This window comes from Scomber scombrus, chromosome 21 (genome assembly GCF_963691925.1).
Source record: "Scomber scombrus chromosome 21, fScoSco1.1, whole genome shotgun sequence".
Classification (NCBI taxonomy): domain Eukaryota; kingdom Metazoa; phylum Chordata; class Actinopteri; order Scombriformes; family Scombridae; genus Scomber; species Scomber scombrus.
In genome coordinates this window covers 5,004,539-5,148,717 of record NC_084990.1, presented here as the reverse complement: position 1 = coordinate 5,148,717, position 144,179 = coordinate 5,004,539, and the positions used below count along the sequence as shown (strand labels likewise).

General features: G+C 40.0%; 3 protein-coding genes across 3 annotated transcripts; 1 reads left to right on the top strand and 2 right to left on the bottom strand.

The window, feature by feature from the left end:
- Positions 1 to 31,149: 31,149 nt before the first annotated feature.
- On the bottom strand, positions 31,150 to 33,253 carry wfikkn2b (WAP, follistatin/kazal, immunoglobulin, kunitz and netrin domain containing 2b). The gene is made up of 2 exons (XM_062442841.1): positions 33,008 to 33,253; positions 31,150 to 32,756 (listed from the first exon to the last, which is right to left on the bottom strand). Exons 1-2 carry the CDS (start codon positions 33,191 to 33,193, stop codon positions 31,206 to 31,208), a joined length of 1,737 nt encoding a protein of 578 aa, XP_062298825.1. The 5' UTR covers positions 33,194 to 33,253; the 3' UTR covers positions 31,150 to 31,205.
- A 16,026-nt stretch (positions 33,254 to 49,279) lies between these two features.
- On the bottom strand, positions 49,280 to 110,721 carry abcc3 (ATP-binding cassette, sub-family C (CFTR/MRP), member 3). Its single transcript, XM_062442023.1, has 31 exons — positions 110,419 to 110,721; positions 90,379 to 90,555; positions 88,963 to 89,088; positions 85,987 to 86,124; positions 81,891 to 82,016; positions 81,484 to 81,545; positions 80,701 to 80,832; positions 77,771 to 78,016; positions 75,035 to 75,212; positions 74,688 to 74,849; positions 74,471 to 74,563; positions 73,013 to 73,216; positions 70,564 to 70,710; positions 70,388 to 70,475; positions 69,739 to 69,805; positions 69,525 to 69,651; positions 66,598 to 66,774; positions 65,349 to 65,516; positions 64,633 to 64,816; positions 64,431 to 64,539; positions 64,000 to 64,156; positions 62,754 to 62,961; positions 61,923 to 62,233; positions 57,692 to 57,891; positions 54,863 to 54,989; positions 53,609 to 53,710; positions 52,835 to 52,981; positions 52,564 to 52,722; positions 51,230 to 51,396; positions 50,959 to 51,153; positions 49,280 to 50,216 (listed from the first exon to the last, which is right to left on the bottom strand). Exons 1-31 carry the CDS (start codon positions 110,452 to 110,454, stop codon positions 50,105 to 50,107), a joined length of 4,632 nt encoding a protein of 1,543 aa, XP_062298007.1. The 5' UTR covers positions 110,455 to 110,721; the 3' UTR covers positions 49,280 to 50,104.
- A 5,690-nt stretch (positions 110,722 to 116,411) lies between these two features.
- Positions 116,412 to 139,563, top strand: radil2b (Ras association and DIL domains 2b). Its single transcript, XM_062442753.1, has 19 exons — positions 116,412 to 116,597; positions 117,515 to 117,720; positions 118,573 to 118,747; positions 120,648 to 120,880; positions 121,890 to 122,350; positions 125,194 to 125,490; positions 125,687 to 126,100; positions 127,115 to 127,152; positions 127,235 to 127,458; positions 127,680 to 127,792; positions 132,482 to 132,547; positions 132,593 to 132,746; positions 132,970 to 133,142; positions 135,922 to 136,066; positions 136,222 to 136,406; positions 138,336 to 138,666; positions 138,749 to 138,978; positions 139,181 to 139,320; positions 139,408 to 139,563. Exons 1-19 carry the CDS (start codon positions 116,476 to 116,478, stop codon positions 139,499 to 139,501), a joined length of 3,801 nt encoding a protein of 1,266 aa, XP_062298737.1. The 5' UTR covers positions 116,412 to 116,475; the 3' UTR covers positions 139,502 to 139,563.
- Positions 139,564 to 144,179: the final 4,616 nt, after the last annotated feature.

The following is a 144,179-nucleotide window of genomic DNA, read 5'->3' as shown; positions in this document are numbered from 1 at the left end:
GGATCCTCAATCATGAGGCACCAGGGTATATGTTATAGGGGGTAAGAAACATTCTGCAAGTACTGATCCTAATTATCATATATATACTATATTATTGTCAAATTAAAGTGATACTTAAACCAAAATCAACCATTAGTTTTCAGAAACAATTGAGGCATCAATTCAACTTCTTACACCACTCGTGACTCATGATTCACATATTGTCTGTCCATCTGCATGTTCTGAACAGTCATATATGAGTATTTAGCTATATGGCTCAGTCCTCACACAAGTCCTCCTGTTGCTCTTGCACTTGTCTGGAAAACCTTTCTGTTCCATCTTACTCATCTTTTATTTGGAGAGCAACAAGTAGTTGAATAATCAATCAGCTGATTGACAGAAAAATGATGACATAACAGTAGCTTTACTAGTTGGAAACCGTTTTTGGCATTTTCACAGTGTTCTAATGTTTTATAAGCTGATGTTGAAACAGGGTGGCACAACTTCACCTATTTCCAAAGTACATGGAGCAGAAGTTCCATTAACACTTGTAGTGTAGCACAACTTTATTAAAAGACCAATTTGTTTCGGCTTGCAGCCTTCATCAGGGTCATGATGATGATGACCCTGAAGTTGTGCTTATGTTTTATAGATCAAATGAGTAGTTGATGTGTCAAAAAAAGGGGAAAAAATGGCAGATTTGATAACAATTGTTACCTGCCAACCAAATTTACGGGTCTACTTCTTTGGTAAAAAGTACTTTGAACGAAAACTGTTTTGTGGATTATTCAAATGAACCAGAGTATTGTTGACTGAAATGTCATTTTTAAATGCTTTGCTCACAGCAAAGATGACATAACATTCTCCTCCACTATATTCGGATGGAGACAGAAATATGCGTGGCTAATAACTCTCGATATAAATGAGAAAATGTGTTTTTTGTCCCTTGGGTGACCCTTTAAGTACTCTACAGCAAATCTCTATTGAGTTGCTTTCTCTTGAAACCTATATTGTGTTTGTGAGAAGCTGTCAGTCACAGCAATAGTAGCTTTATTTGTTTACAGAAATGAATGTCTCAAAATATACACTGTAATATACACTGATGTTAACTTGATACGCCTAGCACCTTCACACAACCATAAACGTGCATATAAAGAAACACACCTGCTGTACTACTGGCCACATATATGAATGCTCACACTGCATGTGTGTGACATGCAGGTGTGTGACGCCACACATGCATGTCACAGACCAGCGAGCTAAATTTGTCCTTCTTGAGTGGGCGTTGATGACAGGAACACGACCCCAACTACATCAACAAGACAGAGACATGTGAATGTGTGAAAATGTATCTAAATGTGTGCGTCCTCACAAGCTCATATTCACCCATACACAGTACTTATATTCCTGCACCTGCACCTAGACAGTCCTTCTATAGCTGTGGATGATTGTATAAGCAAATGTATGATACACTAAGAATTAAACAGGGATGTTACAAAAGCACAAATGTCCCATGAAAACACAAATTTAGTCCCAATTTAATTACCAAGGAAAATCCTCTATCTCTGATGTCACATTGCAATAAAAGTGAATTTCCCAGCACAGCAATTTAGCTTTCACACTAAGAAGGAGAACTGGTATATTTCGCCAGTTAAGGGTTGTGTGTGGAACTGAGGAGAACTGTCCACCTCAAACAACAACCACCGTCCTCTAATTTGTGCCTTTCCATTCTACCCTTTTGTTGGCTTTATCTCAACATGCAGCACCTGCGAAGGTCGTAAATCCTGAGTTCTCTCTCACTCTGGCAGAGGACACTCTGACGTATAAATGACACACAACCGTACAAATAAACACACACATGTCTGTGACTCCCCTGTAATTGGGATTACACATAGGATATGACAAATCCACTTATGTGCCCGAGAAATGATATTCCCAGAGGCTTGGTCGTACATGAGCAAATATCACCTGCTCTTTGGGTTTGAAGTTGAACTGGATTTTAATTTTAGATCCATGTGTTGCAGTGGAACCCTCACAAGTCCAAGAAACAGAAGAGTAGAAGTAGGGAAGGAATCAAAAATTTGAAAAAGGATCTCAAATTGAGTTTTCATAAAAGGATTACAAGCTTACATGATACCTAGAATGGACAAATGTTGCTGCACTGAGCCTCAAGCACAATAAAAACAGTGACGCACTGTGTCTGAAGTACACATAAGCCTGTACTCATCATCCCCTGTTCATCTCCAGTAACATTGTAAACCTTTTCTGTCACTTCTGTGCTGACGTACATAAACACAAGTTATTGGGTTTTCTCTTTTAATTCTCATTTTCACAAAAGCATTGAACTGAAACCCAGACATACTCTTATAGCACTTAAGATAATGTATTTGCTGGTCAGTTTGTCAGGTGGAAAGACATCAAACCTTTTTGAATTTGGTTTATCAAGAGTTTGGCAGGTTGTATCTTTTATAAACTTTTCTTGACCTAAAAGAGAAGAGCTAAAGTACAAAGACTGTGTGTTTACCTGCTCTAACCTTCGCTCAAATGTCTTGCTAACCAGAATACTGCTATTCAGTAGTATCTATGGATGTATTATAAGTGCTAGATACCGAAAATGCCATTTAGGCCACAGGGGGATTTTTCTTTGCAAGTGACCACTGGGAAACATTAGCTGCAAAGCTAAGTGGAGAAGCCCTATCCATCTCTAATAATACATGGTAGTAACCAAGTATTACTTCTAAGGCAGCGGAGCACATACATTAGTTTAAGATTATAGGTTAAGTTTTAAAAAATGTGTTCTATATTAGCACAGTGTTTCCCCACTGTGTGAAAGACAATCCTTGATGCTATCAATGTACAGTCTAATGTTAGCTGCCTGGCCTTGCTCTTACATGACGTAATGTCATATATGCCAAACACATTCATTGGTGTTCATTCTAAAAGCCTCTAAGGTTAAAGGTGAGAACATACACATGTCTGTAAGCTAAGCAGCTATATATAGTTATGTTAATATGTAATAACAGTCTTACAGTCTTACTTTTGTACTAGCTCAACTTTGCAATACAAGAACAATACAGCTCCTTTATGACCTTGTTCTATGTGGGTGGATCGTCAAGTGGTGGGGATATATTGTGCATATTTAAGACTAAGCATTAAAATGTGAGCCAGAGACAGCTAGCTTTTTCAGCCAAATCATGGAGTTAAACTTGAGTTGGAAAAATGTGACATTGACAGTTGTCATTTCAGCCATCAAGACTGACTGCTGATGGATAGGAATGAGAAGCTGTGGATGCCTCGGTAGCCTAATGGTTAAGGCACATACCATACGAACAGAACGTCTACAATTCCATTCCAGGTTGGGGGAGCTTTGTTGCATGTGACACCCTTGTCCTTTCCTTTGTTTCCTGCCTTGCTACGCCGACTTTCAAATAAATGCAAATATGTCAAAAGAAAATCTTAGAAAAGAGAGACCTTATTGGGTCTACTTCTAGCCTGCTTCTATAGGAAACCAAGGATCCACCATTTCAAAACAAAGAGTTTTTCAAATGACTGCCGCCATTACTTAAATGGTAATGCACGTATAAATGCACTTTATACAAGAACACAAATCTTTACAGGTGTAGCAGCAGTAGCTAAGGGCAGGGCTTATTTTACAGTTTGATTATAAGGCTGGGCAGGTGGTTCTTTTTAGTGTCATCTAGTCTGAAGGTATTGAACTGAACAATGCTAACTGTTGCTGTCAAAGTCAGACCTGGCCAAGCAATGGATCTTATTCAAAGTAATGACCCATGTGAGTTGTCCATTGGTATAATATACCTTTATGACCCCTGAATAAGCTGTATTCCAAGAATGTTGATCAATCTTACACCATGAGACACTCATTTAACATATTCACCTTCTAAAGGCGGCTGTTGCTCAGGAGGTAGAGCAGTTGTCCTCCAATTGGAAGATTGGCGGTTCAATTCCCGGCTCCTCCAGTCCACATGTCGATGTGTCCTTGGGCAAGACACTTAACCCCAAAATTGCTCCCGTTGCTGTGCCAACGGTGTATAAATTCTCCCTTGTAAGTCACTTTGGATAAAAGCGTCTGGTAAAAGTAAAGTTTCGTATTCAATTTTCTTCCTGCCTATGACATTAAAAAGTGTGACAGTTGATATTTCTCATATGTTATTAGTACAATTTTACAGGGATTATTTCAACTGTAATAGGTATCCTGCTGCCTTTAATTGCAGGTTTATTCAGTCCCTTCAGTCTATGTGTTCTGTCCAAAGTTTAAATAATCGGGAAGGGATTTGTTTGCCATTTGGGTGTCACAGCTGGTGATGCACTAGTTGAAGCTTTACAGTGGAAAAATTATAACACACGCCCATGTCAGGAGCACCAAACCCAATGTGGCAGTCATACAGTATATGGCACCAATGTTAGTGGCTGATTGCGCCAGTTTATCATTGTCAAACAAATTAGAGTCCATTGACTTTGTACATGATACAGCCTCATGTTAAAGGTCAGAAAAGGGAACTTATGGCAACTTGCATGATTCAGTTTTTTTTCATGAGCTATTTATGAACTGCTCAGTGGTTTAGTAGATCAGACTGTGGTTTTGCTTGACAGCTTTCAGGTCTGAATGTGTGCAACCGTGTGAATAAAGTGTTCCTGACAAAAGGTGGGCATTGCTCTCAATTAAACGTTCAAGGATGAATAAAGGTTTAAGATAAAAAAGTGCTCATTTTACACAAGGAGCAAATAACACTGGGCAGCTTAGCTTTTTTGCAGGGGTCACAAAGACTATATTAGGGCTATATTATGAGAGGTTATGGATGTACGCTAACAAAGGGTGTGGATTGGTAAGAGAAATGATGTGTATGTGAAGATGACCAATGGGTTGATATGTTGGTGAAGTCCCTTAACAGTTAAAATCCTTCACGTGTGTTGGAAGAGTGTTTTCTGACATTCGAAGGCCTGCACAGGCATTAGTAAATTGTTCATCCCTAATCTTCAACCACACAGCTGTTATAGTGGCTGTTTTTATTTATTCCCCCCCAAAAAAGCACAGGAAAAATGTTAAAAACTATCTTTGCTGAACAGTGAAGACATTCTGTGTGCTTGCCAGCCAATAAATGAATTTAAATTTGATCGCTGGCTCATTTAGCAGAATGGGATTCTTGCTTAGCTGGGAGACAATTATAGCCAATCAGCTATGAACACAGCCTTTCCATAAATCTTATTTTCAGACGGTGCTGCGCAGAGTCCCACGGCTCATTCCAGTCTTACCTCAAACAAGACAATCCTCCGCCCCCCCACCCCTCCCTCTAAAAGCAACTGAGAGTATTGATTTTGCTGTGTGATAATTATAGCTTTCATTAACAGAGGGCTGCAAAACAAAGCAGTCTCCTCTACATGTCACTTCACCCCCAAGGACGAGTGTGTGTTTGTGTGTGTTGTCTCCCCCAGATATATGACAGTGGATCTATTTGATATCCAATACATTGATTTAGAGCAGCTGGGCAGAGATGATTGAAAACAACTTTTGCTGAATCAACCTGATCAACAATCTCTGATCAGAGGACCTTTAGAGAGTAGCCCTCCAATAAAGGCAGGTTGAAGACCCTGCAGAGCGATTTTACACTACATGTCACATTCACCCATATATTCATACACTGATGGAAGGGGCTACCACACAGCCAGAGGGAGCAGTTTGGGGTTAAGTATCTGGCCCTAGCACATAACGACATGTGGACTGGGGGGAGCCGGGAATCGAACCACTGATCTTCTGATTAGTGGACAACCTGCTTTACCTCCTGAGCCACAGCCGCCCCCAGCAACTACAGAGAACCTTCTGATTAAAAAGCTTTGCTGCAGCATTCTGGACTAGGTGAAGAGACTAACGGTCCCGGCCTGCCCAGGGGTCGGGACCTGCCCGAGGGATCGCAAGATGAATCTGAGGTTTCATGAGATGATTGACAGAATGAGAAAGCAGAAGAAATATATTTCTACAACACAAACTTATGAAATTCTGATAATATTTGATTTTTCATCTCAACTTGACACCCAAAAGTCCTGAGATTAGCAGTATTCCTTATGCTGCTCAGGTAGGTATTTGGTCAAAGCAGTTCATCCAGTAGATGTAGAATATGTCAGTTTGGACCAAAATAGTGGAGTAACTGACAACTGATTGACAGTGAGACTGACATTGATGTCCCAACCTGCTAGTGTGACTGAAAAGGCATACAAATCTAGATATGGGAAGGTAAACACTGAAAAACTAACAGGTTAGACCGAAACTAGAGATAAACAGAGAGATTGAGGAGAAGGAAACTAGAATTTTTTAAAATTTTATTTAATTTTTGCTTTTTTTTGCTTGTATTTTGTTTGGTCGGTGGCACTGAGGGCCGGTACCTCCAGCACAGGAAGGAGCCGGCTCAGGAGGAATATTGGGATTCAGCTCCAGTCGCCTTCCTCCTGTTTTCTATTCTGTCTGTGTGAAGCTCAGAGAGAAGGAGAGATAGACTGTTCTCTGTACCAGCACTCCAGGGGCTGCATGGCAGACAGACACACGTTGCCAACGCTTTTCTCCACGGCATGGAAAGCCTCTCTTCTACATGTGCGCAGTCAGACCTGAGACTTCACATCAGCTTTGCGTTGCTTTAAGTGTATATGAGTGCTGCAAAGTGACACAGCATCCGAGACCATGTAGCCTTATAGCAGAAGGAAGGAAGAACTCCCTTATGAGAAACATATGTTTCAATGCGCAACAACTAACCTTGGCTTGTCAGAGGAGCTTGTTTGTTTTGGGCTGTCTTCAGTGTGTGTGTGTGCATGTGTGTGTGTGTGTGCGTGTGTGTGCGTGTGTATGCGTGTTAAGAGAAGGTACATCATCTCTCCACTTGAGCAGCAAGCTGCCCTTGGGTTACTGCAGTATTTTCTCTCACTCTCCATGGCCCTTTATTACCCTCTCTCTCTCGCACGATTTTCCGGGTAATTGTATCAGACATAAACACGCAGACGTGCTTACTTGCATATGCACGTGCCACTGCAGTCACACACACGCACATACACACACACACTCTCTCTCTCTCTCTCTCTCTCTCTCTCTCTCTCTCTCTCTCTCTCTTAGGGCAGATGTGCAGGCTTGAATGACCCGTCGTTTCTGAGCGGTTGCTAAAAAAAGCATCTCTCCCCACTCCGAGTTGACGGAATTGCATAATGAGCGTGATGTCAGCATTGTTCTTCCCACGGTAACAAGTGACGCTGACGGGCAACGGAGGCGAGGAGCGACCGCTGGGGGAGGAGGAAGAAGGGGGGTGGATGTGGATGTGGATGTGGAGACAGGGAAAAAAAAAAAAAAAAGCAGCAGAGAGCGGCATGAACATAAAGGAAAGTCAAAGCTGCACTGAGTGAGATGTTCCAGTCACAACACTGACACTGAAACAGATAGGAGCACCACATTAACACATATACTAAGAGGCTGTATAACCAAATAACACTCTGCCGTTAGGTATGAACACTTCTCCTCCTACACCGAACGATGACTCAGAGTTTTGGACTGAAATATATCTAACAACAGCGGCGAAATTGAAATTAACTCTGATATAAAGTGTCACTAACATGAGCGGTGCAGTTCACCGAAGAGCTGGAAAGTAGTACTCAGATTCTGTGAAGAGACGTAAAAAGTATAAATAATCAACTGCAAGTAAACATCTCGCAGTTAAAAAGCACAGAAGTGTTTTCAGCAAAATGGAAGCACATTAAAATATTCATTACACAGCAGAATGATTTCTTACTGATGGATTAATGTGTCAGCAGCATTTTTATGTTGTGTCTTGGTCAAGGACAAGCTGATTACTTTTATGTATTGTGAACAAGGATTACCCAAAGAGGCAAAGGGGTAATCAACTGCCCCTCAACCCCTCAGGGGCCACAAAGGCCTCAGGTTAACTGTTTAGCAATCGGTAGCGGTTCTAGCACCTTCCATAAAAGCTGGAGGACTTACAAGAAACTGATTACAAGAAGGACGGTTGGGAACTGAAGCGGCAGAGGTCGAAATATCCTGATTTTGAGCCTCTGGGTCAAGCTAGATAAGCAAGAAGCTGATTGAATAGCAGTCCTCCTCTCCTCTGCTCTCTACATATTGTTCACACTGTTGGGTCACTGACACACACCTCTGATCCTCCTAAGGATCTGTCTCAGTCAAGGGTGGCATGAATAAGAGGCTTGTGCCATTAATGAAGGTCACAAGACAGTTATGGATTTCTCGGCCAAGGCCACCTTGTTATTAGCTGTCATATGAGACAAGCTCAACCATTCATTCAAGACGATAGAATTATTTCCATACGGCTTATATATACACATGCATCCATGTTTTTGGCTGTGAGGGGTGCAAATAATCTAAACTCTGCTCTATTCTTCCTATATATAATTATATACATGTATACAGGGCAGTCCATATATGCATTCATTAAGTATAAAATGATTATTTCCAGCAGTGTTTGCCTCATCCGTCCACCTACGTGTGATGTCAAGCATAGCCAGTGTTCTACATCCGACCATCACCATTACAACAGCATTATTTTTGTTCTACAGAAACACGGTGCGGAGTATAGCCTGTATTATCTTGACAGAAAAGAACAATAACATCTGGTCTGCTGCTAATCAATCCCTTAAGGAGTCTTTCTGTTCCTCTAATGGATGTGCTTTCAGGAAGCTTATTATTCCCTCCACCTCAGCTGACGGAAATGTGTCTAATTTGATATGTCGTTTTTTTTCTTTTCTTTTGCAGCTTTTCAACTACATCCACTTGACAGTTGGACAGCAGCATAACCGGTATGAGTTTTTGATGTCTTTTTTTTTTTTTTTTTTTTTGGACTGTTCTTTAATTGGGATTGCTATTATTTGACGTGTTAGTTGTATCTAGAGAATGGCGGTTAAAAGAAATGTGTGTCTCATCTCTGACTATTGATTAGAGTTGACAGTTCCACTGATCTTCCCTATTAGTAGAGGAATTTTCCCATACAGACACTCAGCTTCTTTCATCCACAACGTATTCACTTAAAAAGTCTTTCACAGGCACATGTATGACAAAGTAAGGCAATACTATTAAAAAAACTCATTTTCTTGACCTCCGGAATGAGAAGACCCTGTTCCATTAAAGTGCTGTGAATCCACATACCCACCTTCAGTAAGTGCTGCAGTGTAACTTTATCTCTGTGTTGGCATTTTACTTGATAGAGTCAAAGTGCAGCAGTAATGTAATCACAGTGCAGTAAAAAGTCACAAGGCAGCGCAGATCACAATGTGTTGATACAGTAAACTGCCTCTCAAGGCATTCTCAGTTTCTCTGTCAACAGGTTTATTGCTAGAAAACACACTGATAAAGAGGTCTTTAAGCAAAAAAAACCCACACACAATGTATCCCCCTCCCGCCGTTCCTCTGAGCCCTCGTACAATCGTCTCGCTGCGAGAGGGGATCAGGGGTGGCAACTTCAATGTATTTTGGTCACATTAAAAAGAGCAGGCCATGCTGATTTGGAGAAATAGCCATATAATTACTGCGTAGGAAAGAAGAAATAATGAGTGTAAGCACTGGAACGCAGCAGGAGGGGAAGTAGATGCTGAGGCCTCTATTGTTCAGGCGCTGGAGAGTCTGACTTAACCGACAGTCTAATAAGCCGCAGAGAAGGTGTTTAAAATGAAATGCTGGGATGTATTTTCCACTTCTGCACCTCCATCTGTGACTTCACGTCCCTTTTTCTGTTTCCACAATGTGACAGGCAGTTTTTTTTTTTAAAGTAGGCACTGATTTATTTTGGTTGTTGCAGACTATCGTGCTGTTGTTAACTTAAAATCCCCTTCGTGGTGCAATCAGTGTAATCCCTTTTATTGCTTCCAATCAAGCCAGACAGCAGAGGCCCATATTGGGACCTGGCACTGGCAGCAGTGTTGTCGGAGTCCAAACTTACAGCGTCATGACGGATTGTGTATTGTGCTTATGTTACTTGAAGGATTGGAAACAGCAGGCGAGAACACAGCAGCATCCCCGGCTCTGACGCGGACACACTGACGTCATGCGCTTGTGTTTTTTTACACGGTGAGCACAGCAGGAGTTGTTCCCAGTTGTGAATGTAATCATGTTCCACCTACCCTCACACACACACACACTCACTCACTCACACCCATACATGCACACACGCAAGATGTGCTCCTCCTTTTTCTTCTGCTAGTCTCTTTTCACTTTTTAATGTTTAGCTAAAGCCCAGAGATACAGTTGTTCCAAATATAGCAGGGGAGGGACAGGGGATGAGTGAGTCATCAGGATCAAACTGAATGAATGTGTGTGTGTGTGTGTGTGTGTGTGTGTTGCCATGTTTATAGAAACAGGTGTAATGAGAAACACAGGCACGTTCAGAGTCTGAATCAACAAGCACCACCATTCTTATTTTTAACATGCAATAAAACTGCAGTAAAGATCAGAAACTGTGTATAAGTGTGTCATTCATTTACATGCTGCGTGACGCTACATGTGTTTTTGATATAATTGGCTGCAGGAGAATTGGTCTTTGTGTAAGTCTGATTATTAAAATAAATTGAATTAGATGAATTTTAGCTGTGTCAACAAGGGATTAATGGGCTAGTTCGCCCCAAAATACAAAAAATGTGATGGTAAAACCATTCAGTCCAGATTTGGAGAAATTCATCTTGGAAATTTCTGGGGAGCAGAATTGAGTTTGTAGTGGTCAAAGTATCAAAAACAAACAAACAAACATTAACATTGACAAGGATTGACAAGGATGTTGGACTAGTTGTGATTTATGTGATTATGCCCGAAATTGGAAGTATTACCATTGCCATTTTTATGTGTCTCTTTTCTTGCACATTAAACCACTTCACTATTTTTCATGAAACCAGGCACATCCCTCCCTCTATATGTGATGGCACTTGTTATCCATCGCACTTCACTCAATAGTACTTGCACTTCATTGTCTTTTTATTGTTGTGTGTTTTGTGTGTGGGTACATGATCATTCCACTGGAGGAACATGCGTTTGAAATAATGAAAGTATGAATTTAAAAATGCATAGTCATGAGTCCTGCATGCAAATTTTATGACCAAGACCTGTTTTTGTGTGGTTTGGTTCAGCTGGATTCTTAACTAATATCATTTAATCATTTTCAGGAACTGTAACTGTATTTTTTGTAAATGTTTTTAAAACAGTGGAAGTAAGGAAAACCAGAACTGCTAAAGCAAAGTTGATGGTAAAACATTACTTTCACAGTGATATTACTGATATATTACCTTTTTGACCATTTTTCAACCACAAAAAAATCGTTCTATTGTCCACAACAGAATCCACACGATTGGAACTGGAGCCCAAAAATGAAAATTAGCAAGCATGGCCGGATCTACCATACGGCCAATTTGAGCAAGTGCCCAAGGGCCCCTGAGCAGAAAAGGGCCCTCAATGAAAATACTCTTTTTTTTGTCAGGCTCTACAGAAATATGACACAAGGCTTGACCCATTCTCTAGATGTTGATAATTATGGTCGCTGTTGGAAACCTAGTATGTCCAAAACAAAATATGGAGTTACAAGGTTTCAACCCCAACAGCAATTGCAATTGCAGCACTGTGGTTAGATTGTATCAATGAATATCAAATCATGAATTACTGGAATTTGGATGCTTTGGCAGTAAAAAGTCGAGAAGGGCACATGAGCTTCAGTGCCTAGGGACCCTCAGGGTACTAATCCAGCCTTGCTAACACATACAATACATAGAACCCACTGTGCAGGGAAGAAGGACTTCTACTGAATGCTACTCTGCAAGATTGGTGGGAATCATCCTTTATGAAGCTGGAGGCCTTTCAAAAAAACCTCTGTCTCTGTAGGTATCCCATGTGGAGGTGGAGAGACAGTGATATAGCTGGTCAGGACATGCTCAACAATGATCAAGTAGAAGATAGTGACGATGGGGCAGAGAGGGAATCCATCCTCTGCTAAGCCCTCTCGGACAGGTTGGTGATTATCAGTGATGTGCACTCCGGGAAAATTGGTGTTATTGAAGTATTCTGCTCCTGAAGTCTGCAATTATACAATTTGGTGCAGAGAAAACTGGTCAGTGTGAGATCTGCGGAATGTTCAGAGTAACCTGAAAAGTCGCTGCCAACATTTTTAAACTGGGTGAACTGAACCTTTCAGGACTGAGCACATTTTTTTCAGCAACACACATGCACACTCTACAGTCCCTTCTTTACAGAAATTACACAATATTGCTATAATATTGGGCCTTTGCTTTTTTACACAGAACCAAATAAAGCTACCATAACACTGCCCCGTGTGTGATTTTTAACAGCATGCTGGCGTCGGCTTCTATTGTGTGTATTCCCATCATGCCGGCTATGATTACCTCTGCTACTTCTGTTTAAAGTTTCTTACCTTTCTTACCTTTTTTGGCGCTGCATTCCTGCCTTGAACAGGCTGTGTTACAGGTGCTAATAATTACTGGGCCATTAGCATCAACTCAGCTTTAGCTTGGCCGGAATCAGTGGAAGATAAAGAACGTGGCTGACGGACAAATCTGGATGGGCTTGAGTTTTTTTAACCTTAGATATTTATAAAAAAAGTTATAAAATGGGGTGAGGGATGGCGGACCGATAATGAATTTTAGTATGCCTGGTACTCATGTCAGAATCCGACAGGCATATCAATGAGCCAGTCAGATGAATGGCTATCTAATGCATATAAGAGGAAAATAACATGAATAATAAATCCAACACTGCTTACGAGAGTACCTACAAACACAAATTGAACTACAAAAATGTTACAATAAAGAACCTCAATCATGGCGTGCCACAGCTGGCCCAAAAAAACCACTGGCAGCTACTATGCCTACACAAGGTGAAGTCTTCTGGACCTTGAATTGAAAAGGTTGATTATGTCATCATAATCCGAGGAGTCACATAGTTCTCTTTCACAAAGAGAATTATCTTCTCAAAAGCATCATGTTGTTCAGGCATCAACATGGATGATCTCAGGTGCATCAGGACCTGGTTTGTTGTCCCTGACAGTTTGACAGATTGCCCATTCTCTTACATGACTGAGTGACTCATGAATCTGATAGGGTGGGAAAGTTGTCAATCTGAACGGGCATTTACTTCTTCAGGCCCGTTCGTAGATCCGCCTCTGGCTGAATGAATGCCACGGAGAATTGCATACAGAGTCAGAAAACATGAGAACAACAGTTTTGCCTGAGGTTAGCTTGATAGGAGAAAAAGAACAGATTCATATTGGCAGTTTCCCTGGAGGGGAACCTTAAACCTTGAGAAGACAAGATGAGAAACATGAAAAGGCAGTGACTCATCACATCATTGTGTCTTTATCTGAATTCATGCAGAGCAGCTGTCATGGAGTGAGTCTGTCTGCAAGGATCCAAACATTTTCAATATTTTTGTGTAATGTTTGTGCCAAGAAAAAGCTCTGGTATATTTAGCTGGCCCGTGTCAAATGACTATGGAAACCTATGTGACAATTTGTTGTTACGTATAGTAAATCCGAATAAAATTATAACTATATCATGACAATTACAATTCTGCCTGTCTTTTCTAAAGGGAAACCTTGATCCTTTTCAGATGATCCCCAAACAGACATCAAAGAGGAGCCAAGCCAAGATGATTTTAACTGACTTGCAACCTTTAAATGGTTGAAGATACAGGTTCCGTCATTTTATGAAGGTGGTTACCAAATCTCTAGTAGAAAGTCCTTGACATTTAGTAAAATTCCAAAGCTTTATGAGGAAGTCAAAACAACACTGAAAGACTCTATAAATCTGCAAGCAGTGTGGTTTTAACAAGTGATGTGTGGACACCAAGAACAACTGGAGCTTATTTGACTGTGTCAGGACATTTTATTGGCCAGAATTGGCAGATGTGGGCTTGCACTCTTGAGACAGTCCATGTAGCTGTACGACACACAGCAGACAATTTATCTGAACTCCTCACAAAAATATCTGATGACTCGGGCATTTCTAGCAAGGTCCATGATGTTTTTACAGACGATGGAGCTAATATGGTCTCAGCTGTTCGGGAAAACCCATTGGAAACACATTCTGTGGTTTTCACACCTTGAACTTAGCTGTGAAGGACTCAAGGCTGACGTTTGGAGTCTATCCTGGAGAATATGTGGTGCATTCTTCCACCAAAGCATCTGGCAAGCTAAACAAATACAAATTCAGTTCAATTTCCACAGCATGGTCTAATCCAAGCAGTAGATACACGGTTCGGTATTGTACATGCTGGAGAGACTGTATGAACAACAACAAGCAGTTATAACTTGGTCCTCTTGGGAGAAACACTTGGCGCTTGAATCAAAAGAGGATTGTCCCATATCAACCAAACCATTCAACCCCTGGGACCCCTTTGAAGAGACCACTAAGGAAGTTTCCGTTGAGTAGTATGTAAACATTTCTAAAGTCATACTTCTGGTCTAGCTTCACCAAAGAGCAACCACATCTGCTGGGCAGAAGAGTAACACTCTGGCTTCATTGAGCACAGCTATACTCTTGCAGCCAGCACCTTTTTGGACATTATGTTCGAAAGAACACTGTCTTTTGGGATACTGGAAATGTGGAAATCATTAAATCACAGTTCATCAGTGAGATAGAAGCCCAGGGAAGTTGTGATGGACAGGCAACAGGCAGTGAACCCTCTGTTACTGCATTAACCGCCTCTATGGGAACAGCCTTGTCAGAGCCGCAAGGATCACCAGCTGCAAACACCGAAAGGAATGTTGCAGACCCTTCAACGTCCAATGGAGGATTATGGGAGGGGTGTGACACATGTGTAATGGCTTGTCAGGGGAACTGCACAGGAAAAACAGATGCATACATTGAGATGTGCAGATACATGGAAGAAAAGCGAAAAGTGGTTTGGTGAGTGCATTTCCAGTGCTCAGCAAAGTGGCAAAACGATACTTTGGAACTGTTGCAACCTCTTTTTCCAGCAGAGAGGCTGTTTTTTAGTCAAAGGGTGAAATTGGCTGAAATGCTGAAAATATTAACATTTTCCTTTTCCTGAACAACAATATTAAACTTGAGTAAAAATGCCACGGTACATCTCTCAAGAGGACTAATGAAATGTAGGAATGTAGGAAAATAGAATCCCCCCCCCCCCAAACGCTGCTATTAGAAAGTGTCCAATGTTCTTTCCAGTGTGTAACTCATCATGTAAAAAGATAACTTGCTTTTTTTATGTAGAGTTAAGAAGATTAGGAAGTCTTTGTGAACAATCAAAATGAAGTAAATGAAATGCCAAGAGCTGTCTGTTTGGATTTCTGAAGAAATGTCAGAACGTAAGAACATTTCTAAAGGTTTTTTTTTTTTCTTTCCTTCTGAACATTGCTGTCAGGAAGTCTAAATAGTTGAATTTGATGAAAGTGGAAGTAGCTCTTGAAAAATCAAATCTGTTTAAAAAAACCTAAATGTGCACGTTTTATGTTAATGTTAATTTTATTCATATTTATTTATTTATTATTTAATCATTTTATTTTTATATTATTTCTTTAAAAATAATGGACTACTTTCTGCACTTACAGTATGAGCACATTTGTTTTTGTAATACATTTGTTATAAATTGTCAGTATGTGTCATATGGCCTTTAGGTGTACACTCACTTGTTCTTCTTTTTCTTTTTTTCTAAAAATCACACACCCATTTCAAAAATCATCTGTATCAGTCTCATTAAAACTGTTTAAATTAAAGTGCTGATATCATATTGAATTAAAAAAATTAAAGTTAGGTGTCGCCCCTCCCTGGTTCACACATAACTGTCTGTGCCGAGGCTTTCCCAGTCAAATGGACGTGCTGCATCACTGCACATTTATAATGCAGCGGCGTGTTTTGTCTTTTTTTTTTAAAAGACAGAGTCATTTAAGTTTCATCAGGCTGCTCCTGAGGGGTTGGGAGGGGAGGAGGGCACTGCTGTGGCATCAGCTCAGGCTGTGGCTGGAGACCAAATCTAACAAGAGCTGAGCCGCTCTTCATCTCCTCTCTCCCAGAGCACTTCTCTTCATCACATTAGTAGCAGTGCAGAGAGTGTTTGCAGTGCCGTGTTTTCCTTTCTCCTCCAGATAAATGGCCAACAATCACACAGCAGGGTCGGATTAACCTGCTATAGGAGGCCGGGGGCAAAAGTGAGCTGTGGGCACTGACTTTCCTCCCTCCACCTCCTAAGAATATTCACCACATGAGAATCACTAAAGATGAAATATTAAGGGTAGGATAAAAGGTAAGATTTATGTTGTGCTTTAATGCTGCATATTGCCTATTAATATATCCCAATTACTGCCACACAGCAAACACTGGGCCTTGTGTTTTCAATGAATGTCCTGACTTGATCGCTTGCTGTGTGACTATTGCCCTCTCATCCTTCAGGTGGAACCCACAGCTGAATCCAAGACATCCACATTCTGAGAGGCATTCTGGGAAATATGCCTACTTTAGAGGAAGGACAAAAAAAAACCTCAAAAAGTAACTCCTGTAATGTGTTAAGCATTAAATTGCTGATATTTTTTTTTAGCATGCAAGCGATTAATCTTGCCAGGGGTAGAAGCCTGTGAAAAACGACATCATGGGTTGCCAGTGGGATCAGAATTTAGCTGAATTTAACTTTAAAAAAAAAAAAGAAATGACAGGAGATCACACACACTCAGGAATTACATAAAGCCGGGTCTGTGATTTTCACTGAGGCAATATTCATCTGCAAGTAACTAAAAATGCAACCATGCAGTAACAAAAATAAGCAGAGTCTCCAGATGGGGGGAAAAACATGTTCACATATCAATCAATCACGGATTCTTCATTTAACAATCAAAATTATGTAAATGAATATTTCCCACAGTGCGAAAACTGTGTCTGTTGCATTAACTTCAAATCCTATCTTGTGACGTTTGTGACCAATTAACAGATTAGCTCCAGAAATACTTGCTCAATATGGAATTATTCTTTGGATTTTTGTCCCTGATTACGGTTACTGTGTGTGTGTGTGTGTGTGTGTGTGTGTGTGTGTGTGTGTGTGTGTGTGTGTGTCTGTCAGTGTGTGTGTATCTGTCAGTATGTGTGGCTTAACAGATTGTTTTCTGTGTTTAGGCTGTTATTTGTGTCAATATGTCTCACCAATTCCTAACAAATTTGAGCGTGGGAGTATTTGTGTGCTGGCCTGTGTATGCTTCGTGTGTGTGTGCGTGTGTGTGTGTAAGAGAGAGAGAGAGAGAGAGAGAGAGAGGGAGCAAGCGAGCGAGAGAAATGGGAGAGTGAACACGATGTACCCAGGCACAGTTTTCCTGGGCCGAGTCCAACTGTAGGAGTCTGCTTGCAGCTATGTACTTTGGGGACACCTCCTATCACGTCCCCCATATTCTCTGTCCTCGCCCTAACCCGATCGCCCCCTGTGACTCACTACACCCTCACCCCCAACACATGCTGCCACTGATACCCCTCCCATGCCCTTGACTTCATGTCTTATTCCCACTTTCTGCTCCCTTACTTAAACCTGACCTGAGTCCTTTCATGGTTTTCAGCAGCCCTTAATGGTTTCTAAACGACACTTCCCTTCCTCTCCACCATCATACAGCCTCTTCTCTCTCTCTCCTTGTATTTCCTCTCCTCCGAACCTTTCACTTGTCCTTTGGAGGCTTAGTGGAGTAGAGGGTTAGGTCATGTGAGGTGAACGTTGTCGGCTGTGCCAAGCTTGCAGTTCTGGAGCCAGTGGCATAAAGACAAAACAGAACCCCCAAAATACACACACATATACACACACATACACTCACACACTTTTAAGCGCTTCACTGACACGTGCACTGAGAATTTAAAGTGGTAATCCTTGAGATCCTCTTGTTTTTATGTTGGCAACACACGTCTGGTGCCGAGCGGTCATTACAGTGGTGTTTTGGCTCGGTGGCCCAGACTTTTTATGTTGATGAAGTTTCTAACTACAGTCCTTCTTCTATTCTTTAAAAAAAAATCAATCATCTGTGCCATCCTCTGTATTTTTCCCAAGAAAGACCACTTAAGTGTTAAAGGAACAGTGTGGCAGTCCTGCTGGCCAAACATAGTACTGCAACAAAAGAATGTACTGTGGTCCAGACTGAGGGATTTTTCCCCCACAGACAAGAATTATAAAAGACATCCGTAAAACTGCTGACAAGACTTCTTTAATTACACATAAGGTCAATTACTGGTGTTTGCATTAGTAACTTTGGAGTGATGAAAATATAATATTTGTAAAACATACTAAGTGCCTAGAAAAAATCATTGTTTGATGAGGATGAAAAATGTTTTTCTAGCGTTTTTTGGTTTTAAGTGCTAGGTAAGCAAATTACATTCAAATGTGTCATTACTTATTTAATTCTCCAAGTTCAAGATATCTTTATTGTCCCCGAGGGGCAATTTGTGGTGCAGCCAGCAGCAAAATGATATAAATGACAATAGCAATTACATCATAGGAAAGACCTACCAGTCAGCAGATGTTTTGGGGTTGTGGTTGAGCTAAACCTAGCATGTTTCCAGGCATATAAATGGTGCCCACGTCTCAGGGGTACAGCTACTTTACGTTAGCTATACTCATGAAAAATGGCGACAGAAACACTGTGACATGTATGGATGACTTCTCAAGTTGCTGCAAGTAGACTTTAAGAAAAAAAACATTTTTAAATCAAGATATTTCTTTAAAAAGTGTCTAAAACATTAAGCTAGCAGCCCCTAGCAACAGCTATTTCAGCAAGCTAGTGGAGGGGTCGGGGTGAGTTCAGACATGTTTTTAGCAGGGCAGAGAGAACTGACTGCTGTACAAGACAATGAACAATGATTGAGAAGAAAGTGTTGGGGAGTTTTTTTTTGGATATGGACAAGACCAAGTTATGATGACGGTAAGTTCTTTCAGTGGAAGATGTAGTTTTTTTCTGTGTGCACAATGAAGTTGTTGTATAACTAACTAAATCACAAAGGTTTCATTTTCTGATAGCAACTACTGTAGTGGATTCCAAGCCTCCTGAAATGGAACATAAACTTCAGGAACACACTTCATTTTTTCAGACAGATGGATAAAAGAAAGGCTGAATGAGATTTTATTGAGTTACAGAAGCTAGTGGTACGTAGGCTAAGGCTCTATAATGTCACAACAATAAAGACACTATTTAAACAGCACAAAATGATCAGCATAGTAGAAAAGAATATGTGGGTAGATCTGGTTTTACACTACTCCTGCAAAGATGAAAACACTGAAAATACCCCAATAGTATGGTTGAGTGCAAAGACTTTACCGAACTCTTAACACTGGGTGGGTATGACACTTTGTTTTTTATATCAGTCAGAAGGCAAATCCTTCATTAACAGAAAATGAAAATTGTGTCATATTCAGCACAGGTTCCTGAATAATGAGGTAAGTACCTTCAAACATCCAAGGCAGATTAAGGCAGATCTAAATCTAACTTGACTGAAAAAAATGTGCATCAAGAAAGAGGGTTTGTGTTACACATGAGATTTGAACCATCAATACAAGATTAAATGACTTTTTGGGCTTTAAATGGGTTTTTTTTCCTTCTTTTTTTGCAGTCAAAGCTCCTCAGGATAACACTCAGAGATCAGGGGGGAGGGAGGCGGGTCTCACAAGATAGAGAAACACTGATACAGAAATAGGGTGAGGGAATGAGATGAACGAGGGAATGAGGGAAAGGATGGGATGAGCGAGGGAAATAGGTTTAAAAGCTTTGCTCTGCTTTAACACGAGCAAATTATTCAGAGCCTGCAAACAATGGAGCCAAGAGAGGAAGAGGACTCAGCTGAGATCAACACCATGTAGGAATTAATGAAGTTCTCCGCCAACACAGAGCAGGGAGATTTTACAGTCTGGAGGCTGGAGACACTCTCCTAATTGTGTTTTGATAAAAACAGAAATGTTTCATACTTCATAACTGCTGCACTGATTAAGACAGGCAGACTTTTGTCTGTTTTGGCGATTTGTCATGAAATTGGCCAAAGTTCCGCAAAAACCTTTGTTTGCAGAGTCCGCCATTTAAATTCATTTGTACAGAATATTTTGAATTTGCCGAGCTGAAATATGTTGACATTACAAAGCTACGACAAAATAGAAATACAAAAGGAAAATTTCTCCATTACAAATTAAAGTCCTACATTAAAATGTTTACTTAAAGCTGCCCTAACCAGTATAAAATGCTAACGTTACTTTATGTCAGTTGGACACGTAAATAGGCAACTGTTTACTAACATGATAGCCAACTTTATATGGTGGTAATATGTCATTGTTTTGATTTCAACTTGATTTCAACTTGTACCGCTGCCCCCAAGTTTTTAGAATATACTTTGTAGCTTCATCAAACTTTCAAAAGTTTTACACTGCTTCACATTATTCAGGTTAATTTAAATGATCATGAATATTATGTACTTGCTTTATTATTACTGGTTTGTTAAAAGGATAGTTCAGATTTTTTAAGTGGGGTTGGATGAGGTACTTATCTCTAGTGTATTACCCTGCAGTAGATCTTGGTTGACACAGCAGCAAAACATATTTTAGCCACCCAAAAAAAGGCACACCCAAAAAAGTCTATATCAGTTTCAGTGAATGTTATGTTTAGAATATTTTTAATTGCTTTACCAAGCCATTAGACTGCCCTTTCCTTTTTGGCACTACATTTTCTCAACCATAGAACTTACGCCATGCACTGTATTACACTGGAGATCAGCTGTTTGGGTCAGAAAGTGCTGCTGTGGTGTAATGAAGTGCGTGGCATTCATTTTGCTGCTGGCCCTGTTATCTTGTGAGACAGCTGGATTTGCGAGATCACGACATCACACGAAATCCATCTTGTCGGCTTCGAGTTATGAGCTTGTGTCCAAACCAAGCGGTAGTTGGGACCAATCGTGAATCCAGCAGCCTCGCAAGGTAAGGCGGTGATAGACAGTGACAGACAGATGTTTCATCCAATCACTTGCCAAGAATTTTTTTGAAAGTGCCTGACCTTTTCTGAATGGTTTTCATTGGCTACTTCTCAGATGGTTCCATGTAACAAACCATCTGGTGCGTCAGGTTACTGGCAACTGTCAAAATCAGTACATTGCTTAGCTTCTGTGCCAGTACTGTCTGCTTCTCCGAAGTGGGAGTGTGCTGACCCAAATATACTGCAAGTACACTCTTGACTATGGATGAGCACCTCATAAAACCATCTTCAAAAAATCTGAACTATCTATTTAAACTTGCAATAACTGAGTTTTGTTTAGTTTTTTTTTTTTTTTTTTTTGGGGGGGGGGGGCAAGAACAACACTGACATATTATTGCCTCATAAGGTCAGCTATTTAAACATCTTGCAAAAATGAAGGAACATAAGCATTCATTTGGATTTGTGTGTCTGGCCCAGACAAATATAACACCAACATTCACTGTCTTTCTACTTTTGCTATGGTCTGCCAACTCCTGAGGGAAATATCTGGCTCTTTAGATGCTAAATGTTTCACTATGTAATGGTTCACCTGCTAAAACACCAGGGACAAATATGGAAATAAGTCCAGAACTTTATCCTCCTTAATAAACTCACCTTTATCGTTATATCCTGGACAAAGCCTGTTTCATTTTATTGTTGTCAATAAAGCTTAATCTGTACTGCCAGCTCTCTGTCAGATGAGCATGGTATAATGTTTCCCTTTGAAATGGATAATGAGTATGAATCATCATAAAAGTAAAATACAATTACAATATTTGAATAATTGTCCCTAGTTTATGAAAATAAGCAAAAGTCAAATCTAGCCTAAGATGAAAATGAGTTGAAACTTTTCTCCGTGCAATTAGCAACACTAAATAACAACAGAAATTATGTCACACATATTAAGATGGGGATCAACTGTGCCGAGCTAAAAATAGATGGTTTGTTTGAGTTTAAATTAGTTTACCTCCACTACAGCTCCACTCAGAGGCTGATCCGACTTCCTTATTACTGATGTTTACACTGTCTGCTTGAGTGTGTAACATCCCTGATAGATCATGTATTGATCTCTCTCTCTCTCGCTCTCTCTCTCTCTCTCTCTCACTCACACACACACACACACACACACACACACACACACACGCACACACACTTACTCACACTGTGTCTTTCTGGTCTGCCAGCACCCTGATTAAACTTCTAAAGCAGATTGCATAATACATGCAACAGAAGCGGGGCAGTGGAGATTTAGAACAGCAGCCTCTCTCTCTCTCTCTCTCTCTCTCTCTCTCTCTCTCTCTCTCTCTCTCTCTTCTGATGAAGGGATTGCATAAGAAAGGGGAAGGGATGGATTCAGGTCATGGTGGCTGTGGGAGCCAGGGTGAGTGATTAGACTAGACACTCTCAGGCAACTCGAGCTCGCTCCCTGTCTGGAGAGGAGAGATGGAGGAAAGTAAATGGGAGACAGGGAGAGACTGGCCTTCCAGGCTGTCAACCCATTCCACTTGACTGCTGTTCTATTCCTGACCAGCCTGTGTTCTGTTCCAAAAATAAAACACTATGAAGGAGTGGGCAAGCACTCGCATATGCAGCAACACTCCCCCCTCCAATGACCAAATAATACTCTTTGTAAGTAGTTTGTGATGAAAAGTTGTATTTATTATCACACTGTGACTGTAGGTATTATGTACAGTATTTGGTGCACCTGAGTCATAAACACCATAAAGGGAAATTATTTTTCATTAAGTTAATATCCAGAAATATATATTTTAAATCAATACCTTTTTTGTTAAATCTGACTGAGAGTACAGGACAAGTGTCAGATTAAGATTGGGGGTTAATTGAGTGCAACTGGTGTTTTTATCTAGTAAAACTGACACCTAGTCATTCTGACAGTTGCATTATTAAAAACTTTAAAAATATATTTAAAAAAACAAAAAAAAAACACTCCCCCTCCTCCCTTAAACGCAGACATACACAATCACTGCTCACATTTACTGCAAACAAAATATATCTTTTTAAAATGTAACCATTTATGAGGCTCCTCTCAGGTGTGTCAACTGAAAACAAAGTGTGCATTGAACAGGCAACTTTGACAAGAAAAAGTGCGCACGTTTAGTTTTACCACATTACTGTAAGTTTTACAAGAGTATGCCTCCATAATCAAACCCACATGCAGAAGTAGATTTTAATATTTCACTTATATCTATCTTAAAAGAAGAGCTCGAACAAGCAGATGTAGAAATGTTTGTTATAACACTTTCACTAGATTATGATTCCATTCCTTGTTCAACATGTTAAAGAATACAATCACTTTTTCACGTTGTCACTTTCTGTCCAGAAGTGTTTTGAGAGGTTCGATATCGAGCTCATGTCTGGACAGAGATGCTAGCTTAGCTTAGCATAAAGACTGGAAGCAAGGGTATGCTAGCTCAGCTCTGTTTAAAGTTCAATGATATACCTACCAACAACTCTTAAGGTCACTTAACCCACATCTTTTTGCTTAATATGAACACAAACAGAAACGTGAAAACAACAGAATTTGTCAAAAAACTGTTCTGAAACATAACCACAATTTGTCAATTTTACATTTATATTTATACAGATCAAACACACAATATTCATGTTATTTAATGACCTTTGGTGGTGTACATGAGGAGATAAATGTCATGTATGCGCATTATATAAAGGGCGAGGGTCGGGACATGTTTAGCCTAGCTAAGCATGAAGACTGGAGGCGATTGCTAAGGCTGTATTACAGGAACAGAAATGACAGCAGTTTATTGCAAGTTGGAGCAATTATTTGACAAGATACAACATGTAACTGATTTACTTTGGAGATATCGTCGACGTTATTTTTCACTTTAGACAGAATCGGACTAGCTGCTTCCACCCTACTTTCAGTCGCTATGCTAAAGCTAACCACATCCTAGCGCTACCTAGCTTCACGTAAAGATAGGAGTTTGATTTTGATACTTCATTTCATTCAAGAAAGTCAAGTGTATTTTCAGTCGTATTACTTTAACATCAGTAAAGTAAAGCTAATGTCAAACTCCAACAAGGAAACTGTATTATCTGCCCTGTACAGACAGCTTGGCATGGCAGTTTCCAGTGATTAAGCACTAATTCACCGTACAAGTATCCCTGATCACAAATATCTGTATACACATTCACAAGCCTTTTCTTTGTTTATGTTGCCTCACACACAAATCTCCCCACACCATTAGTAATCAGGCGCATGACATTTCATTCGGATTATAAATGTTTAATGTGAAATACACTCCGCTGTTCTGTAATCTTTGCTGATGTTTACAGTTCTAAGGATTTCCATACCATGCGATCTGTTTTAAAGATGTCATTATTCATTTAGAAAATAGTAATGACACTACTGAAACATTCAGTAGCAGTCAATCAAGGACAATAAAAGGCTTCTCAAAGTGTCACTCAGTTATCTCATCACCACTTGACATGAAAATACATGAAGGAAGGACACACTTTCTCCTCTCATTTTCCAACCGTCACTCACTGTTTTGCTCCGAGCAGTGAAAGTTGCTGAGTTTGCATTGTGTGTGTGTGTATGTGTGTGTGTGTGTGTGTGTGTGCGTGCATGTGCATGTGTGTGGTTACATGTTGTCCCGGCCGTTTCATTACATAAGGACAGCAGCAGCAGTGGAACGGAAGTGACCGCAGGCTCAGTAAGCGCTTTACACTGTAAATAAATAATGTGTAAATAAATAAGGTTGTAAAAAGCGTGCTCTACCAGCTGGATGAGAGAAAGAGAGAGAAGCAAGCAGCCAATCAGAATAGCTCGGTTTAGTGTCTTCATTACATGGTCAATTATCAGGCTCTTAGATAACAGCACCTTTTCACCAGAGGATAATAAAACCTGTGCAGCCATAGAACTACTTTCCCTGAACATGTTCCTGCATTGCGGGTAATAAAGCTCTGACAACGGATCATTGGGCTCTGAAGTTGCCTTAATGCTTCACGAGTCTATGGGAGAATGCAGTACCAGATAGGGAGTGAAATGATGTTGCAAGCACAAAGTCCTGTGCCACTCTGCTTCAGTTTGGATGTTGTAGTTGAGCAGTTTATATGAGCCTGTGCTGTCCTCTAGTGGAGATGAAAGTTAACTGCATCTTCTGATGATCTCGAGAAACCAAGACAGACACCAGAGATCTTATTTGTCCCTTTTCTTTTTTTATGATGGTTACTTATTCACATGGAGAAGGTACACACATCCCAATATGCACTTAAAATCGCCCTGAAAGTCCCACCCAGTGAGGCATGCCGACTTCTGTAGAAGGTTATGAATATAATAATAGCCTACGGGTTATGAAGACAACATCTTCTATTACAAATATTTTATCTATTGAGACCAATGATCTCCCAGAAAGATCCACACAGACACGTGTTGCCTCAAAGTGCCTCTTGCATTTTTATTTAAACCTGCATTCATTTATTTTGGCCACTTGGGGGCAGTGGAAACAATTTGTCAACCCAACACTGACATATCACCTTTTTAATTTATATCCTGAACTTGTTAGCAGACAGTTGCTCATTTATACAGTTGTTAGTTATTTTCATTCATTTGGTGTGGTGAATATTAGTCTAATACAGTATGCACTTTTCTTTATCTCTGTCTTTGTCCTCTATTAACTCCTGAGGGAAATATCTGGCTCTTTAGCTGCTAAATGCTCCACTGTGTTCACCAGATATTTGCTAACTATTCTTGGTATTCGTGTGTCTTCGGTGTTGAGCAGGAAGTGTACAGTTGGGTTTTTTGGAGGTTTTTCTCTGAAAACAGCTTCCTCCTGCTGCTGAAACATTTTTTAAGAGAGCACTGAGAGGGAACCAAAACATTAAAATTGCAGTCAGCTAAATAATGAGCTGAAACTCATGTCAAAGCTCTGGAAAGTTGAAGGGAGCTGCAGAGTCACTGATAATTCACAGGTTCACAATTTTTCAACAGTCAAGAGGCCCAAACGAGCACTGAAACAGGTTTTGCTTGCTGTTATCATTCCTTCTGTTCATACTGACCATTAGAAGATCCCTTCAAAATACACTTATAATGTTAAAAAAAAGTCCCTCTTTTTGTAACTATACTTCCACCACAGCTCAACAGGGAAACATTGTCAGAGAAAACACATTTGATTCTAAAAAGACTGTAAATGTGTCAGATATCCACTTGATATGACTAACTCAGGCTGCTGAAGCTGTATAGAAGCTTCACATCTACTTTTAAATGAATCTGTGGACACACTGTGGATTTTGTCTTCCATCACTTCCACTGAAAGCACATTTGAAGAAGATCTTTTGATAGTCAGTATGAACATGAGGAATTATTACTTTGAGGAAAAACCCAAGACAGGCTTGAAAAATTGCTCATCTGTTCTTTAAGTTTTCTTGGTCAGATATAGTTCCAACATTTTTCATGGCTGATTACTTACTATATGAGCTGCCCAATACTACATTGTTGAGAACGAAGTGTAAAAAACTGCATACCATGTATCAATTTAATGACCAAAAATGCACTAAAACTAAAAGTTAAAGAATTAAGAGTCTCAAAAAATGCAATATTTGCAATATGCATGATTTTACTTGAGTATCATCAAAAATAAATACAGTAGGGGTATTTCCAACTGCATAAGCAGGCAACGTCCTCCTTGAACAGTCCTCAGAGTATGTATGTATACACAACACAACACAACACAACACAACACAGAGCTGTGCCTACACAATTTAGTTCACACTTGTGACTAAAAATCTTCAACTTCAGTGTTTCCTGTCAATAAATCTTTGTAGTTTGGATTGTGCTGAATACCTGCAGCAGAGTGAGCAGCTGTATGTGGGCACCTTCAGTCAACACCAGAGGATGCTGTGGTTCACAAAAATCACATTACCTATGCTTCATGAGCAGAGACTAACACTGCTCTGGCTCATTATGTTAAATCCAGGCTCTGAAATTACACAGCTATATCACACATCAGAAATACGTCAAAAATATTTAAGCATAGGTATACATTTATTTCAAGTCAAGTCAATTTTATTTATACTGCCCATTATTAGAAATGTACCTCAGGTGTCCTTACACTCTGTACAACATCCACTAGATCCTTGATTTAGAAGGAAAAACCATCCCCAAGAAACATTTGCTCCCTGAATAATGGACGAAACCTCAGGAAGAGCAACAGAGGAGGGATCCATCTTCCACTTGATGTTGTGTGGACAGAAAATACCAAGAAAACAAAGTTAACATACAAACAAATATTTTTACAAAAACCTATTCAAAGAAAAACAAGACTCCAAGACTAAATAATGACTTGATGAAGTCTTTTATGTGAATTAATCTTTCCCTGGCTTTCACTCCATCATGCACTGATTACCTTTTCAGAGAGCGACCATCAGAGAGCTGTCAACGGTGACAAATGAGAGTTTAGGGGTGAAGTGTGTTGCTCAAGGCTACCTCTGATTGTGATTTGGGGTAGTGACAACATTTTCTCAATCATTTCCCCCTCCACATCCAGAGCAGGGGATTTGAGCTGTCAACCTCCCAGTCGTCAACCAGCTACCACCTACCAGCTTCAAACCCTTCAGCAGCTCCTGCCCCAGGATGATATATTGCCATGGGATGTTGCTAATCTCCAGTCAATGCGTGTGAGTGGCTACTGTATCTTTTCAATAGACGTTCCAAATGATATGACCATAACAGATGCAGGTCATGAATCAAAGGTCTTAAACCACCCGGCTAGCTGATGCGTTCCACAGGTGCTACTGTCCGACCCGCTCTGGATACACAACATGGAGGCAGGACATAGAAATACGCAGAGAGAATCTACCTAGCTCTACTGCTCCGCTCTCTGTTGTCTGCCGTGTCCAGTCTACCTGATGCACGTCTATGTCTGAGCCTCGCGTGGACCACACTGACTATTCCTGCCTTGTGTGAACTGAGCTCGTGAACGCAATGACCCCATCAAATCAACAAAGCCTGAGAGGAAGGAGAGAAGAAAAAATACATGAGCGAAAATTCTGCAGCAGCATATCAAAGCATAACTCCTGCACCCTTCTTGTTGGCCCGACGCAAATTAGAAAAGCATAAAAGAACTTGAGAAATAAGGATCCACACATGTTTCGAATATGCTGAATTTTAATTGATAGTAAATTGTGCTTTTGTAGACTCAACACTACGCATTGAAGTGGTTAAAGGTGTTTTTTTAATGGGAAATAAGCGGAGAAAAATAATAATGATGGCGTCTGAGGTTGTTTTGAGGAATTTAAGTTTGATAGTTGAAATAGTTTCCTCAGCTGAACTGAAGTTTTCATCTGTGAATGATACAAAAGAGGGACAATTTGGGTATAGATACTGTATTTACAACTGATAACTATTAGAGTAAGAAACCAAAGGGTTTCATACCACTCTGTGGTTTAAAGAGCTCATAATCCAGTGGTTCCCAATCTGTTTGAATTGGGACCCTTTAAAATAAAGAACACTTGATATAATTTTGAATAACTTTGTATAAATATTGTAATTTTCTTCTTTCTGTTTTTTGCCATTATTTCTTTTTTTGGAGTATATTCACAGATAATTTGAATACAGAAAATGTTTTAAAACTGCATTATATCATACTGAAATCATACAGTAAATACAAATCATCCCATTCCATACCCTCATCTACAAATACCAATCACTACCCAAACCAATGTATAGAAATACCAATACTAAACATAATATAAACAGATATTTGTATTTATAGAAGACCATTTCTGCCAAGAAAAAAATCTAAAAAATACTAATGGTAAGTAAAATTATTAGATGTTTTCGATATAGGAGGAGGACATTTTACAAATAGTCAAATGTATGAGGTACTAAATTATGAGGTTTAAATTCAAGATTGAAATTAAAATCATTTTTTTGACTCACTATCTCATAATTTGGTTTCTTATCATTTCGATTTTCTTTCCCATAACATTGACTTAGTATCTCATTCTTTTTTTAAATTTCAACTCGTTATGAGTATTTTATTTTAACCATGCATAGCTTTTCATTTGTTTTTTCCTTCCCTGGTGGAAATGGGCTTCCATAATATCCACATAAAACCTAAATCCACCCATAAAAAATACAGTACACACATGCAGATAATCATGCACCAGTACACTCATGTACCATGTGCATTCGTGTAAATAATAGTGTCCAAAACCCAAAAGTAATATTTTTACATATATGGGAGTGCATACAGGTGTGCATGAACAACAGAAAACCCCCTGTTTACAGTAAGTACTACAAACTATTACGTCATATATTATTCCCTGTTTTTCCCGTAAGTATGCTTTATGGATGTGTGCATGTGCACATGGAGGCCTTGGAGTAAGGTAAGAATGACTCACTACCCTGATCTCCAATTAATCTTAAAGCATAGGCCTATTATTCTTAGGCCTATTCTTTTAAACTCTTTAAAAAAAATTGTATATATTGATTCATTCATATATTTAACCAGATCCATAATAATTTCATAAACCCCAATTTGGGAAAACTATTCAGACATGATCATAATGATTTATTTGTAGTTTTCAAAATTCTATAGTAATTTATTGATTCAAAGCAGTAGAAGCAGGTAATGACAAATATACCTCTTACTTTTTTAGACTTACAAATTAAGCTTATAAATGAATTGTATCATGTAAAACTTTTATGGTTACATTTGAGACATTTGAAATTAAGGATGATTAAGAAATGTGAGATAATGTAATGAATAAAATGTCTTCTTTCAGTGAAAAGCTACAAAATAAACAACTGTTTGTATGGCCACTTGATGTGATCCAATGTGCTGCAGATCTAATATTTTTCTCCTCCAGAGCCTCAACAGCTGCTGAACTGTAGGTCTGAGCTCCCTGGTGGTTTTGCCAGTAAAGGAACGCCGTACATGGGCTGATCTCCTGCCTCCCTCGCTGCTCTGGATGGGAGAAACAGAATCTCATCTGGGAAGTAGAACACCCTCGTCGAGGCCCACCAAGGCCTGTTCCTAGTAACCCAGAGACGCCTGCTGGCACGGCATGAAACACATAACTCTTTTAAGGGAGTTGATCTGAGGTTTACAGTTTGAGCTCTTTACCCAATTAGACTGGCTCATGGAGGCAAAGCAAAATAGTATGAAGTTTTACAATGCCACAGGGGTCTTTAGAATGAATGGGTTCTGTTTTGGGGGCTTTTAGTGGTGGGGTGGAGGGAGAGAGCGGGGTGGGGATACACTATTCCCCAGTCTGTTTTTATCACAGCCTTTCAGAAGAGCCACGTTCTGTCCTCCAAGTACAGAGGCACCAAAACCAGGCTTAATGGTTAATTTGGTCAAATAAGGTCATTGTGACTTTGTCCTATTAGCGACAAAAGATAAAACCATTCAGTTTATGTTACTGATATGATCAGACATCAATAAAAGGAGCCAGAAGTTAAATCCCAAATCTTTATTTTCTTTGTAATTTACAAACAAATATCCAAAATTCATTTCAAAGAGGGAATGAAGTACAAAAACAATACAAAAAGACAAGCTTACATGATAATAAATAGCCAAAAAGTCGGAGCAAGTACATTAAAAATAAATGACTGACTGTGAGAGAGTGTGGTGGTTAATAAAATATATTACAACTCATTTACCTTGTTGTTCTGTGTGTGCAGAATCATGCACGGGGGCTGTTTATGGGAGTACTTATGTGACGCGAAAACTGAGAAACATGAAGTAAATGTATGAAGTGAGAGTATGTTCAGATGTTCAAAGTGCCAGGCTGGCAAATAAAAGCATCAAAAGAATTGTGACAGTTAAATTATGTACATAAAAAATACATCGTGTCTGTTTTGTGCTTCAAAGCAAGTCTGCAACCTCCATTTCTGCAGGAGGCAGGAGAGGGCATGAGGGAAGACGGAGTCTGGGGGGATTAAGGTAACAAGAGGATTGTGATGGATGTCTTCTGTGTTCACATACATGGTATTTCAATCAACAAAACCAATGACCGCACCACAACAGAAATGCTCTGCTGCTAACAGACCACATGAAAAGACATACACAGTTAAATGACAGGGAACCCGATCAGGAGCTCCTGAAAACTCAAAAACAGAAGAAAACCCATTAAATGTAGTGAAAATGGTCTAAAAATTAAAACATTACTGCAATGAACATTCAGAAGATAACAGACTGTTGCAATTCCTGCTGAGTAAGGTTTCCCAACCCCAGACTCTATGTACAGATTATACCACTACCCCTACTGAGGGCTGTTGGTGATCGCTTTGAGAATGTCACATGTGCTCTTGGAGATGACCTCTTTGAGTTTTCGTACACGACGAGGACTGGAAGCACCCACATAGCTCTCTGGCTGAAGGACGGCCATGCCATCGTTGACATTGCCCATGATGATGACCTGACCCTCGGCGGCAGCATTTGTGATGTTTGGGCAGGGGCAGTTCCAGTCCATGTTGAGGAAGGTGACTTCTAGAGGCTCCTTGCCAAAGAAGCGGAGGCCCATCTTCTCGTCTTTGAGGATCTCTTCCACGGTCACAAGGGCGTGACCCGAGTCCTTCTCCTCCGTAAGCTCGGTCATGCGACCTAAGATGACGAAGTCACTCCGGCAGAAGCTCGTCACAATCTTGCCTCTTGGCTTACAGGCTTTGCAGTGGTGGTTTTTCGGGTAGGGACACATCTCTTCACATGATTCTTTGGATTCAAAGTTGTTGTCATTACCTTCGCATCCTCCGTAGATGAAGGACTGGCACTGCCGCAAGGTGCTGCTGTATGCCCAACGGGGTTCGTATGCCTTACAAGGGCCCTGAAGACTGGGGAGGCCGCAGGGGCCCGACAGCTCTGGACCACAGCACTGCATGCAATCCTCGTATGCCTCGAACACCTTCCTTGGCTGCTGGCTGTTGTCGTTGCTATGGCAGTGGGTGAAGGAGAAGCAGTTGTTGGCCTTGGGTTCGTAGTACCAGCTGACTTTCTCCAGCTCACTCCCACAGTCCTCTGGATTATCAGGGGGTTTCAGGCACTCCTCAGGGAGGCAGCGTGTCACGTTCTTGGGCTCTGGGCTCTTGGATGGCTTTGTGGGCAGCACAGTGAGCGGGTGGTTGGCCTGCACTGAGCCGGACGGGTTCTGGGCTGTGCAGGTGTAGATACCTGAGTCATGCAGCTGAGCATTGTAGATGACCAGCTGACCGATGTTAGTGACCACCATATTCCCCCGCACGTGATTGGGCCTCATGACCACCCTCTCTACCCCGTCTGGCTGCTGCTTCTCCCAGGTGATTTCAGGACGCGGGCGCCCCGTCACGTCACACATGAAGCTGGCTGTTTCACCAACATTTACTGCCTGGTGGGTCGGGCTGCTGATGACCACAGGTGGCTGGGGTTGTGTGGGAGGTGGGATAGTCGCCTGGAGGGGAGCAGTGGTTGGGCGAAGAGTGGTTGCTTGGGGCAACGAGGGGCTTGTGTTCGGCCAGGTGAGGTGGAAGCGGCAGGTGACAACAGAGAGGGTGATGCCCTTGGAGCACGCTTCGGCATCCATGTAGCACTTGTTGTAGTAGGTCATGCCATCAGAGGCGCAGGTGAAGTGGGGCTCCCTCTCGCAACGGTCCCTGCATTTACACACTGGCTGCCCATCCCAGATGTCACACTCAGACCCCTGCTGGGTGCACATAAAACTGGCGCAGGTGGCTTCCTTTGGCATTCCTATGGGACCTTTCTTTCCGTCCACATAACGGGCTGCTACACAACTCCGGTTCCCACACACATTCTGGCAACATTTCTCAAAGGACTCACACTCCTGTAGGAGCAGAAGAGAAAGAGGAGAGGAGAAATTACAGATGTAGGATGCTGCATGAATGTGGAGTGAATATTACAAAAACTCAACAATGATGAATTAGAAAACAGAGTACAGATAAATTGACATAAACATATTGGAAAACACACAATACAATATATTAACTTTGTAAAATGCATTAAATGGATGCAAAAAATAACAGCAGCCAAGTGGATGATGAGATTTAATCCTCAAAGGAATTTAAATGACATTACCTGATCAGATTCACACTCTCTTGTACAGGTACTCATGGCATCCACCCACAGGTTGGGGTTCATGTCGTTGGGGCAGATCCCTGCGTGTGAATAGGTGACATGGGACAAAACTCCGGCTTGGAGCTCCATCCACACTGACACATACGCCAGGAGGCAGATCCACCGAGGAGTCAGCATCCACCACATCGCCAGAGCGGAGCGCAACTCAACAATAGGAGACGGGTTTTTTTGGTTGTTGTTGGTTTTTTGTTTTTTTTTGTAAGTTGCAGATTTCTGTGGTCCAGCAGTAGACGAACTTCTTTAAAGTTGGAAGTAGGTGAAACGAAATAAATTACAAGCTCATCACACGTGTATGAGTCTGCGAGTCAGGACGATGTGTCAGCTGATCCAGTTTGTTCACAACATGACAGTTATGAGTTGCTCCTCAGTTGTTGGAAGAACCTTTTTAAAAGTCAGTGGTACGCTTTGAGGTGGGACTGGCGGGGCACCTGCCTGTTAAAAGGATTGGTGGTAACCCCGTTTAACCCTTTGTGGGTTCCAGCGGCGCCAGAGCGCGCTGTGCGCAAAAAGACGCACGGAGCCAAAGACTCAAATACAATTTGTTTCTAGTTCTTCTTTATGTTTCCTCTTAATAATAATTATTTAAAGATGTCATGAAAGGAAAAATCATGTGTTGATTAATTGAACATGTTTGAATGATTTAAAGCATGTATGTGCTCTACAGCATGTTTTTCTTTTACACTTATAAATAGGGTAAGTAATAATTACAAATAATAATTAATCTAACTGTACTTCGATTTAAATTTATCATGGCTATAAATATACCCTCGTTCTATATGGGAATCCTCTCAGTATTTCGAAATGTAAAAATGTAAATTCAGATGTTTTTACTTACCTGGTGAACGAACAGAAATTCCTCAGAACACGACTCAAAGTCGCGGTTTTGATATTTGATATGATATCCATAAAATAATATTATTGTCTGTCGTCTATTATTATTAATACTCATCATTTCAAACTTTTCCTTTTGCTGCAAGAAAATACAAGAAAATATAAAACCATTATTTAAAATAATAAACTGCGGAGGTCCAGGGATCTTTCTCTACTAGAGTGTAGAGAAACTTTAGACCACATTCAGCTGAGGATTTGATCTTTTATCAAACGCAACAGGCTCTTGGAAAATACATGAATATTTTTTTACAACATGTGTAATATGTTGTTTCCATCAGACAACGCATAATATGTGCTTAATGTGCAAAATGTTGGAGCTAATAATAAAGTGCTTCTAATATTACACTTGGACATTTCTCCTGCGCAGTAAATTGCTCTAACGTTTATAATACATGTGAAAGTGGGAAAATGATCCTCTTTGTATTTTGAATTTTGATCAACAATAATAACTTCATAGGAAATGAATTCCATGTTTTGACGTGATATTATAAAGTTAAATTTGTTAGGATAGTTAAATACTGTTACATTTATTCTCCAAACATTTAGACAGTTAAGCTGTTAAACAAAAAAATCCAATTGAGTTCAGTTCAGATCTTTATTGTACCCACAAGAGGAAATTCTTTTTGCAGCAAGGCAGCATAAAACACAAAACCAAGAAAACATAAGCACAATTTAACCTGACTCTGCACAGCTGCATTTGAAAGAATAATCTGAACTGCAGAGAACCTTTTTTGCATATTCAGACATTACATCTTTTTCCAAGTAATGTCACACAGTCTCACAGTCATGGACTGTAGAGTTGAAAAATGTTGCCGTAAAAACACACATATAATTATAGTTTCTGAGTATAAAAAAGACAAATTTTATCACTGCTTATTCCACTGTTGGATTGTATAAAATGGTTTGGGATTGCCTGAAATAAAAAGCCTTAAACTATTCAATGAAAGTCAAATGATGCCATGTATGTAACTGTTATACTGATTGAGAATATTCCCCATTTCAACAATATCCAGTACCTACATGTGACAAAAGATACGTGACTGCTGTTGCTCAACCATTTCCATTCATTCACCGACATTCAACTTAACAGTATACATGGTCTACATTCTAAAATCTACAAAGCTCGTCTTTGTACACAGGATTAGTTGTGTTATAACAACCTCATTGGATTTATGGAAATCTACAAAAGCCAGAGAAATGGACTGAGGCAGCTGCATACACAAGCAGCAGGACATTATCTTAATGAGAAAACGTAATAAAAAAACCTAATCGCAACTTTCTAACAGGTTATCACCCAACTCTCAAGTTTTAATTTATGAGTTTGGCTTCATATCCAGGACTTAAAATAGCAAACACCACATTGGCTTTGAATATACCCCTTTTTTCAAATCTGACTCATGGGCCAGGAGAGTTGAGATGAGGACAATATAATAAATAAAAAAAACCTTTAAAGATCGGGTGATATTCTCTACAGAGGGTGTGCATTGGCAGCGGGTTTAATGAATGAAGGTGTTATTATAATTCGTACTGCTCATTCCTCTCCTGTGTAAACTACCTCGATTGGTTTCCCTCCACGGTTCAGCTGAGGACAGGGGAGCTATTAGTCCGCCTTCCAGTGCAATAACAGTGGACTCACGCTGTGTCCAGTGTGTGTGCAAGGAGAGTGTGCAAGTGATGCAGACATGGCGATTTTTTTGGTGTGTTTGTGTGTGTACAGGACAAGCAAACAAATAAGGTCTGTTTATCTCAGTGAAACCTTGCAGAGCTTCCAGGACATGAAGTCTCAATCTTGTAAGAAGGATTATATTTGATCCATTTCACTGCTAATGACAAACAACTGCACACAGTCTGCATGTATGAGTAACAATATCAGCTTATTTAACAGCTTTTTACTGACTTCAAACACAATATCTTCCTAGTTCTCTTACCTGGTCACTTGACAAATCGTTTTTAAAAAAATGTGTCATAAAAATCAAAATTCAAAGATCTATTGCCGATATAAATAACGTCTCCTGTCACATCCCCAGGACAGGAAGACGGCAGCTCACCTTACACGGCCCTCACGCAGTCTGAACCTGTCATTTACAAATGAAATGTTTCAGATGAAGGGGGAATTAATAAACTCCTGTCAAACATAGTGAGGATGGATGACATCTCGGGGCTACAAACACATAGGAAATGATAGGCTTATTGTTTCTGAGTCAGGAAAACATAACACACGAGGCTTTTAATGGAACGAAATAAAAGGAAGCCTGACAAAGCACAAAATTATCCAGCGGCAGGTCCTCAGGCGAGAGGTTATTTGAGGATTCAACCTTCAGTACAAGCGAAACTTAGAAGAAGCTTTATACTGCGGTTTCCAAGATTAAACCTCCGCAACAGGGAATTTAGATGAGATAAAAGATCGATGTATGCAGTACCTCTGGACCTTTTTCACCAGCTTTGTCAATCCAATATCAAACACCCCAGAAACCGGAACCAGAACCAGAAGCTGACTGACGTTAGACTATTTATTGTCTGATAATGAGGCAACGGTTCCATTTTTAGTACAATCATTCGTAAAGTTTGTCTTTATTCAGTTTAAACTCATGGATGAATTATAAGTTGAGACATAGACACATAAAGACCCCCTTTTTCACTTTGTTTGGTAGGTTTCTGTGGTATTTTGCAGGTTAAGTACCCTCTTTTTTTCTTTTGGGGTGAAATATGCTCACATGTTTTTTTTACCCAGAGTTAGATGAGATTATTGTTGTCAAACTTCCCATCAAACAAGTGAATGGGTGTATTTCCTAAAATGTCCAACCATTTCTGCACCCTCAACTCTAAAGGTGTGTTGTTGGTTGAAAACAGATCCTGAAATTTTGTTCATGCTGGAGATGAAAACATTCAGTCTAAATCTTTCCTAAAGTCTCCTGTGGCTGATCCACACTGACATTCTTCTTCACAAATATCATACAAATTATTATACATAATAACAATATATGAGCCATAGTCAAGTAAATATTAAGTTAACTGGACCACCAAGAGGTAAAAGATGTAATTGGACATCTTTACTTTTAACTGAGCTATGGACAAGAAATATTGATGAGAGACACATCAAACAGGGGCCATGGCTTTGGGGCACCCTGAGCTCTTAGGCCTCTGAGCAACACCCTATACATAACACAACAACCAATAAAAAAGAAGATAACCAAAAGACACATGTTCAATCCACCATGGGAGTGTAACTACATAGTTCCACTTTGGGACTATAACAACTATAAACTGCACATAACAAAAAGAAGGTGTTCTTAGTATGACACTGGATTAAAACACTATAAATTAAGCTAATCAGCCATATCACTGTCCCCAAATTCAATATCAATATTTTCACGAACAAAACAAATGTAGCCTGAAATAGCGAGTTGAATAGCGAATACGATGAGAGATATTAGCTTCAAAGTATCAGTGAGTTCAGAGGGGCAGTGTACTTCTTGCAGCTGGTGTGTTACAGAGTATGAGGCACTGAAAGACTACACTCAGTGTTGTAAACAAGATATTCACTTTTTCAAAAATGTTCTTTATTTCTAATGTGGAGGTATCAGCATGCCTTGTTAAACAAGTCTCCCAGTGTTAACTCCCTGTGTGGGTTCTCACTTATCTTCCGTCCCTGTTTCTATGGTTACTCATTTTAACCAGCACATTGATTTAGAGCAGTGAACAGACAGTTTCATTGGATTTACTTTGTACGAGTCCATTATCAGGAAATAATGGACACCCTGCAGCCAATCAGACTCCAGCATTCATCCAGACCATGGTATAATATACCTTATTTTCATAGTGGTCCTGTCCTGGCCTTTGAACAAAAGATCAATACCATTCTTGTATCTGTTGTTAAAATTTAAAGCTAACGCAAGAAACTGGTTAAATTACGTTAGCACAAACACTGGAAACAATGGGAAACAGCTAGCGTGGCTGTTGCTATGGTTGTTTGTTAAATTCGCACGAAAACCAAATGTGGTTTTACGCAGGACGCGGGCTAAGCTGTGAGCCATAACTTCATTAAGTCTTCAATGGTTGAGTGGAATGGAAACTTCACTGTGATGACTAGACACCAGGAAGTCCCGGATAAGAATAGTCTTTCATAATAATCCCCCGTGAAACCACAATTTAAGGTTTTTCAGTTGTAAGGTGTTGAGTTTTAGAGGCGCAGGTTAGAGGATTGAGTTACTTTTTGATGGAGCCAGGCTAGCTGTTAGCCCCTGTGTCCAGACTAACCAGCTGCTGGCTTTAGTCTCATATCTAATGGACAGATATGATAGAGGTATGAATCTAATCCGCATCGAGAAAGTGAATAATTGTATTTCCCAAAATGTTTGGTTATTTCTTTAATTTAACTGTGGGTGGCCCAAAAGAACCCCCAGAGGAGCTATCAGGTTGGAATTCACAGTCGTTACATTGAGCAACACTCACTGACAAATGCTGAATAATGAGTCGAAAGAAAAACAAGGAGCTTCTTGCTTTGTCACCACTTTGCTCAAAGTTGTTTTCCATCTTCCTCTTACTTCTGGTTCCTGCGCCTGCAGCATAAACTGATGGGGCAAGTCAGCAGAGGGATAGAGCCAAACCTCCCTGCCATTTCATGCAACTTTTGCCCATAGGCAGGAACAATACCAGGCAAGCTGGCAGCCGAGCCCTCATTCATCAACATCTGTCACTTTTGGCATGTCAGAGACAAAGAGAGAGTGTATGGCATCAGTAATTCGAGAAAAACATTGCAAAAAAATGTTAACCGCAGCTTCTCCCAAAAACATCAAGCCATGGTGTGTGTGTGTGTGTGTGTGTGTGTGTGCGTGTGTGTGTGGGGCAAGAGATATCTTGCTTTGAGGGATCTGAGGTGAATTTGTCTCATCACTAGTCTATAATTAGATTCCCTTAATCCTAAATCAGTCGTGAGCAGACAACATGCAGTTTCTGACTTCCAAGAGATGAAACACGTTCTCTCCATTCATCATGACTAGAGATTAATTATAGACCCAATTATAAATTATTAAAAAAATTAATTAACAAAAGAAATCATGAGTCCGTGTCCAGATGTTCTGAACAACATGTGCTACTCAATTAATCGTTTGACATTGAAGTCAAGTTTGTGTAAAAGGCTTTTTCTTGTTGATTCCACTTGCCACGATAATAACCATAACCAGTCATATTTAGGTTTGTATATTTATTGTGGATTTGTATTGTTTGGTGGACCTCTACTCAGCATATAAATGCTAGCTGTTGTGCCTGTTGAGAGGATTGTGCCCGCAGAAGGTTGTATGAAAGATAGGAAGGTACGAAGATGTACCATGGTCCAATAAATGAGCTTGACAGGGAGTTTTAATGGTATGGCCCCCTGAAAAAATGTAGATTTTTCAAGTTTTACAAGCAAATGATGGATATATAAGCATTTCAGTGGATACATTATCTGTGCATGCATATTATACAGGAGCATCAAGTTAAAGCTGCAATATGTAATACTGAAGGAAATGCCAAGAACCAACAAGAATTTGGAGGAAAAAAAACAATTTCAGAAGCCTTCTCCTCAACTGAATATCAAAGCCAAGGATATTTCTTCTCCCACTTTAGCATAATTGCCTTTCATCAAACTTTGTTCGAGGGTAATAATTATAGATGTTTGATCCGCTGATTTTTGAGAAGGCAGTACTTGTTCTTATCTGTTAGCGGTTCATTTTTCACCTTAGCTGGATCCAGTTCATGTAGAAACGTGTCCGTTTGATTGACATCAGCTCTCTAACGTCTCATCTCTCTCTTCTCTCCTCTTGTCACCTTTTCTTCCAACATCGTCTCCTCCGGTATTGCTCTGCTTGTGTGGTGTCTCTGGTTTTCCTGACTGTCTCCTTATCTGTGTCTTTTTTCTTTCCATTACCATTTGCTCTCTGTCCCTCATATCCTCTTGTCTCTTTGGTTTCAACATTATATCCTCTGTCCATCTCATTGTCCATCCTCAATTCTTTGTTTTCTCTCCTATCGTATTCTTTCCCCCTCTGTCTCTCCCTTTCTTTGCGACTCTTCACTTGTGTCTCCTGCCAGTGGGATGAAATGATTTAGTAAACTTGGATAAGTCAGCTTGCTAAATATGTACATATGATTGCAAGTATAGCTAAGCAAATTGTCAACTGAGGTAATTACCTCTTGCATTGAATCAAAGCTTAGTAGTGGAGCAGGTTAAGATATTGCTGGTAACATGTGCAGCTCAGGGTGGGGTAGATCCTGTTATTTCGGTCAACATTTTGTCCTCTCATCGGATCCCCACCAATACAGCCTTATCACTATCCACTCATTCTACAGTCAAAATATGGGCAACAAACAAAGACACCACAGTGGTTTGAGGACAAATGATTTCTTAGACAACAGAATAACGTATCAAAGAGAATAATCCAAGACACTGGCAATTGATTATCGATAGATTGCATTTGATAGAGGATACCTTTCAAAATGTCATGTGCCTACAATGTTCCAATCCAATCCAATCAAATCCAACTTTATTTGTTAAGCACTTTAAAACAACCAAAGTTGACCAAAGTGCTGTACAAAAGAATAAATAAGACATCATAAATAAAAGACATAACAGCTCACATGAGGCCCAAAATTACATATAAAATACAAAAATAAATTAAAAGACATAAAACATGAGTAAAAATAAGAATAGCCACGCAATAAAAAGCAATGAAAATAAGAAATTAAATCAAGTAGATGAAGTCGACATCTTACTAGGTGTCAAAGGGATGGGTTTTAAGAAGTGATTTAAAAACAGACAAAGAAGAAGCCAGTTTAACGTGCTGAGGCAGATCATTCCATCATTTAGGAGCCGATACAATGTTCTGGACTGTTGTCATGGGTTTTGAGTATTCCATCGCAATTTTTCCAGTCATTAAGTCCATTATTGGTTAGTTAGTTTTTTATGAGAACAGCCTGCATAGAAGCAGTAAAGATTATTTTTCTTGAAATATTCTTCTCTATTCTTCTTCTTGATAATGAAGTCTGAGGAACCAGCATGCTTGCTCAGATGCCTACACAAACACGAATGGGAGACAGTGGTCATGTCATATCTTAGAAAACAGGAAATACCAGTGGCAGAGGAGGCCAAAGAGGTCATGAACAGGCCCCTGGGAAAGTCAAGAGGGCTGTTAGAATAAGTATACGCAACAACCTACTTGTTCTGTCTAAATGCCCAGGTCCCATTTATGATACATTAAAGCAGCATTTCAGTGGCACAGTTGCCTCCATCATGTCATAGACTGATTACTATGCCATCCTACCATTCTGTGGTGAGTACTGGCTCAGACTGAACATAGTTATGGAAGTGACTGAGGTTTACAAAGCTGGTAGTCATTCCCCCAAGTACAACAGATAATGATTTGGAATCTGTTTCTAACATTATATGTGATGACCTGACACTGAGAATAAAGTCATATTGCAGAATACAAAGAAGGTTTCCCCTAATAATGGGCTGCTTAATAGCAAACTGCTGATTGGTAACAAAGTGGAGGTGGATGGTAGTTTTAAAGTTTTACATCAGCTGTTTCAGGAAGGAGTGAAGAAGAACCCTTCTCTAAAATCTACAGATGTGGTTTTGATTGGGTGTGGCAGGTCAAGGACCGCACCTTTGGGAGTACGTGATTTAGAGATGGAGTTGTTCCGCTGCCAAGTGATTGTCCTGACATTGCTTGTTGCCAGAGAAAGTGATGTAGGGAGTAACCTTCTGAAATACCTGTTTCAATGTTTGAAAAAGCTCGAGGTATGTTTTGAGCTGCAAGCCTGCATCTGAGCGCAGTGAAGCTGAACAGCACAAGCTAATGAGCTTGTTGGTTGATGTGGAGGTTTGGACGGGCAGTGATACCCCTGACAAGGTCGGAACAGTGAGAATAAAGAAAACAGAAACATCCCAGCTGGCAGTGCTGTTGTCACAGTCAGTTTTGGTCGGGTGGACCATGGCATTGCTCCATAGTGATAGTATGCTGCCACTTAAAGTGATACATCATTCTAATAAGCCTATGACCCTGAAACGAACTGTCAACCTTCCTGACGCCTCCCAGTTGGTCATGATAGGGATTGAGGACTCAGGGGGCTTCACAGCAAGCCAACCTTGATTTTGTAACACCTGGGATTGGTTGAAATTGGCTTACATTGATTCCTGAGATGTATCTCCTACTTGCAAAGAGAAACTTGTCCAGCTGAATACTAATCCATCTTTTCCAGGAATGGTCTACAAGTGTCTTTAGGCCCACAACTTTAAGCTGGCTCCAAAGAAATACCTTTTCTTGCAGATGTCTGTGAGGTTCCCTGGTCATATAGTGATTGCAGAGGGCTTTGCAGTGGATGCTGAAAAGGTGTGGGCCTTTACTGCCCTATCTGGGGCAGACCTGGAGGAAAGGTACAGAGATTCCACCTCAGTGAATGATAAGGTCATTTCTGGGAATTGTGGGGTTCTACAAGCAGTTCATCAAGGGTTGTTCGTCAATTGTCAAACCGCTGTTTGGTCTTTTGACTGGACACAAAGCTCCTCTCCAAAATAGCATTGCCCACTTCAACAGACACTGACAGCCACAGAGCAGTGGCGATAGACCTTCCTTCTGCTGAAGCAGGCTTTGCTGGAGGAGGTTGTTTTGGCTCAACCAATTTTCGGTGAACATTTTGTCCTCTCACTGAAAGCAAGATTAGGATTTGGTGCCACTCAAAGCACATTAGCCAACTAGTACTGCCTTGTCATCACCCATTCATTCTACAGTAAAATATGGACAACAAACATCAGACACCACAATTGTTTCTGACAAAAATACATATTTTTTATTTTTTATAAATTAAAATTACTTCTTAAACAACTGAATCATTTGCCAAAGAATGAACAAATTGTTGTTGTTAAATATTACCAACTACCTTTACCTGTTAGTAACATACGACACCGGCACTTGGTTATGATTGATTACATTTGAGAGATTATACCGTCCACAATGTTATGTGCCTAAATGTTCTGGACTGTTGTCATGTGTTTTTTTGTGTGAGAACAGCCTGCAGGACAAGCAGTAAAGAATAATTATTTCTTGGAATATACCACCCAGCTTCTCTTGATTTTCTATCCATTCACTACATTTCTGTGAAAGTGGTAGTGGCTTCTCCCATCCTCTCTGTCTTATTTTACCTGATATGACCCTCTGCTGACTATCTCTTTCCTCACCACGTCAGACAGGGTTGGGCAGTCAGCAGGATCTATAGGTGTTGCCTTGGTGGACTCACATACTTCAGGAAATGTTGCAGTTGATGGGGTGTCTGCAGGCTGTAGAGCAGTGTATGTTCACCTGCAGGAAAATCTAAACATATAAGCAAATATAATTTATGATTCTTAAATTACAACACATCTGAAGCATTAATTACAGAATGATTGATCTGTATTGTTCAATTGGGGCAAAAAGTCTAGGTTTAATTTTGTTTAGTTTGTTTTTTTGATGGGAATAAGTTAGTCTAGCTTTAATGTGTCCTGTACACAACTTGAATAAATATAGATGGTTGCAGTCTAATTCGTAAATAAGCTAGCTTTGTTCCTTTTATGATTCAATATATTTTATTGGGCTAATGTTACCATGATAGTGCAATGATGTAATAAACTATGTAATAATACATAATATTGGTATTTGACTTGAAACTTTCTTAAATGTACCCATAGTTCAGTGTAGTTCTAGTGAAATTGAAATAAAAATAAAAAAAACCCAAGTAGGTACCTTAAAAATAAATGGGGAAAAAAGAAAAGAATGAATGAATGTCATCTAATTGTGGACAAATGGGCAAAATATTCCAGATGTATAGAATGAGTTATGTTTGTTCATAACTGATTGTGAATATTTGATAGAATTATAGCAAAAACGTGTCTGGATTATGCCATATTAACATTAGTTACTGCAGCTGTAACATAAAATTAACAGAACTCACCTACTGTTTCACTGAAGGTAGCTGGAGAGCTTGACCTGGAGCTGAATTCAAACATACAGCACATCGAGTCATTTATGTCATCCTGTTGCAGTGGTCTCCAACCCTGCTCCTGGAGAGCTACTGCCCTGCATGTTTTAGGTATCTCCTCACTCTAACTCGTTATCAAGCAGCTGAGGCTCGTCAAAGGGCTTGATAACGAGTTGATTATTAGAATCAGGTGTGTTAGAGTGAGGAGATACCTAAAACATGCAGGGCAGTAGCTCTCCAGGAGCAGGGTTGGAGACCACTGTCCTATTGTATATAAAGTAGCACTGTACAAATAAACATAATAATTACACTATAATAATTTGACTAAGACCTAGATTTAATTAGTAGCAATGTGTAATTGTAACATTCAACAACAACACCAATAATAATGACAACATATCTGGGTATTATCAATTACACAGAGACCACAAATAATCAGCTGAACTTTCCTATTTCAGAGTAGTGTAGATGGGAGATCAGATGTCCCTTCTCCAGCAGCTGGGGACTTCTGCAAATATTTGCTGAGTGCATCTGGACAGTTATAGAGTAGATATTAGCCTATTACAAGCAGAAAAACCAAAAATATGTAGCTGCAAAGTAGGACACACAACTGCTGCAGCCTGTTGCACCAGCTGTGTGCAAGTTCAAACTTAGCCTTTTTATAAAGTAAATCATTACCTAGATGTGATTTATGCATTACTAAAATAAAAGCGGTTGCACCACAGAGATAAGTTACAACATAACAACTAAATAGTTACACATGTGCCCCTAGGGTAGTTGTAATATATAAAAAGTCACCGAATTCACTGATGATAAAACAGCAGTTTCTATGCCACTCAGTATCATTTTTTCACTAATTTCTGCCTTTATGCAACACAGTAATGTAGTAGTGACCTAATTTATTGATATATTTCTATATCAATCTAACATTAGCTTACTACTGTATGTTGTGCTAGAATATCCAAGTGGTGCTCACATAGTTAGTGCAACTCACTGAAAAAATCCATGTTTTATGGATATATTGTTAGCCATTATCTCTGATATTGGTCAGCAACATTTCAGCACAAAGCATTACATTGTAGGAAGACGCAGTTATCCAAAAAGCTAGCTACTGGCTTGACATTCAACAACATTGGCTAAGGGGACACCCATTCTCAGTATAGATGGATAATAATCCACTGATATATATCATGCCCAAAGCTAAACTGGATGCATGCAAACAGGGATGGGTCACCAAGCTAGAACCATGGCTGTTTGCTATCAAATACATCCCAGGTCCTAAAAACATTGTCACAGATGTTCTGAGCAGGGAGCCCTTTGTTCATCAAAGTATGCTCCAGTGCTTGACAAGAGTAGCATATGAGACATTGTTGGCTGAAGTTGATACTGTTAGCATAAATCAGGTGCAGGATGTGTTTCGTTGGTCTACTCACCAGATTGACAGGGACACTGATGTTAGGCCTTTGTTGACTGCCAGTGCGCTGCTGTTGTCTGGTCTGAGGCTTTGTCACGTCAGGAATTGGCAGCCGTTCTTCAGTTGGTGGATGGTGCAGTGGTGCTCCATGAATTGTTTTTGCCACAGCTTCCCTAGGCAGTGTTACCGGTGAAACTGGTTGGTACAGAAGTCCTGTGACCACCTGATGGATATGCAGAGAGCTGACATAGTACTGAACAGGGTGATCTTCTTTGTGGAAAGGGGAAGATGGTCATCTGGGAGAGAGTGTACTCTAGAACCACCTGATATTCTCCATTTTCGGAAGAGTTGGGATAAGCTGATTGTGAAGAAAGTCGTGATGTATCGTGTGTCAAGGAGCTGAGGGAAAAAGTCTTACCCTGTATGTTGTACCTTCTCTGAAAGCAATCATGCTGAATGGGGTCCATGAAGAAGCTGGGCACCAGAGCCAGAAATAGGCCTTATACATTACTAGGTAGCTATTTTATTGGGAAGAACTAGAGAAGAATTTGAAAGAGCATGTGAACTGCTGCATGCATTATGTACTGAGCAGAACCTAGAGCACTGTTGGAGAACATTGTAACAATGGAAAGTCTTGAACTTATATGTATAGACTTCCGATAGAACAGAGTGCTACACATGCTTGTTGTTATTTACCCCTTCACAAAGTGGGGAATGCATTTCTATGTCTGAACCAATCTGTCAAAGCTGTGGCCCACTACTGTATTCATGGTATTCCTAGGAACATTTACACGGATAGAGGAGCCAATTTTGAGAGTGACCTTAATGCCAACCCTTTGAGCATCGCTGGCATTCAGACCTCCCATACAATGCCATATCGATGGCCAGTAGCTCATGTGAGAGGATGAACAGGACTCTGGGCAACATGATTCCACTACCCCACACAATGCGGCAAAGCATATATAGCTTCAGGTGCTGAAATCCCTCACAATTGCCTATAACTCTGAAATCCATAAGACAACAGGGTATGCAGCCTTTGCGATGTTGTTTGGTAAGATACCAAGGCTGCCCATTGACCTGGTTTTCAGCACTTTCCTTGATAATCTGGAGGTTGTGAATCACGATGAGTATGTTCAGTTTTGCAAAATCTGAAGGAAGCTATGGGGACTGCACAAGATTCAGCTCCCAAACAGCTGAAGAGGCACGCTGAACTATATGCAAGGTCCAGAGAGTTCCAGTTGAAGTTGGGTCCCTAATATGTTGTTTTTTTCCACTTCTATGTGGCAAGGTGTAGGTTTTAGGGTACACATGGGTTGCCAATGTGGGATGGGTTTCTAATATTAAAGCCCCCAGGAGTTGATTATTAAGGATTAGGTTTGGCTAGTCTCTTTCTCCTCTAACTCTAACAGGGAAGAGTCTCCTGACTGGGTTGCATGTGACTTAACAGGGTCTGCTTCCTCTATTGGTTTTCCTGATTATGAAAAATGCAAAAAAGGAGAAGAAGCATGATGTAAAAAATAAATATGACAACACTCGAGGAGGTTACTACTTTGTTAACTTAAGCATATTTGTTACTGTGCAGCTGCAGTGACACATCGGACAGATGCAGGTAATTGCGGAGTTGGTCTAATAACTTGTCTTCAAAACGTTCTGTCATTGTTGTTGCTGCTTTCATGTCTACTGAACCCTGTGGCTGTCACATACCCATACTGCCCCTACACTGTCCCTACCGTTCAAGCATATTTCATCTTTGGGACACGTCACTTCAGTTTCTAAGGACGTGCACAACCAACAGTCTATATGGAAACAGGATATGTGAAGCAACCATCATGCACACATGAACGTGTAGTTAATAGAAAGTACATCTCAAGCCTCTGGCCAGCCTCTACTCGGAATATAAATTCTGGCTCATCGTCAAAGCAATGTGCCAGCATGAGAGGACTGTGCCCACAGTGGATTATATGGAGCACAGCATTATATTAAATCTGTCAAAAATGTAATCCAATGACACAGCTATCACGGTATTATGTTGGATTTGATAACAGAATGTGGTGATTGCATTGCACTCACTCGAATGTACTAAATCGGTTATATTTTGTCAAAGTTGTCCAAGCTAACATTTGCTAATTTTTCTGTAGAGCTGTGGCTACGTGACTGACCGATGGGTTTCCAATGTTTGTTGACCAGGCAATAAAGTGTTGTCCTTGTCTCACACAATTCAGACTGAAGAAGAGTTACAATAATTGTCTTTATTTAATGTCAAATGTCAGTCCGGGTGAAAAATCGGGGGGAAATATCCTTCTGCTTACCTCCTCACCACTACGCTATGTAAGTTTAAACAAAGTGATAGAGACACTAAGACAAAGTAGTGAAGAGTCCGCAGATAGTGACTCAAGTGAATCCCTGGTTATGAGCGTCCTCTAGTGGATGACTGTAATAATTACATTCTCATTTAAAATTCTCTTTTTCTCAGTAAATGTCACTGTCTACTTAATTCACAAGGAATGATCATTTCTGTACAGCTTTTTGTCAAAATTGAACTCAATTGCCATTTCATGAGGGGCACTTAGAATTTAAAATAATCCAGTCTAATCCCTGCATTAAAGATGATGTTTTAGAGAGTCGTTTACTCAACTTTATGGTCATTTTGGAGGCTCTAGTTTGTATTGCTGATGATTGTGTCGTGTTACAGAAGAGGTTACACATTTATGTATATCAGTGAGGATTTTAGCTGCTAATGAGGTGAAATAAAGCAGCCCTTAATAAACTGAGCAACTGAGTGTATTTCATCCCTCTTAAATTAATAGATATTTGATTTAAGACTAAATGGTTTATCAAGTATAAAAACAATTTTGAAAAAGTAAAACTTGCTGCTCTGTTAATTGCATTCAGAAAGTTATCAAGCCCCTCAGGTACAGTATCATTCAGAGATGTGTAGTTCTACCGGAAAGACTTTTAGTTCTGTTCTTTCTACACTTAAAATTCATAATTTTAGGCAATCCTGTGATACATTCACAAAGCAAATGTATTTTAAGTGTTGCTGAAATCGAGTATCCGAAATCAAATGTTTGAATGATTATGTATCATAATGAATCATGCTGAAAACCAAATATTACTGTATGTCACAGCAAGTCTATTGCAATATAAATGTCTTGTTAAATCAAGCTCATTTAGAAAACAGCACAAATCATGTATAGAGTCATAAACAAGGTATCCAAACGGTTGTTTAAAATAAGAGAAAGTCTATATGATTTGAGAGGAATGTCAAGGTATTAAGGGTCGGGACCAAGAAAAATCATTGTACAGTTAAACAGGTGAAATTATGGAACAGTTGTAGTGAGGAACTGTAAATGTGTATTTTCAAAATAAAACATTTAATGGACAAATATAGAATGCATGATCAGGATAACATGTTGACATTAGTATAGTGGGATTATATGACTGATAGCTTCAGCTTCACCTTTTCAGTTTGCATCATTTTTTTCTTCTGTTGATGTATTGTTCTCTACTTTTTGTTTTGTTTTTAAAATGATATAAAATATACAGTGCCAGTCAAACTTTTGGACACACTTTCCCATTCACATCAATGAGAAAATGTGTCCAAGCTTTTGACTGGTACTGTATATTAATCAAATTTCACTTTTAGTTTCATATAAATGTTGCGAATAAAGCATGTGATTTGATTTTTTCAAGTGTTTACACATTATACTAACTGTATTTTGATTTTTCCTTTTTAAAGGGATACTTTAGCAATTTATTGCTGGACCTCAATAAAGTTGAGGGAAAGACCAAAGAATGGTCAAAATGTTAGCAGCAGAGGCCAACACATCCTGACTGTTAGTCCTTATTATGGGTCAAACTCCACAAATACTGGATAGTACAGTTCCGTCATTGCTAGACCTTTCCTGCCTACATGCACACTGACCTCTTCACTGACCACCTACTTCTCACAATGTGTAATTACAAGACAGCACACAACCCTCTTTTTTTCCTTTTTTTTAATAAAGGCATCATATTTCATATTTTGGTGGTACAGAATTCAAGTTTTTATAGATTTGGTTCACAAAAGAATCACATATTTAAACTGAGCAAACTTCCCTAGATGAGACAAATCTTTAAAAAGTAGCTTAAATAATGGTACAGTACAAAAATAAGTGGGTTTATCACAAAAGTGTATGTTTCTTTTTTTTTTTTTTAGAGGACAGTACAGTGGCACAGTATTTTTCTTTGTAGAAAAAATAAAATAAAAAAGTTCCTCCTTTTTTTGTTGTTTGTTTTGCAGCAGACAGCCGATTAGAAAATGATACATTCACTGGCTTTCTTCATCCCACTGGCAGAAGGCACTAAAGGTCAGACTTGGATCAACTAGTTTTTGCAAATATGGCTTGTTATCTCTTATTTACTCCGCTTTCCTACTTATAGATGCCAAATTGATGGTGTTTGCCACACAGGACGATACAGTCAGTGCCAGAAACTTAAGACAATCACAAAAAGAGTATGTACGTGTCCCGCTGTGGATTCACACAAACACTAGAAATGTTTGCAAGTGCTAATTGATTCAAGTCTGTGAAGGAGTTCAGGCTTGGCCTCAAGCTGAATTCAAAACGCACAGTAAGTGCCCTGAAAAAATACCGAGTGCGCATAAAAAGGTACTCTTCAGTTCCACTGCCAGGTTTGAAGCTCAGAGTCAGATTGGACTAAGCTGATCCTCAACCCGGGTTTATGACAAGATGGTGGTTCTACTGTGCTATTCCTGCGTCTTTAGCCATGCCGTAGAAGATTCCTCTCTGTGATAAGAGGTTTGTAGGAGTGTCAAACTCTGCAATCTGTCCCTTGTCCAACACCAGCACTCTGCACAGAGAGAGAGAGAGAGAAGAGGGACTCATTCACACATCTGAACAGTTTTTATAATGTCTGTCAATATGTGCTTTAAAGGAAAGGTTCACCTTGTTATTATGTCGCACATCATTAAATTTAACTTGCACTACTGTCATAATCATAGTAATCTGTAAGTACAGTTTCACCACACAGGCTGTTTACAAGGTACAATAATTATTCTGAATTTTGTAATTTGAAGTTTCCTTTACTAAATTATTTATCATGGCTTAGACTGATATGAAGATAGATGTAGTGCTCACATCCAGTTAGCCCACAATAGACAAACCAACACTTACTCTATAGAGGGTATTTTGTGTTTTTTACAAGTCTCTCAGCCACCGTAGATTCTACTACACACTTGAAAGGGTAGGGTCGATTGCAACCTGCACCCTCACTGCTAGATGCCACTAAATCCTACATACTGCACCTTTAATCTAACTGCCTTTATTACAGACGTATGCAGTGATGGAATGCGTCACAGAAATGTTAGCAGGTAGATTGCAGCTTATTTAGACATGAGACCAACATGTTCAATTGTCTCACATGTAAAAAAAAAAAAAAAAAAAAAAAAAAAAAGCCTATGAGCCTGTATTTAAATTTTATGCTGAGCCCATTTTATTTTAACTTGCCTCATGCACTTTTACTTCATTATAAAGTGTATCCTTTTTTGGTGGATTTTTCCTTTAAAGCAGTATCATTAGCTACTGTATCAAACCTTGTGTAATCCATGATTGTGTTGAGTCTGTGTGCGATGGTAAACACGGTGCAGTCTTCAAACTGAGTCCTTATGGTGGACTGGATGAGATCGTCCGTCTCCAGGTCGATAGCGGCCGTGGCTTCATCCAGGATGAGGATCCTCGTCTTCCTCAGGAGAGCTCGAGCCAAACACACCAGCTGCCTCTGACCCACGCTGAGGACACAGGAGGACGTGAGACACAGAGCTACAGAGAAGCTTCACAGAGCAGAAACAAACACTGGGAGCTTACCTCAGGTTCTCTCCTCCCTCTGAACACTCCAGCTCCAGCTTTGCCGGCTGGTTGCTGACAAACTTGTGGAGGTGAGAATGTTCCAGAGCTTTCCAAACCTCTTCATCGCTGTACTTCTCAAAGGGGTCGAGGTTCATCCTGAGAGTCCCCGAGAACAGGACGGGCTCCTGTAGCAGAGAAAAGGCTTTGAAGGCATTGCAGACAGACACACAGATGCAGGTTTGGTGGACAGTTATTGTAATTACAAGCTTCATGTGATTTGTGATAGGAGAGAGGAGTCTTCTATGGCTGCAGCAATGAATACTTTACATACATTATTATTCTTCTATTTATTATGCTGTCTTTAAGCTAAAATTGTCAGTAAGGAGTGAAAAAAAAAATCATGATGATTTTCTAAATGACCTAAACAACCTAAAACCCCAAAATGTTCAATTCACAATTATATAAAACAGAAAAGTCTCAAAAGTTAAACTACTGATAAAAACAGTTAGAACTGATTTTAATCTGAAAATCGACTTCAGGAAGTAAAAATTCATTCATTTGACATAACTCTCGATTAAATTAGATATAAGTCAAAAAGATGAAAACTGCATTAGAAAAATATCTTCTTCTTTGATGAAGAGTCAAAGGTACAAGACTGTGAACATAAAAAAATGGGGTGTCAGTTAACTACGACTCCCAAGATGCATTTTTAGTAAGACACATCCGATTATAGAGCTTCAAATTTAAATCAGTTCACTTTTCATTTCTGGGTTGATTTAGGATGAATTCAGTAAGTGGTGCTGCATTCTTTTTACAACTGAAACAATGAAGCATTTAGAACTCATTAGTTGCTCTGATCTCCATAGCAATTATGGCTGAGGCTCATGGGTATCGTAGTATTTAAAGTTATTCGCCATGCCAACCTAACAGACAAAACATTAAAACACTTTTTCAGAAACAAAGTTGGAATAATTCAAACTAGTGTTCCTAACATGAACCTGTATCATCATCACATTATTCAAGTAAGTCCTGTGTTTTTCTTTAAAAGATTGATATTTTTTAAAGAACATTTTGAAATAGGAATGCAAAACTCCTGAGCAGCGGCTCCACTTCACGTCTCTGTTCCTTTCAGCAGTAACATTTCCACTTAGTGTTTATTAGCTTGAGTCTCAGAGATGTGATTGACAACCTCTGACATAAACAACTCCAGAAACATCTGCCAAGAGCAACATATGAGGAAAAACTGTGAAGTCAAAAATATTACTACCAAGACAGACATCTGTGAAGCTGGATTTGTGTGTGTGTGTGTGTGTGTGTGTGTGTGTGTGTGTGTGTGTGTGTGAGTTGTGTACCTGTGGAATGATGGTGAGTTTAGACCTCAGGTCATGCAGGCCTATCTCTGATATCTTAACCTCATCGATGGCGATCTCTCCGGCTGCAGCTTCCAGCAGTCGGAAGAGGCAGAGCGTCATGGAGGACTTGCCGGCGCCTGTGCGACCCACGATACCAATCTGCACAAAAACACACACACACACCACACACAACTCTCTGATTAGTGACACCACTTTACTGACCCCCCACCCCCCACACACCTTACTGATCCCCTTCTCACACCATCCCCACCTTCTCTCCTCCTTTGACGCTCAGGGTGAGGTTTTTCAGGACCAGGTCCAGTCCCTCTCGGTACCGCACGCTGTAGTTGTGGAACTCCACGTTCCCCTGCATGGGCCAATTAGGAGGGGGCTTCTTGTCCTCCACTTCCCAGGGGGCCTGTGAACACAAACGCAGCATTTCTGACTAGGAAAACTTTCTGAACAACTCATTAGCCTGCTTGGCTTTTAGCACAACTGATTTGTTTATCGCTCTAAAAAGAGTTGGAGCTCTCTGCGTGCGCTCAGGCTGCCAAACATTTATTTCACCTCTGGGATGCTCCCAACAAAGCTTTTCACTAAGAACTCTACCAGCTACAGAAGGGGCACATACGGTGATGGCTGCAGCTGAGAAAGTACACTGTGTACAGTACAAATGCCCTGTTTTAACTCATCCAACAGAGGGGCCCCTGTTGGCACCGGGGGGGATCAAACTTTTTCTGGATCTAGTTAAGAGTTTATAGGTGCTGTGTTGTTTGAGAACATGATTTGGCAGCGGGACACTTTTTTTGGAATGTGGGTAAATTCCTACTTTTTAATTGCATAAGTTCCTGCGGCACCGAGCCAACACCGCTTCATTTTGAGAGCAAACGCACGCAGCTTTAATTTGTGTTGAATGTAATGAAGAGACAGAAGTAGCCACACACACACACACACACACACACACACACACACACACACACACACACACACACACACACACACGCACACACACACACACGCACACACACACACACGTGTCACACACCTCTGTCTTGGTCTCAGAGTACTCCTTCACTCTCTCCACTGCCACGATGTTGCTCTCCAGATCTGAAGTCATCCGCACCATCCAGTTCAGAGACATGGTCACCTATAAACACAGGACAGGTTAGGAGGTGTTAATACCTTACATACTGCTGTATATCAGTTAGGATGCAGTACACTTCATTATTTTAATCATTGATTAAAATATTGATTCATCAGTTAATCACATGGTCTTTAAAACATCACAAGTTCCCAGATCCAAAGTGACACAGTCATTTTACTAAAGAGCACGATAGGGACAGTTCTCACATGTAGGAAGCCAGAACCATCATATTATTTATATTTTTGTTTGAAAAATTAACATTACTTAATTATTTAAACAGACAAAGTAATTCAGTAGGAAACTGTTTCAGCTTCTGATAAAAGTTAATTAATGCTGATTAAAGCTACATTCCTTTATTATTTTGGCCAACCAGAGTTAGCAGGACAAGATAAAGATATAACACTTACATGTATTTATTATCACCTCATATATTAAGTTGGCATTGCAAATGTGTCTGTTTATACATCCAGCAGACACTGAGCAACATCAGCATTCATTTAGATGAATGTTTCTGTCTCAATCTAAGGTCAATGTTCCCTTTTCTTTTTAGAGGTAAGTAAATGCTCCACCATGTTTGTCTCTTGCTTGGTTGTGAGCAAAACAAACATACATCACTAACATCTTTCTCTACCTATGCTGAGAAAAAAAGAACAAGCTATAGCTAGTGATTTAAATCATTCACGATGCAAACAGTGAACGTCTCCCTCCACTTAAATACATGTTTTACATCTTGCTCTTGCTTGTTCAGTTTGTTTCCACATTCATCTGCTGAGAGTGGAACGTTTTTCTGAGCTCGTTAAAAATCTAATTTTGCCTACGACTATGATTTGTGACATCACAACTAGTTTGGAGCCAATCCTGGCCCAGTATTCAACTAACAACCTGAAGCCTGGTACACAAACACTGAGAATGGACTTAACAGTGAAGTAGACGACGTCTGGTGTCAAACAGTTAAACTTAGAAACATTTGCATATTCAGAGATTCTTTATTTTTCAATGAGGAGAGGAACAGATGCAATTTAGAGGTTTTTAAGGAAACATGTTATTATTACAAACATTGTATTATTATAGCTCTAACATAATCTGATAACATGTCTGGAGGGGATCTTTGAAAGCTACAGTAGCTCATATGACAGTGAGTATATTGCTGCGTACCTGTAGAGCGTAGGACACTGACAGACCCACGAGGCCGGGGTTCAGACTCTCCTTCCCGGTCACAGCGAACATAGCGGCAAACAACACAATGCAGTTCCCAATGAACTCTATACGTACCCCCAGCCACCTGTACGACAGAGCATTACACAGACAAGACCCCTGTAGTGAGGGCTGATCATAGATGTCAGACGAGCACATACATTAAACTACACACTGAAAGCACCGTGTCATATACAGTAGTTAGACATAATCAGGCATTTTGCACTTGTGGTCACTCTCCTATTAGAAATGTCACAGCTGGTGCCTTGACTGAAAACATCTGTGGTGACATCACTTATCACATATATGTAGCATGCCTTTAAGTTAGGATTCATTTAAATGATTGGTTTGCTTTCACATGCTAATCAATCATCATTGGCCCTTTTCAAAGCACATATTTTAACATATCTTGAGAGGAAAAGCAGTGGTGTAATTAATATTATTAATGATGTCTTTGTTTCTACTTCCTGGATGCTGCTATTACATCCTGACTCACAGACATCATTATTATTTTTAGGTACATGTGCTTTTTTTCTAAACTCACAATCCCTATAGTGAAAAGGTCTATTCAGTGAAATATAAAGAGATAAAGATACTGTGAGCTCTGTACACTAAGTGAACACTGATCATATACACATCTGTTGTATAGCTGAGTGGAGTCATCCCTCTGCAGTGATGAGTCTTTGAGCTTCTGGTGCGCAAGTGTTGACTGAAACTGTAAGCAGCTGCGTTGGAGCGTTGAGATGTTTACCATCTGTACTCATCCTCTATAGTCTGACAAAGACTGGCTCTTCAATTTAGCTAGAAGCTACAAACAAGTGTGGACCCACATCCTGTGTGAGGTTACTGATACGAGCACGTCTCTTTTGTACTGTGTGCAATTAAACAACATTCCTTATAGACTTCTGAATACTGAAGTTTTGACTGGCTGCCAAATTAAAATCATGCCAGAATTCCAAGAAAGCCAAGATATAGCATTAAGTGAGTCAGACATTCCTTTTTTTTTTTTTTTTTTTTTTACAGTAAGCTCCCACAGCAACTGGATTACTTTAGCCATTTATCTAGCTTTTGTGGATGACATAAATATATTAGGTTTGACATTTGGGGGGAAATGCACTTAAACCCTTTCTAGAAGCCAGTAACATGAGAATATTCATACCACATGAAGACTGGAAGCAGAGAGAAAGAGATAGCCTGGCTCTGTGTACTGCAAATACACCAAAGTCTACCTGCTAATCATCAAGTTATATGTCTTTTGTTTAATAAAAGAAAAAAAAAAAAAGTTGTGGTTGAAAGCTTTCCACCTACTCTCAGTCTTTATAGCTTCCTGTATGCTTTACCTATTTCCCAAAATATATTATATTATAATTATTATAAATATATTTTAAGTCCTGAATCATGCATTTCTAGTAATTCAAAGCCTTTTTTCATACTCATTTAAAGTTGTGTCAATTACAATGAAACAAGACCTTGTAATACCTAAACATATGCTGTGTCTCAAATCTAATAGTTCTGTACTTACACTGCTTTATACAAATGGGTTGCTATACTGTTGTTTCATATCAGTCATCAGCAGGTTTATTGGGTTAATTTAGCAATCTGTAAGGATTTAATACCACCAACGATAATGTGAATGCTAACGCTAGCTTGCCAACGCTAGCTTGCTAACTAGCTAGTTGTCATTTCTGGTAAGTGCGCAACGGCCGTGTTTGATTTGAAAACAACACTAACTTGTCGAAATGTGCACACCACCAGATCCCTTCTATGGAAAATTGGCGTCAATTCACCTAGAGGGCACTCATGAGGCAGTCCTCAATGAATGTGAGTGAATGGTGCTAATGGCTAAAATAATTATTTACACCCAAATTTTGTTTTAGTTTTTTGCAAATACAGTAGGCCTATCGATTATATATCAGAATTAAAATGAAAAAATACTAATTCCCTTTCGTTTTTCTTACTGGGGAGACAGCATAGCCCATAAAGCGCTAGCATCCTGCTAATGTATGCTGATTGGTCTGTTAAGGACTAATTGTGACAGGACACCCGTCCCTGATGGCACCCGGAGTCTGTAGAAGTTTTGAATGAAGTCGAATGAACATGTTGAGGATGACCAGGAGGATCTTTGTGTTTGACAACCAAATGTAGATCTGGCTAACATAATAGCTGTTAACAAGCCTTGGTGGCCTTAATAACTATGCTCCACACTCACTCAAGTTTGAATGCCGTAAGGTGGCATAAAGTACAAATACTTACAGAAAGGTATTTCACTACAAAAAAGCAGCGCAAATCTAATCTAATGGAACTATATCTATTGTCTCTGCTGCTTATACTGAAAACATAATGAATTTTTTTTTTTTTTTACCCCATTAAAGTTAAATTTTGGGGCTACAGCTCCATAGGCCCCCATTCATTCTGGATTACCTCATAAGCGTCCCCCACATAACCACAGAGGTTCTAAGAATGGGAGTTCTCCTCATATTAGAAATTCTCTGACAACACTAACCTGTCAAATTTACACATTACACAAGTAAGTACAGAGTGTACACAGTTTACTACACAGAAGTGTACTAACACAAGTACGCGATTTGAGACACAGCACTGGAAGGCAACTTTTTTTTGTTGTAGGCTGAAGCATGACAAGATGCTTGTGAACATGACATGAAATCACAATGCTCCAGATGATTTGTATTCTCATTTCAAATGTGCCAGCTTTCTGTTTTGATAAATGCCATCACGAGACAAACACTGGAGCACAGCTGCTGTTCTGCGATGCTGAAACACGGCACGTACCTGTTGGACACTATACCAGGGTAGTAACTCTTTTGGTTCTCATCCACTTTCATATCACTCATCAGAACAAAGGCAGAGTGTCTGCCATAGGCTCGGATTACACTACAGCCCGTGATGGTCTCAGAGAAATGGGAGTATATGGGAGAGCGGCTGACCGACTCCAGACGCTTTAGCTGCCGAGACGTGGCAACGTAAAATCTCTACAGAGGCGTTGAGGAGGAGGAGGAAGAGGAGGAGGGGGAGAGAAACAAACAGAACATTACAAACCGACAACACATTTTAAAAAAGGCTGAAATATTCAATAACAATGATGATGCAGGCATACACACATACACACACATACACACACGCAGAGTAATAAAGAAAGCCTGTGTTAACGAAACACCTGCAGTTCTCGTGGGTATTCCAGTTTTTCACATTGTTGATGAGGCGCCAGCTGACTTTACATAAGCTCCTCAAGAGGCTTCAGTATTACCCTCAGTAATGTTTGACACGCTATGCTGCATGTAAACACATTAACAACATCATAAAAAAGGATGCTTCATAACTTACAGTAAATAAGAGTTTGTGTTCCCCGCAGCAGCCTTACAGCTCCGCTCATGTTCAACTGCAGGTGTTTCGTTGCTCATTATACAGATTTATGCATCAAATTCAAATTTACAGTCTAATAGCCTAATAAATAAAAAAAAAGACTAAATGTTGCAAAAGCATTAAGCAGCAGCTCTGTTTCCCTTAGTGTCAAATAATGTTTTAATCATATTGTTTTAATGAGTAGTCATGTATGATTCAAAGAGGAGAAACATGATGCAGCAAAGACAGAAGGCCATGCAGCGTGGATGCTATGATGAAGCCAAAGGGAATAATAAGAAGGTTTTAACATGAGCTTGTGTTAGTATAGCTGAATTTAATCACTGGGAGATCTGGTTAGTATTAAATGTTAAACGTGAGCATACAGACAGTACATGCCCCGTGAATCTCTGCTTTAAAATCACTTAAAAAAAAAAAAATTATTTAGATTTATGGATTTAAAATTATGATTACACAGATGATTTTAATAATGTTCCTGATAGTCATGTATGACATTTTACTCTCATGTTTGATGATTTATTGGTAGTTGCTATTATTTTTCTTTTCTTTTGTTCATAAGTTGTTGTTTTTTGTTTTTTTGCATAGAGTTATAAAAAGTGTTTAACTCAGGACTGAATGTTAAGTTGAATTGCCAAACTGCTAAAACTGATCTGTGTGCAGTGTTGTTAACCACACATGTAATTGCAGAAATGTGCCAAACTGTGCCATCTAGAGGCCAGGTATGGGAGTGTGTTTTGTGGATTAAATGCAATAGTGTAAAACACTATAAATGAATTATAAATTAAATCTGAATGATCCTCAAATGCTTATAAATGATCACTCTGACATGTTTTTGACCACCTACATTAAGGATGAATACAAATATGAATATGATTGATTTGAAGCTGAAGATCGTACAGTAATCACATCAATACTCAACTATAGACTACTGGAGTTATTTTTGATAAATTGGTGAATGATTCAATGGGTGATTTTTCCTTTTTATTAGTACTTATTAAAAAAACAAAAACAAAACAAAAACAAAACACTACACACACCACCGTTATCAACTGCTGTTTCATCAGCTACCAGTTCACTCGGCTCTCACACCAAAACCTGCTGTCAGGTAGATGTTACACTGAGCTGCTCCAGCGGCAGGAATAACCTGACTGAACCTCACTGAATGAAGATGTTACTGTAGCTACAGTATCTGAGGAAGTCTGACTGGCAAAGAGGTCCGTACTGGCATTCAAAGTCCTTGTGGGTCAGTAAGCATAGCCGGTCTGAAACTGGAAGGACGGCTGAAAGAGTTCATCTACAACAGTCAAATATGAACCTTAAAACTTAAAAAGTACATCTTGTTGTCAGTTAGCAGATCAGTCCTAATAAAGCTTTCTGGATGAGTAGTGATGAGTAGTGGTCCAGCTTCATTTGACTAGACTCCTGTTTGACTGGCACACACATACATATATAACAGCATTGAGATTATTTCTGCCTCCGGAGCTTTGACAATCACTTGTAATAAAAGTCTAATTTGAATTTACGAATTACAGCAGAATCCAGATTGAAATTTGATGTTTTATTGTATAGTAAATCCTCCAAAGATTACTGGTGTAACCAAATGAACCACATGGTGCTGCTGACTAGAGCTGTGACTGTGTCTAACTTCAGACAGGCCGGGGGTCTCGCTGAAGACCACGGCCCGCTACGACTACTGGACTAGCAGAGACCGAACCGTGCTGCGTCTACAGCGCTACAACAGCAGTGATCACCACTTCAACCACATGCACAAGTCTAACGGCACACACACTCAACAACAGCACTCTCAGACATGCACGTTGTATTAATGAGTTAGCAGACTCGTTTCCTATTTACCTGAACCCACCAATAGAACACCATTAACGGGGCTATGACTATGAGGAACATTGGGGTGAGGGCAGAGCATATGAGCAGCACATTCAGTGTGTACCAGAAAGTGCGCATCCATATGTCAATATTTTCTGGGATGTGGGAGTCTATAGCATCCACGTCTTTGCTGAAGCGGTTTAGTAACCGCCCAGTGGGGGTGCTCTCGAAGAAGGACTGCGGTGCTCGCAGTACCCCCTGAAGCATGTTGTGGTGTGTAAGCTTGGCTGCCCGCAGCATACTGTAGGCCCGGCACAACAGGCAGTTAATCAACAACAGCACACCTGCGAGAAGGGAGGAGGGGGAAGAGGGAGGGGGAGGGGATCAAGTGTGACAACACAATGACACCTGTGTTAAATGGATTAGGACCCGTCCCTGTGTTTCTATGTTTCATTATTAAAACAGCAGCTTCCATTGTCACTTCAGGGCACATGTTTCACACAAGTCATGTTTAGCACCATATTCTGTCTTTTTAGCACCTCACCACACTGAAAACAAGACACAATCAAAAAGGTTTTTGTATCATCAGGTGTTTTTTGTCCCTTTTCTGTTTTGTATATGCTGCCATAGAGGCTCAAGCTACCTGCCAGCTGTTAAATTAAAATCATTTTAAATCATATTTACTCTGAATATATGGCTTAAATGTTGTGGCTTCAAATGGCCACCAACAGGGAGTTCAGTATTTCCACAACAGCAAACTCAGCCCATACAAATACATGATTTGCCCTTTATGCATAACATACATATATATGCACCTTGTGTTTTCTAGACTTCTAATTTCTATAATTGAAAAAGTTGTAAATGTGCAGTGGCTCTGCTGCTTTTTAAGTTGATGAAAGCAGTGTTGATGTGTTAATACTGATGCAGGACATTGGTGTAACCACTTCACTGTATCCAAATCTAACCTCTATAACTGCATTATCAACAAATTCACAAATATCTGCTTCATGTTCAAGACTAGAATTTCATGAAAACTACTGCAAAAAAAATAAACGCAAAGTGTGTGTGTGTGTGTGTGAGAGAGAGAGAGAGACATAGTATAGTTTGACGCATCTCATAAATTGTTACTATTGCAATGTTTAAGTAGACAAGCTAATTTCCAATGAATCCTATTAATATTTACTAACAAGTAACCTCTAAAGACATTAAGTCATTTATGACTTTCTATCTCTGCCTAGAGAATCTTATTTTACACAGTGGTTGATCAGATGTTTACATGGAGACAAAAAGTTGTATTAACACTGTCCCGCCACTAGAGGGAGGATCTGGATCATGTAAGACTGAGCCACATTACTTTTACTTTCCTAAAGTCAGATCAGGTTGTATATTGGGGGTTGGCTTCAGTCTTTTGTGTGCATATTGGGGCCAGGCTGTATCGCTCAACTTGATAGATGGCATATCTTTGGGAGTGTTTGTTTCTGTGTGTACAAGAGTGTGTAGATGCAGGCTGCAGGGCAGGACAGGAAATGTTTTGGCTGCGGAGAGAGAGCAAAGTGAATCAATGGCTGAAAAGGAGACAGGGCCAGCAGGAAATACTCGTCACGGACAACATCGCAGACTACGGAGGAACAAAAGCTGAAAAATGCTGAAAGGTTAAAAAAAAGGTAGCTGCGCCAACATGCATATGGCATGCCATTCCAGGAAGAGGAAGAGTCACGAAATTTGCATGTTTGCAAAGAAAAAGAGGAACACAAAAAGGATCATCCGGCACATGAGCAACATTTTTCCTCCGAAGACTTTTTTTTTTTTTGGAGAGTACCTGGACAAAGACGTATATGAAAGCCAGGGGTGCTATGACAACGGCAAAGATGGGAGTGGTGGAAATGATAACTATCATGGTGGAGAGAGAAACGAAGAAGGTGCTCAGGAACATGAGCACGGTGGAGGGCAGAGCCTCGTCTATGACGTAGATGTCCTTGGAGAAGCGGTTGAGGATGCGTCCTATAGGCGTGGTGTCAAAGAAAGACTGGGGGGTGTGAAGTTTGTTGGCGAGCAGGTTAGAGTGCAACTTCTTGGCTGCGCCGATGTTTCCCGTGGCTAGTGTGTATGAAGAGATCAGCACCAGGATACCTGGGATGAGGTTTGAACCAGAGGAGGAGGGGTTAGAGAGGATAAAGGTATGGGGGGGGGGACACAGGCAGCATCTGTCCTGAATGCAAGGATGTTAAGGTGACAGTTAACTGAAACAGAAACATTATGTATACAGCCTCCATGTATTCAACAACAACCCTGAAACAATGAAAAAAAAGGAATCAAACACAATGCATTCTAACTGCTGCTCTGTATGAATGCACACAGTCATGATCTGTGCACTAAAGCTGGTTTTGGTGATTGTCCTCTGTGGATGACAGCATATCAAAAGCAGACCTTTCAACTGTCTGGAAAGGAAATATGTATCAGTTTATTTCAGTGAACTCTGCAGCAACAAGCTGTGGGTGGAAGTGAAATGTGGCACTGTGGAGTGTTCAGGTTCAACATCAATTCAACACCATAATGTGTCACCACAAAAATGAACCTTTTCAATATTGTTCACAAAAAATAACAATAAAAGCATAAAACTGAACAGGGCTCAGTGGTGAATGTATCTTACCTTGTGCAATGCCCAGTGCTGCGTACACCCCAACCCTCATATGAACATTCTCCTTAGTCCGATTCGTCGAGGCGTCATTGGTCCACTGACTGAGCCAGATGTTGCCTCCGATGGCTGCTGCGCTCTGACAGCCGTACAGGCAGCAGATGATCACAGACAGCAGCAGTCCCACCGCCTTAGCGTACTCCAGATACACCGTCGACTTCACCTGGTGAATGACAGGACAGCCACAGTGTTAGTAGATTAATATGTGACCAGGTTTGTTTTAGGGGACCAAAACAAAGGATAGAGAGGCGTTGCCTGTTGTTTGAGGTTAGTTCTAACTGTGGTTTGTACAGTTTGTAATGTCTCTATCTTTAAGAGAACAGAGGCCGTACTTTCCTGGGATTTAACTGTGTGGATCTCAACAAGGTGATAGTAAATTAAAAACAATGATCTGAAATGTTTAGATGTGAGAAAGGTTCTATTAGTATCTTATAGCCAAAATCGGATTAGTACCCCCAGGGACCCCTGAAGCTCATGCCCCCCATAATTGATTTATATTACAATCTCCTTTTCTTTATTTTTAGCCTTTTTGAAAGAGCTACATTTGCAGGACGTTTTTTTATTGTGGCCACTTCTTTCTCTTCCTTTTCCTTTAGGTTTTTTTTCTTTTGGCACCCCCGCTGGCGATTATTTTCCCACACGCTCACTGAACTAACCACAGTGCATTGTGGCCTGTCAACCAATCATCACCTGCCTAGCAGTCAAATCGACAAATAAAACCCAGTCAGTCATGAGACTTCACTTTCTTGGAAATCCTTATTTTCTAACGCTGCTGTCAGGTGGAAACATTGTAATTCCATATTTCGTTTTAGACATACTATGTTTGGGACAGCAACTATAATCTTTAACATCCTTATGTGGTATTTCTGTGGAGCCTGACCAAAAAACAAAAAAAAAGTGCACACAATTTCTTCCCCCCATCACTGCTCAAGGGGGCACTTGCCCAGACTGCCCATATGGTAGATCCGGCCATGCTTATAGCTGACAACAAACAGCATCTTTTAATCTGTTGGCATCAGCTGTGTTATTTGTGCAGCTGTGAGTCCAACAAAGTTAAAACAGCCCTGAGTGAAAACAAGCTCCTCTGTCTGTCCCCACATTGAGATCTACTGGACTGGAAAAATAAGTAAACAAACATTCATTAAAGACCACACGCATGAGAAAGAGGAGGAGGGAGGGTGGTGGTGGCGGCTGGACTGACCCTGCCCGTCTCCGTGGTCTCCGCCTGGATGAGTTTCTCCACTTCGTGCGGCTTCTTCTTCTCTTGCGGCTCGCCGTGTTTCTTCTGGCTGCAGCCGTGCCTCCTCACTGAGCGCGACCTGGGGTTGTCTCCGTCTGATGAAATGATGCTGATCTGCCTGTAAAGGGGAGGAAAATGAATAAATGTAGTCATGTTGATGTGCAGCATTTATTTGGAAGATGTCAGATACAAAGCACCATTCATTCATTCAGTCTGTTCCATTAGTGTCCAAATAATAAGATCCAGTCAGTCGCTGCTTCGTTATGTTCATCAGATGTTTTTTTGAGTTTAATGACATTTTGGTGATGATGATGACTGAAGATGAAGGATTCAAAGACAAAAAAAGCATTACAGCGAATTTGTCATAAGAGAGAGAGCGAAGAAATCAATACCTTATGAAATTCCTCTTTGCCTCATTGATCACCGGCTCACTGTCCACCATGTCCGTGTGGTTGCTAAGGGCGTCGTCAGGGAACAACTCCTCATCTTGGATTAGTTCCTCTTTAGAAAACGTACAAACAAACCGTGTATCATACCGCCAACCATCTATCCTGATCTACACTGATGACAGAGAACATAAACGCATCACTCTACCTGTTGCCTCCTCCTCCTCCACGATGTCCTCCAGGGCGTAGTTCCTGAGAAACTCTGCGAAAGCTCCGTTCTGTTGGAGCAGCTCCTGGTAGGAGCCCATCTCAGACACCCTGCCGTCCACCATCACCATGATGTTATCCACCTGAGGCAGGAAGCTGATGCCGTGTGTCACCAGGATACGTGTCTGGAATCAAACAGCAGAACAAACTGAATAATATCAAATCAAACCCTCACACAGACTTGTACACACAGTTTATTAACTTCCACTTCAATTATTTACTCAGTGCAATAATACGCGCACCCTACCTAACAGAATGAAGTCACACAGGAAGTAAACCAGCTCTTATCAGAAGTTGGTCTCATAAATATGAAAAACCGACGTGTAATAAGCTGATATGATACACCATTTTCTCAAGTAACAAAGATAAGGCACCACTTCCTCTTTCTGAAAAAAAGAGGCTTTACTCCGAGCTACACAAGCAGAGTCTGTTTACACTCTGAGACCAGATTCACAGGAGCTTTGAGAAGGGAAGAGTCACAAGGTCTTTTGCGTAGAAAAGAAAAACAACAACCCCAAACCTCAGCAGCAGATGATGAAGTCTGTTTGGCTCTGCAGTGTTGTTTACAGAGGGCTTTTTTATACCACTAATGCATGTGTGAGTGCTTCTTTAGTAACAAAAACACACATTAAAAAAATGGATTTAAACTGTCCTAACCTTGCCCTTTAGCACCCCCTCTGGACCGATGAGGTTGTCAAAGATGTGTTTTGCCACGTGAGCGTCCACGGCAGACAGCGGGTCGTCCAGCAGGTAGACGTCAGTGTCGCTGTACAGAGCTCGGGCCAGACTCACCCTCTGTCTCTGTCCACCAGAGAGGTTGATGCCCTGCAGGAAGGAGACGGAGACTCGTTGGTTAACTGGTCATCGTTGTAAAATCCATCCTAGGATTGTTGCCTACGTACTTAACCACTCATGTCATGTAAACAGTGCAGCCATAGCCTCCGTTCTCAGGATTTCATTACCTTCAAAGTCCTCACTTTCCTACTCTGCCCCCTCAACCTGGAACTCACTACAGCACAATCTGCAGCTGTCCACTTGATTCCCTTTGGGGATTTATTTAAAAATGTTTTTATATTTTTGGACTGCAGATTGCAATACAAGCATATGACAAATAGAAGTAGTATCATCTCTTCTGCTATTCCACGAACTTCCAAGATTTATGAGCTTTGTACAATTTGGGAGGAATTAAGTGTGCACATAAGAGCAATAAAAAGTATGACTGGGAGAGTAAAACTAAAAAAAATAAAAATAAAAATCTGGCCGCAAGGGCTTCCCATATTTGACCAACTTAGTCCATGACTTAGTGAGGAGAGAGAAAGTAATCCTTTCTATAACATAAATATAATTTACTATATTTATCCATTCTTGTATTGAGGGATGTTTGAGAAGCAACCAGCGTCTCGTGAGTGCAGATATAAAAAAAAAAAACATATAGTCATCAGGGCCCTGCCTAAAAACACACTTCTTTTAGAGACACTAGAGGGAGCATCTTAGAAAACAGGCTCTTGTTCTTAGTATTAGAATGTGTTCATGGCCTGACACTTTACACATTCACTAATGTTTTGTGTTCTGTACTGATTCACTGATTTGTCTGTAACTGTAACTAATGTTATACTGTATTGTTATGTTGTCTAGGACAGGGCTGTCTTGAAAATGGAACCTTGTGTCTCAGTGAGATTACCTGTATAAATAAAGATTATACAAAAGTCATGTCAAATTTGGAATTTCTTTACTTATTTGGAAATCATTTTACTAATAAATCAGTAAGTACAAAAGTGTTCTCAAGGTAAACTCTTATTCAAATGGAGCACAGAGCTCAGACAAATGAAACCAGAGTCAAAACTGCTACCTGGAAACAGAAACAAAAAGAGGATCCTCACTTAAAAAGAAGGGAAAACCAAAGTACCTTCTCCCCTATTTCAGTCATGTCTCCTCCAGGCAGCACCTCCAGGTCAGGGGTTAAGGCGCAGGCCTCCAGCACGCAGCGGTACTTCTGCTCATTGTAGGATTTCCCAAACAGGATGTTATCACGCAGGGTGGCGTTCTGTATCCAGGCCTGCTGAGGCACATACGCCACTGATCCCTGAGGAGAGACAGAAAGGACCGACAAACTTTACTTCACTCCACTTCAGGCCTGTTTGTTTTTCACTGGATATGATCATGTGTTATTGTTTCCAGAGAACAGGTACACCAAAAACCACCAACCCTACGATGTTCCAAATGCACTGTCAATTCATTCTTATTCCCTGGTAGAGTTTCTTATTCCCTGGAATCATTGCAAACTATTAAATTGATTGCCAACTTTAAAAAAAACCCCAACAACAATCAATTAATGAGTTGAGTCATTGACTCATTACAAAAGAGGCCAAATTCTCTGATTCCAGCTTCTCAATGTCAATATTTTCTTCTGTGACAGTTAACTGAATATCTTTGGGTTGTGGATTGTTGGTCAGGACAAAACAAGACATGTAAACATGTTTGAGGATGTCACCTCGGGCTATGGGAAACAGCGGTTGCCTTTTTTTTTTCCTGCCATTTTCTGGATCTGACAACAAATTGAATAATCGAGAAAATAACTAACAGATTAAGTGATAATTAAAAAAACATTCTTCAGTTGCAGCCCTGTTGCCTGGTGTATTTATTGAACACAAAGTCAACTATAGTTGAGACAACTGCTTGCCTATCTCTGTTATCATTGATATTGCTACAGTAGTGCTTGTGTGTCTTAGCCTGAAGTCAATGCTGTACACACACTACTTTAACGAGCTGATTGTTGTTTTTAGAAAAAAGGAGGCACACACCCCTGCCCAGAGGTAGAGCAGGTAAACAGTTCTATGTTCCTGGGAATCAAAGAATCTGTCATGGACATGCTCAGAAATGACTGTATTTCTTGAGGGAACTTAAGTATGCAAACTTCCCAAGTTCTTGCTAACTTTTACAGAGGAACAAAAATGTGCATGTGATGTGCATGGCACCAGACAGTAAGGCTCTGCAGAAAGTGTTTAAAACCACTGAGAACATCATGACTATCCATCTACTGAGCATCAGTGATACAGTATCAGTGTGGTGAGAAGCCTGCACAGAACCCACAGGATGCTAAAAGACAACACCCAGCCAAAGTCTGTTAAGACAAAGATAAAGAAGTATCTGCTGTCATACCATCAGAGGACACAGTAGCTTCTTTCCAATATAATAATAATAATATGCACTCCAATATAAAAAATAGCTTTATTTTTATGATTTATTTATCAATACATTCCTATAACTTCTGTTTTTGTGAGTAGAATAAATGTTCTTCAAACTACATTTTGTTATACAACTGTAAAATGATAATAAATGAATCTTGAATGAACTGCTTCATTTAACCTGTGTTTCATTTAAAAATACCTTTCTGTCTCAGCTTGTTGAGATATTAAACATTCTTGTTGAGTTCACAGCTGCTAACCATAACACCAGATCACAGATAAGTTTCACTTTAAAAGTTCCTCTTACAAGCTGTGAACTGGGGAACACTGGTTTCCAGTAATATGCAGCTCACTGCTAGAAACGAAGTGCTTTGTGTGAGTGAATTGTCTTGTTGTGATGTTGCACACACATCATTTGTTATCAGTTGATCTCAATGAGGCTTTCTGTAGAAGCACAAGTAAACTAACTTTAATGAGACATGGATCAGCAACATTACATTACAGCTACATACACAGATGTTAATAAATAGCTATTAGTAATGTTTATTATTCAAATAATCATTTAAATCTATTGTAACATTTGACCTTAAACTCTGTGTGCATTTGTACTTTTTTCACTCCTTATGAATCCTCAACTGCAATGACCATCCATCCATATTCTACACCACTTGTGTGTTAACCTGTGCATAAAACGCTAAATAAATAAAGTCCCACTGACTGACTGAATGGTTCCTTCCTCTTTTCCATGCTTGGTGAATGTATGTCCACAGAGCATGAAAGGAAAACAGAGAGGACTTAACCACTGAATACAAATAAGTTAATGGATAAGAGGTAAGATAATATTAATGTGGGCCACTCTGTGAGATGCAGTATTGGTTGAAGGTCTAAGGCTTCTAATAAGAATATTAAAGCGGTGTTAACTGATTTATTTCTGCTCATTTGGGGGCACTGGAACAACGTGAAAGCAGCAACACTGGTATATTATCGTCTTATAAAAACGTAACGCCAACAACTGTCAATTTCCATCAGCAGACAAACATTAACAATCAGTTGGAGTCTTGTTCAAGTTCAATATTCACTCTAGTTTTGGTCTACTTTATGAACATCTAGCTTGTTTTAGGTGTAAAATGTTCCACTTATTGTTACCTATTGTCTGCTGTTTGGTGCTGGGCAGGTGATGTACAATGAGCCTGCTGCTGCTGCTCTTACAAACAAAGCTAATGAGAGCGTTGACACCTGTTTTCCATGCTGTTGTTCTATCACTTCTCTTTATTGTTCTATTCTGTACACACAACATCTATTGCATATCTGCTGCTCTTCCTGAGGTGTCATCATTATCCCCCCCCCCCCCTTAAAGGGATTTTTTTAGGGAGGGTTCCCCTTATTTAAATTGAGAGTGTAAAGATGAAGACAAATTTGTGATATTGAGCTATACAAATAAAATAGACTTGAATGCAAACCCTGAAAGAGTTCTCACGAGAATTCATTTCCACATTACAGTCATTTGAGTCATTTGATCCACTGTTGTCATAACAATACTGATTAATACAGCTTTAAAAAGAAAAAAAGGAAGGGAAAATCAAGAAAAGGATATATAAGCTGCTATTTTTCTAAGTATGAGTATACAGAACAGAAAGTGAAGTCATACCCGGATAGAAACCTCTCCTTCCAGTTTCTCCATCTCGCCCAGCAGAGCAGAGATCAGGGAGGACTTCCCGCAACCGACGTGGCCCACCACTGCCAGCAGGGAGCCCTGAGGCGCCATCAGGTTAATGCTACGGACACACAGTAAACATGTTTAAGTGCAAAACAAACATGCGACAGGTGGGAACGCTCTGTAGTTAAAGCTCATGGTGACCTACTTGTGCAGGACGGGAGAGTCTTCTTTACTCCAGGTGAATTTCCCGTTGATGACTGTCACTGAATATTCTGTAGAGTGAAAAAAAAGAAGAAGAAAAAACGTGAATCTTTTTTGCAGTGTCATGCTTTTGAATGGTGGAAGCTTTGATGTGATCCAACAGAACAAAAGACTCAAATCATTGTCATTGTAGGGAAACCCACTCAGTGTCTGAGTCATTAGGTGAAAGGTGCAAGTGACTCTGCACTAAAGCCTTTCAACAGACTGCTGAGTTTACACAATACATGACCTTTTATCAAGGTGCCATTCATTGATGTCAGTTTTACTCTTGCATAATGTTCATATTCTGAGCCGTTTTTGAATGGTGGAAGCTTTAATGTGATCCAACAGAACAAAAGATTCAAATCTTAGTCATTGTAGGGAAACCTGCTCAGACTCTGAGTCATTAGGTAAAAGGTGCAAGTGACTCTGCACTAAACAGACACACTTTCAACAGACTGCTGAGTTGACACAATACATGATGAGATGTGATGACAATGCACATTTTCTCAAGGTGCCAATCATTGATGTCAGTTTTAAATACACTGAATGAGAGAAATTCAAAAATAAAGAAGAAACATGTTTTAATCCGAGGAGGAGCGGTTTCATCGTACCTGCCGCTGTGTTCTTTCTATCCACTGAATTTGGATCCAGCTCGTCGTGACTCAGGAAACCTTGGATTCTCTTCAGTGAGACGCTGGCCTGAGACGGATAATAAACACAGAGTCGCTTCATAAAATCGGGCCCAATAAAGCGAGAAAGCGGAAGCGAGAGGGAAAGTCGTTCTCACCTGCACGATGCTGCTGATGACTTGGGGGAGCATGTTGAGAGGAAACCGGAGGATGTTGAAAAGCGAGAGCGACACAAAGGCCTTCTCCGCATCCAGGATGTTGTTCTCATCCACCGTCACATACACGGCGAACGTCGTCAAGGCAACCTGGAAACACATGGGAAAACAGGCCGCTCAGACACCGATGCTGATGCTGAACACTCTTCATTTAACCGGTGACTCAGCAATGACCTGATTATCAACAGCTGGTGAATACATTGCAGGGTGGAGGAGGTTCATGATGCTGCTGATGTCTGGAAGAACAAGCGTTTATTGATCACAATAATAAAACCTCTAATATATATATATATTTAAAACACGGGGGGCGCCGTTGCCGTGTTATTGCCTCGGTTGTCATGGCGTTTCTCTGCTTTACTTCACACAGAAGCCAGCGGACCGACAGGATCAGGTCACGCTCATGTCTCACTCCTGTTATGATTTGGGTCAGTAAACAGGCAAGTCAGCTGATGAGAAAAAAGTGGCGCGTATCGTTGCTTTGGTATCCGCACTTGAACTTGTCCAGATTTGCCGGCTTTATCTTGTAAATGATTCCCAGGAATTGGAGACGGGTTTGGCAGTGAGATCATTGAACCATCCTTTGTGCTGGAAGGTGTGAAGGTTGCTTGAAGTTACAGGAAGGTTTTAGATTTAGGAAGTTACTGAAAACTTGTGCAGCAAAATCCACGTTTTACAATTCTATGCTACATGTTCATCATCTGGCCTACACTGTAGTCTATAGCAAGTCAATGCTGCTTTCAAATGATGTCTTAAATATTAGAACTTATGTGGAAAAGAAACTTAGATGACTTCATTAGGTTGAACATTTGTATATAGGGTCAGGAAATGAGACTTTTGGAATAACGTAACTAATAATCCAAACCTGTCTAAACCTTCCAGTTACAGCTGCTACCTGCTACTTATAAGCAACACTTGTACAAAGTTGTACTAGTAACATCTCATTTTAGTTTTATTTATTGATTTAATGTAAGAAGTGGTATATGTGAGTGGAGCAGCAGTGATAGTAATGTCAATATGAGTCATATAACATCAATGACATACCACTAGTACAAGAGGTAGCAGCCAGACAGGCGTATGACACTTGATAACAAATGCAGCACTGGTATTGAGTGGACAGTGTTATCTGTCTGTGAGTCATTTATAATGAACAGCAGCAGCAGCAGCAGCAGGAGCAGCAGCTGAACAACCATATCAACCATTCTTCAATCTCAAAGCTGATGCCAAACACAAATTAGGTACCTGTAGAAAAATACTTTATATAATATAAAGACTACCAATCAGATTTCCTCTAACAAGCCTCAAGTTTTGAGTTAGCAATTCCAATCTAATATTTACTAATGGTCTATTAGCTCTCTGTTTTGTGTGTGTGCTGAAAAAAAAAGTGTTCATACACAGTCCCAGATGTGTAAATAGAAAAACAACCAAAAGGGCTCAGAGCAAAGCTATACAACACTATTCCAGCCAATCAACAGCAGGGGGCGTTTGTTCTCAGGCACAGGATAGGTGGAACTCAGAGCAGCTGTGTATGAGGACAGTCTCCAGCAACCTTTGAATGGTGGTAAAGGGCTGGTGAACTGTAGAGAGAAGTTGTGGCCAATTCATAGAAAGTGTTTTTTACAGCAGAGATACACTTCCTAGACAGTCTCAAGAAGACCTCTCTAGTTTTTTTTAACACTCATTTAGTGAACTGTAATCTGAGCTGTATATCTGTTTCCATCTTATTTACTGTATCAATGAAATAAATACAAACACTGTTCATTTCTTCCTGTGGAGCCGACATGCAAACTATTTAGGTTCAGTAAACGTCTGCTGTCGGTCGGTCTGGTTAAGGCAGTTTGACCGGCCGCTGTCCTCTCAGCTCTTCAGGAGCTGCAGCTGGCAAGAGACGCTGAACGCAGGCTGATTGAGAAGTGAGGAGAGTGTAGATGGACTGTTGTGCTCACATGAGATGAAACGTTTTTCCACTTGTGATAATGTGAGAAAGTAACAGAGGTAGCTCTAGCTTCTGCCATATTTCTCTTTTGGTCGTTGCCTTGGCAATGTGCGTTCATGAATTTGGAAGTTGGAGTTTTTGAAGGGGCACGAAGGAGGGAGGGGTTTATTTGTTTGGAGCTTTAGCTCAAATATAAACAATCTTCCTCCAGAATGACTGACTCTACCTTTAATGGCAAACAGAAAACTCAGTCTGTTCCAGATGACATACTACTTACTATCTAAATCTAATCATTACTATTTAAAACCAGGAAATAGCATCAATTTTTGAGCAAAATTCACAACAAAACAGAATAGTATTGGTCACAGCTGATCGTGACATTCACCACATGCTTTCTTCCTGACCAATCAGAGTGTCATGACAGAAAGCTAGCTTCCAGACATTCTGAACTGAACATACCAGGAAAGGGGCGCTGGTCCAGGCCATGGTGGACAGCGCTCCCAGGTACGCCGTCTTTCTCAACACGTTGAGCTCCTTCTGCCGAATGGCCAGGACCTTTTCTTTGAAGGAGTTCTCCCAGGCGTACAGCTTCAGCACTTTGATGCCATTCAGGATCTCATTCATGAGTTTAATGCGAGAGTCCTTGTACTGCATCTGCTCCACCTGAGACAAGAAGAGGAGCACGGAGACAAGGACAAGAAGACGTACTGTTCTTTATCTGTGAATTAATAGACTTGAAACTAACTGAACACACAAAGGAAGTAGATGAAGGTGATTTCTTTAAAGTGCAAACGCTATGAATCATGTAAAATGATGAATTCAACTCTACAAGGACATTAGTGACCTGCGCTCACTGTTCTCTACAAAAGCAGAAGCTGCTGTTTGAGTCCAGAGCAGCGTTTCAACAGAATGAATATTTTGACATGTTGTTGTTACTGTGAGGTTGCTAGGTAACCAGCAAACACTGCAGGGAACTTATTACTACTAAAACAGCCATAAAATAGTTTAGCACATAAACCTGAATGGCAACTTGTTTTAGCACTTCGGTTTTTCAATGGATTGAATTAGATAAAGATAAAACATGCTAATTACTGACCTTTACAGATATTGCTAGGTGGATTTTGTGCCACACTAAGCAAAGCTAGCTGTAGCTTCATACAGTATATTGATCTTGGTATCGGTCCAAAATGTCAAATGAACCTTTAAGGCAGGGTGGTAAATGAGCTAATGTGTAGGGTTGGGTATTGGTACTCGATACCTTTAAGGTATCAACTGAAATAATCCAATACCAAGTAGTATCAAAACTCTCCAACCAATCAATACCCACACTTAATCTTTTTTGTATCCAGATCTAAAAATAAATTACTGTATGGTTTTGGTGTCCTTCAAATTACTGCGACATGTGACCCATGTGGCCCACTAGTGCAGCAGCTACTACACATACAGTTGTGGTAATAATACTTTATTGTACAGTTTTGTACAGTTATTTAATAAATATTTAAATCATTTGAACACTTTTGAAATGTATTTGTGTTAAAAAATCATTTGGATGGGGAGGAGTGATGTCATTTGACACAACTGAATGGTTCCATTCACATGACTGGTATTGAATGAAGTAGATGAAAAAGGTGAATTGAATGAAGTACTCTATTGGTATCTTAATCTTTTACATGGTATCCCCCACCTACTCATTTGTGACATTACTTTTCCAATATTGATATGTAAGCAAAAACGATTAAACGGTGAACTGGTCTGAGATTAAATTGACTGTGATCTTTATTTCTACATCTAATCAGAAATAACTCTAACAAAGCCAATAACAGTCCATTTTGTTTGTTTCTATTTACAATTTGCTTGAAATAATTAATTTAAAAATCAGGGTTATGCATAAAAACAGTCCACTTTAACTGTTCATACCTGGTAAGCTCGTGTCTTCATGGCAATGACAGCATTAAAGGGGATGAGCAGGATCATAACAGCCACTCCAGCCAACACAGACGGACCAAGATTCTATAAAACACAACATCCAATCAGCAAACTGCATCGTCATCACTGCTCAAAAGATGGAATAAATGTACCTGCCACAGTTTTATTCACGACTGTGTTTTACAAAATTCAGGGATGATTCATGTACCTGCCAGAGGAAATATAGAGCCAGCATAATCTGAAGAGGAGCAGACCACAGCATGTTGAGGAAGGTGGTGAGGTCCATGAACCTCTGTGCATCCACAGACATCAGGTTCACTACTTCTCCCACAGTAGAGGAACGTTTGGCACTGTTTGTTATCACCAGCGACTGAAGAAGAACACCAACAAGGACAAACATCGCTGTAATCAAATGCTGTTCTCTGACCTCAGTCACAAAACTAACGTGAAAATGTTTGAACCATTTTAGAGAGTAAAAACTAAACAGGTGTGTGTGTGTGTGTGTCTGTGTGTGTGTGTGTGTGTGTGTGTGTGTGTGTGTGTGTGTTTATGTACCTTCCTGTAGATTGCTCCTATGAGAGCTGTGCGTACATTCATGCCGGTGACAAAACAGTATTGAAAGTGCTGGTGGAGGATGAGAGTCTGCAGGAAGGCTGTGAAGAACATGAGGAAGGCCAGCGCGTAACCCCACCAATCAGGAACTCCCTTCTGCTTTGTGAACGAGATCAACATCCTAGAAAAGAAAGTAACACGTTTCTTTTTAGATTAAACACACGCACTGCTGTGCTACTAATCTTAAAAAAAGGGCATATTACATCATTATCAGACATCACACATGCTATATGTTTTAATCAGCAGGCTGCTAGTGATCTGACAGTACAGGAAACACAGTTATGAAACTTGAACTGAACTTGAAAAAACAAATAATAAAAAAAACCCTACACTTTTCATCCTTATTTGAATTGTCTGTGCAGCACTTTTTACTAGTTTCAAGTTTCAAGCTTATTTTATTTATAAAGCACTTAAAAAAGCAAACAGACTTTGCACCAAAGTGTTTCACAAATGCAGACATACAGTATGTATACACATGCAAGCATAAAAGGAGGAAATGATCCATTTATCGTGGATATTAGCCTCCCCATACCCCTCTGTGAGAGTGTAGAACCATGTGGATGTTTAATACATGGACTTTTTGGAAAAGGTTTTACCCTAGACCGGTGAGGCACCATATATGGTAACTTCACTGACCTTGATTTGCAACATAAAAACGAAACATTTTGAATAAAAGTCACAAAAGCAAAAAAAGTCGTAATATCCCACTAATAACTCTCTAGGGTTGAAATTTTGAATTTCCAAGTATTTCAATGGGTGTCATATAAAGGGTTAAAATAGAACAACATTTGAGCACAAATTTAAAACCCAAAGAAATCAGATAACAATTAAAGAGAGCCAGAGAATAAAAGTGAGTCTCTAGATGCATCTTAAAAGTATCAACAGACTCAGCCTGTCTAACAGAGCCGAGGGGCCTCTACAGAAAAGGCCCTGTCCCCATGAGCGGGGCCCTGTCATGAGTCTATCATACATAGCTTGTAGTACGGTCATAACTCAAAGAGAGAGAGAGAGACCCAAGGTCAAAGGTCTCTTAGCTTGATGGTGAGGGCACCAACAAGTTAGGACAAAAATACTTAGCGAGGCACGTGATGGAAAATAGCTGCCATGCCAGGAATACTATATAAACTGACCTTTTTCTGTTTGTCTGTTGTCATTTACCATGCATGTATGAGTATGACCCGAGCACATATTAAACATTCATTGAAGAAGATCCTTGTCTCATCTCACGATTAAGTAATTCAGGATCAGTGTTGGGGGTAAAACGTAAACCTAATGTGTACCTTTTCAAAAAGGTAATACCTACAATTCCTGTAGCTACCTTTTTACCACAAGAAAAGAAAATCTGCCGTGAATTCACACCGACACCTGGCTACGTCATTCTTACTATTCATGTAAAGATGAACAGATTATGGGTCAGACTTGGCTGTGTGATGATGGTACAGTCGTTATATTGAAAGGAAGTCTGGACTAAAACAACATGAGGAATCACAAAGGGGTTTTCATTTACGGTAATGTAAAAGTACTCTAAACAGTAACTTTTCACAGAAGGTAATGCTGTAATGTTACTAGTTACTTTTTAATGCCAGTGATTTTGCAATGTAATGAGTTACTTTTAAAAGTAACATTCCCCAACACTGTTCAGTTTAGATCAGGGGTTCCACACACACCTATAAATAATATATAATACATATATAATATGTAATGTAATTTTACTATAATAAACCATGTATTTACTGTGAAAAATGAGTGCAATTTCAACAATGTTATGTCTCAGGTTTTCTTTCAGATTCTTTTTCACAGAAGCTGCTGATGGACAACATTTTGTGCAATGTTCAATATATGAATGGTTTAAATATGAATATGTATGTATTGTATTCTTATATTTCTATAATTGTACTCTGGTCAGGGTGGAGAAAAATCCTCTGAAACAGCAGAAAAATGTGAATTACTTTTCTGAAATGTTCTTTTTAGTAGTTATGGGGGGCCATATCGGACCCCTTGGCGGAGCAGTTCTAACCCACGGGCCGTATGTTTGATATCCCTGGTTTAGATGAAGGTGAAAATTCTGCATTATTGGTTTCTTCACGTCTAATTTCTTTTTTGTTGTGATTGTTTTTTCCTCCTTGTGAAGCTCTTTGGATCAACTATGTTGTGTTTAAAGTGCTATATAAATAAAGTTGAAGTAAATGAATATTACACAAGTATAATATCAAAAGTTCTACATCTGACACTTTTTCCCGCTGCACTGGCGACTGAGCGAGCACGGACCACATGACCGTGACAAAATGCATAAAGGAAAAGTATGTGGTCGGCCGTCTCTGATAGCTTATCTGGCAGAGATAAGGCTTTCACAGAACAGCTGCTGTCACTAAGTAAGATGTGGGTCATTAAAACATTAAAGAGGAAACATATTTACATGGTAACTTTGCATCCTGGGACGGCGTGCATTCGGAATAAAGACATCTACTATGTGTTGTATTAAAGGAAACTAGCATGCAAACACAAAATGCAAAAGAAAAAATCTCTTGTTTACATATAGTAGTATTTGATAATACTGGAACAAAAGTAGTGTGTGTGTGTGAGCGTGTGTGTGTGTGTGTTTGAGCGTGTGTGTGTGCGTGTGCTTGCAAATGTGTTGTCTGAGGACTTGCGGAGAAGCGTGATGCAAATGCTGTTCACCTGAGCAGCTGAGGGTTGACGAAGGTGATGACGTCCTGCAGGAGCTTGTAGGCCGATCCGATCAGGAAGTAGGGCCCGAAGGCTTTGATGAGGGCGCGCAGGAAGGACGGCTGGCGGGTCGCGGCTTTCTGATTGGACAGCAGCACCTCGACTTCCTCTGGGCTGGTTTCACCTCCTCCTCCGATGTGGTTGGTGGTGGACGGCGGCGGCTTGGAGTACACGGCCTGACTGGACAGAGTGGGTTCACTGGAGGAGGGAGGAAGAGAGAGAAACAGTTAGAGGATATAAGTTTGCTTTCTATATAGTAGCACCTTTGTAGAGAGAAGTTCAGATTCATCCAGCATCCCATCATCATTCTCAGGAATGATAGTGATCCTTAGACCTGAGACTCTATGGATTACTTTTAGGAGAGAGTATGATATCGCTGCCTCCAGATTGATAATATGTATATGTGTTACAGTTCTCTGATAGTTAGGATTTGAAGTGTAGAAATATTAAAAATGCAGAAATCAGCAGGCATGTCCCCACTATTCCATAAAGGGCCATACGCCTGCAGGTTTTTGTTCCAACCAATCGAGAGCACACACGATACCACCAATCAGCTGTCTGAAGACTGAGATCGGATGATTAAATGAGTCAAGCCTGGTGTGCTCCTGCTCGGTTGGATGAAAACCTGCAGCTACATTATGGCCTTTTATGGAATAGTTTAAACATGCCTGGTGTAAAGGTAAATAATACATAGCTTAACTGATGCTGTATATGACATTTACAAATAAGCCATGTGTATTATGCTGTAAGTAAGCTGGGGAGTTACGTGCATGGATTGTACATTAAATGACAATTAGGAGTGACTTTCTACTCTAAGATGTAGACGATGTAGGGGCCCCAATGTCCATAGCAAAGCTGTTCCAGAGCTTTGGGGCCAATGCATTTCTTTTGTAGTCATCATGAATCCCTTTTGAGAAAAAAATGAATCACAGCAGCAGCAAGTAGTCCTGAGTTCATTTGCTCAGAATGATCTCAGACAGTGAGACATAAAGCAGAAGCGACGCTCTCTTATATTTCAATGAAAGGAATGTTGCACAGTAAATAAAATCTACTCTAAAACCAGCTTAAAAGCGCGGGAGTCGGATTCCAGCGGCGAACTAATTGGCGACTACGTTCCGACGGGACAACTGCGATTGGAATTCAGCTTAACGCCGAACAGGTTTCCAAACAACAACTGAAAAAAGGTCTAATGGAGCTTTTCCATATCGTTTTACAAGCTGCTCTCAATGAAACCGGCAGGAGAAAAAAAAAACTGCGGCGTGATGGAGGTCGCAGTTCACCTGACTTGTCGAGAGCGTTTGTGTCAGAGATTCTCTTTTTTTTCATCGCCTGCGGTCGTGTCCGGTATGCGGCTACGAAAACTAACAGGAATACAGTGTTGTGGGAGTTTTGGAAAAAGTGAGCTGTGTGGTTATTAATCTGCAGCACATCATACGGAGCAGTGGGAGGTGGATTTAATCCTTCTAGGCTCTGACATTCACACACACACACACACACAATCCATCACGGCAGCAGCAGCATTGTTTAAACAAAGCTTCTCCCACAGTTCTAAGTAAATACAGTATGTGACAGCAGGGATATAAGTTTCATATACTTTATTATGTAGAGTTATTCTACTAGGGTATTAAAAACATCACGTTTGTGGTTTCTCTTGCACAACACTCACATATATATACACACCCACACAGAGCCCAGCCCTCTAAGATAACATCCTCTCCTTTCTCTGTTCTGATGAGGAAGTAGAAGGTGGGGCAGGGATTGTGACAGGATTTTGATTTTTTTCTTATAAAAAAAGCCAAAAGAAGCGCACCCTGATCCTGTAGATATCTGTGATAGAACATATACATTTCTCTCCTGAAGTGACACTTGAGACGTCTAATCTTACAAGACTCAGTAGGTTTTCATTCGCTTTCTGCACAGATCTGTTAAGTAAACATCATGTTGAGAAACCAGTTTGGTGTTAAACACAGCTGCTGGAGACATTTGGTATCTTGCCAATCTAAATAAAAAAATCATTAAAATCTGGTGATCTTCTATAGTTTATTTATTGTGTTAAACCAACAATGAATTCATTATCTTTGTATCCAAACTCTGATATGTCTTTTATCTCCATTATGATCACATCAATGATCCGTGCGGTTGCAGTGGGTGACCTGTTCTTCTGTCTGTGCTGTTCTTTCAATGAAAACGGGTGCAGTTTATTTGGAGTCAGTCTCACATACACATTGCTGATGCTGCTGCTGTGAATACTACAACCAAATCCACAGCTGGAAATACTGTGTTTTATTTCCTTCTGTTTGATTTTGCTAAAAAAACTACACTTCCCAGCAATCAAAGGAAAACACTGATCCTCTTACAAAATATACCACAGACAAGCTACAGATGATAGACTGTTGCATTGATAGTTTGTGGTCTTTTTATGTGTTTTTATGCTATTTTATAAATGTGCTTTTATCATGACTGTGAGCACATAGACCTGTCGCAATAACATTAATACACCAACAGTTTTTGTGCATGAAGTCAACATGTTTGCATCCCTGGTACGTCCTGAGTGGAGACTATAGTGGGAGAACACTGTTTTCCCACTATAGAGCCTCTCACTGTGCCATCAGTCCAAACACTCACCAGGAAACACACAGGGCTCATATGTAATGTAATACACCTATGTTAAAAAAAATATGGTAGAGGACAAATCTGATTACTGAGCTGCTGAATGTTTCACTGCACTTCTCCAGTTTCCTGCTGTAACCTGATTTTCTCTCACTGTTTTCAAACAGTATGTAAACATAGTGACTGCTTCCTCAGTTGTGAAATGTGAAAAGCTCTTCTTTCTTCTCTCTACCCGCCGCCCTCATTCATCCCTCCTCCTTTCCCAAGCGTACCTCTTGTGTTTGGACTGTTCCTTCTCCCACTCTTTGAGGAGTTTGGGCACCATCATCTTGGAGCTGTCTCGCTGGTTCAGAGACCACAAGTCTTTGACCTCCAGAGGCATTTTGTAGCCTTTAATGGCCAGCCTGAAAGAGACAGAGAGAGAAACAATTCAATTCACTCTGTTACATTAAGCAAATTCAACCCTGACAAATGTAATTACTGATTTACCTGCATTTTGACTCCTTTCCACTACTTACATCCCCTGCTGTGTCTTTCATTCACTGGCAAATATGCATCTAAAGCTAAAATCGTCTCTCTCGGAGTCAACTTAGAAAATATGGCTTTCCACAAAGACACTTAATTGAGTTTCCTGGATTTAACTAATCATCATTTATGTCCTCCAGGATCATATTTCAACAGAAATTGGCTTGATGTATTTTACAGCACAAAGGGGGCAGATTGGTTTACAGAACAAAACAGAGGGAGACAGCTACATAAGGAAATGTCTCTAATATTGTCGAATTTGTTTGCTGTAATTACCACAGCAGGATTCTGGTTATATAGTCTTTTTTTAGTGCAGCAGTTAGCCTTTAAATTCTCAGGCCAGCCCGTTCCATTTATAGCAGGGAGAATGTTAAGAAATGGAATTATACAAGTAGAAGCAGATTATAAAGTACTTACGCTCTGAATTGACTTTGCATTAACAATATTATTTAAAACAAATCCTCACGTATACAACAAAGTGTGTATATGTGGGCACAGTGGTAGATGTAGGACAGTGTGAGTTCACCCACCTCGTGAACCACCAAAAGGTAATGGTGGAGAGAAAACCCGCTGTGGTTTCCGGGCAGGGATTCTGGTCAGAAAATGTGCAAGAAAAATAGGCCAGAGAGGTTAAATAAGGACGACATACTTCTCTCTGAGCAGCCGGTTACAACTGTGCTCTGCGTGTGCGTGTATGTGTGTGTGTGTGTGTGTGTGTGTGAATGAGTGTGTGACCTGCTTTAACCACAGGCTTGGAGCCGGAACAAACTCAGACACTCAGAAACACTGAATACACAATGTCAGCGGGGAAACACAAGATGTGCGCTCACGTGAAGCAGACACACACACACATACACACACACACACACACACACACACACACACATAAACACTTGAGGGATTTTGAGTGGATGCTGGAACAGGACGTAGGACTCACAGGGTCTGTGACCACATTGGAGAAGAGGGGAGGTTTTTCATTGAAGCAGGAGAGGATCAGCTCACACACCACCAGGCAGAAGTAGAAGTAGAAGGTGGTGAAGCGCAGTTTGTCTGTCACTTCGCCCTGAAATGGAAAACAAGGACACAAGCAAATAATAGAGGTCAGTTCAGACGTACAACTGTGAGTAGTGAATTTACATGCAGTCAAATGTAAGCATGGATATCATGTATGGGACTTTGTTCCAGCCAAAACTGTGCCTTGATTGACAGCTTTTGTGGAGGGATGATCATGACGAAAAAAATATAATCAAATAAAATAAAACATTAAGAGTGACATTAGTGCACCAACAAGCAGTTTTTGTATAAAGTCATTTCACTTTCCAAAAGCTGTTTTGGCGGGAAAAAAGTCCCATACATGATTAGGCCTGTCACAATAATTACGTTATCTACTTATCGTACAATAACATAATTATCAGCATCATCATTTCTATAAATGGACTCATCATATGATACATGGATATGATCTTGATTATTTTTGACCTTAATATTGCCACACTTCACATTAGCAGCTAAGAGGCTATTCATGTCACATTAGCTAAGTGAGTAGTGTCCTCCATTCCTCACTGTGAACATCCTGACAAATGGAGCATCCTCCCAAAAATCGCCCCATATTGCATATCCATTATAGCAAACGTACTAAATGTACAGTGCGTATTATATGCACATTTGAAAACGCAAACCTTTAGTAAATCAGGCCATAAGAGTGACATTGGTTCACCAACAGGCAGTTTTAGTGTGAAAAGCTGTCAATCCAAAAGCTGTCAAATCAGGCATTGTTTTGACAGGAAAAAAGTCCCATACATGATATCAATGCCTAATTTGAATGCATGTAAACTCACTACTAATGTGTACAAATGTAATCTCAGGTCATTTCTGTACAGTTAAATCCCTTCTCCGTACTCTTTCTCGTCCACAAACAGCAAAAAAAAACTGCATCACAGCCAACGAGCGAGCGGTAACGTTAACTTCAATCCAATCATTTGTAGTTCTCGGAAACAACAACACACAGAGGGAAGTCACTTACTTTAATTCCTCAGCCACATCGCAAAAACATCAAAATCAGCTGAACACGATTATGAACAGAGGACTTCACCATCAACGGCGCAAAAAAAATCACTTTCCTTTTTCCCAAATCATATTTGCGTGGACTCATTTTTCTGGATCAACGTGATTATGGCAGCACAGGTCTGCAGTAGCCTGGTCTGACCCCGGCACATGGCTGCACCGTTAACTGGCTGAGGCTCTGCTCTGCTCTGTCTGTCTCTCTGTCAATCTGGGCTGCTTCTTACTTTTATCACCAAAGCATCCATTAAAGTCATCTATAAAACTTTTAATGATGATAACAGTAGAACACATCTTATACACTGCATTTCTCCAACATCTGTCTGATCTACTGCACCTCCATTTAACACGGCAGAATTGATACATTCTCTACTATATTGAAACCACTATAAAAAACAACAACTATGTACCATGTTAGTAATGTATAGTACATTATTCAGGTTATTCTAACATTCAACATGGAAACATGACTATTAACAAATAAAATCTGATTACTGACCATAATCCAGGCATGTCCAACTCCAAACTATTCCATAAAGGTCTGTGTGCCTGCAGGTTTATGTTCCAACCAATCAAGAGCACACGATTCAACCAATCAACTGTCTGAAGACTGAGATCAGTTGTTTAAATGAGTCAAATCTGATGTGCTCCTGCTTGGTTGGAATGAAATCTGCAGACATATTATGGCCCTTTATGGAATAGTTTAGACATCCCTGCCATAATGGCATCATTATGTGCATGTCAGCGACACAGTGTGCCAATTAGAGCAGTGATTGAACAAAAATGTCTGGCAGTGATACAATAAAATCATAATGCCAAAACTTGCATTTACATTCACTGATTTTTACAACAAGCTGTAAACAGAACATTAACATATAATTATAGTAATAACTTTAGTTGTATAGCACTTTTCAATACAAGTAAGTGCTGCACAGCATATAATAAGGTGAGGTAAACTTTATTGATCCCTCTAGGGTAGGGGTGCCAAACATGCGGGTGCCAAAGGGTGCCAAACATGCCAGAACCAGCCCGCCGAGGGGTGCAATCCAGCCCACTTTCCCCTCCTGTGTTATTTTCCTTCCTTCCATCTGCCCTTCCTACCTTCCTTTTTTCCTTTCTTCGTTCATTCCTTCCTTCCATATGTCCTTCCTTCCATCTGTCCTTCCTCCCTTTCTTCCTTCTGTTCTTCCTTCCTTCCTTCCATTTGTGCTTCCTTCCATCTGTCCTTCCTCCCTTTCTTCCTTCTGTCCTTCCTTCTATCTGTCCTTCCTTCCTACCTTCCTTTATCCCTTTCTTCCTTCTGTCTTTTCTTCCATCTGTCCTTCCTTCCTACCTTCCTTTTTTCCTTCGGTCCTTCCTTCCATCTGTCCTTCCTCCCTACCTTCCTTTTTTCCTTCCTACATTTCTTCCCTCCTTCCTTCTGTCTGTCTTTCCTTCCTTCCCTTCTTATTTCCTTCCTTCCTTCCCTCCATCTTTTTAATGATCCAGCCCACATGAGATCAAATAGGTCTGTATGTGGCCCTTGAAGTAAGGACTTCAAGGACAGCCTCAGTCTTATTAGTTGGGACTGGGAGTTACTGGGATCTGTGGTGTTGTACAGTCAATAAAAACAATCAAAAGTACATTTAAAATGAAGAATTAAAAACCACATCATAAAAGCTTTCCTATCAAAATGTGTCTTGAGAAGTGACACAAAACTTGGAACTGATTCTGCACATCGGATCTCTTCAGGCAAGTTGTTCCACAGTCTAGGGGCCCTAATAGCAAAGGCCCTTTGGGTCACCTTTGGTTTTCAGTTTAGACCCTGGTACAGCTAGCAGAGTCCTACCAGCAGATCTCAGACTACATGCTGGTTTGTGGGATGTAAAACCATAACAATGAGCTAAAAAACACCTTGTAGAGACGAAGGGAATTATCTGATACGTTTCCTCTTTAACATTTGATCTATTGTTGACATAAAACTATTGATTATAGCAGCTTTAGACTGTTATAATGAATGCTATAATTAACTGAAATCTTGTGCTTGCTTTTATGCCAAGGGACACAAATCCTATCACATGAAGAATGAGTGAATTTATTTTGTAATCATGAAAAAATTTGGGGGGGGGAAAAAAAAAATCCATGTACTTGAAATCAATGGCAGCATAACCAGACTCAGGATCAAGATCTAAGAGTCACCGTCTATATTTTCTTTAAAAAGAAATGCTGGAGATTCTTGCTTGAGAACAACACTTTTCAGCCTCTGTAGTAGAAATGTTTTTAGGTCACTACTCACCTTCCTCCCCCCAAAAGAAAAATAGACTTAATATGTAGGAGTGTTGTAATTTCCACAGATTAGAGCTCTACGGGTCTGTAAGCCAGAAATCTCAATGCCAAGCTAAGTAATCATCCAGGTCAGTGGTATTAATCAATAACCCTGTAAATCCCAATGAACACATCATGGCCAATTGTTGTTGCTATGGAGCCTCTGATATGCATATTTCACATTTTTTTCAGTGTTTTCCATGTTGTCCCTTTTGTATTTTTGTGTGTGTGACACGCCTCATCTGCTTACCTGCAAGTGTTCGTTTACTCGCACGTGTGCTGCGCACGACTAGAGGTGAGATAAGTATGCCGGGAAACAACAGAGCTACTATTCCCTCTCTGCTTAGTGCTGCCCTGGACTGACCCTTCAAAAATATCTACTCACTGTAAGCTCCTGACCGACGACTGAGTCAACAAGAAGAAGGGGTGGGGGGGAGGAGGAGAGGGAGGGCAGAGTTGACTTGATCAAGCTTAAGAGATCTTAAAAGTCAAGGAAACTGAGGATGATGAGGGACAGAGGAGCGACGAGGGGAATGAACAACACAAGGTACGAGAAGGTGAGGAGATAAGAATCCAGGTGAAGTAGTGGGGGGAGGGGGGGGGGGGGGTGTAATGAGGCTGACGGCATACACGTGAGAGACGTTTGAAGGCTTAGGGCTCGCTCTTACCTGGCTGGAGGCCTGTAGGATCTTGGAGCGGAAAGGCACAATGGCACACAGCACGGACAGGAACCAGAAGATGAAGAGCACCCCTGAGGACTGGACCCCGCGTAACCTCTCAAACTGGATCAGAAACGTGGCCAACAGCTGAGAGAAGGAAGGAGGGGAGGGGGGGCATTACACAGAGAGAGAGAAAGCAGGAGAGAGAAGGGTGGGAAGCCGGAAGCAGAGACTGAGTTAGATTAGCCGAGACAGAATCACTGAGGGCATGTAAGGTAAACCGCAGCCTGACTGGGTCAGGCTTTCATGCTGACTGTTTTGCCTTCACACGACCTCAGCTGGGTTGAATTCCATGCTCCAGGAGTTTTCTGGCTACTCCGTCACCTGACATGGCCTTTAGAGGAGTGACGGACAAGCTCTAATCAAGTAAACTGCCTTTCAGCCTGTTATATACATGTGTATGATGTTGATTCAAACTGTATATTGAAACTGCTTGATGAGACACAGCTAGAGAGTCTATAGTGGCAGTTTGATTAACGTCCAGCATTGCATGCATTCTCTTGTTTCTTGTTGGTATTTTGTTACCGAAACAGTACTTACCGCTACGGCAATTAGTACGTAGCACATGCTAACATGCTCACATTGACTGGAAATGTTTATCTTGGTTTAGCGCATTAGCATGTCAATATTTGACTCAGTCAGGGCAGATGGCCGCCCACTTAGAGCCTGGTTCTGCCTGAGGTTCCTTCCTGTTAAAAGGGAGTTTTTTCCTTTCCACTGTTGACAAGTGTTGCTCATGTGGGAATGTTGGATCTCTTTGAATTAATTAAAGGGTATCTAGACCTGCTCTAAGTGCCTTGAGATGACTTTTGTTGTGTTTTAGCGCTGTATAAATGAAGGCTGATTGATGGATGATTTGCTAATAAGCACAAAACACAAAATACAGCTGATGTTGATGGGAATGTCATTAGTTTTGTATTTAACCATAAACCACAGAACTGAACACATTGAAATTGTGACCGGATAATGGTTGAAATGATGGAAAGTCAGGAGATTACAGAGGTCACACAGTCATTACAGTTCATCCTCTGGGGAACATGAATGTCTGTTTCTGAATTTCACTGTAATCCGTCCAACAAAAAGACAAAAATATCACTCTGCTAGAAGAGCTAGATGAGAAATCTGGGGAGTTATAACATTATTTGAAATTTGAATCCTTATATATTCTCTTATTACTTATTATGATGTCAAACCAACCTAAAACTGATTATATTTCTAACAATTCCTGTGTGTTACAGTCTACTCTGTTTAAATACAGTTATTCCTCCGGTGTATGAATTATTTCTCTTTTAGACAATATAGATATACATTATATGTGCAGGAATGTGAGTTATTGCAATTACAATTGTATATGTATGTAAGTCCCCTATTCTGTGTTAAGTGACTACATTAGATATTCTATTAAAATGTGCAGGTGTGAGTGCACATGTGCCCTGTGTTGTATTCATTTAATATACTGTTGTATCAATAACATGATGACATATCAGTGCAGATGTAGCTTGTTTTTTTTCTATTTCCTTACTAAAAAGCCACTGATGATGGTATTATGACATGCAAACATCAATTGTCTTCTACTGTGAGTGCAGGCTGTGTTGTGCCTGCATATGAATCAGTGCGGTTTGTCTGGAACTGATCTCAGACGTCACAATCAGCTGATCTTGGTTTAGAAAAATCAGAGTTTGATTGAAGTGTTTGATTTGGACTTAACAGCAGGCATGAACCAAACAGTTTGTCCAGACAGCAATTATACGCCAAGAACATCAACAACAAGACTGGTAAAACATTCCTTTGCTCAAAAGAAGGGAGAGAAGAAATGTTACTTTCCTGTTTAACAGGAACATGCCAGAATATCAGTGTTTACACAGCCTCTGGTTAGGCCTGAGGGCTAAGGCAAACACATTTGAACACATGGATGCCTTTGACTGAGCTTCTTACAAGCTAATTTGTACCTACGAGCAATTCCTCTTCTCCCCTAAGACGTTCTGTCTTCATTTTAATAATAAAAAAAACAATTATTAATACATTTAAAAGACACATTATAATATACTGAAAAAGAATAACTAAATGTGATTCGGGACTTAAATGTAATTTCTGTGCACTTGTGTTTCAGCAGAAAGACGTCTTTGTTTTAAATCTGAGCAGTTTTTAACTGAATAGTTTTTCATTAATTTGGTCTGTCTATGTTACTTGAACCACAAAATCAGATTGCGGGTTAAAATAAATCTGAATAAATAAAGTAATTAATGCATTTGTATGGCGCCTGCTGGTTAAACACATGCCGCATGACCACAAGGTCTGTGGTTTGATCCCCTCAGTAGACCTTTGTTGCAGGTTGTTCCCCATCTCTCTCTCTCTCTCTCTCACTCTCTATCTTTCTTAATGTGAAACACTGAGATTTTAAACAAAATAACAACTAATCATGTGTCCTAGACTGTTAAAGTGTCTCAGCACAGATATGTAAAATGTGTTGCCCACTGCTACTGCTCATGACTGCGTGTGGTTTTGTGATTTGTGATTTTCTATTTTTTTTTTAAACTGAATATCTTTATGTTCGTTTTGGACTGTCGAACAAAACAAGACATTAAAGATGTCACCTTTGACATTTTATAGATAAATCAAATTCTGCATCCAAAGCCTGACATATCTTATTCCTCTGTGGTGTAGACCTCACTTGTTGTCCAAAAGCCATTAAAAACATGTCAGTGAGCCACACCGTTTCTCCTGAGACTGACAATGTTATTACTGTTATTAGACCTGCTCAAAACTGACTGTGAACACGCTGACACGAAACAAGGTTATTGAGCAATCTTGCACATTCATTTTTAACAGAGCATTGATTTTTTTTTTTTTAAACCCAGAAACACACATCCCTTTTTCAGGACTATATGTGAGTTGGTATATGGATATGCTGAGCTATATCCTCACCATGGTCATGCCGAGCACCAGCGGGGTGATAAAGTAGATGGGCGGCTGGCTGAGTCCCTGCCGCAGCTCGTGGAATGTGTAGAAGAGATCTGTCCAACACACAATCCACAAGAACAAGCCAAATACCTGAGAGGGGACAGAGAGAGAACGAAAGGAGAAATAAAGTGAGATAAACAAATGAGTACTATTAGAACAGAGGATAATCTGATCATCATCTGAACATTAGAAGGCAGAGGAGTGGATTTTTGGACAGACCTGTACTCATTTTACAGTTTAGCAAATGTGCATTTAAAGTCAACCTGAAAGTAAATTCATTTATGCTAGCAAATTGCTAAATGTTGTATATCCTTAGTGTTTGTTCTGACTTGTGTACTTATTTGGTCAAAATGGTAATAACCGAAGAAGAAGAAATTTAATTGTTTTGGTTCCTATTGGCAATTTCATTACTGGTAATTCGATTGCTTCTAAAAATGGTTCATAATATCATATCAGTTCCAACAGCAGCTAACAAATTGGAAGGCTAATGTTGTTAGCTATTTTTAGTCCCCTCCGTCATTTGAGTACTCTTTTTATTACTCTGACTCCGTACATTAATTACTCTGTGTCATGACTTAAATAACTGGCTAATTAACAGTACCAGAGTGCTGGTACTTAGCTAACACTACAACTGGAATCATGAGAGAAAGCCAGCTAATGCTAACTGGTCCTTTGTTTAATACGGTACAAATACAGACTGTGCAGCAACTGCCAATGACTGAAATAACATGACCTAACAGTAACAGCTAAGGAAAATTAGTGCTAACATTAGCAAGCTACAATACCAGTCAAAAGTTTGGACACACTTTCTCATTCAAGTGAATATGAAGGAGTTTCCAAACTTTTGACTGGTAATGAAAGTTAGCCTAGCCTACCTGCTATCCCTCTATAAGTGAAATATAAACTTAACAGAATGATTGCCTCTCCTAAATGCTAAATGTTATAAAGGGATAGAGTTCCACACTTAACTTTTTGTGTGAACACACTCAAAATATTAAGTGTAAGTACTGAAGTGTGATTTGAGCTCAGCAAATGTGTCTGCTAGCAATGCCAGCTCTCAAAAATAAAATGTTTCCAATTAGCTTTAGCTTCTTTTGAAAAATGTATAATTATGAATAATACCTGGAATATCATTTTTATGCCCTTACACAAGGAGAGGAGAACTCAAATTTCAGTTTGACTTTAAAGTGTAACTATCTGTTTTTGGAGGTTGCTTGGTTGGTCAATGGCAGTGAATGGAATAAAATGACAAAAACAAATGTGTCCATAACAAAAGTATTCAGCTGAGTGACCGATATCAGCCTGATGTATGAGCCTTACCTCGCTTTGAAGTAATACACTGTAATAAAACATACATATAAGATAAAGTCCCTTTCTCACCGTTTTGAATCTGTTCATAATGGACATCATTATATAGCCTTTGTTGTTCTTCTTGAGATAGAAGAGGTAGATGGGGCTGACGGCCCATAGGTAGACGCATGGCAGCCATGACAGGAGAGAGAGCTGAAAGCACTTTGGGAGGTCGGGCCGATCTGTGTGGAGCGTCTGATTGGCTTCCTATAGAGAAAGATAAAATGGGGAAGGAGCATGTTTACAGACCTGCATATCTTATCAAATAAACCATCTGTACAGACTAGAGAGCGCAAATCAGCACATACTGCACACATGCATCCACCCACACCTCCACCAGGCCAGATGTTTACTGACATCTGTACACACTGTAACAGCTGCATCTAAAATTTGCCAATCCTTGCAGTGAGGAGGCGGGCAGCATGATGTAAAATCCACCTCTTCGCCTTTTAGAACCTTGGCAGAAACCTTCAGTGCAACGTGATAACCTTAAATTCCAACACCGACGGCTTTACTGGCAACCACTAAGCTAAAGTTCAGCGTTACAGCGGCTCGACCGCATTCTTTCAACGGTAGAATATTTACTCAAGAGGAATGAAAGGGTGTTTAATTTCAATCTAGATCTGCATCAGTAATTCTTTGGATGAAATACCACACATGCACACCTATGAGTAAATTCCATTTCACCTTTTTAGTGCAAGTAGGCACAGCAATGAGTAAATGGGAAACAGTGACACGCTTCAGTTATGAGACTATGTTCTTTCTAAATTAGTCGGAGACAAACTTGGTGGTTTGGTGGCATGGTATTATTGACTCTACATGAAGGTGGTGCACAGTAAAAACTCCTATTAAAGCTAAATGCTACATGCACATGGTTCCATTCATACTTTTACATACCATGACCCTTGCAGACATAGGCGGAGGACAGCATTTACGTCACACGGACCCTCGTGGCCGTTCAAGCATGTTAAGTATGAATGTTCTCTACAAACATGAGGTCAGGCAGGGTCCTTCATCAGGTAAGTGTGTGTGTAAACACCCCCCACCCCATATTCTTCCATTAGCTTGTGTTTAATCATATTATCACACGGCAAATCTGGGGCCCTGTATTATTCCAGATTAATAATACAGTATACAATGGACAGAGAGCTGGATTAGTGGTGGTTAATGGGTTAGGGTTAGGGGTTACAACAGCTCATTTTTGCCCCCGGGGGGAACCTAGACAGGTTAATCCGGCCATGGGTAAATAAGACTAGAGGTAAAAAGAGGAAAATATGTTTTTAGTGTAATTCGTGTGAACTGAAGCTTTCAGACTAACACTGATAATAATAACTGATGATGAAACTGGTGTTTGCTGCCCATGAGATGACCCGCTTTGTGCTTGTCAAGGCTTCTACAATCTGAGGGCTAAAGCGAGGTGACAAAGAGCAGACCTGAATCAATATTAGTTTGACCTTTAATCCAATTTAGGCCACTAATGTTGTTTCCACACTCTCAAAAGAAGAAAAAAAGAAAAGAAAGAAAAGCACGGTTATAGAAAAACTTCTAGAAGCATGGTGTGAAATCATTTTTCAGTGTGAATCGTTCATTTCATGGGTGAAATAAATAAACAACAACTGAGCCATCCAGAGGAGAACATACAGTAAAACATGAATCATAGTGCGATGCAGTCCTGTCACTGTGGTTATCGTGCTACCCTGGAAAAACACAGTGGCCCACCCACAGATAGAACCAAGATAAACACAGCTGGCGGCCTCCAGCCACTCTCCATACATTGCCACACCCACTGGACGGAACCTGTGTGTAGTTAAAGTGTTGTAGTGGTAAGGAGGTGAATGCGTCTAGTGCTAGTGTGTGTAGAGTGTATTTGTGTGTGTGTGTGTGTTTGTGTGTGTGTGCAGGGCAGATGTAAAACGCCTCTACTTCAGACTTTCTCAACCTTTTTGGCTGAATGTTGAGCAGGAACATGGGTTTCATTAATCTACCTGACAGCAAAGATTTACCAGAGGAGGAACAATCTTCTGAATTTGTTATTATTAAACTGACATTTGTGATACTTGAATTTTTACATCATACCCTTTTAAAGGTATTCTGTGATAATCCTCTACGTGATTTTCCCAGCGTAAACCCAAAAATGGGTTTACTCAAGACTCAAATAATGACTCAGCAGAAAAATGAATATACTGTTATTCAAATGGCCTTTTTCCATTTTTAGCAAAGCCAGATGCTTCCAAATGAACTGTTATTATATTAGATGAACGGAAATGAAAAGCCTTAGACTGGATACAGCTGCTAACCAATGAGATAAAGAGGATATACTTCTATTGTGTAAAAAAAAAAAATCTAAAATAGTGGATTTATTCATCTGAAATGGATTTCCGGTGAATTGATTGACACTTGGGAGGATACGTTTGCTCGCAGTCTTGCCAGGAGTTAGACGAGAAGATCAATACCACTCTCATATCTGTCCGTTCATTATGAAGCTGGTAAATCTATACATCTACCTACTGTGTAATGTAGAACTATCATGGGATGCCACAAGGCTGGGGGGAAGGGATGACCTTTTTCTGGTCCTAGAGGGGGCTGTTATATTTTATTCTAATGATTATTCTTCTGCCTTCTTTCTTTGATGTAAAAACAACTGATAACAAAATGAATGAAGCTAAAACAAGCAGTGAATTAGCTAGAAACAGTGAGAAGCCTAGCTGTATGTAGATGCCTTCAAGCAACTCCAAAACCCATTATTTAACACGTTCTATCTTGTTTAATCTGTACAAAATCCAAAGTGTGAAATCAAATGTCTGTGGTTTTATTGGTTGTGTGTGGGATTATTTTTTGGCCATGTGCTACTTTACTTCTGGGAGTCTCTGCCAGCCTCAAGGGGGATGACAAGCTAGCAGTGGCACCAGCTCTAAATAAGTTCAAACTTAGCCTTGTGTCTGATATGCACCAATAATCAAAGTTATATATGCAGCATTTTATGTATGTTTATATGTACATATCATTTTTCTTAATTAAAGTTGAATGTGTACATATATTTTTTTGTTGTATGTGTTTTATTATTTATAGTTTTTATAATTATTAAATTCCCAGTGAAGTTTAGTGTTTCAGTAGAAATGGCTCCTGTAATATTTGCATAGCAAATGAGTTCACAACACAACAACATATTCATTCTCAATTGTAACTCTCTCCTTCCTGCTGGTCAACCTGTGCAGCAGGAGAGCAGCCAACATCAATGTATTAGTGTTCATATGTAGAGCCAGCCGATATCACTGGCCAATATTGACCTATCACAGACATGCAGGGTATATGTTGTTCGATATGTGCCGATATTTTTATATATATTTTATATTAGTTATATAGGCCACATTTAATGTATATTGTATCCCTTTTCTTAATTAAAGCTTGATATATACACACTTTTTTTTGTAACATGTCCTTTTGTCATTTAGTTAGTTGTAGTTATTTATACTTATTAAATTCTCAGTGAAGTTTCAGAGCACTGATGTCATTTTATTCAATAAAGTTGAATGTAAAACAGTGAAATATAATGCCTTCATTACATATCTGTGTCACTAGTGTTTTTAAGGGATCATTGCAAAAAATGTTTTTTTATGTATTTATTCTTCATATATATATAAAATTATCGGGTGATATATAATATATATAGATAGATATATCATTTTTTTACTCCTTAATATCAGTATTGGCATCAGCCCCAAAAACCAGTATCGGTCAACCCCTATTTATATGTAACACACATCTTTTAACTTACTCAGCAACAGAAATGGAAACGTCAAATTGCATTAAGGGTATCTCAACTGCACAACAGGGAAAAGGCAGTGAGTAAATAAGATGTTTAATGACTAACTATAACAGACAAAGAGTATATCTTTGTTCACCAACATGGCATTAACTCTTATCTTGGCGACAAAGGCACAGAATGTACATAAGGTGTGGGTTCATTAACATTTCGGCCATGGTGGCTCACGTTTAAGATAGAACGTTCATCTGAGTGAAAGTTAGTTTTATTCTGCAGATAAGAACTCTTTTGTATATTTTGACTAAGAATGTTTAAATGATAAAATAGTTGGTTTAATGATGTGCAGGTTCGCTCTTTTTCCTGCTCTAGTGTGGAAATATCCCAAACTCAATTTCAATTCAATTTCACGTTTTAGCCTCTGGAGGCGATGGCAATGTTTATAGTCCCATTAGCAACTTGAGATGGTCCAGACAACTTTTAAGCTTATAGAGTGCAAAGTCATCATGAGTGAAAAAGGTGAGGAAGATTCAAAATCCGTGAATTTCCCTCTAATGAGTCACTGGTCGCTCTTCAGCATCACTAGCAGTGTAACCTGATGACCTTTATTACTGTAAACAGTAATACAGCCACCGGTGACTCATTAGATGAAAAGTCATGGAAACATAGGTGTGCCTGTTTCTTCTACAAGTTAAAAGTCTTACAGTAGTGGGGAACAGTACAGTGGCATTAGCGACATTATTCCATCCTGCCCTTTTCTGTTGGTTGTCTGCAGAGGAAGTTCTTTAGTCTGTGAGCCTTGGCTCAGGGCAATGAAAAAAGTGTATCAAAATAAAGCCAGTTGAGAGGTGGGCCTGAGTTGTAACTGATGACTTTTCTGCTCTCTGTGCAAATTACTTTGCCTTTTCAGCCTTTAATGTCTAATGCATATTTAAAGGCTTGTCTACACATTTACAGATCTATGTATGCATTTATAGATTTTTCTACAGTTACAGATCTATGTACACATTTGTAGATTGGTTTACTCATTTACAGATCTATGTATGCATTAACAGATCTAGGTACACATTTACAGATCTATGTACATATTATAGATCTATGTACACATTTACAGATATATGTACACATTTACAGATCTATGTACTCATTTATAGATCTATGTACACATTTACAGATCTATGTACACATTTACAGATCTATGTACATATTATAGATCTATGTACATATTTACAGATCTATGTACATATTATAGATCTATGTACACATTTATAGATTTTTCTACAGATTCACATTAGTATTGTGACAACAAAGTTTGGGGACTTAGTAGTTGCTTGAATGGCGCTGAGAAGGACACGCCTTAGCGGAAATGATGCTCTCCCCCAATTCTCCTCCTTAGTGAACTATAAGTAACTGACCCAATATGAAGGGCCGCCCTAAAGACTTTGAATTGGTTCTGAAATGCAGGTTTTTTTTTTTTAACTCTGTAATTGTTTCCACCCACTTTTAATAGCACAATCTGGGAGACTGTCCTCAAATTCCCTTTCTGAAATATCTCATCTGATACAATGCCTGTTTTCTCCACTTCTGCTTATAAAGGTTATCTCCTAAAAATATGACTGTGACTTCATTGAAATATAACATTTGAAAAAGCCCATAACCGCTAGCAGAGTCTTTAAAAAGTCAAGGCTCAGTAATAGATTTTATGAGCGCGACAGTCAAGAGCCGACCAATGACAGACCCTAACTGTGAGAAGCAGACAGAGAGAAAATGATCAAATGACAACTATTACTCGTATAAAAGATAGAAGTACGGTAATGACCATCATCTAACAACAAGGCGCCCTTTTACAGATAATAATCATGAAGAGAAAATGCATACTGCAGCTTTTACTAAATGCGAGATGTCTGGCCTTCACCCCATTTCACACACTTACAATGCAGTTATCACTACACTTAAAACCTGAAACTCCAAATGAAACAAAAGGCGAGATGAAAAGCGTGAGGCGCTTTCAGATAACAGCGAGCCAGCAGAGACCTTAAAACAGCACTATGATATGAAGTAGCTACAGGTCTGGCATTTGTCTCCCTTGTGAGGCTCGTCACTCGATGGGATTGTTGCTTAGCACCTTGATATCTTCACAGGATGCTAATGGTAACACCTGCCCTCATAATAACACCATGTTACATCAGTTTATGAAAATAACCATTGACTTTAGACTGAGATCTGATCAGGAAACACACATCAGTACTTTAGTAGCTATTCATCATACATATCAATTCATCTGTGACATAAAACAATGTAAAAAACCCTCAAAAATTCATTTAAATATCATAAAGTCATAACTGAATAAGCAACAATTATAGTTACAGTTAAAAGGGTTACTCCAGTAATTTGGCATGGCATTGCTAAAGAAGCAACAGAGGCTGAAACAGTTTGACTTTTAATCTCACACACTAGATCCTACAATTTCCAGAATGCAGCTTTAACATCTTACCTGCCTACATCCTAAATTACCATCAGATTTCAACCCACACTTATTTATTTACTTAAACATTAGAAAGCTCCTCCAGAACCACAGAAGACATCAACTGTTTCTTTTTCCCACAGGCTCAGTAGCACTCCTCAAGTTAAATGAATTATGTTTAACATCAACTCGGTGCTTCTTTAAAGAGGACATATTATTCACATTTACAGCTCTATATTTTTAATCTGGGTTTATACTGGATTATCTTTACATGATTCACTGTTAAAAACTCCTTACTTATTTTATACTGGCCCTTCATGCAGCCCCTCAGTTCAAACTTTTGTGTGAAACAGGCCGTTCCAGTTCCTGTCTCTTTAAGGCCCCCCTCCCTATAAGCCCACTCTGTTCTGATTGGTCAGCTCCAAGAAGCTGTGTCACAGGTGACTTGTAGGCTCAGCAGGCTATGTTAACAAACCATGAGCAAACACCAGTAGTTATATCTTACTACTTTTTCTCGCTCCTTCAAATAAATCCATACATGTTCGAGGCGAAATGAAGTCTGAAATGTGAGATTGGCCAACGCAAACAATACATGGAAATACCTTAGCAACAACCTTGGCAACAAAGGCTATGGAATTCACAGCCGCTTATGGGCAAGTTTTCACAGACAGATTGAAAGCCTGGCTTTTGAGTTGCAGGCAGCCTTTCTACATATGTTAACCTCAAGGTTTGGAGCTTTGACCATGTTTATTATCTATATCTGACACCATAACAGTATATAAATAAGAGGAAATCACAAAAAACTACATATCTGCTTTACAACAAAAACATGAAGTATTATTCATTAAGGATTTAACACTGCAGAACTCAGTAAATCTGCTTCATTAGGACTGTGATCAGATTTGATTGACATGTTGCCAGATGTATGGTAGTAGGTGACATCAGCTTTTTTCTATATGAGCCCTGCATGCTTTAAATGTAAAACAACACCACTGATAGAAATGTTTATGTTTATGAAAATACAAATGTTTTCAGGGTCTGTTCAGCGTCATAAAAACAGTGGCAGCGGTATCGTATGAACAAACAAATCACATTGGTTTCTGTGTCTCATTTCTTCCCCTTTTTCTTAAAAGAGTCTACATGTATTGGAAATCTAAAACTGTAATGCTATCACATATTTCCTGTTCCCCAGTCTACATCCTGGGTTTGTCATCTCCTCTATATCCTCCATCATCCCTGCCTCTCATCTCAGTCTCTCCACTGAAGCAGAACTACTATGATAATATTTCTTGATGGTATCTTGACCTGTTGAGACCTCAATCTGTTTGACTTGAGTTTCCTGATAAAAACAGACCAAACAAATTCAGATAAGATGACACAGAGAGACAACAAATCCTCCCCCGGGGAAAAAAAGGATATTCATACAACACGCATCAGATCATCACATCAGACTCAAAAAGACTGTTTAACAAAATCTGAACATTCATTTCACATTCTTCTTTGCTCATTTGTCAGCTTTCGTAACATTTCGTCATCTTTGTTCTACAGTTATTCTATCCAGCTGTGGTGTTTCCTTTCTTCTTTTTTTTTTACTTGAAATGAAAAAAACACAAGACTTGTCATGAAATAAGCTCACACTGATGCAACAGCAAGATTGCAGATTGTAGACCAGCTTCTTGATTACTGTAAAAGTAAATAACAGTTTAATTTCCCAGCAAAAGCGAAATCTTAACAATAAACGCCTTTCTCTGGCCTCCAAAATCATCCATCAAACGTACTTTACTTTCAGTCAGGCTGGATCCAGCCTTGAAACACTGTCTAAATTGTTTATACATGGTGCAACATGTGATTTTAAGCCTCAACTTATGTGACCTGAGCTTTCTGAGATGACCTACAGTTATGTGAGCCTTCATTCATTTCATTCTCTGCATTCTCTTCTTCGCTACTTCTTCTTCTTCTCTGGCTCGAGTACAAAGAGTTCAACGCTACCTACCTCCGCACATAAAGAAATGCTGCTTGCGTGTTTGAGATCATTATGAATGACGGCCCTGTTGGAGTAGCGGTGATTCTTTTAGGAATCTCATTTTACAGGCTGTTGTGCCGTTATCGATCCTCGTAGACAGTGAAATGTGACTGTTGCCGGGCATTGCCGAGGCTTTACTGTAATGTTTGAACTGAATAAGATTACCAGTGATAAAATGCCTGCATGCAAATTTAATATTACACTGCAGCATACTCTAGACCTGCTGAGCTTTTACTAACATGCATGTCTATTAGTGAAATGAGCTTCTCTTCCACTGTGTGAACTTGGCACCTTGCCAAATGGGAAGCTCCTCTGAATCCACTGTAACGTCAGTCAGAGGGGATTGCATGCATGTGGGCGGCCTGCTTCCTCAAAAGTAAACCTGACTGTTAAGGTGAATCATTGGGAGACACTTTCGGGCCAAGACCGACACTAACAAGCATACCGTGACTCACGCAACATCAAAAGGCAACCACTGAACCATCAAGTAAACAGTCTGTTGTACTGATGCAAGGTCTCGTCTGAGAAACAACACCAGGAAATGACTTGTTGCGTCATAAATTTCTCGAAAATCACCCAGCTTTCTCATATGATAACTAAATCTGGACCACATTACTCTGAATGGGATGTAGCTACTCGGACACAGAATAAAAGAGTATGCCTCATATTAATACAGGCCTTTGAAGGAGAAGGAAAGACATGCAGATACACGCTGTTGTTTAAGACTGCACTGAAGCTTTTCTATGGATGTACAGATGAAGCCACTAGAAATTTCCCCTGTTTCCGTGATGGCTCCTTGACCGCCCCTTGATAGGTCCTTGACTGGCCGATAATGGAAGCAGGGGGGAAATGCGATGACGTGTCAATGAGGCCCCGACTGGAAACGCCCCTAAACTGCCTGAGTGAAAACCAGTTGCAATGCTTCATTTTTCCACGGGGAGGCGCAGGTATTAGTGCAGGAGACCCGAGTTAGTTTTACACACTAATATAACTTGTATTTACTTCTATTCTTCTTCATAAAGTAGCCTTATACTATATGTTGTTGTTATTGTCACTGTATCGTCACTATGTGTCTGTGTAATGCTGCTGCTACACTATAATTTCCCAGCTTGGGATCAATAACGTATATCTATCTATCTATCTATCTATCTATCTATCTATCTAATGAAGGGTGCAATATAGTTCAATCCATTAGAAGGATGCAATTGAAGCTGCTGTGCGCCGGTAAAACACAACACAGCCGATCAATTAACAAAACGCACTATGATTAAAAAGGGCAAGCTTGTTATTCTGAGTCATGCCTGTGTAGTATGCAGTACTAGATACTAGTGTAAAAAAGACTCTAGTAAAAGCAGACGTACTGATTCAACTCTTTACTCCAGTAAAAGTAAGACTTAGTTTAAGGACTTAGAAGTCGCCAAATGACTTACTTTAACGAATTTCGTTAGTTTATATAATGCAGATTTGTAAAATATTACTTTTATGAAGGTCACAGTCACAGACAATAAACTTAGCATTTCATAATTGTGGTAGCAGCGGTGCAGCAGATGTAATGAAGTCCACGCAGCACGCTGGATGCAAACTAATATTAAGCCTTTAGCCTTTTCATTATAATGTCCATGGACATAAACTGAGTTAATTCATTAGAAGGATGCAATTGAAGATACCGTACATTTTACAGGACCTCTGACAAATCTTTGTCACTGTCAAACCAAGAAATAGCCCATGTGACATACCCCGTCTAGTGATTCAAAACAGGACGCGCTATTTACAGTAATACATAGTATTTCAATGGACGGTGTAAATAATGTAAATAATGTCACGACTATTTTACTACATATTTCTTACTATTATTGTTCTTATAGTTTTTTGTTTGTTCGTTTGTTTTTTGTATTTATTATTTATTGTTCTTTATTCTTTTCTTATTGCTGCTATTATATTCTGACACTGATACTGGGTTTCCGTTATCCGGTAATTACAAAGTCAAAAGTCAAAATGAAATGAATGACGTTGGCGCACAACGGGTTATGAATGGAAGGGGATCTCCCACTCGAGGCACCCCCCGACACGTCACTTTCTCGTAGCCAATCGTAAGCCCTGTTGAGACCGACTGGTTTACACAATCCTTCTCCTGTCGGATTACCTCCGAAATCATCATCCAGCGTGTCATTGTCAAAAGAAAGTAAAATAGATAAAACTTTGAACTCGCTTGAGAAAACACGTCTCTGTCCGTGCAGCTAACATTAACCTCAGCTCCAGTGAGTCTGTTCAATACTTTTATTTTATTGGCAATATGTTATCAAACATAATTGTTAAAATAATTTGATCATAATGAGAGCAGGCGTAATAGAGCCGTGGGAGGAAAAATTCAAAGGATTCACAGTTTGCCAGGAGACATGCACAGGTGTCGGGGGAGGGGGGCATTCGCTTTGAAAGACAATGGAACAGGCTCCCAACCATCCCCCCAAACCCATCATCACCCCGCCAAATCCGCACCCCTTCTCATAAAGTACTGTAGTTGCAACGGCCATGAACACTCTTGCGTGATTTGTGTGGCAATGGAACCAAATAGTCCATTAAGCCCAAACAAAAAGTTAAGCAATGATAATGCTAATAAAGTGGATGGGCTTACCTGACTTACAGCATGCACTGAATAGACCGGGGTTGGCTTGCACATTTTTCAACAATTCTACAATTCACAAATTAGCAGACGCTGAACTACTCATTCTCAGTTTTAGCACTCTGGCATAATTTGTGTGAGAATATTCAAACCAGCATCAAATGAAAGGTTAATCATCCTGTAAATTCCTTGTTTTTACGTTTGTTTCTAATTTCTCACTGTCAAATGTTTATTTTCATATTAAATAAAGCTGCGTTGCCTTGTCTTACCTTGCCTAAAATCAAATACAGTCGTTTACGTTTTTCCATTTCGTATAATTGATCTGAGCCTAAAATTGAAATATGAAAAGCAATTTGTATTTCTTTTTTGTGTTAGATTCAAAACAAATAACAAAATAATCAGTCAGTAGGCTATTTAATTTTTTGATTTGAAAATGTGTTCCGATTTTTTGCAGTATGAACTCTTGCCAAATCCTGTCACGCACACTTTGTTTCACTTGTTTGCACTCTTTCTAGCACAAACATCCCATTCATTTTCCTTTCTTCACTGCTAAACAATAAAAACACTCTTAAAATACTCTACAGGCAAACACACTTCCTGTTAACCAAGAGAACATCATTAAACACATATTAAACTCATGGCACATAGCAGAGAACCATAGAATTATCGGTTAACATTTGATTTCCATCATTTAACAACCTGAAGGTTGTAAAGTCAGTTATTTTCGGGTTGTATGCATTTACTTAACAAAGTTATGAAAATGCAGCAGAGTTTTTCCGCTGAAAACATTGTCAATAAGTAACTGCTACTGCAAAGACTCGAACTCAGGTATCCCGCACTAATGACGGACACGCTGCCCGTTACGCCACCGCTCCGGTCCTACATTATAACGTGTCTAACTGAAAAACTTACGCTTGTATGCATTCACTGAGGAAAGATTATGAAAATATAATACAACTTTCCCGCCAGAAATGTCTTTAGAACAAACATAAGATATGAAACCTTTCTAAATTCGCCCTTCTGTTGGCGTGGAAGATGAATACCCGCCATGTTTTCACGTTGTTATAGGCTACGTCTAGGGTGCAAATAGACACTCCGCATTTTTTATTCAAGATAGTCATGTATCTGTGTCTGCAAATTGTTTGCTCAGTCATGGTCTTCCTTGAAATTTAAAATATTTTTTCTAAGTTGTGGTGCGTGCATATAAAAAGTCAGTGGGTTATGTTAGGTAGTAATTAAGTTTACTGGTTCGGATGACCAGTAAAAATTCATAGAATATGTGGGCTATTCTGTGACAGAAGCGCCATCACCTGGTCATACCCTGTATTACAATGAATAGGTGGGTTTACAGGAAAAGATAGACACGCCCAGGAGAAGGAGGGGGTTGCTGAGTCGGCTGGCAGCCGGCTGGGAGTCAGCTGCCATTCAGCTGGCTTTCAGCTTGAACGGGAACTTTCAAGGGGCTTCATCTGATGAATGACGTAGGGTTGTGCTTGACTGGAGAAAATAGAGAATAATAGACTGAGACAGCATTAGTGGTGAAGCCAATGGCAGGAAGCTGGCGCCAGGTCAAAAACCATTAACCCAACTTCATTTCACTATTTGTCCATTCATACATAACATATTTGTTCAGGACCTACAGTGTTTACTTGCCACATTTACACTGGATCAATTCACTACATGCAAGGACCCACACAATTATCAGCCTCTTTAAGCTTGATGTTTTGGTATTACAGCACATGTATTTACAGTACCAACACACAGTTGTACTGATCAACCCACTGCTCACTACCTGCCCAGCACCAAGCAGTGGACACACAAAGTCAGCAACAAGCTAGTGAACATATATGGAGCATTTATCAAGTGTTGCTACATAAAACTTTGATCACATGTAATTTACTACTGCTGATCAGAGCACTGAAAGACATGTAAGAGACCAATGAAGATCATTTTAAAAAACAAAGTATTTGCACGTTGCATGAGTGTTTGCAGTGGTTTCACAGTTTTCAGGTATATGCTAAGCTGAGCTAACCAGCACCTGGCAGTAGCTTTCTATTTACTGTGCAGACATGAGTGGTATTAGTTTTGTCAATAAATAAAATGAGCACTTCCTACTACTTTTATTGGACGGTATATTGTCTCAGAAATAATCGCGATAAATGATATTATTGTCAGTTGAAGATTATTTTATACCACTGATATAATGATAATATAGTAGCATAATAATGCAAAGGTGGGTGGGGGTGGGATTGGAGAGTGGGGGCTACGCTTCTGTAAAAACACAGACTGCCATTATGGTTGGGGACAGAGTTATTTACCTTTAATTCTTCTACAGTCTCCACTCAGGATGTGCACAGTGAGGAATGGAGGACACTACTCGCTTAGCCAATGTGACAGGAATAGCATCTTAGCTGCTAATGTGAAGTGTGGTAATATTAAGGTAAAAAAAAAATGATCAAGGTCATGTCCATGTAATATACGATATGTCCATATATAGAAATGATGATGTCGATACTGACGTTATTGTACAGTAAGTAGATAATGCAATTATTGTGACAGGCCTAAATTTGTCAAACAATTTCCTTAACATCATGGATAGGTTTGGTCATACTCTGCTAATGAGGCGACAGTGGAAATGTATTAGATCCTTGTCACACCACCACGGTACATGAACGTGTACCAGCTTCTGCAAGGTAATGAAAACCCCCGCCAAGGCAAAGTTGATCAGTAACTCACTTCTAAAGCAATGCAGGTGGTTTGGGGGGGCGTGACAAACTTCTGTTGTGTTTTCTAGTGTTTTTCGAGGTTTGACAGAATGCGTCGCAGCAGGCACTGCATCTGGTCTCTGTTACACTGGAGAGCTTTCGAGGGGTATGAATGGGAGGCCGACAACAGTAAAGACTACAGGAGGACAGGAAATGCTGCTGGCTATGTTCTCTCCAACATGGAAAACATTAGCGATGTTATTCATGGGGCTTGTGTTCTTCATATTTTACCGGATTCCTTGAATGCAGATTACAGGATAGACATTCTTTTCATAGTGGCCAAATGGTTACAATTTAAAAAGGGAATTTTCTGCGTCACTTGGGAATGAAAAGCAATAAAAAAAATATTACAGAACACACAGGAAGTGACTGAGACTGTGCAGACCGTCAGTGTAATAAATCCCAGACCAGCTGCAGCAGGACATGGGTGACAATGAAAGGACTACTCACAAGTTTAAGAGGTTTGAAAAGAATTCAACTTATTCTGCAAATTACGCCTGTTGGCATGTGGCCTCTTTGACATCATGCAGTTCGAACACAAGGTGGTGAGACCACGTTTCGTTCTGACGTGAGAATGAGAATATTTCACAACTCTCAATTCCTGGTTTTTTTGTTGGGTTAGCAGGAATTAGACACTGCGTTTAGGGGATTTCTGTGAAACATGTCACAGGCATGCTGGTGTTTAGTGGAAGACATACTCACATATTTTACCGGAACCAGTATAACAATGAAAATCCTGAGTCCTGATTTCAAATGTCCTACCCCATTAATTAATGGGACAGGAAAGAAAAAAATCACAATTAGGACATTCCTCTTATCTTTGCTTTTTTGTCAAATATTGGATAATTCAACCTGTTTGATCTCTAATATTTGCATGAAACCATTTGAGAAGTTTAAAGGGGAAATATCTCTTTGGTGGAACCTCTAAAAACAAAATCAACCTGTTTTTTTTGTGAAATCATAATTGCAGTCCAAGATGTCTAATTTCTTATTAGATTATATTACATTATCAGTATCAGTACTGCTGTTGTTTTCCTGCTGTCAGATTGCTTTTAACCTTGCAGCAACAGCATATACCTTCACTATCTCAATATTCCCAGTAAAGAGAACACGCCTTAAACCTAACAATACACACAATGGGAAGCGATGGCCGTTTTTGTTAAACCTCTCTTGCCATCCTGATTTAGTTCTAAAACTACAATCACTTCTCTGTTTCAGTTTCCATTCAGCTTCTAGAAAAGAAGGAAAAAAACCTGAACTAATTTAGACAAACTATTCCAGAGTTATGCAACCCCTCATGGATTGCACAGACCTGCTGCAATCGAGGCAAACTCTTCTGCTGCTGCTGCTGCTGCTGGGCCGCGTTTTTCCTCCACACATAACTGTAATCCAAGCTGCTGCTGACAGATCGTATGGTTGGTATTGTACATAATGCTGCTGATAAACAGGATTTGGATCAGCCTGTTAATGTGTGTATTTACATGCTGCATATTCTGTTTGCTTCTGCTACACTTCACAGTACTATTCATAGCGTTTCTTATTGGATAGCACAGTCAATAATATGTTTGTTTCTTCATGTTTGAGTGTTACAGGCAGGGTTCAAATCACGGAACAATTAGTATGTTTGAATATCAAATATCAAAGTCATGATACAAAAGATTTTCAACACTTTGTATGAATTATTTATGCCGCTTCTGAAAGTGCACTGGTCATTTTTGCCGCCCTAAAAGTTGCTGAGTCAATGCCTCAATTGATAATCCTCTGAGTTGAGTCACATTTTGTCAGTGGAATTACTGCCCTAGAGTCTTGTCTCTAAATGGTTTAACTGTGATGGAAACAGAGAAGGATGATGGAAACATAGGATGGTGTGACGTAAAGCGACTGTGGCTAAACAGATGTTTACCAGCTTCTCTGCCGTCTCCTACTCTACCGTCCAGTGTCATCAACTCCTTTGCTGACAGCAGCCAGTAATTTTATAACTGAACTAATACCAGGAGGCTAGAGCCTGACTGACCTATCACACATGTATCAGTACAGGTGAATATGTTGTACGATATGCCGATATGTCATTTTTTCTGTATATACATAAACACACGTTTTCGTAATGATCCCTCAAATATTGTTTTCAAACACTTGTGACAAAGATGGAGGTGTTATCAGTCAATATATCAGACTTTTTTAACTTCCTAATATCGGTATCGGCATTGGTCCCAAAAATCCTGTCTCGGTCTGGCCCGTCAGGAGGCACACCTTTTATTTCTCTGACTGTGCGGGAATCTGTTATTTTCATACCGCAGATGATGAACAACAACATTAAAACACAAACATGAGACTCATATAGCTGTTATGAGTTTAGTGTGGGGCGGCTATGCTGCAGGAGCATTTGATTTTACTATAACTGCACTAATTGGGTGGAGACCTGAATGATATTTCTCATAGGAGGCTATATTAAGAAAAAGTGATTATTAATAATGCTGCTTAGTATGTAGATCTATAAAGACTGAAATATATGTAACAAGCTATATAGAGAAATGTCCTGTATATAATAATATATACATAAGTCTGATCAAACATATATTGGACTTGAGATAAACCAGCTCACTGCAAGGTTAGCAGCTGTTCATTCATAATCACACATCACACATCTTCCTTGGAAAATTAAGCCGGCCTAGCTGTCATGGAATTGTGGATATTGTAAGAAGTTGTTAAAAGTTATCACCTGCTGTTACCAGGGTAAAGAAATACTTTAAATCTCAACTTTGATGATGAACAACCGTTTCTTCAAAAGGCTCTGAATAAAAAAAAAAAATTGAAGCTATAAAATTGAAAACTCATCTGCTGAGGAGGACTCTGTTGTGTTATACGATCGAAAACCCGGGGACAGAGAATTTACAACATGCAAATCATTTTCCACATGCCAATCACTTTGTAGCCAAATCATCCAGAGCTACATGTTCCAAAATTTGCCTAAATTAGCTGCCATGTATCCATAAAAACACAGTTCACCATTGTGGCTCTAATGAATGACCTGATCTCTCCCACAAATACATCTACACTGCCAGTGTTTTGACCTTTAAGATGACACTACTCCAAATATAATACACACCATACTGTCTGTCAACATTTGATGATTATAGGGCCACAAAAAATTGAACCACAATCGTGACTTTGACTTAAACTACAAGCACGTTGCTGCGATATCAAAAGGACCAATATGTGAAGCAGCTGCAGGATTCAGACGTGCATCACAGTAGGATATAGAGCCTGTTTATCATGCAGGAAAACTGATAGTGTAGCGCTGAATTGTTGATTCATTGATTAATGGATTGACAGAAAATAAATCTGAAATAGCTATGATAAATAAAATGTTATTTTTCATGCAAAATGGCCAAAATTCACTTACTGAAACTTCTCAAATCTAAAATAACTATTAGTTTCAGCTTTTATCTGGTGTGTGGCTACAACTAATTTTATTGATTAATCTGCCAATCATCTTTTCAAATAATCAATCCATTGTGAGGACTATAAAACATCAGAAAACACTGAAAAATGGCAGTGAAAAACATACTGGAAATCAGTCCAAAACACCCAAATCTTTACTCTGCTGTTAAACCAGGCAAAGCAGCCCGTTCTCCCGTCTGAGAAGCTGTCAAATGTCAAAGAATTCAAATGTTTGATATTTTGTTAGAAGAAGTTGGAACATGTTGTATTTTGATTTCATTACACAAAGATCTTCATTTACCTGTCTTACAGCACAGCATGAACAAGAAGTGACGCACTGAAAACCACAATAACAATATTTACACACTGCATATTCTCTCTTCATCACACAGTGTGGGTGACACTGACAGAAACACTTCTATAAACAGACTTCTCCATAAGCCACAAAGACAAAAGCAGAATTCAATGATTTTTCAAACGATCTGAAGTGTCCAGCAACATTAATGATGCTCAAATCAAACAGCTCTGAAACACACATCAGAGAGGTCTTGTTTCTTCATTTATCTTAATCTTGTCAAGGTGAAGTAAGGAATTCAATTTAAAGCATCTGTGACAAACATGCTGACAAAGTAGCAGGACCTCTGAGCAATCTGCATACAGGCTATCGCTTGAAAGCTGATTCATGCATCTACCGACAAAGCGGTGACCGATATGACTGCTGATTTTACTAATCTAAATCTTGTCTGAGCTATCAGCTAAAGATAAAGGTACACCTTTTACTAATAATGAGATTGCGAATGAACTCCTCGGTCAATCCAGAGAACTTAACCCGACTTGCACTGTATATGAACCGTTGAGTGCCGGAGGATTACGACTGCCTTCAGTTTGTGTGAAGTGGACTGTGAACAGCAGTTAGTTGAGGTGACAGATATCAGTATCAGCATCGGCCCAAAAAAAATCGGGTACGGGTCAGGGTCTAGTTGCTGTAACACACAGATGTAGAAAAGGGGAGAAAACTTCCCATCCATCTGGACACTTCAAACTTTTTGAGCTGACGCAGCAAAAACAGTCTATTGTAGGCTTTTTATTTTTGATGATGATGCACATTGAGCTGTTATATCATATCGGAGAGGAAGAGATTGTTGTTCTGAGAAACTTAAGAGTGGCTGTCCACTCTTTCCACGTAAAGGTCACTGATAAGGTCAGTGGCGGGAAAGTCGAAAGTTAACCACCGGCTCTTTGCTTCGGTTCCTAGTTGTAAAGACAGCACCGGTCAATCAGAGACAAAGACCTCATTTCTGTAGGCGTTGGGGTACATTGAATACATGAAAATTATGTATTTGCAACAGTGTGATGTAGTTCCCTGATTTGTCACATAGATTGACTGAATTAGTCAAAAACAACACAAAAAACTACATTTTCTGTCTGTTATTTTTATCCATCCATACATGTAGAAATAAGACTTAAGAGGCACCACAGGAAGGTTGTTACCGGTCAGCACGTACATGTTGTGTTAGTGATGCTTTTTTATCGTTGCATCTGATACAGGATACTAATGTTTACTGAACATCCTGACTACTGTTGCTGGTGAAAAATGAAGGCGGATCATATTTTTTTTAAATTTCAGTACACAGAAAGCATATCTGTTATTTACATGTGCAGCACAAAAAGAACAGAGACACACCGCTGACTACGCAATAACAAACTCTGCTTTGTAATATTTCGCATCTCCATCACAATATTTACACAATTGTGTGTTTTTCCTCCAAATCACCCGGCGCTAGTGTGGTGAACACCACTATAAGCAGTTTCACACAGCTGTCAAATTCAATAACCTTTCAATGATCTCATGGTTGGCAACTTGACAAATCAAAGCTGGTATGCTTAGAGATAATAAAAAAAAAATCAAACACAGAGCAGTATCAGATAACAATTTACTGGGTACTTTAGGAGTTACTAAGCAGGTATAAGTAATGATTAGAAATAACAATTAGATCAGCAGCTGTTAACCAAAAGTTGTATCATTGCATTGAATCCACATTACTATCTCCAGGCTGTATAAGTTCGCTGGGCATGATCCCAGTTACCCATAGCTGACTGGCATCATCCATGTTGTCTAGAAGGTACAGTTAATGTGGATCTCTGATGAAAACTGATCAAAGTAAGAAATAGAAAGCATCCATAGTATTCTCATTGGGATTGAATGCATCTGTGGTACTACTGAGTTACCTTTTCCTTCTATAATCTATGGTATTTCTCTTTCCTCCTAATACTAAGGATACTTGCTCAACAGGTTATGTGTCAGTGTTGCCAAATAGTGATATGACTGTGACAGCTTCTTCATAGCATTCGTCTCCTGTCATATTATATGTTGACTTTTCCAAATGTACTGTCTGTGATTTCATCAGCATACAGAAATATTCACAATGGGACTATAGTGTGTCATTAATAGACTATCCATTAGGCTAGCTACTTCCTCCTCCACCGTCCACGGTGTTTGTATCTCGACTATAATATTCCCACAGGGACATCAGTCAGCTACTGTATACTGACTCTGTGATAAGTTCACGGACCTCACTGTGTCGGAGATGTCGCAAGTTACCACAAAGCTTCAAAAACATTCATATTTAGCCATACTTGACTTCATTATCGGGTGTTTTTCCTCGAAAAAACGAACAGTAGGCTACATTGTCCGACTTCTTTATACAACACGTAATTCAACATGACATTAATTGAGAGCTTGTTAACACAGTAAATGCTATTAAGTGGATTATTTATAGTTAGCTGTGACCGTCACTGTACTTCTGAATGGCTGCCGGGAAAGAAAACAAAAGAAGACAATGGCACAATATTGTACAACCTTGTCAGGTAGTAGCTAGTACACGAAGTATACGCAATGGCCAACGGAGTTATAGTATCTTTATGACACAACGGCAGGCATGACAACAACAAAAAATCACCGGAGCGGACGGCAGGGCTGACGGGAAACGTACTTACCCAGAAGGGAAGCTGTTGTCCGCACAGCCGCTCCATCTCTGTCCTTCCGCGGCGGGAGACCGGGGGGGAACCACCGGCGAGCTCTTTATCTCCTCTACAGGTCGAGCCCTTTTCTTGCCGATCAGCTTTCCTGCTCCTCGGCTTCAAAAGACACTCGTTAAGTGTCACATGCCACACGGACAGGTACGTGTCGCGGAGGTACCTGGCTTTCTGTGTCAGCGTGGGGCGACCTGCGTCAGAAAAACACACTGTGCTCCTTCCGCTCTGTTTAGAGACGCAAAAGAAAAAAGTAATCCGGAGCCAGCGGAGAATTATTTCTATGGGAGGTTGTCGTGATGGCAAGGCAAGCAAAGCAAGGCAGGGCGTCCGCTTATGAGTCCCCGCCCCCCCTCTCTCTTTCTCTCTCTCTTTCTCTCTATCACACACACACACACACACACGCACACACACTACATGACTCAACAATATTAAGTCATGGTTTGTTGCCGAGTCATGTTGACATGATATAATGTGGGAAAGTCAGATATACAGTACCAGTCAAATGTTTCTCATTCACACTTTCTCATTCAAATGAATGGGAAAGTGTGTCCAAATTTTTGACTGGTACTGTAAATGTAACCCTAGTCCAAGGTTTAGTTAGTTTAGTTTATTAGAGTAATTAGGCTATTACAAACCCTGGCAAAGATATATTGCAAATGCATTGTATAAGTGTGCGAGAGGTGAAAGCTGGGTGGCAGCTCCCTGTGTAAATATGTCTCACAATGTGAATATGAGGCATGCTGTTGCTGAACTGGTCCACCCTGCAGCTTCCCAGGCTACATAAGGACAAAGGAAGGATTTTTTTTTCATGGCACAGAATGAACTTGTAGTATTCAGTATGACTGAGCAGTCTCCAAATTCACATCAACCATTCATAAAAGTAGTTAAGTAATGGCTCACATATAAAACACTGAAGCATTTTCATTTTCCTGAGCATATTTTAGGACAATTGCTACATGTTACATTGTATATATTGTTTCATTTTAGGGATATTAGGAGTCTTTTTGTATCATATAATCCCCAATTGTATATACTTGTACTCCACCTTCTCTGCTTTATCTTGTGTTTTCTTTATAAGCAAGTAATTGGGAGGCTTTTTAATCAAATAAATGAAATTGGTTATTTGTAATGAGCTTGTACAGTCCTATACTTTGTTAGACCATCACTGTATTTCAGAAAAGCAGTCAATGAGATTACGCTGAACATCCTTGCCAGGTGGTACACAAAGTGTAGTATACACACAGCTAATGAAGATACAGTGTGTTTGTGGCATACAGGAGAGCCATGACAACCACCAGAGCCGCCACCGGTGATGGAAATGGACTTACCCAGGGGAGGGGGAGCTCTGGTCTGTACAGCTGTGCCGTCTCTCTCAGGACACTGGGAATAACAGTTGCAGTGGATACAGAGTCAGCAAGGCGCCATGGGACTGTGCCCTATCAAAGACTTGTCTGTTAGACCTGCTTGTTTTTGCATGAATGACTACAGCCGTTCAGTATCACTAAATATTAACTCCGAGAAGGTGCCACGCCGATACTTTCCTGCCCAGTGAGCATAAAATTACAAATTTAGTGAATAATCATTACCTATGCATTGGAGTACTACAACCTAACTACAGCTAAGGTAATATACATCTTACCAGCAAGTCAACATATAAAAAATAAATATCTCCCTGTGGATACAAGAGATAAAACTCTTGTATCAGATCACTCACAGCTCAGACAGAAAAAGCATTTTCAGTAAAAATAGAACTGAGGCTACTGAAAGCCCAGGGCTAGCTTAACCTCATTTCACATTAGGTTTTTTTTTTGTTTTTTTTAAAGGCCTACAGGAACCCCTGGGTCCAGGATCAGCGGCCAAGGCCTAGCATCCTCAGAATGCTCACAGCATGTGATTCATTCCCCTCACAGGAAAACAGATGCATGTCTCTGTTTGGAGCTGCTGGCCTCAGAACTGGAAATGGCTCCCCATGCAGCTGTACACTACCTGTCACCTCATCTTCGTTAGGATGGGTCAAATGCAGAGGAGTAACGGGAATCAATGTCTAAAACTTGTTTGAATTTGGTAGCCTATTGAAGCTGTAAACTCTGGGTTAAAGGTGTCAGTATGCTCTAACAGAAGCTTTTGTTCAATGGTTTAACAGTGTCTGAAAGCCCCTCCCTACACATCTTTACCACTGTGGAATTGGGGGTATCTGCTTTCACATTTCTGTAACCCTCCCAAAACCTACACTCAACAATTACACCCACTTTATGCAGTGATTGGCCAGTTGTACAAATGTGAGAAACTAAGAAGGTCTGAACATTCTTTACAAAACAGTTTCTCTCCCTTTCATGTGAAGAACCAAGTTCCCACCTTTACCTCCTGACATGGTCCAACAACACGTCATATGAACTAGTTTGTACCCGCTTTAACTTTCCAGAACTGACGATACGGCAAGCATGCCCACTTCATGTCTTCACTTGTCTCTATTTTCATCAGAAACAGAACTATTTCTGTGACCTTTCATGTGGACAACTGATTGCATTACCCCGAATGCCTTCGAGGAACAATTACCCAACGAGTAAAACTTTTAACCATGTTTTCTGCAGCTTGGTATTACTTGAAACACATTATAAATGATACAAGAATGCATGATATGAAAGAGTCCTTCTGTTTTGTTTTAGGCTGTTTTTTTAAACCTGTGGTATCTGCCTGAGATAAAACATTCTGCGATACTAAGCTTTAAAGTTCTCAGTAATCTTGGAGTTGTGGTGGTGCTCTAAGTGATTAATCAGTTTTGACAAAAACATTAGATAGAGCTTAATATACCAAGGTCACACACTAAAAGCACTACAAGTACTGCAAGCAAGTCAGATCAGGTCAAATCATGAGAAAGACATTCAGGCATGTGGAGAGCATGTACTGTCCATTAAGTTGTTTTCAGTCAGTAAAACTGCAAATGTTTTTTTTCCCTATTGCTTTGAAGGACATAACAGTAGAAAGAGGGAACATTGTGTTAAGGACAACATTTGTGGTGCACACCCTGGGAGCATTGATTTCAAACTATATAGTGCTGGAATTCCTGCCCTATATGCTGTAAAAGCATGCAGCAAGTAAGGCTTTGTTAAGTCTCCGGCTGCAAGCGTCAGTCCTCCTTGTCCAACAGGGGATCTGATTACGAGACCTTAAGCCCTTCTGTTCTCTGCTTATGTTCCAAGAAGAGCTGACCTAGGCTCACAGGCAGATGCTTATGTGCCCGTGATTAGTTGGATATCTAGTGCAGGTAGATGAAGCAACCTGGCAGAGGACCTGCAGAGTGTGAACATACTGTGACACCTGAGGAAAGCCCTGTGTTGTATTTACACTGCAGGACCTGTCACAAGTCCTCAGGTATCAGCGGTGTCACGTTATGCAAGTGGGGCCTATACAGGACTGCTCCCGTACTGCCCCTGTAAACCTATTTATCTCTCCATGCCAGCCAAGAGGGATTTCCCTTCTCATTGGATGGGGTTTGATTTACACAGGAGATCCAAAGCTGCGTTCAAATAAGGTATATAACTTAGCTGAAAACAGGCAGGTATCAGGTACAGTGTAATAGAAGTTACCGGAATGTATTGTTCACTAGCTGTGTATATTCAACAAAATGAATTAAAAACGCATCAAATTTTTATATTGTTCATATTTTATACTAACATTTCATTGTTATCCATTGTAACTTATTGTTCTTCTACATAACATTGCCATTTAAGTAGATCTCCTGTGTCACAACCGGTTCAGGTGTTACCAGGGCAGAGCACACCATCTAGTGGTCAGTTGGGGATAATGTGACTTTGTACCCAATAGGCATTAGTGTTAGGAGCAAGAGTAGCAGTAGTAGTAGTGGGACTGGGAGCCACCAACTTTTTGTTGGGTTTTGGGGGGTTGTGCTATCATCAGAATAAGTTTATCATTACCAATATTTCCCATAATATCATTTCTAGCCGTAGCATTAGAATATTAACAGTAGTAGCATTGGTAAGCCTGCTAGACATTCAATGTATCATAATTCAATCATAATACAATCAGGATTAGGATCACTAACATTGGTATTAGCTACTTAGTTGTAATACGCAGTAGAAAAATGTGATTTATTCCTTTACTTATGTCAAATAGCAATACATTAATAAATGAATACTCAATTAAAATCAAAAGCTTTATGCTCAAACTGTTAACTTAACGGGACACATTAATAAGGTCAGTTATACTTAAGGTCAGTTTACTTGTCACGAGGAGTTCTGCTCAACCTGTGAAAACAGTAATGTCTTACATGGATGTGGAGCTTTGTCTCAGAGACTCCAATGTTTTAAATGAAGACTAGAGTCACTAACTCAGAGGTGTGGAGATGCAGAGCATTTACCAGGCAAGATGCTTGCTATGCATGCTGTTTCATTACAGGGAATAACAAATCGAGCATTTTTGTACCTTGACCCAAATTAGGGGCTTGAAGCAAGGGTATCACAGTATCTGTATCTTGTGAGTTCAAGTGAAAACTGGAGCACCTCTTTAAGTAGATACATAAGCAGTTTGAAGAGTATCAGAAGGCTTCCCCTTCAGAAGAGTGTCCTCTCTCACAGTGTTATATTACTGATGGATGAACATATGTACCTGTAAAAACCTGTAAAATATTCCTGAGGCCCAGACCCTGTACTAACTGTACAATTCTGTTGTGTTATTTCCATTCAAAGTTGATCATGTATTCCATATATTATTATAAATAACTCAATCTAAATAACTTCAGCACCAACATAAATGTAGTGGAGAGAAACGAACAGTATTGAATTGTATTTGTGGGGTTAGTAATATTGCAGTAGGAACTTTTTTAAGATTGCACACACACAAACTGTGGTCAGATGATGCCAAACCCGAATACATAACTCCATCACGTGTAAGTAATACAGCTTATAAGGCTCTTAAATAAAAGAAATCCCATCTTGTGATCTGCGTGCAGCCAAAAGATGGAGCCATAGACGCAGTGATGATTGGTGCATTGGTTCATGGTGCCAAGAATAACCCTGCTCATCTGCCACATGATAAGAAGAAACGTTTAATCTATTTGAAACTAAGTTGAATTGTCACTTTATTTAGGTTACCTTAATTTAATTCTCTCTGTGTTTTTAATCCTTTCTGTTATTATTCTTGCAGCTGTTTCCATGTTTTTGTCTCATGTTTTGTGAAGCACTTTGTATAACTTTATATATTTTTGTATGGAATATGGCATATCAATAAAGTAAATTATGTATTTATTTATTTGTTATTATTATTATTATTTATTTGTTATTATTATTATTATTATTATTATTATTATTATTATTATTATTATTATTGTTATTAGACCATCTTCAACGTGAGCCGTATCCAACAGTCTTCCTCTCCCGATAATAAGGACAACACAGAGGAAATTGTGAGTGTTAGGACTTTAAAATGAAATACTTCAACGTCTTCATCACTTGGCCTTTTATTTTGAAGGTTTTAGTGTGTGGGGGCGGGTGTGCGTGTGTGTGTGTGTGTGTGTGTTTGTGTGTGCACTTGGCACCTCCAAGCAGTTGCGCTGTGGACGCACATCTGGAGAGCGGGTTCGTTATGAATTTGAAACAAAGCGGAATATATTGTGTTTGAAAGAGGCGGTGTTCAGTCTTGTCTGCTTTCTCGCTTGTTGGCTTCCTGCAGTATTTTCCTTCACTTTCATATGTCAGATTTTGAACAACCCTGAACTAAAGCTGTAACTCGAGACGTCGGTTCGTGAGCTGAACAGCCAGGCTACAGCAACTCCAACAGCTGGATGAGAGCTGGAAACATCTGCAGCGCCTGTTCCGGAGTGCGTAAAATGAAGCAGCAGCTGAGTGACTTTGCGCAGCTCGTCCTGTATCAAACATCCCAGGAATGAAGCATCTGTGCGCATCACAGGCTGCGCTCTGGTTGGACATGATAAGAAGCCTCTCTCTTGATTTGAAACAACAGTTTAACTAGAGCTGAAAACCCCAAGTCGGTCAAACAGGAATGAATCAGATGAACTCTGAGGAGTTGCGCTCTCTCCCTCCAAGACCACCCAATTTACCTTCAACTTCGCCAAAAAGACGGTTTGTCAAACTTGGAAGGAAGACAAGTGATGGCTCTCAGCTGTGAGTATCAACAACTTCCAAACAAACACAGCTTTTGTACAAATGAATGAGTCATTTGGCACATTTTTTGCTTTTCTTTTTATAGAGATTCTTCTTATGCTCTTAAAAATGTCTCCTAGTTTCATTTTGAAGAAGAGCATTGAGACAGTTGCAGTGCTTTAATTAGTTGGGGAGATAAACACAAATTCCAATTATTTAATTAATTAAATGCATATTCTTTTCAACAATCCTGCACATCTGGAGTAATGAAGTACTTATTAGCCACAACAGTATACCTTGCATTTAAATGACTAGACCAGTGACAGTCTGGTGCCATCGCTCCATCATGGCATTTTCAACAGCCTTCAACCAGTTTCTCTAATATGATTTAAGAGAAATTTAAAATCTCTTATATCCAAGTGGTGACGCAACTGCAAAGGAACCTTTGAACCATAGTGATAAGAAGCTTACAGGATTGGTCGGCGATAAACAACACTCCATTATTTCAGTAATGTTCTGAGAGAGCTGAAGGAGGTATGGTGAAGGACACTGGACTGAGTAGTGCTGGAGGCAGACATGTATGTATTTATTATTTGTATACTGTATATTTGATGCACCTTTTATGGTATAGCTGTTAGTTTTGTATCTTCTATCATGCTTTATATTTCTCTTCTGTTAAACATCTTTTTCTCTTCACTATGTTCTTCCTTTTAAATCGTTCAACGTTTTAATCTTCTCTCCTGTTTTGAGCCATTCATCTCTCCTCCATACTCTCTTCATCTCTATCGGAAACTTTCCTCCCTCTCTCCTTGCACTTCCACAGAGAGGTCAGAGTCAGAAGTGAAGGTGCAGACATGCTAGTAGGGATTTTAGTGTCTTGCTCATGAAGTCTTGGTCTTGATCAAGGACTCTCTCCATCTATCTCTGTCACTCATCAGATCAGTTACATCCACCGGCAGTTCGTCCACAAGCAGATCAGCTGAGGGTGTGGCCGTCAGACAGCCCAGCAAGAGCCGCATCCGTCGCCATACCAACCGCCTCTCAGGTGTCTTCCGTCGCCCAGCCTCCGGCTCCAGCTCCGGATCCATGGCCCTGACAGCGAGCCTCAGGACGTCGCTGTCCGTTCAGGCCAGGAAGGGCAGCAGTATGTCACTTTTCCTCCCACTTGTTTGTTCTGAGATTTTTTTGTCGTAGGTTGACTAGGATGTAAGGATGCTGCAACATCAGTGAATCATTACTGCATTTATATGAGATATTTAAAGGGGGAAATCCACTAACTTTACACATAAAAGTCTGTTTACTAGTCATGGGAAGTACTATTTGACCATGTCTTCTGTGGCTCTATGGCACAGTGGATCTGATGAAAAAACACTATGGACTGCATTATGGGAAATGTAGGATCCAGCATTTCAGAGCTTTAACTATACTAGAGAATTAAAGTCAGGATATCTTGGTCTCAGCTGCATCGAGTTTGACCATTCTTTTTAAATCAGTGTTTTATGAGAACCCAAATGTTATGGAAGTGCAATATGAATTTGCTGAGGGGGGTCTTTAATTAGGGTAAACAAACAAGCCACTACTGAGATAACTGCCCTGCATTTCACATTATGTTGAGCTACATTATCTGAGTCCCTGATGAATACTGTACAGTAATTCTCAATATATTTGACTAGCCTATAGTACCACCACCATGGATAGTTACCAAAACAAATTATACATACAAATGCCAGCATGGCATGTGGTTGTGAATGGCTCTATTATAAAACACATTGGGGAACCAGCTCATTTAATATTTGTCATTGCATGCCTTACAGCATTTCCTTTTAGTACACACCATTGATTTATTGCATACAAACTGCCAAAAAGTGCACTGTAAAGACTGACATATAGCTTTGTAACAAACCATATGGTAAATGTAATCTGGCATCAATGCTTATGAACCACAAAACTATAACCTACTGTTAAACCTCTCATCTGTTTTGTTGTCATGTCGCAGTGAACTCAACAGATGCTCTTACTGCAGAGGATCCTTTTGAGCTATCCAATCAGATAACTGCTCCAGGAATCCTGAAGATCTTCGGGAGTGAAATCTGTAAAGGGGCCCACTACAAGAGTGTCCTGGCCACCACACACTCCAGCGCAAAAGAGCTAGTCAAAGAGGCCCTTGAACGGTAAGGCCATGAGTTATCTGTACATGTCTGTGTGTGTCTGCTTGCCATATGTGTGTCCTTGTGTCTTCTCAGGGTGAGTTCATTGTCCATCCACATGTTTCCTCCTCTGTAATATACCTTTGTGTTACATCATTTGTATATAAAAGGAGTCAGAGTAGGCTTTGATGCTTTGGATTTGGCGATTGATGAAAGGTTACCGCCTTCATGCCGTTGTGATTAATATATTTTTTTAATGAACAAAGTCGACTTGACCCGTTGTTCTGTTTATTATATTTGCAATACAGTGCACGCAGTGTGTGCGTGCCAAATAGTTCTGAAAAGGTCTATAGCAAACCACAGACTCGCGTGAAAGACAGCCAGTGTCGGCAAGAGCGCTGAGAGGGCCTCTCCAGAGAGAGTGTCTGTCAGTCTTTGCTTCAGTTTCAGCCAAAACATAATGGAATGATTAATACAAGTGGTATTCAGTGAGTAGAGGAAAGACTAAAGCATTTTCTTCTTCCTTCTGTAAGAATTTATAATGTAGCAGTGCCATTTAGTCATATCATTTCAAGATCACACATTTGGTAATGGGTTAGCAAATACATTAGGCATATGGCAACTGTTGATAAGCTCAGTTCTTTGAAACCTGCAGCTTTAATGGAATGTCCATGGAGAGATGTTATTTTGAGCTGCTAAAGCTGCTTGAATCAATATTTTTATATTAAGACTGCATGTAACAGTAATGACTATGCATGATTTGAATGGGTTTGCAGGTGGATTTATCCAGCTGTGCAGTTATCCTCAGCTGTACATAGGGTTTAAGCATTTTAGCATCTTTTAGCTCATTGTTTGACGCTGTGAGCCTGATTTATTTCAGTATTTCACAGTTCCCATTAACTTATTTTTCAGATATGCAGGCATTTGTTTTCAATGAAAATGCTCTGATAAACCCATTGCCTAGCATTAAACAACAGGCAAAGCTAGCAACTAACTTGGTAAACGCAATGAAGCATTTAGCAGCTAAAGAACCAGATATATTTCTCAGGATGTGGTGGTGACTAAACCATAGGTAAAATAAGAGTGAATATTGGACCTACATTTATTTGGTGGCCAGGAATATGACTCCAAATGAATGTGAATGTTGTGCCATGTCTGCTGGATGTGTAAATAAGCAACTCTTTGCTAACACATTTTTGCTGTACAGTATCATCTGCATAAGGTGATAGTATGTCATTCAATACTGCATTTAAAGCTTGTTGTGCTGCTATCAAGAGCCAACAAATCAATGAATGCTGGTTTGAAGTTATGTACTAACTAAATATTAGTCAGTTACAGTCATGGGTAAATGTTATTGCTAGCATAAGGGGTAAGGTAACAGTATGAGTAAATAGAGAAGAGTCTTAAAGTAAGCAAACAGATTCAGAAATATTCATTTTGCAACAATATCTAAAATTGTCTCTTTTAAGCTCTTGTACTCATCATACCAGACCAAATAAGCCTGTAGCAGCCAACTTGGTACTGCATACATGGAGGCTTAAAGTAAATAGTAAATGGACTGTACTTATATAGTGCTTTTCTAGTCTTCCGACCACTCAAAGCACTTTTACACTACAAGTCACATTCACCCATTCACACACATATTCATACACTGTTGGCACAGCCATTGGAAGCAATTTGGGGTTAAGTATCTTGCCCAAGGACACATCGACATGTGGACTAGAGATGAGCCGGGAATCAAACTGCCAATCTTCTGATTAGTGGATGACCCGCTCTACTTCCTGAGCCACAGCTGCCCCAAAGTAGAGTAGACACTATAATCCATTGTGAATGGAAGAAACAAGAAGTTTCCAAAAGTACACTACCATGTTTTGAGAGATACATTGATTTTATCCCACTGTTTTAACCTCTTTATGTGATCCAGGTATGGCCAGGCCAAGGAAGAGGCGGTATCCTACGTCCTTTGTGACACCATTGGCTCCATTGGTGGGCATCAGTGGAGAACAGAAGGGTTCCGAGTCGTGGGTGACAACGAGAAACCCCTCCTCCTGCAATCACTATGGAAACCTAGAGAGGGCCTGGCAAGACGGTTTGAAATCCAGAGGAGAAGCTTGGTAGAGGAGGAGAGATCCAAAGACAAAGACACCATCACTGCTGGTACAGCGCCTCACTCTAGCCTCGGGGTGCTTTAGGGACCGATCATTTCACAGTATACCACATCCTAATTCAGGGTGTTTGCATGTCCTAAAATATGAGTCTTTACTTTTCTATAAAGCATTGTCAGTATTAAATTCAGTTTTAGGGTTCTCACAGTAAAATGTGGTTTGTTGGCACGCTGTTTTTCCAGTGAAAGTCAGCCAAGCCACACAGACCAAACTGTATTTTAATAGGTCTACAATGTCTTTTTTTCCTTTCTTTTCAATTTCTGTTACAAATTTGGACTTAGATTTCATTCTAACCGCCATTAAAAAGGTTTATGAAACTTTAAATTTAATGAACGTGGCAGACACCCTGTCATTTAATTAAATCTCTTCCAGTGGCGCACCCTCTCTTTTCACGTTTCTGTTTTCACATCATCCTATATGTTACGTGATAAAAAATATCATATACCATCTGCTGATTTTTACAAAGCATGATGCTACAGAAAGATACCCAGAACTTTGAACAAACACTGCTTGGCATCGTAAATGTGCAGGGCGGACCACTTTATGTCATTTCCACTATCATTTCTATTGGAAGCTCTAGCTGTGGTTGACACAGCTGTGGTCATAGTGTACCAGTGTGTCCTGTTTGGTGTTTTGCTTTTATGAATGGCACAGCCTGTGATAGCATTCTATCAGTGTCAGCTTGTGGATGCCTGCTGTGTCGGGAAACTTTTTTTTATTTCCATGAGCTCTGTCTTTCTTTCCACTGAGGCCTGTTTCCTGTATGTGGCTTCTCTATGTTGACTCTGGCATAAATACACGATGTACAAATGACTGAATGCACACAGGCTCACACACACCTCACCTTACTTCAGGAAAAAAAAACGGGTGTTGCCCTATCACCACTTTCCTTTACCTCTGTGCTTAATGTATTTATATAGCAGCTCAATTTGCACATTGTTTTAACAGCAGTGCTCAATCTGATACCCAACCATTTTTTTGTTTATCCATTTCCCTGTTAGGTATCAATGCCCAGGCTCGTAAGCTGCAGAAAAGCCGCTCCAGAGTGAACTCCACACTCATAGAGAGGACTTCAGGGCGAAGCCACAAACTGTGGAGGAGCAAAAGTGAGATGGACCTCTTAGATTCTGATACAGAGACCACACAGGACACATGTCATGATACACGTCTCGAGGATCAAAACAAGAAGCTGAATCAAACTTCAATGCAGAGTTTCCAGCGCCCGAAAGAAAGAAGACCAGAACAAAATCACATTCACTTGGCAGTTCTCTCAGAGGGGGACAGCGGGTCGCCGGCCAAAACAGAAACCCTCTGTCCGCCGAGGTCGAGGGGCGAGCGGGAAGGAGAGGAGTCTGAGAGGGAGGAGACGGAGAGCAGCGACGATAACACCACACAGTACTCCATTCACCCTCCTCTTGACTGTCCGTACCTGCTGCTGCTGCAGGGCTGCAGCCTCGCACAGGTATCTCATTCAAACACACACTCAGAAACTGACAGTTGGCCCAGCTCCTTCCCAATTATAGCTTAGTAACCTATAATCAGGTGCAGTAGGCCTGACAAGCTTTTAATTCTTTTACATGTTGAAGCAGTGTACATGGAGCTGTAGTTACACCAGTCCCCTAATATTGGAAGGTTGTAAGGTGCTGTCTATTTTCAATCTTTCCAAACCCAAATACACAAGAGCAAGAGTTTAACTAAGGTGCATTTACCATTAGCATGTTCAGCTAACTATCTCACTAGTAACCAAGCATGGTAACCTAGTTTGTAAGATTACAGATTATGTAAAAAAACAACAACAACCTATTCACAACCAGCATGTCGACTGTATAGTATTTCATCATAGTGGGGAAGCCAGTCTTGAATGCTATCATAGTTTAGGCTAATATTAGAAAACTGTTCTGCTCCACATTAGATTTATAGCAACCAAACTGGGACATGAATGAATGAAATAATCCTTGTCATACTTTTAGGACTGACAAACTCTACTCTCACTGCAATACAAGAACAATGCTGTTTCTTTATTCCATGTCTTCTACACAGCTAATCAGTTAGCAAGGACTTTTTTCCTTGGACATAGAGCTTCAGCCTCAGTCTTTTTACAACAGTGGTTGCCAACCAGGGCGTCAGGACCCCCACAAGGGGTTGATAGATCAATCTAAGGGGTTGCGAAATGACTCAGATATACTGGTACTGTATATTTCTGACACACAAAATAGTTTTTTTTTACCAAGCTTCCCTCTAATTTTGCTGGATGTATTGCGAAAAGGTTGGAAACCACAGTTCAACAGCAACATCATGTACCCATCGTGTTCATTTAAGACCACTTTTACAGTTCTAATTTTGAAACAGATCTGCAACATTAAAAAGTCAGCCACAGACAGCTTTTTCAACCAAGTTAATGTGAGGTTGTTAACGCAGCGGTTGCCATTTCCAGCGACGGTTGTCATTTCGGCAAAATCTACAGTTGCTGGCGAGAAATGAGAAGCTGCTTTTGTCTGGAAATTAAGGACCCATTGTTTATAAAAGTGATATTTCCAAGAGGTACAGTATATCTGCGTGTTATCATGGTCGACTGCGTATGTGCCATACAAACAGATGAATTGAATAACTACGGAATTATTGGCTTTACTTATTGTAAAATACAACACCACAGCTCTTATAACATCATGTTTTCTCAGTGTAAACAGTGAGCAAGAGGGGTGAATCATAGTGTGATGTCAGCCAACTGTTCACAGAAAAGCTGTGTGTGTCAAAACACTGATCAGGAAACAGAAAAAGACACTGCAATAGCACTGCTTCCTGACAGATTACCAGTGGTTTTTAACAGTGGGCAACTGCCACATGCAGGCACACGCACACACATGCACGCACACACATACACACAGCGGCCCACACTGATTGTGACTCTGCGTCAGAGTTATTTGTTTTCCCAAAAGACCCCTCATATAAGCATATTATCATCTACCACGAGAAATACTATTGTGGACAAGGTTTAGAGAGTTTATTTGTAAAGTAATTCAGCTGGTTTAAATCTGTCCTGCTGGAAAAGACAAGCATCACAAGGGCAATGTCAAACATAATAATCCCTGCACATTGTGCTCGCCACTCACAGTGTTTAATAAAACATTGTTTGTCTATAATCAGGCTTGGCTCAAGACTGTAATGCCTCCACATGATCAGCTTTCACTGAGAGAGACTGTTGTTATATAGCCGGTAGTGAAAGAAAGAGATATCAGCACAACATTAAATCTTTAATTACTTACTCTCTGCCACCAAATAATGAAGCAAAATTAGTGAGTCATCCTTTTGCCAGTCTAAAATTATACATTTTCTCTTCATGTGTTTGAAGACTAAAAGCATGCAGTGAGTGAATCTCAATTGTGGTTCTTTAGAAATAGCAGAAAATAGAGAGAGAGCTGAGAAGTCAGTGAAACAAACAAAGAGCACCACCATCAGAAACAGATCAAAGTCAAAGTCAAATAGAGTTGTCTCATTGTAAATCAAGTACACTTGACTTACAATGATACTGTAACTGCATCTTTTATGGCAATAAGTGACAGTTAAAGGATAATTGTAAATAGTCATAACATAAGCACCCATTAATGTCAGTTATACAGCAATATTTACCAAACATTTGCTAACATTATATAAGTTTAGCTTCCATACAATAAGGTACTTGTACCATCAAGGGTATTGATCACAGAAAAGGTGTATTTTATTACTAGTGAGTTCAAACTTTCATTTTTAAGACAAATATTATGTTATTTTGTCTGTCAAACATTATAGTCTTGCTTTAAGATGTGACTTGACAAAATCAAAAAAGACTTGCAACTCTTTAACTGTAGAGGCTTTTGACTTGAGAGAGAGATTAGTCTTTTGACTTTTAAGAACTTAATATACTCCAGCCAATACCTAAGATTAAAAATGTTTTCTTTATTTCTTCATTTTCCTGACAACGCATATGTTTTGAATAAATCTGACAGGAGCCAAATCCAAGTCCAAGTTTTGGACTTGAAACTGAAAGGGATTTTAATGGAAAATTACATTACAGAAGTATCAACAGTAACATGTATTTATAGAAAGAGATTCCCTATTACATTGCAGAATATGTGTTTTGATTTGTGTATTCTTTAACTGACAAGCGATCTCTGTAAAGTGAATAAACATCATGTAATTAGTGATTTTAACAGCATCATAGTTGGAGAGAAAAAAGAAGGGGAAAAAATGAGTATTTCCAATCAGTATTTGTACATTGTTTGTTTATGCATAACATTCATTTTCTGCTTTCTACCATACCCCACTCAGGACTTTATCATCTACCTACTTGCAAGCCCAAAGATTGTAATGGGTCGACAAAGTGACCACGAAGACGCATCAAAGCCAGACATCCTCCTCTTTGCCCCAGACATACTTCAGAAACACTGCTCTTTCCATCGTCATAGCACTGGCGGCCCCACCATGCTCTGTCCTTGTCCAGACGCCGTGGTTATGAGAAATGGTGAAGTCCTGAGAAAAGAAGTACATCTTAGCCCTGGTGACATCATTGGACTGGGACAGCGCTACCTGTTTCTCTTCAAGGATCCCTTAGCTTTGATGCACAAGGTAATACAAGAATATAGGAGATACTGTTGGTTCTTGTCAACTAACCCTAACCCTAACCCTAACAACCTAACCCTAACCCTAAGTAAATTGTCCACTGTTTTTATATTGTCTTACATATATTGTGTAGAATCAGGTTAGATGACTTGACTGACTGAGTGCAAACTTCATATATCTTGTTTTTCTGCTGGAAATGAAGGAAGTGAACAGCACTGCACCTGAACCTAGCTTGTCTGCGATCCCCTGGCTGCTGGGTCACACCACTTCTGCCACTACAACAAGCCATACAAGAGAAATGATACTCTGCAACACCTGCATCTCAACCTGCACTGGCCCCCAGAGCCCAAGCAGCAAACAGAACCTGAACAGGGGCCCTCCGTTTCTAAAATCACCCGAGGGCCACAGCTTGACTTTGAACTATGATACGGAACACGAGCATCACATTGTCAAAAGAATTATCGCTATGGAAAGCAGCAAAGTTCAAGGGAGACCACCGCTGACTGTTTCACTGTTGCTGTGCATGTGTGTTCAGTATTCATCCACGTGTCTTCATACCTCAGACCTGCGCAGGCTTTTGCTGCTTATTGCAAGCGGAGTTCAGAATGCCATGTGGGTGAGTTGTGGTCAAAGTGGTGAATGAAGATGTAGATGTGTCTTTTAGGAGGTCCCTTAAGTCTTTTGTCTAAGTGACAAAACCACAGAGAATGACCACCTAACCTTGCAACCCTTTAGTATCTTTCAGTTCATCATTTTGGTTTTACAGCCCTTAACATACTTACTGTTGGTTGGTTCAGTCTTATCAGCACTGTTTCCAAATGCAGCATGTTGTCAAAAACCTCTGCTACTAGCTGGGGAACATAGTGGAGCATTTAGCATCTAGGAGCTAGATATTTCTCAGATATATATATAACATAACATAGGAGTTATAACAATGTGTAAATAGCTGCTAACATGTCCACCATAACAACCTTGTAAGGTGATAATTTGTCAATGTTGTGTTTGAATGCAGGTTTACGGCCAGCATTTGTACACAATCTTGAGGTCCTGTCTTTTGCAGAGGCCCCTTTGTCATTTATTTGCCTTGACTGGCTAATATAATACTAACATGATATATATTCCCCAATGAACTTGTGGTTAATTAAATCAAACTGACAGACAGCCAATTCTTGGCAGATAATATTCCAGAGTATGAGTTCAGCAGGGTTTCTGAGGCTCTGGGGAAACTGTAATGAGTCTGCTGTGTACCTGATTTGAAAATGTAGGTATGCAAAGAGTTATTGATTACTACTGAGGTAAAGAAACTTTTTAAACTCAATTTGAGCCTGATTGAAGGCTTGTCTAGATTATAAATAAGAGGAAAGGCTGGATCTACCATCTAGTATCTACTATCTACTATCTACTATCTGCCATTGACCAGAAAAAAAGCTTCAGTGCCCAGTGGTGCCTGGGGGCACTAATCCAACCATGACGAAAGGTGCTCTATTGTGTATTGTTTGCTCTAAGGCTCCTGAGGATCCAAAATCTCTGACAATAGACGTATTTTTATGTACATTAATGATGGTTTACATATTTGTGACCACCATGTTGTGATGCGCACATTGTAAAGGTGTTTTCTGTTGTCACGCAGGAGTACACTAAGGACCTAGCGGCAGTCCAACCTGAAGTGTAAGCACACAATTCTTTACTTTCTTCAGTCATCATTCATGTGTGTCTGACTACACTACAGATTCATTCTCACGTTTTGCAGTCTCAATGGTGAAGGTTCAAACCCAGAAGATCTGCTGCCTCTCAACCTAGAGGAGGTGATCTCAGGACTGCGCCCTCTGGTGGTGTGGATGTCAAACAGTCTAGAGTTGCTGCACTTCATCCAGTACCAGTTGCCTCTTATTCTGGAGTGGAGAACCCGAAAAGAGCGTGGACTGGAGGATGAAGAAGAAATGGAAGCAGAGAGGGAGGAGGTGGAGAACTTGGGTTAGTCGCCTGTTAACCATCTTATGTAATACAATGACCATGTGAGCATATGATCAATTAAAGCTGCACTGTTTGCGGATGAGATGTTTGAATATTTCTGGATAATAAAGCCATTTATTTTTCTATCTCACTGTCAAAATGTGCAAAAGTGTCCGGTGCAACTTTAAGATACATTGAATATTCATAACGACACCTAACATGAATAAATATATGTGTTTCAGCCCTGTTGGAGCTACGTCTGTCCTGTGTCCGTTCAGCCAGTGAGGAGACAATGGCCGTCCTGGAGGAGGTCATCATGCTTGCCTTCCAGCAGTGTGTTTACTACATAACCAAGGTGAGAGGCTGACCAAGTAAGCCAATGGAGCATAAACCGCAACTAAGTACATGTGTGATTATGCATTACTTGAATATTTGTGACAATACATCTTGGTGGATAAGTCGGTAATACCACAGCATGGTTTATTAAGTAGTGGTTGTATATGTAGTCCTGTGTCTTACATGGGAAGCCAAGTATCTACCTAACTTCAGCCACCAAGAAGACAGAGAAGAGTCAAACTTGTGTTTTGGCTCCGTCTGGTCCTCTCACCGATGGTTATGATGTGTAGTTTAAAAAAATAATCAGAGACAGGCTGAGAATAAAGAGCTCAGTTAGCCACTCTGACAGCTTTCTAATAGAGCGACCAGCCACACAGCCAGACCACACTGAGAGCATTATGACATGGGAGAGAGACAGGACACCGAGGGCCTTTATGTGTGTGTGTGTGTGTGTTGGGGGAGGATGAAGGAGTCAATCCAGGGGTGTCTGTGTTGCCAAGGAATTTTGTCTTTGCAACTTCTAATATTTCAGTTGAGTAGCTGTGATAAGATGGTAGGTACACAAATTAAGACATGTTTTTCATTTAAAACTGTTACACAAAGCAATGTGTTCCACATGTGAGGTTCTGAAAGAATGCACAAGGAAAGATCAAATGTATTTGTGTAGTGTGAATGGTGTCTTAGTGATGAATGCACCGGGAATTATCACCCCACTCTTCAGTTCTCCTCAGCTGATTTTTTACAGCTGTATTTCAGCTCATCTTTGTGGTTTTCTAGCCAAAACTTAACTGTTTCGACTCATTCTTATTATACTTACTAACCTCGTTTGTGGCCACAAAGGTCAGCTGTTTTCAGTGGTGTACCTACTGTATACTACCTGCCCAACACCAAACAGAAGACAGATAAAGGGAAAGACTAGGAGTTGGTGGAGACCAAAACAGAGCTAAAAGGAGAGCCAGAAAACCTCTGATAATTGAGACATTATGTATTTGCTACAATTATTAGCTTCAATGAGTTTAGCCACATACAGTAATTATTCTTGGCTGATAAGAAGTGATGAATCAGAAAATGTATCAAAACTTCTATAAACAGTAGTGAATATTTCTACATTCCTGTATTACCTCATTGCGTCTCAACTAACAAGAAAAATAAGTTTTGATCTAAGGAGAGGTTTACTTACACCACAGGACATCTCCAAACTTTCCCTCAAATCTGTGAAGGCTAAGTAGTAGTAGATTTAAAAATTGTATGTGATTTTGACACATTTCAAAGAGATTGCATTCTCATAATGTTACAGAGAGAAAGAGAAAGAGTTATTCATGGTAGCCGCAGTATTCACTTGTGTGCAGTTTCACTGACGCACCCCACCCATGACATGGAATTGTGCTGGGAACATTTCAGACAAATTTCCAGTTGAGCTGTGTGGGTGTGGGTCAAAACACTGTCCAAAAAATACTATTGAGGAGCCTATTTCAGTTCAGACAATCTCATATATCATGTTCATTTTTTGAACAGTTCTCCCTCCTTTGTCAGTAACTGAACAAGACATTATATACCGTATCCACTCCAATTCTTTATGCACTGACCTATCAGCGTCCTGGATGCTTTTAACCAGCAACTGCCAAGTGACGAGCACAGCGCCAGAAAAAAAGGAAACCATGTCAAGTACTGGGCCACATAACATTAGCACAGTGCTCGTTTGACAGGTCATTAGCAACAGCCACGGTCTCACATGTCCTGCCAGTTGGAATTTAAAAGGACTTTGTGCCCGATGCGCCACGTTTCGAGTCATCTCCTATATCAGTTTCCCGTGCAGGAAGGACGTCAGTGATAGGACATTGCATCTCTAAAGAGGAAACTATAGAAATTCCTGAATAGTGGCTGTTCTACAATTTTGAGACAAAACACTTTTTTGCTCAGTGCTGGAGGATGTGGTTATCTAACTACCTGCCCTTTAGACAGCTTTCATTTCTGATGAAATTACTTCCAGATGTGGTTTGTCAGTAAATCCATAAATAGAAAATATATGCTTGTGAGTTTCATTTGCAGCATCTCATGCAAATTTAGTCAAGCTGATGTTTCCAAATATATTATGAATATCCCTATCAGAAGGGGTCAAAAAAGGACCCAACGAAGACTGATTAGAATAAGCAAACTAATAGTCCCACTTCTGAATAGATGTCCCACTTAACTTCTAGAAACATGGCAAAGGGTAACTGCAATGTAATTATGGATATTCATATTGTAACTCCCTTCAACTAATGGTTACTGAACAAAGGAGCTTACATTAGTGTGATTCATGATTCAAAAGGAATGCATTTCTGCCTAATGTTGGATGCGATGCACAATTTCCTAACTGTAAAAGGAGGTTTAATCAGCAGAAACTGAGCAGAATAACTAAGCTAACAGTTCCACCACTGACAAGATGTTGGCTGTGATCAGTGTTAAACTAGTAACTGTAATTAGGGCATGACCAATACAGGATTCTTTTTAGGGCAGGTACCGATACAGATATTAGGAGGCAAAAAACGTATATCGATATATTGGTTGATGATGTTATGTACAGAACATGTACAAAAAACACTATATATATATATATATATATATTCCTGGCAGCCAGGAAGTGCTCCACAATCATGATGTACAACTATATACTACAGAATATGTTAATATAATAAAAATACGTCCATGTCCACATCCCTGAAGCCAAGTTTCATGAACTGGTAGACATCTGCACTGTGTTGTGTTTAAAATATATCCACATTTCTTAGAAAACATTCAAATAAAACCTCATTTAATCCAAGCGATCCACACTGAGGGTGTACGCCAGAGAAGAGCCTAGCATTAGGGTTAATTCTGTTAAATTGAGAGCACGAATTAGCAAATCCAGACCACAAACTTGTTTTGGGTTTTTTTTCTCTCAATGGTCCATCCTGGGCTGTGTACCCTTACACTAATCCTAGTGTGATTCATGATTCAGAAGTCATGCATTACTGCCTAATGCTGGTTGCGGTGCACAATTTGCAGACCAAAAGAGGAGGGAAAAGAAGAGATTTCACTGTTTTCCTTACGTTTGTGTATTTTAGTATGGAGAATGTTATGAAAAAAACAGTTTTGACATTTTCACAAACACACACACACAACAACAATTTCAGATTTAGCTGGCTCAGTGTGAACATGGTCTTGTTTTTTGTTTGGGGTCTTGCCAGTTAATTCAGTCGAGACGTGTGTCATCCATCTTGCCTGTCACTTCACAGCAGGCTATGATTCACTTCTATCCTGGACTGACAGACCAGAATTTGCGAGGAATGTGGTCAGGTTACTAGTGTCAAGCTGAAGACTAACCTGGCCCAGGCCTAATGATTTAGCCTTGCATCTATCCTTCCCCCCTACTACAGCACAGAGTTGACATAGTGATTTATGTAGGTACCTAATATGAAGCCAGGCTGACTCTGGATTCAGTTTTTGCAAGGAGGGGATTTTAATGTTCCAGGGTATAAACAAGGCAGACAGGAGAAATAAAGGCTGAGCATTACTTTTTTTGTTATTATTGTTTTGTCTGGCTCATCTTGCTATTTCACTTCTCATCCACTCTGCCATCTTCACAAATTTAGATCTAAATTGAAACAGAAGCGTCAACATTTTCTTAAATGTCGGTTTACTTTCAGGGTATTTTCATGCTCTTCCATTCAATCTAAGAGTAATTGCTCTGGGATGGAAAACAAAAGGCGCCACTGGTGACTAGCCATTCCAACAGAAGACATGTTGTGATGAATATACAGAGGCACTTATACGGGGTTGTGGGAAGACTGTGTTTACTTGTCGATCATAATGAAAGCGCAAATAAGTAGACAACACAGAATACACACTTTATTTTTTGGACTTTAGGACAATACGTGCCATGGATGCATGTGGTAAACCCAGAATCCTGCCTTGTTGAATGAATGAAGCCTTACTGGTTGGCTCCGCTGAGCGACATTTTCCAACCAGAAACACAGCAAAATTATTTGGTTTAATGTTCAGTCATTTCCATTGTCTCATGTGTGATGGGAGCCGTGGCTGTCTACTTTGTGTTCTACTGTTCATGTTCAGCCTGCCCTGGCTGCTTGGAGCCTTACAGTAAATGTAAAACGATCTGCTCAGGGTGGATTCCTTCAGAACTCTTCACTCAGCAGTCCTGTTGCAGCACCATGCCAAGCCCACATGAGCCATATTCAGCTTTTTAGGAATGTGGATCTAAGGCTGGCGCTGGCTTCGGAAGCTTGGTGGGTGTAAGAGTGCGATTGGAGGAGAAGGGGGATGTCTGTGTACAATTAGCCCTGAACAATGCTATCGTTTGTCTGGGCTTTGCTCTGAGGAACGGCAAGGACCTTTGGCTTAAAGGGAGGAAATGTTACGAACTCTGTCCCCCCTATTTCTGCAGTTTCTTTTGGTTTCTATTTCTAATCTTACATTAGCTATTCAGTAGTGAGAGAAAAAGAAAGAAGCAGACATGCAGAAGCAACATGGGTGGTCTGAAAAATGGGTTAGCGGGTTACATGCTTCAGTTTTTCATGGTGATCAGAACGTCCACCGCACAATGTTAACTTCTCGGACCTCAAACTGACCCACAGGAATGATCAACAATCTCCAGCTCCACATGGATGATTGAGTCACTCTTATACTAAGCTGCTCAAATCCCTTAATTCAAGTGATTCTGTCTTATCAGGTCCTGTACCCAATCCTGCCAGGACTTCTGGACTGCAACCCGTTCAGGGAGAGTCCTGACTCACAGGCGACTGGTGAGGGTGCCCAAATCCTGGGTAGCGGTGGGCTGCAGGTCCCTGGTGAGATCGAGCAGGTTGTGGAGGTCCTAACTGAGACTCGGAGACTGCTATCAGACTGTCAGCTTCACCCAGAGATTTCCTCACAGCTCATCGCTTATGTCTTCTACTTCATCAATGCATCGCTCTTCAACTCACTCATGGAGAGAGGTACCAGGAGTTCTACAAGTTATGGACACTTGTGCCGTTGTCAAATCTGTATTTGCTTTATTTAAAACAGGCCGCGTATTGAATGTGCGTCTGGAATAATAAGGAACTTGTAACTCAGAATCATCACAACTTCCAGTATTCAAATATTTTAGACTCTTGAGTAACCTGAACTAATGTCTAATTACACATGTCAAAGATGAAGTTTTATTTGATGTGTACACAGGATCAGAGCCAGGTTTCTACCAGTGGTCCAGAGGCGTTCGCATGCGGGCCAATCTTGATCTGCTCCTGGACTGGGCCCATGCAGCTGGACTGGGAGAACTGGCTTTGGAGAACACACACACTCTCTCGTCGGCTATCAATCTGCTGGCCACGCCTAGAAAGAATTTACTACAGGTAAAAAATACATACACTCCACACACGCTCTGCAGAGTTAAGTTTATCCAGCTATAAATAATAACCACAGACATAACAGGCTGAGGATTTAACAGTTTGATTTCTGTAAGAGAATGGAAAAAATCTTCACTAAATGTTTTTTGCTCTGCTCCTTACAGGTTTAATAAATGCATTACTCTCAGTTAGAATTCAAGGTGGGCTGACTAACAGGATACTAATCCTCACTAAACATAACACTAATAGAAAACGGCAAAGATATGGTCTTTTTGAACTCACACTTATCCAAGATAATAACCAAAGGTAAAGAAATAATAGGAGATTAACCAAAGACACATTATAATGGAGCCTGTCTACGCTGTAGAATTCTGACTACATTGCTTAACAAAACCCCAAATACACAAAAAGTAGCACACTTGATGAAAAGAACACAGTAAGGCATTCATGTTTATATCATACAGCTTACTAACCTGTTAATTCCACTTTTCCTTTTCCTGTTTTGACAAGTCAAATTGTCTGTTGTGAAAAGGGTCCACTGAGGACATTCAAACTGGTGTCTGTTGCTTTTCTACAGAGCCCTGTATGAGCCATAATGAAAAATAAATAATTTGTGCTCTCAAATTAATAATTCACGCTCTTGATTTAACTATTTTGCCTGTTCCACTCTTGTAGAGGCTACCAAAATGCATTCAGTCAGCCAGAAGTTTGCAGTTTGAAGAAAGCCACAAAGGAGATATTTCCCTGTAACATCAGTTACTGTTTCAAGCTGGATCCAAGGTAGCCAGGATTAGCCGTATGTCCTCCTTTCTCACAAGAAGGCTGTGTTCTTTGCACTTGTTGATCCACCTACATCTGTAAAGCACTGAAGAACCCTAGCTGACCTTTTATGAACTGGGTGACATCCGCAGGAGCATGACAGTGTTTATGGTGAAAAGGGCTGTTGTCCCATAGAATACGTATTCAATGGGATAATTTTATATATTTTAAGGGATCTCAGAGATTACACAGTGTTGTGCTTAAAGGACTAGGATATCCACATATCTTAGTCCAAGATTTAAAAAAAACAAACTTGTGAAATCCAAACTATCCATAAGGAGGGTGTATGTCGGACAAGAGAATGGCGCAAGAGTGAATTCTGTTAAATCAAGTGCAAGATTATTCAATTTAGAGCACAAATTATGAGATCGAGAGCACAAATGACTACACCCAGAGTACACAATAGTTATTTTTTTCTCCATTGTGCCTCCCGGGCTCTGTACCTTTCCTCTCCATCAACAGATAAATAAAAGGTGGAGGGCCCCTCTCTGAAGAAGTGCCTCAACCAGCTGTGTTTCAGACATAAATCATACAAGGGGCTGTGTTGGTGGGGGTGTGTTGTTTAAGGTACTGTTGAGAAAATGAAATACAATCCAGTAGGTCGAGTTATGTTAACAGCTACAGAGTAATTAATATAAAGGCTAATAAGACACCAAAACATGGGACGAGCGGGTTTACCTTTCGTTGTAAGGTAAACAGTCAAATACACTTATCCTAGTAATCCGCGAGGAATGAGCACTTACATATCTGCGATTGGCCAGCGCAGTGCCTTGCCGGATGATGTTACATTGTGGCAAAAATGTGCCCACTTTTTTGACCACTTATTGTTTTTTTTGCCAAGGCCTTGGTGGTAGCATCCAAGCTGCATCAACACACTGCCTCTATTCACATGAATGAGAGGGCTACATTTTTTTACTCTTAGCTCAGTGTCCAGCTGCAGCATCCTCCTTATCAGGTTCACTAATAAAAGCTGTTTGCTTTGATGTCCCCACTCCTTCATCATCATTAGCTGCGCAAGATCATCAAGACACTTGAGCCTGATGTATCTCCTCTCTCGTGCCTGGTTCTGTCAGTGAAGGTATTTTCACAGATGCTGAAAGTAGTAGTCAGTGCCATATCCTTGATCCAGGATATAGTCCTCTGGGTGAGCCTGGTAATACATCTCAAGATGTTGTAGTCCGTGTCCCCAGGGTACAGACGGTAACCAGCCGCAAGCACTGCTGCTACAGAGACCACATGTTAATAGCCACGTTGAAAGGAATATGTAGAATGACCTCTGGTACTCGGTACCAGGTGGTCTACACACAGACGCCTGGCACAACAGCAAAGACATGACGAGCCAGGCCAAAGTCTTTCAGTTTAACTTTGATTGGCCACTGTTGGCGGTCCACAACCATAATGTTGTCTGGTTTGAGGTCAGCGTGAATGATTCCCACGGACGTTAAATGGGGCAGAGCTGTGGCCAACTGATAAATGACTGGATTCAGCTCTTTGATGGAAAGACTGCATTTTTTTTTTGCTCTCTTTCATAAAATAGTAGAGACTCTGATCCAGGAGCTCAAAGTTCAGGAAAATATTGGCCCTATATAAAAGAGCAATTCCACCTGACAATGTTACATGTGTCTGGATTCAGGCACTGCAGGCATTTGACAATGAAAATTTCCTCTATTGCTTGCCATATATTTCTGGGCAATACTTAATCACATTGATGGCCTCTGCTCTGTTTGTCTTGGTAATGCAGCATTTGCTTACAAAGCCAAATCCACACTCCCTCAGGAAAGCCTCTACTTTGTGGTATTTTCTGAGGATGCTGCCTTTGAAAATCTGCATCTTTTCTGCATGAAAGAAGAGTAGACTGAAAGGATCTGAATACATAATTTATTTTCAATGTTTTGCTTGATGCTCTGGCTAGGCTTTAATGATGCCTTGAAAATTTGACTCTAATGATGTGCATGTGTGTGTGCAGACATCATGGGCGTCCTTGCGATCTGACCATCCTGCCCTGAGGCCAGCCCAGTTGAACCACCTGCTGAGTCTTTACAGCCCCGCATCTCCCTGCAGACACACCTGGGCTCCATCTGCATATGACCAAGCAGCAGCATATAGAACTGGTGAGAGGTCAACATACTAGTGGCCTATTGTTCCAGCTGTAATTCGGATTATACCAACTATAATTATGAACATAATCCACAAATTCCCATATCAAAGTTTTATGTTTAATTTCTTGTTATTTTATTTTAATTCAATATGCCCCTGCCTTCCTCAGCTGAGATCCTGGAGAGTTTTGATACCCACCATCCTCTAGTGCTGCCAGATGGGGGTTACCAGTTCCAATTGAGAAGGGCAGTAACAGATTTGGGCTTGAGGGAACAGCTGGATAAGCTTCAAGAGTTCATTTCCAGCCTCTGTGACTCACAATCCAATGAAGTCACAACTACTGGGGACCTCAAGGTACTGAAAATGCCATTAATGTCTTTTGGTATTAACATATTTGAAATAGGTATGCCGAACAATGTAGTACTTCAATAGGCTGGGAGATATGAGTAATGGAAGTTTTTATGCCTGCCTGTGGTGGGCACATTAAGGCCTTATGGAAAATCTTAAAATAAAAATTCAAAACCTGCTGTAGAACCTGCTTCTGCATCCTCTTTTTAAAACCTAGCATAGGTGTACTGCTAAGTACTATTGGACTGAGGAGACAAATGTATTGATTCACATTGAAATATTCTTTTAGCATTGCTGTCCGCCATGTTGTCCTTTTGATACTACCACTGGAGGCCACCACATACAGTATAGTGCTTTAAAGATGTCATAGTCAATATTTTTGTATTAACAACTAATTTGTGGTTCAGACTCAAAACCCTTATATCAATACACAGCAAACAGCTGAGCAAAAAAACTCTTGTAAATCTATCTACCAGCACCAGTAGCATAAATGCTAATGTTGCTCTGTATCTGTTGGGTGTGTCAATTGGCAAGTGTTTGCTAACACATTTGTCATTCTAACTTTATGAAGTGATAATATATCAATGCTGTGTTGACAACTTGCTGCACTGCCCCCACGAGGTGACAAATCAATAAATTAAATTAAATTAATAAAATTAATAGCATGTGCTTTGTGTGCTTGACTGAAACATGCTTTTTAATGTAAATGTACAAAATTGTTGATGCTCAATCAGTGGCGTGCACAGACTTTTTGAAGGGCGGGGGCGAAAAGAAAAAAAGGGCACATACAGTGCATTCTCGCCACTGAAGAGGGCACTTCAGTGCGCGTTTTTGCCACCCAAGAAGGCACTTTAGTGTGTTTTGCCAACCAGGAGGGCACCTTAGCGCGCGTTTTGGCTCCCAAGAAGGCACTTTAGCGCACGTTTTGCCTCCCAAGAGGGCACTTTAGCGCAAGTTTTTCAACAATTGGGCCACGACTGTGCACACCACTGTGCTCAATGTCCCCCAGTTTCTACAGTCCCCTATAGTGTTTTTGAGCAGATAACTCCTTTTGTCTGGAAAAACCACGATAACAATCAGTTAATTTCTCTGATGCCTGTTTGTAGTTGGACGTGAAGAGCTAATTATCTTTTGCAGTGCACACTGAATTCAGACAGTACCAGTATTTATTCAGTCACTGCCTCTTAATACCTTGCTTTATGCTGTAATACAGCCACTGAGCAAGTAAAAAGTTCCTTACATTTGCTCTCAATAACGCTATCTCCCAAAGAATGCAATGAATGCAAGCTCCAGTTTTGATATTTTTCCCATCTGTGTTCTTTTTTATTTGGAGATCACTGCTCCTAGCCAAGAAATAGTCCCGTAATAATCATGTAAAACCACAACATATTGTTATAACTCTTTGGTTTTTATAAAGATTAAACAAACTGAGTGTTCATTTGTGAATTTAAGAGGTGCTAGTACCTTTGGACAGAGCTAGGCTACCTTTATTTCTATGTTTACAATCTTTATGCTCTGCTAGCTGTAGCTAGGGGATGGTTAGCTATGACACTGTGTCTCTAAAGCACTAGTCCCACACTTTGGGAAATGTTTATTCACTTTCTTTCTGAGAGTTAAATGAGAAGATGTGGCTCTGTCAGGAAGAGGTAAGAAAGGTCACTAATAAACAAGTTACAGGTCTTTATGCAAAGCTAAGCTGAGTGCCTGGTGGCTCTAGCTTCATATTTAGTGTACATGAATGTGGTATAAATCTTCTCATCTTACTCTTGGCACATAAGCAAATAAGTGTACCTATAAAAAATGTCAAACTATTTGCTATTTGTCATCCAGGATAGTACCATTACCATTGAGGCTAAACCAACTAAGATAGATATGATTCCAAAAGCCAGTCTGGAAACCTTGGATATATCACCAGTTGACATGGTCATATCTCAGGCTACTGTCCAGAACCACCCTACCTCTGCTGCCTTACCTCCATCACCCCCATCACCGTCATCTCCCTCCTCAACCCAGTACCATGATGAGTTCAGCTCCTGCGGTGCCCTCCTTTTGTCCCAGAAGCTAAGGAATCTGGAGCTGCAGACAAGACAGACGGACACCACTGAGATGAGGAGGTCAGCACTGGACCCGTCCTGCCTCCTGACCCCACCCAACACCCCCCACACTATAGATCCTGTTGATTTGGTGAAGGCAGACAAAGATAAATGGATGAAGGCTGACAGTGAGTCGCTCCCCTGGTCCTCTGGAGTAGATACACATGATGAAGGTACAAAAAGACATTACCATTCATGGTTTTCTTCTGATTTTTTTCGGAAAATGAAATGAAATATCCTTTATTTTCTCCTTAGGTGGTTTAGTGTTTGAATGCCTGGCTGCACTGAAAGTAGACCGTTTGAAATCAGATTTGAAATCAGATTGCACCAGTATGAAAATAATTGTTGAACTCAAAGAGGAAGAGGAGGAGCAGGAGGAGGATGAAGAGGTAGACGACCATTATGATGACAACAACGATGAGGTCTTTAGTTTAGAGCTGGAGCGAGGAGAAAGAGGACTTGGTCTTGCTCTGGTTGACACAAGGGTGAGTGGAAGAGATCTAGATCTCATGATTTAAAGTTAAATGAACCTGACACCTGATCTACATCTTGTTTTTGCTGACCTTCAGTTATTGAACTTCTCACCATGTTACAGTGATTATAAATGTTAGGCGAGGTTACACGTCGTAATCATGACTTGGACCATGAGTGTCTGTATGTGCTTGAAATTTTGACCTCATGTTCTAGGACACTATGATGAAAGTGAAAGGCATCTTCATCCGTGCAGTGGTCCCAGACTCTCCTGCAGCCCGGTGTGGGAAGCTGGCACCAGGAGACAGGATCCTGGCTGTTAATGGAGTCAGTCTGCTTGAACTTGACTACCAAAGGTAAACAGTCCCAACCTGAGTAAAAAAAGCAACAATACTAAAACTGTATTTTCTATAACATCTCTTCCATCTCTTTGTCTCTCGCAGTGGAAAGGAGCTGATCCAATCATCAGGTGACAGACTGAGGTTACTGGTGGCCAGGTCTGACTGGATGGCCAAGGTTATAACGAGTGAATGCTGACAGCATTTCTCACTATATTTGCTAACCTTAGAGACTGTTAATGCATCACAAGTGCACTTAGAGAGAAGTATAAAAGCCTGTTGAACATTCAGGTTCAGGATGTGGGCTGTGATGTAAGAATATTGTGGCTGAGAAGACAAAAAAATGCACTATAAAAGGAGCTATAGTCGTGGCTGAAATTAGTACCAGGTTTTAGCTGCTCAGTGTTTTGTAGCTTTCATTTTAAATTGTAATAGCATGATGGTAATTATTGATGTGTATGTTTGATACAGTGTTCCAGTGAATGAGACATTTTGATTTCAAACTGAGAGGTTTGCTTCAAACATTGTAAATTTGTTTGGTATGGTTGGTTAAGGGTTGGCTTCAAACATTGTAAAATTGATTGGTATGGTTGGTTAAGGGTTGGTTTCAAACATTGCTGCTGCCATTGCTACTATTCAAATTCTTAGTCCAGCCCTTATTTAAAGTTGTGTATTTAAACTTTTAAGACAGGGTCAGAAGATACTTGTCCAAAGACTGACTGCTTCCAATCTGGAAGTCTTCCATATGACTAGAAGGACCCATATGAGATCAAGATAACCTGGCATGTGAGAGCCTGAACAATGGTTAAACGGCATGTCCTGTCCCAAAAGCCGACTGCTGCTAATGAAATTTGATTGGTTTCTGCGGGAAGAGTGGCAGCTTCCCACAGAAAGCTTCAACAAGGAAACATAAGAGCAGCATACATAAAACTGAAATTGGCCGGACAAGCTGTTCTGGTGTCCTTCGTCAAACTACTGCTGTGGACAGAAAAACCAATAAGCACTAGATAATATGTAATGTCATTGCCATTCTTCAATTCAGTTTTTATTATTCATCATCCAGATTAAATACTTGGATATGTGACAGTGTTATTGTGTTGATAAGTGTTGGTCTGAATTGTAATTGAACTTTTTTTTCAATGTCTTATTTTCCATGTTGGACCACAGTCACAGAAAGTGAGTCCACCCATGTATTTCTCCTTCAGGGTGTGGTTCTGATTTGATGATTTTGCTTTTTCTTTCACAAATCACAGTAAAGATTTTCATTGTTTGCTCATATCTGTCATGTTTCAGCAATAAAATAACATTTGAATCCTCTAGTGGTGTCATTTCTAATCAGTCACACTGTTTTGACTACAATGCCACAGTTATGGTATAGGCTATAGTTTCTTACATTATAGGTCCAGACCCAAGAAGTGACCATTTATGGATGGGTCACTACATGTTTTTTTCAGAGCTCAGAATGTTCCAGTGGTTCTCTTTCATGCTGGCATCCACTTACGTTGTTTATATTTCATGATACCACATGTCTTTTCCCCGTCGTGGGCACTGCATACCTGTCAACCTCAGAGTACCTGATAGACAGTCCTTGCAGACATGACCGCTGGTGAATTTTTGAATTTTCTTTGGTTCAGCAGTTGGAATATGAACTAAATTGGCCACGAAATTAGTAAAAGAAGCAAGGCATGCAATCCCAGCTGCTGAAGCCCAAGCGGTTTGGACGATCAGGACGTGAACCCAAAAGCAGACTCAGTACAAGTAGATTGAGGCCAGAAAACTTCTGTAAAAGTGGAAGATAATATGATTGGATAGAGATGTCAGATGTTGTTTTTCTTATCCTAAATAAATGGAAAATTGTGTTGGCAAAGACACCGTGTTGTTCATTTGAGAGTTACAGTTTCGAAATCGCCTTAATTGTATAAGGGGCAGCAGATTATAATGCATAGTTGAATATGTCAAAACCATGGCAAATAACCCAGAACTATGTGCATGGCTAGGTGCCATTATGGTTCTATTGGTCCTTTAAAACCACGGAAAACAATGATTATGTATTTAAAGTGCTGATTCTTGGCTTTAAAAGGTACCCTGTAGAGTTTCCTTGTAAACAAACTACAATTCTGTTTACATTCAGTGTTACTCATCAAAACACATTGCATGTATCTTTGAACTCTGACAGCGGTAAAACTGATTTTTTTTGCATTGTTTACATTAATATTTACAAGCTTGAAGTCTCCTTCTTCCCTGCCTTTGCTGGTATTTTGCTACATGTTTTGCCAGATTACAGTCACCTGCAGATCATTGGAGTAGTGTGAAACCATTGGCAGGATGGTGTACCCATGCACCCATCACCATGTGCATGTGCATCAATACAAATCAGGGATCCACTCATTAAAAACTGCTCCATAGTGCTACAAAAGGTCAAGAACTCCACAGGATAACCTTTAACTAAGGGTGTTTACATTCATATCACTGCATTTACTATAGGATTTTATATTTGCACATTCAAAAGTCTTAAATGTTAAAACGGTCACTGCTAAGGAGACAAAAACTGAGGATAGATGTACCTCAGGTTTGAGGTGAGGCCTGCAAACTTTCCTCTATGCCTGGACCTTATCTCTGATGCCACCTACTGGCTGTAACACAGAACACAACATAAACTATCAAAATAATCTCTGTCCATGGATGAAGATTAAAGAGGGGATGAGTAATTTTTGATACAGTCTTTTTGAAAACATGGTTGAAAGAAAGGAAAAACAAACAGATCTAGTAACCGTGTGCTGCTCTCTCCTTGTTCACAGATAAACAGTTTTTGTGTCAGCCGTATTTTTCATTTCATTTGACTATTTTATTGAATATTTGATAGATGATTGTATTTAAATCACTGAGCAAATCACATATGTGGGAGAAAAACCTGTTTTACTATACAATAATATATAACAGAAAAAGAAACGTTCTGCTCTTGTTTGTGAGATCAACACACAGAAATGATTATACAGTGCATCCGGAAAGTATTCACACCCCTTCACTTTCCCCATATTTTGTTATGTTACAGCCTTATTCCAAAATGGATTAAATTCCTTTTTTCCCTCAACAATCTACACACAATACCCCATAATGACAAAGCGAAAAAGGTTTTTTAGAAATGTTTGCAAATTTATTAAAAATAAAAAAACTGAATCTCATGTACATAAGTATTCACACCCTTTACTCAGTACTCAGTAGTTGAGGCACTCTTTGCAGCGATTACAGCCTCAAGTATTTGGGGTATTTCTCCCATTCTTCTCTGCAGATCCTCTCAAGCTCTGTCAGGTTAGATGGGGAGCGTTGCTGCACAGCTATTTTCAGGTCTTTCCAGAGATGTTCAATCAGGTTCAAGTCTGGACTCTAGCTGGACATTCACAGACTTGTCCCGAAGCCACTCCTTCGTTGTCTTGGTTGTGTGCTTCGGGTCGTTGTCCTGTTGGAAGGTAAACCTTCGCCCCAGTCTGAGGTCCTGAGCACTCTGGAGCAGGTTTTCATCAAGGATCTCTCTGTACTTTGCTCCGTTCATCTATCCCTCGATCCCGACAAGTCTCCCAGTTCCTGCCGCTGAAAAACATCCCCACAGCATGATGCTGCCACCACCATGCTTCACCGTAAGGATGCTATTAGCCAGGTGATGAGAGGTGCCTGGTTTCCTCCAGACGTGACGTTTAGCATTCAGGCCAAAGGGTTCAATCCTGGTTTCATCAGACCAGAGAATCTAGTTTCTCATGGTCTGAGACCCCTTTAGGTGCCTTCTGGCGAACTTGGCATATTTCCCCAAAAATATGCAAAAAGATTTTTTTTCTGAAATGACTGTTGTAGTATGATTATCAGGTGACCCTTGTTGTGTATCATGATTTTGGTCATCCTACACTGTATCATATTAACGCTATTGACGATTTTTCACAATAAAATTCCCCAAAATATGCAAAAAGATTTTTTTTCTGAAATGACTGTTGTAGTATGATTATCAGGTGACCCTTGTTGTGTATCATGATTTTGGTCATCCTACACTGTACAATATATTAACGCTATTGACGATTTTTCACAATAAAATTCCCCCAAAATATGCAAAGACACATTTTTCTGAAATAACTGTTGTAGTATGATTATCAGGTGACCCTTGTCGTGTGGCATGATTTTGGTCATCCTACAGTGTATAATATTAACGCTATTGACGATTTTTCACAATAAAATTCCCCAAAATATGCAAAAAGATTTTTTTTCTGAAATGACTGTTGTAGTAAGATTATCAGGTGACCCTTGTTGTATATCATGATTTTGGTCATCCTACACTGTATAATATTAACGCTATTGATGATTTTTCACAATAAAATTCCCCAAAATATGCAAAAAGATTTTTTTTCTGAAATGACTGTTGTAGTAAGATTATCAGGTGACCATTGATGTGTATCATGATTTTGGTCATCCTACACTGTATAATATTAACGCTATTGACGATTTTTCACAATAAAATTCCCCCAAAATATGCAAAGACACATTTTTCTGAAATAACTGTTGTAGTATGATTATCAGGTGACCCTTGTCGTGTGGCATGATTTTGGTCATCCTACAGTGTATAATATTAACGCTATTGACGATTTTTCACAATAAAATTCCCCAAAAAAATGCAAAAAGATTTTTTTTTCTGAAATGACTGTTGTAGTATGATTATCAGGTGACCCTTGTTGTGTATCATGATTTTGGTCATCCTACACTGTATCATATTAACGCTATTGATGATTTTTCACAATAAAATTCCCCAGAAATATGCAAAGACACATTTTTCTGAAATAACTGTTGTAGTACGATTATCAGGTGACCGTTGTTGTGTAGCATGATTTTGGTCATCC

Excerpts from the sequence above, each read along its gene's own strand:
- abcc3 (XM_062442023.1), bottom strand. The coding sequence starts at position 110,454 with ATGGAGCGGCTGTGCGGACAACAGCTTCCCTTCTGG. Across the intron at positions 64,540-64,632 it reads GGAGGAGGAGGAGGCAACAG|AGGAACTAATCCAAGATGAG; the intron begins GTAGAGTGATGC and ends CGTTTTCTAAAG. Across the intron at positions 51,154-51,229 it reads GAGGGAGGAGAGAACCTGAG|CGTGGGTCAGAGGCAGCTGG; the intron begins GTAAGCTCCCAG and ends CTGTGTCCTCAG.
- radil2b (XM_062442753.1), top strand. The coding sequence starts at position 116,476 with ATGAATCAGATGAACTCTGAGGAGTTGCGCTCTCTCCCTCCAAGACCA. Across the intron at positions 132,747-132,969 it reads CAACTCACTCATGGAGAGAG|GATCAGAGCCAGGTTTCTAC; the intron begins GTACCAGGAGTT and ends ATGTGTACACAG. Across the intron at positions 138,979-139,180 it reads TTGCTCTGGTTGACACAAGG|GACACTATGATGAAAGTGAA; the intron begins GTGAGTGGAAGA and ends CTCATGTTCTAG.
- wfikkn2b (XM_062442841.1), bottom strand. The coding sequence starts at position 33,193 with ATGTGGTGGATGCTGACTCCTCGGTGGATCTGCCTCCTGGCGTATGTG. Across the intron at positions 32,757-33,007 it reads GAGAGTGTGAATCTGATCAG|GAGTGTGAGTCCTTTGAGAA; the intron begins GTAATGTCATTT and ends CTGCTCCTACAG.